This window comes from Gobio gobio (assembly GCF_949357685.1).
Source record: "Gobio gobio genome assembly, chromosome: 6".
Taxonomy (NCBI): domain Eukaryota; kingdom Metazoa; phylum Chordata; class Actinopteri; order Cypriniformes; family Gobionidae; genus Gobio; species Gobio gobio.
Window position 1 is genome coordinate 16,708,036 of NC_137102.1, and position 144,179 is coordinate 16,852,214.

Sequence of the window (144,179 nt, forward strand, 5' to 3'; positions counted from 1 at the left end):
TTCAATATAAACTCAAATATTTCTTCAAATTCATTCAATACCAAATAATCTGCTATGCTATCCACTGCATGTATACTGTATGTCAACTGTTGGTGTCTATTATTTGTGGTTATTGTAAACAAACATAAAAAAGCTATTTGATGTAAGAATTGAATAAAGAACAATGTAGACAAGGCCATGATCTCCCCCTCAGGTCACAAGAGTACTTAAAGGTCATTTTCCTATATTGTCAACATAGAAACACCAACATCCTGTCAGCTAAATCCTGTTCAGAGGACTATGTATTAGCATGTCCCCTTATTCATTACAAAAACCCTATTTTTTTGTGTAGCATGTCTTTTATCTTTTCCTCAGCCACTCAGAAGTCTCCGACTTGAAAGAGAATGTGACAGTGTTCCAATTTCACATTTGAATCTCTGATCTCTGAGCTCAAGTACAAGCTTATCTTCATACCAAACACTTGAATCCATTACCTCACCATGCTATGTAAGCTAAAAATGATTAGATACCTGATCTTAAGAAGACATGATTGCAGTTAAAGTAATATTTTCATCTTCTTTTATCAATTTCGCTTGAAAAAAAAAACAGAAGCTGTACATGTAATGTTTCAAGACATGCTTGTTTTAGAAAAGACAATGGTGTTACCAAGAGATTACTTTTATTTCATTTTTATCTTAACTTTTAAAGATGGACATAGTTATTTTTCAAATGTTTTTCTTTACAGTTTCTCAGTGGGCCTCTTTTACATCTGATTAAAAAAAAAACCAACCTGGTCTCATTGTGAAAATGTACCTCTGGCAACGTTTTTGCAAACCTCCAAAATACGTACCAATAAGTACATATCTCTGCAGTTTCAAAGTGAAATGAACACTAGAGGCAGTAAAACAGCTAGCACTTTTTGTAGTTTTTTTTTCTCCATGTAAATAAATACATTTTGGAGTTTGCGTCACTTAATCTGCTCCATATGCTCGGCTTTTTTAATATAATAAGTTTGCTCAGTAGCTCAGCTGGTACAGATTTGTACTTGTAATAATGAAAGCTCAGGTACGAATCCCGTGAAAGACAAGTCATGATAAAAGAGCTCAAAGATGAGTTCACACAAGCTAACAAGACATGGTTACTATTGTATTTTTGTCACATTTGCTTTTGTTAACACTATCGGTTAGGTTTAGGGTTTAGTGTAGGTGTACGTTAAAAAAACAATGTCACAAAACGTCAGATTGACGCTCATCTGTTCCGGGAAAAAAACGAAGCTTTTGGCGGCACCCAGTGGACATATCACTTTGAAACTGCAGTGATATGTACATATTGGTACGTATTTTGGGGTTTGCAAAAACGTTGCCAGAGGTACATTTTCGCAATGAGACCAGGCTGAAAAAAACATGATAAAGAGAACGAAGACTGAGTCATCCAACCACAAAATTATGGACAGGGAGCTGTCGGGCCATTTGCATTTAAGAGAAGATTTTGCAATTGTACAAATTTAATAGCCGTGCTTATGTTCCGTGTGAACAATGTACCAATTGCCTAGTATAAAAGATGTTAATCCTTCCCCATTTTGGTATTATGGAAGCACACTCAGAGACAGAGAAATGCAGTGTAAGGGTGATTTATTGACAACACTCAAACTGAGAAGATGCAATCAGGTAAGTTGGCAAAGCTTTGGAATCTTTGAATGCAAGGAAAGGATGGTCTATCCAATCTTCGGGATCTTACAGACTTTGGAGAGCGTGGATGAGTGAGGAATCAGTCATATGCACACACCTCGATAAACTTCGTTGGAGAGGAGAAACTCAGGTAACACACTGGAGGTAATCACTGGAGATCCTATGGAGAATAAGGTATGCTTCACTTCACACAAACGAGACCGGACAAATGGTTGAGGTGAGGTGTGTGCTTAGATCAGGGGTCTCCAAACTCGGTCCTGGAGGGCCACTGTCCTGCAGAGTTTAGCTCCAACCCCAATTAAAACACCTGAACCAGCTAATCAGTGTCTTACTTGGGCCTAGTAAGACACTGATTAGCTGGTTCAGGTGTGTTTATTTGGGGCTGGAACTAATGCTGCGTTCCAGGCAGGTTTTTGAGCCCGTAAATTACAACTTCAAACCACGACTCACGACTTTGTAGTGTTCCAGGCAAAGTCACGCCAAACTGCCTGAGCGCAAGGAATTGTGTGGTAGTTTGATGTAAACAAAGCATGTCGGACCGTACGGGGTGTATGCTCATTTACAATCATTTCTATCGCCAAAGGTGCTTACTCCTTGCTTATTTGAGAAAAACAGCGCAGACGGCAAGAAAAGCTGTTATACCTTTTATTTTACGTTATTTGTATATTTGTTTCATAAACACTGCATCCGTAGGGGGCTGCCATTGTTGCTTCGCGGGCTATGTGACGTCAAAACTCGTAACTGGGAGTACATCGATCTACTACGAGTTCACGGGTGGGAAGTCACGGGTTTGACTGCCGTTCCAGTCCACTTTCACAGGTAGAAGGTTGGAAAAACACGGGTTATGGGTTGCCTGGAACGCGGCATAAACTCTGCAGGACAGTGGCCCTCCAGGACCGAGTTTGGAGACCCCTGGCTTAGATAGTTGTGCTGATGAGGGAGAAGATGAGGTGCAGGTGTGCGTGATCATGAAGTGCATGCAGGTGAGAGTCAAGGTCGGATGCTGGGAAGTGAAGTGCAGAAGTGACAGGTGACCATGGTTGCGTCCGAAACCTGGAAAATGCTACCTTCGGAGGACACATTTCAAGGTAGGAACACATCCGAATCTAATGTTAGCTTCACTTCCTGTCTCCAGAGATACCTTCATCTGATCGATTTTTGAAGGCAGCATAAATGTATCCTCCGCTGCCTTTGATATCCCACAATCCTGTGTGTTCCATTCTGTGACAGTTGAGCCAGAAAAAAAAAAGTTGCGTTTTATGGTCAGTTTCTGTGGAAATATGTTTTTAACCAACATTTTCCACTTCTGAAGTCATTTCTAGCAAGAAATTACTAATGTAGTAATTAAATATTTGCTTAGTTCTCACCAAAGCTCTCTCTATTTTGCTGTAGATAATTAAACGGTTACACTGCCTAAGAAGTCTGTCCAAAATTAGTTTCGTGAGGTGCCTTCATGCACAAACGCTGCCTTACAAGTAATTGTCTGATAAGGCAGCGAGGCAACGAGTCAGCTGCCTAGGTTTTCGGACGAGCCCATATGACTGTAACATCAGGAAAGATGACAGTGTGTTTTTGCTGATGTCTGTTTCATGCTGTTGAATCCCTTTGATTAATTATTGTTTGAGCAGAAAGAGAGAAAAAAAATCACATCTCCATAATTCAATATCCATTTTTTACTCTCATAAGGTCAAATGCTCTTTGGATATTTGACAAAAGAAAGAAAAAAGAACATATAGGCTATAAATTGGTTGAGCAGCGTTCCAAGAGCAGAGTTCCAAGTACACTCTAAATAATGCTGGGTTGTTTATTAACCCAAAATGCTGGGTTGAGACTGTTGGGTAATTTTTGTTGGTTTATTTGATCATATTTTAAACACCATTGTGTAGTTTCAAATTTCCAGTTCTTCAAATTTCCAAATTTCCAACATCCACTTGATGTTTAAATCTGCTCCCAAACTGTCATTTTGAAAGGACAAAGCAAGGGGCAAAGCCACTGGTTGCAGATGTTTTAAGGTAAGTTCATATAATGTTTTCATTAATAATAATTTCAATTAGCATAATTATAGGTATAGTTTTTTTTTTTTCTATTCGCAGCAACAATTCTTAAGCTTACATGATATACGTTAACTTAGACAAAAGTTTTACCTCAGAATCCGATGCCATGTATTGACTCACATAGTCATGTTAGTTTAGGTATGTGAGACGATAGATTAATAGTTTATGATTATTTATTACACAGAACCATGATCCCCTTACGAAAATGAACCATGGTTTTATGTAGGGATGTCACAAGTACCGGTACATCAGTACCAAGTCCGTACTGAAATTTAAAAAAATGTGACGATAGCCTACCAGCATTTCTGTTGTTGGCCTACCGACTCCCGAGTATATTCGGTCCCCACAGCTGCGTTCAGTCACGTCAGTGTTTATTTAAGCAGTGTCTGTGAATATTAAACCGCAAAATTCTATTTAAATTACTCCTGCATGTTCTGCGTCTCTATGCGAATGACGGGGTGCGCGCGCGCACACACACGAACGCATATCGTGATTATCATGAGAATTTACCATTTAATTTGAGAAAACTGTCATATCATGTACACAGACACTCAAAGATACGGCAACCTGTCAAAATAAATGTTCGATTTAACGTGAAGAAATTCACAGAATATATTAGGCTACTGTTGTAGTTGTCATTGTTGCCACTTTTAACACATTTGTGTGTTGTACCAGTTGACAAGCATTAAAAAATATTATTTTAACAGTCTAAACATGTATTCTTCATTATTTGTTCTTTCATGATTGTCTGTTTTTTCAGTAGGCTAATGCTCAGGAGAAATTATAAGAATAACCCAGCAAGAATAACCCAGAATAGCAAATCCATAATGGTAAAAATTGACTACATCTTGGGTTTTCTCAACAGCCCAGCCTGCTGGGTTAAAATGCCACTGGGTTAATTTAACCCAGCATGTGTTCTGTCCGATATTTACCCAGCGCTGGGTTGCCAATTGGGTTGTTTTTAACCCAGCCATTTTTAGAGTGTAGTCTCACGTAGTCAGACCTTCGGATTGACAGCAGAAGGTCTGGACTCTATCGCAGCTTTCAATGGTCGAGGACAGCCCAAGAGGATATTTGACTGACATGTAATGCAACCAGTCACAGTTCGTTTTGTTCCATGTCATGTTTAGGGGCGTGAAAATGTAAAGTCTATTTCCCTACAATAACAGACAGGCATGCATCTACAAATTATTAATTGATGAAAAGCCCAACCAAGGACAGGAGTTGAAAATTAGCATCAGCTATAAACTCTATATGCATGTGCATCAGTTATAGGATTTTTATTGTAACTATGCTTGACTTCATTGTTTCTGTTAAATAAATAAATGAACGTTGTTCAAGTTTACTGTAACAATGAAGCCATGAACTTCACATACTTTTGAAAATCCAGCATTTAGTTGATCCAATGTCACAGTTGTGAACACGATGGCATTCCTCTTCCATGAGGGAGTTTGGAGTCATGGCATTTGTTTCTAGGCGGACCATTAAAGAACACAACACACTCGTCTTGCGGACATCCTGTAGAATTCAACCAATCGGATGATGACTTAGAAACTCCTGAAGTGTTTCCAGATAAGTGTGCCATATGCAACAGTCAGTGGGCATGACGTCTGAAGTTCCATGTAGCCTACTGCGACTTTTCACCTATGTTTGTGCATTTCAGACGGTCATCACCTGATTTATTCAAATGCACTGATTCATTCAGGGACAAAAAATGTGGCTATCTTTCTGAGTCATTGAATCATTCATTCAACCAATGTTCAAAACAGCTGATTCATTCAGGAACAAAACACTGTATTGTAATACTGTGTGTTGCTTGAAGACATGCAGCAGTTCTGTTGTAGCTTCTTCGGAACAATTTTCTTTGACGGAGCAAAACCTCACAACATAACTGCCATCATATCAACATCTGCACGTAAATGGCATAACATCATAATTTTGTGTCTTAAATATAAGTTACTTAGTATTAACTTGTTTATTGAACTGTTTTAAAAGCAAAATCAGACTTGCAAATTGTGCTGTTTTCTGAATATCAGCCAATATTTCGGCCATGTTCACGTGATTTGGAAATTCAGCTATCTAGCTATATAATAGCTATCTTTTTACATAACGTTGTACTTTAGTTCTCCTTTGATATTATGTTTCTGTCAGATTTAATGAGCTTATCATGATAGTATATGAGAATGTGACATTACATGCTTGAGCATGTAAAACCTGTATTCATATTCAGAAAAAGCTCTGACATCAATCCATTTGAATATATCCTTCTATAAACATATGATAAAGCCATTTAAAAGTCAAATCATTTATTGATTACAAGTCCTCCTAGCCTGGTTAAAACCAGACCATTCTCAGTAGTAACTGAGTTATGGTCTGGCAAAGCTTCATAGACAAATCATTTCCAAAGGGGCGTCACCAACGGGCGTCGCTCAAATGCCTCTCGGCGCAATTGGATAGACCTAAAACCAATCAGAGCGATGAGGGAGATGACGTATGCAGAGCGACGGAGAAACATCTGAGACTCTGGCCGTTTCTCAATATGCGTTCTTGTCTGTACCACTGTCTATGGTCTGTACTTGTGTTCTCAAATAGGAAATGTCCCCGGTTTCCATTTCAGAAATCTGGTCACCTTACCTAAACCACATATTAATGTTTAATTATTTTTAAAATGTAAACGAAAAGAGGCAGGGTGTTTTATACTTAGTTTTATTATAAATATATAAGATAATGAATGTAGGCCTAACTACGCGTTGCCTGAACCACGTGTGTGGCTAATATGTTTAAGTTTTTTTTTTTTTTTTTTTTATGAAATGAGGCAGTGGTGTTTTATGACATATTTTGTATGCGAACTTCTAACTTGCGTCCGTGACTTACGTTTGACTCCAGAGAATGAACTCCCGATGACGGTAATAGTTAATATTAAACATATTATAGCCACACAAATGTAGTGAAGGCAATGCATATTATCTTCAATGCATGTTGTGGCGGAGGGGGCGTGGTTCTGCGAAGTCTGTAGCGGGAGCGAGGAACTACGGAGACGAGCGGTGAGTAAGTAGGTAAAGTGCAGATCACTAACACCTGTGTCTCATTCCAGTGATTGGCGTGGAGAGACCGTAAAAGCCGCTCCTTGGAGAGAGAGAGGGAGAGAGACTGTGACTGGGACTGCAGACGCCTACACATCACTGCCAGAGATCAGAGAAAGATATTGAGTTTGAGAGCAACGTTGTCTGTTGTTAAAATTTTGAGTTGAACGCCCTCGTGCGTGTTGTAAACTGAGGATCGTGAAGATCAATAAAGAGTGCAGTCCCAGTTACGCCGACCCCGTCTTCTTCCTTCCCGCATCCACACGAACAAACATCTCTACACTGGTGCCGAAACCCGGGAAGGGAGAAGAGAGCCGCCGCCATGCAGACCCCGCCAAAGACGCCGCTTGCGGACCTGGTGTCATCGCTCGCCGGTCTTCATCAACAAACCCATGAAGATCTGCTGGCCGTGAGGGCCGAACAGGACAAACGTTTTGAGGCCCTCATTCGCGCCCAGCATGAAGACCGCGAGCTGTTCCGGAGCTGGATGGTCCGGGAGATTCCGGCCACCCCCCCGTCTACCACCGACTCGGCCGCCACCATCCACCTCTCGAAGATGGGCTCCGAGGATGATCCGGAGGCATTCATCGACCTCTTCGAGAGGTCCGCGAGTCCCGGGTGTGGCCCCGGTCGGACTGGCCAATGCGGCTCCTGCCGCTGTTGTCTGGAGAAGCGCAGGTAGCCGCACACCAACTGCCAGTCCAGAATCTCCTGGACTATGAAGACCTGAAGCGCGCCATCTTACAGCGGGTCGGCCGGAGCCCAGAGCAACAACGGCAGCGGTTCCGGACCCTGACCCTCGGCGAATCCGGCCGACCCTTCACCTTCGCACACCAGCTCCGGGACTCATGCCGCAAGTGGCTGATGGCCGACGGTGGCGACGTCGAGGGAATCATCGACCGTGTGGTGCTGGAGCAGTTCATCGCGCGGCTTCCCCAGAAGACCGCGCAATGGGTCCAGTGCCACCGCCCTACGTCGCTAACCCAGGCCATCCAGTTGGCGGAGGACCACATGGTGGCGTGCCGCGGGGTCGGCGAGCCCTTACCATCCGCGTCTCTCTCTCTTTCTCTCCCCCCTTTTGTTTCTTCCCCTTCTCTCCCCAAGCCTGTTCCCCTTCCCAGGTCGCGTGGGCTGTTGCCGCCCAGACCAGCCCCAAGGTGGAGGACGGGCGGTCCCAGCGATCCGGCAGCACCTCCCCGGCCGCTCCAGAGGGGAGGGGCGACCATCTCGGATCCCTACGCCTCCCCCTCTGGCTCAGCGCTCTCTCCACGCCAATCTCTGGATCTACTTCCAGCCACTAGGGCGGCGGGGAAGCCTGGGCCGGCTTGCTGGCGCTGCGGGGATCCGGGACATTTCATCGACCGCTGTCCCGTCATGGAGGTCGGGACACTGGTCCGGGTCCCCGACGCTCCACAAGCCGCCCCCGATCAAGCTGGGCTGTACCTAATTCCTGTGAGTATCAAGGGGGGTACGTATCAGGCATTGGTCGATTCGGGTTGTAACCAGACCTCTATCCACCAAAGCCTGATTCGCCCTGAGGCATTGGGTAACGGCCGCATGGTTACGGTGAGGTGTGTGCACGGGGAAGTGGTGAGATATCCGTTGCTGCCCGTGGATATTCTATTTAGGGGTCAAAAACATAGTGTGGAGGTGGCAGTTAATCCGCACCTCCGGCATCCGCTAATTTTACGGACCAATTGGACAGCTTTTAACGAATTGTTGGGTCATTTGTGTGCGGGTGCTTCTTGGGGTAAACATGTAAACCGGAAAGAGTCGGTTACTCAGGTGGGAGAGGTGGATTTGGGACCTCTGGGACCTGTTCCGGGGGAACAGAGCGGTCTTGAGATGCCCGTTCTCACAGACCGCGATGATTTTCCCCTGGAACAGTCCCAGGATGAGTCGCTTAAAAATGCGTTCGCGCAGGTCCGCTCCATCGACGGCCACCTCCTCCACCCTGACCAGCCGCTCTCTTATCCGTATTTTTGTATTTTAAAGGATAGGTTGTATCGGGTGACCCAAGACGCCCAGACAAAGCAGAATACAACCCAGTTGTTAATACCTAAAAGCCGCCGGGAAATGCTTTTCCAGGCGGCTCATTCCAATCCAATGGCCGGGCATTTAGGTCAAACGGCCACACTTAACCGTCTAATGGCCCGGTTCTTTTGGCCGGGCATTCACGAGAATGTACGCAGATGGTGTGCGTCTTGTCGTGAATGTCAGTTGGTGAATCCACCGGCCACCCCAAAAGCACCATTGTGCCCACTCCCACTAGTGCAGGTCCCCTTCGAGAGAATTGGTATGGACCTCATCGGGCCATTAGAACGGTCAGCACGCGGGCATCGCTTTGCATTGGTCTTGGTGGACTATGCAACGCGATACCCGGCAGCAGTCCCGCTCCGCACTATTTCGGCGAAAAGTGTTGCGAGCGCTCTGTTTTCCTTAATCTCCCGGGTGGGAATCCCGAAAGAGATTCTCACCGATCAAGGCACGGCGTTCATGTCACGAACGATTCGCGAACTTTACGAGTTGTTGGGCATTAAATCGATTCGCACCAGCGTCTATCACCCACAAACAGATGGTTTGGTGGAACGATTTAATCGCACGTTGAAAGCCATGATTCGTAAGTTCGTTCACGAGGACGCCAAAAATTGGGATGAGTGGCTAGAACCTCTGTTGTTTGCTGTTCGCGAGGTCCCGCAAGCCTCCACGGGGTTTTCCCCCTTCGAGCTTCTTTATGGGCGCCAGCCTCGGGGGGTGCTGGATGTCCTTAGGGAGGCTTGGGAGGACGGACCTTCTGCGAGTAAGAACGAAATTCAGTATGTCCTGGACCTGAGAACAAAACTCCACACTTTGGGGCGGCTGTCAATGGAGAATTTGTTACAGGCTCAGGACAGACAACGACAGCTGTACAACAGAGGGGCTAGGCTTCGTCAATTTACACCGGGAGACAAGGTGCTTGTATTACTCCCTACTTCCACTTCTAAATTACTCGCAAAGTGGCAAGGACCTTTTTTGGTCACACGGCGAGTTGGTGATCTCAACTATGAGGTAGTGCGCTCAGATAGGGACGGAACACGTCAAATATACCACCTCAACCTTTTAAAGAAATGGTCGGAGGCGGAGTCAGTGTTGCTTGCGACGGTGGTGAGCGGAGAGGATGATCTCGGGCCGGAGGCGGTTCAAAAGCCTCAATCACTCGCTCTGGCCCCGGGGGGGGATCATCTCTCGCCGTCGCAGCTCACTGACGTTAAAACATTGCAAGCAGAATTTGCTGACGTGTTCTCGCCCCTCCCTGGTCGCACGGACCTCATTCAACACCATGTTGAGACAGAGCCGGGCACGGTGGTTCGCAGCCGGCCATACCGTTTACCTGAACACAAAAAAAAAGTTGTTCAGGCGAAATTAGAGGCTATGTTGGATATGGGCGTAATAGAAGAGTCCAGCAGCGACTGGGCGAGCCCGATAGTTTTGGTCCCAAAACCTGACGGCTCGGTTCGGTTCTGTGTGGACTATAGAAAAGTGAACGCGGTGTCGAAATTTGATGCGTACCCAATGCCAAGGGTCGACGAATTGCTTGATCGGCTAGGAACCGCTCGCTTTTATTCGACGCTGGACTTGACCAAGGGATATTGGCAGATCCCTTTGTCGCCAATGTCCAAAGAAAAAACTGCTTTCACCACGGCGTTTGGATTACACCAATTTGTCACCCTTCCTTTCGGCTTGTTCGGGGCTCCCGCGACCTTCCAGCGTCTGATGGACAGGATTCTCCGGCCGCATGCTGCATATGCTGCTGCGTACTTAGATGATATTATCATCTACAGTGCCGACTGGCAGCGGCATATGCAGCACCTGCGCGCTGTCCTGTAGTCGCTGAGAAGGGCGGGGCTCACGGCCAACCCAAAGAAGTGTGCAGTTGGGCGGGTGGAAGTAAGATATCTGGGCTTCCACTTGGGTCATGGACAGGTGCGTCCCCAAATTGAAAAGACTGCAGCCATTGCAACCTGCCCACGGCCCAAGACCAAAAAGGAGGTTAGACAGTTCCTGGGGCTAGCGGGATATTATAGAAGGTTTGTACCTAATTATTCGGACCTCGCTAGCCCGCTGACTGATCTAACTAAAAAGGAGGTACCAGATACAGTTCAGTGGACGGAGCGGTGCCAGTAGGCTTTTACCCAGATAAAGGCTGCTCTGTGTGGTGGGCCGCTCTTACAAGCTCCTAATTTCTCTCTCCCTTTTTCCCTACAGACCGACGCCTCGGACAGGGGGCTGGGCGCAGTCCTGTCCCAGGAGGTGGAGGGGGAGGAGCGGCCGGTGCTGTACATCAGTCGCAAGCTCTCTAAGAGAGAGACGATGTACAGCACCATAGAAAAGGAGTGCCTGGCGATCAGGTGGGCCGTTCTCACCCTCCGCTATTACCTCCTGGGCCGGGAGTTCAACCTCTGTTCGGACCACGCCCCCTTGCAGTGGCTCCACCGCATGAAGGATACCAACGCCCGGATCACCCGTTGGTATCTAGCTTTACAGCCTTTTAAATTCAAGGTGATCCACAGGCCGGGTGCTCAGATGGCTGTGGCTGACTTCCTCTCCAGGAGGGGGGGGGGGGGGGCTGCAGGCCGGATGGCTACCCGGCCTGGTGCGGGCGGTGGGGGTATGTGGCGGAGGGGGCGTGGTTCTGCGAAGTCTGTAGCGGGAGCGAGGAACTACGGAGACGAGCGGTGAGTAAGTAGGTAAGTGCAGATCACTAACACCTGTGTCTCATTCCAGTGATTGGCGTGGAGAGACCGTAAAAGCCACTCCTTGGAGAGAGAGAGGGAGAGAGACTGTGACTGGGACTGCAGACGCCTACACATCACTGCCAGAGATCAGAGAAAGATATTGAGTTTGAGAGCAACGTTGTCTGTTGTTAAAATTTTGAGTTGAACGCCCTCGTGCGTGTTGTAAACTGAGGATCGTGAAGATCAATAAAGAGTGCAGTCCCAGTTACGCCGACCCCGTCTTCTTCCTTCCCGCATCCACACGAACAAACATCTCTACACACGTATTTAACAAAACGAAATATTTAAAAAACCCGGCCTCTTTTCGTTTACATTAAAAAATAAAAACATGTAATATCATGTGTGCATAATATAGCCTATGATTATCACTGTAATACAATGAGATATGACATAAAACAAAACCCAGTCTCTTTCTTAAATGTTAGTTTAATGCCGGATCAATAGCCATTTTAAAAGTATAAGTAAAAGGTATAAGAAGCTATACAATACATAAAGCAATTCAGTCAAAGAAAGTCAGCGCTAGGAGACTACAACGGTAAAGTTTAATAGCTTACAAATATAAAGTTTTGAAACTTCACTTTGCCCTCAGACAAAACGATCTGTCAGGGAACAAATTATAGATTAATGAGAGCAAAGATCAGCCTTTAGATCTACACAAGACGAATCATATCTTCACATCAGAGCCAGCGGCAGACGGCAAAAGGACTGGCCGAGGAAAGGAACCTCTCGGTGGGGTTGAGCAATTGAGCGCCGCTGGTTCACTGGAGCTCACAACTCCAAAAACGGCAGATCAAATTTTCAAAAAGGCGCTCTCTTTATAAATAAACCACAGATTTTGTCTTTAAAAACAACTACATTCTCGCCTGAAAAGGACTTAAAACTATATTTTGTGAAACATTAACACTACCAGAGGGCTCTCGCATCGTGTAAAGCCCGCCTCAACATTTCTAATTGGTGCCTCGATTTCTAGGGCTTAGAAATGGGTTTGAATGGGCTCTTTGCCAGACTACTTGCAGAGCAAATCTAAATTTGCCGGAAGTTGTCTGGGTTTTCCCAGGCTAAAGTCCTCCATCAGAAAAGTAATTCTGATGTGGTGACGTCAAGCCAATGAATCAGTGGAGGGCATAATTAGGACTGCTCTCAACAGCGCAATGTCGAAAATGTACCTGTTTAGCAACTGAAGTGATTCATTTACATCAGCTAAAAGAGGGTATAGCCTGTAGTCAGACTCGATTCATCAACAGCCTGTGAAAGAGCAACAGGAAATGGTCGGCCCTTTTGAAAAATGAGCCTGTCTTAAGTGTGATCCTCAGTCACCATATAATAATAGGTTCACAATACAAGCATTGTACATTCAGGGTTTCCAAATTGTTGCTATTAACCTTGTAAATGGACCTACCATCCTTTTGCACTGCTCAATTATAACCTGCCTAGTGGTTATCCTTGTGATGAGGACAAATATAGTTAACACAATGTCAAACTCTAAAGTAATCACATACACACATTGCAAAACATATTCAAAGTGAAATGTTGACCTTTAAGGCAAAGCATAACTATATATTTAATTTTAATTGACAAAAACGTGTAGACTGGTACAGTGTATAAAAGTAATAGATGCAAGAAAAGAATGATATATATTTAAATTATCTTCAAGGCTTAAAACAGCAGTAAAAGAATGTTATGCAAGAAAGTGGATTTCTCACACTTTCTGCTGGAGCTGTGTTAAAATACATACTTCCCTGCCCCAGAGGAGCTGTTGCTTGTTTAGATGCTCTTCCAGACAAGAGGAGGTGGAAGACTGAGTGCTGAGGTGTCTCCAACACACTCGTTTCCACAGATGCTCTTTCTGCCCGCTGTCAGGAAGAGACTGTCAGTGGAAATATACACTCCCTCAGGAACTAGTTACAGAACAAACAATATGAGCCCCGCTATCTTAAAATGGCATAAACAGCCATCTCCTTGAGCCTCCTATGTACAATTGCAAGACTTCCTGTAAGCACATTTATTGAGTCAGTTTTTTATATGTTTTAGTGAGAATCAACCATTTTCCTGGAGGACTCTTAATAGCCATGGATAAATTGCTTTTATTCTAGTATACGAATTGTTGTATATACAGCTCTGGAAAAAATTATGAGACCACTTAAAATTGATTTCTCAATCTTAAGTGGTCTCTTAATTTTTTTCAGAGCTGTATATGTATATGTATGTATGTATGTATGTATGTATGTATGTATGTATGTATGTATGTATGTATGTATGTATGTATGTATGTATGTATGTATGTATGTATGTATGTACAATGTACACTATATTGCCAAAATATATTGCATTGGGACACCCCTTCAAATCATTGAATTCAGGTGTTCCAATCATTTCCATGGCCACAGGTGTATAAAATCAAGCACCTAGCCATGCAGACTGCTTCTATACATCGCCTGTGCAATAAGTCCATTCGTGAAATTTCCTCACTATTAAATATTCCACGGTCAACTGTTAGTGGTATTATAACAAATCTGATGGACGAGTCTTTTAACTTTTAAAATGTCTTGTTTTTTATATTGCTGGCAGGGTTATGTCCTGTTTTATCTGTGTTTTACTATGAGTAGGTTTTTGCTCTGTTTTCTGTTTCCTTTGTTCCTTTTTCCTGCTTTTAGTTAGTCTCCTACTCATTGTTTGATTATAATTCATATCATTGCATTTGCATTTAGTTGTTTAGTTTGCTCTTGTATTTAAGCCCTGTTTATTTCAGTTAATTGTCTGTCCTCGTCAGTACTAAGTTGGTTGTTCTGTTCATGTTCCTGAGATTCTAGGGTGTTTTGTGAAGATTTGAAGAAGTTTGTTTCTAATTAAAGCTGATGCATCTAGATCCTACCAACTATCTTTTTTTGCTGCAGCCAACACACATGACAATTGCGGGATCAAATTGGATGCAACCCCCCCATCTTTTTTGGGAAACAAAAAATACCGTCTGTAATAGCCTGACTCTCTCTCTGGGAGGGGAACATGTTCTATGACCCCTTTTTCCAGTAGAGTGCAATTCTTGTACCAGCAAATGCGCCTGCTCCGGTTTCATAGTGGTGGTGGAGATCACACCATTGAAATGCGGAGGACGGTGAACAAACTGTATTCTTTAGCATTTTTCAACAGTTCTCAAAGCCCAAGGAGATATGTTTGGCAGTATTTTCCACGCTGCCAACTTCTCTGAAATGGGTACTAATTTTGATGTTAAATATCCTGTGTCCTGTGAAACAGCAGGAAGCAACTGAATATTTAACATTTAAATCTCCTTTGTAAAAGCTTTACGAGGCATAAATAGTTCTCACTTTAGATGAGCTCACAAAAATAGTTGACTGACAACTACTAAATATTATATAACTACCTGAATTTATCATGAATTACAGTAGGAATACATGATAATAAAGCATTTATTAACACACTGAGTAACTATTACTATATGTCTAAATAATATGTATAAATGTACATTTAAATAGTTCATTAATCATTTACTTACACTTTCTAAATGATCTTATGAACCACTGACAACTCATAAATAACTGGTTTGTAAATAATGTAATACTTAATTGAGAAATGATAAATTGATCATAAATAAAGTATGAAAATACAATTATTAAACACATTATATATCCTTATAAATCAAGAATCAAGCATTTGTAGCTGTATTTATAAACTGCTTATTAATATATATTAATGCTTTATAAATGATTAATTAACTATTTACTAATGCTTAACTAATAATTAATAGCATGCAGTTAATATAAAGTGTTACCCAAAATGTGTGTTCTTTGCTTGTGAATGCAAAGCTTCTCAGGGGAACGCAAAACCTTTGCAACGGAACGCAAAATCATCATTTTCCCTCCCATCTAGGGCTGCACGATTCATCGAAATTAAACCACACGCTATTTGGCAAAGGCTGCGATTTTTTTAATGTGCAGCTTGTCAGTGAAACACGGCTCTGTGATCAGCAGTAAATGCTGATCCATCTGAAATCCAGAGGGCGCTCTCACGCAGAAACTCCAAATATACCCCACAAAAGTGCGATAACGCACGTAATTCCAGGAAATCTCTATGGGCATCAAACTATCTCTGTAGCTGAATAAACAGAAGATTGAGACGCTTTGATTAAACATGACTAATAAACACACAACTGCAACAATATATGGTTTATATGAGTTCTTCAAGCCTTCTCTGGTATTTTCATGATAATAAAGTATATACTTCAATGCTAATCGACATAGCCTTTATCAATGTATAGAAAACTATGAATTAATATGTTGTGTGCCTTATTGTGTAAGAAGCCACATCATCTCACAGAAGGATACTCAACTGTCGTTATGAAGTGAGTTTGAAGTAAAGACGTTATTAAATGTTGTTTTTTGATGGACAAGAGTTTAAAAAATGCTTTTCATGCTTGGAAAGATGTTTGATGCGTGTTGCTTTTTCAAATGCACGTTATAATCGACTCAAACTCACAGTACTTTCAGATGGAGCAGCATGATCACAGAGCCGTGTTTCACTTACAAGCTGTGCATAAAACAATTATCGCAGCTTTAGCGATTTCATAATCACACTAAGCCAAATCGGTTTAAGCGCGATTTCGGATTAATTGCGAATAACTGTGCAGCCCTACTCCCATCACATATTCAGTTTCTGACATACTCCACACATTTGAGACTTTCGACAACAGGACAAATGAAAGAAAGAATGTTCGCTTTGACGGATCTAGTTTTGACAGCTCTGTACAGACTTAAGAAGGATCCCAGCATTGGAAACAAGTAGATGGTTTATTTTAATGGCATCCTGGATTGCATCAGAGGATTATATGTTTTGCCTGAAGCATTTTTTGTAAACGAGGCACAGCGTAATGCAGAGTTCACAAAGAAACTTTTGTTGAAAGATGAAGCCGCCGACTGTATTGGATCTGACAGCGGCTGCATTACAAACCGTAACTAAATGATTTCATAATGCTTTGTCATGACCATGTCCATGTCATGACCTCTTTAACTGCAGTATTGCATACTGAACTGCTGTTGCATGATAAATGTTTCAGGTGTCCAGTTCTTCACTTAATAAAATAGGCACGAGCCAGAAAGGGATGAACCAGATGACACATCACAATAAGCCCTATAGCATTAACTAATATTTTTAAGAGGCTGGTGGTTGCTCAATCACAGAAAATAAAAAGATGACATGTAATTAATGTGTGAAAATGTGCTGCCGTAGGGTGCAAACAAAGCCTTATTGGTGCAGTCATGTTCATATCAGTCCTAAAAGAAAACTACTGGCATTATATCCCCCCCAAAAAAAAAATGTCCAGGAAAGGCCTCATTGTTACTTCAACAATACAGGCTATGGCCTGAACATTCTGAGAGTGCTTCCCACTGCACTCAACCTGGCTGGAGAGTTCAAATCAACACTTAGCTAAAGTGAAATCTCAGTGTGAGAGAGCTCTCCCAGGTGACTGTACAGCATCACTAATGGGCTTGTTCGGGGCCTGGCCAGCACAGCCTGTCGATACAATTCGCTTCCGCCTTTTCCGGCTGCCAGGTCCCATCTGGAGCCAATTCATGATCTCAGACGGTGTGCACCTTTCACCAGCCGCTAGCTCCTGCTCGCCTGTATTACGCTCTCTCCATCCGGCGGGTCCTCTGTCCCCGCCCCCTCCCTCCAGACGACTCCCTTGTTCACTGTGACAGGCTTGGAATGTGTCTCTGACAGTCGAGCTGAACTTTAATGGTTCGAGTAAAGCAAAAGTACTGCTGTCACTCATGAAACGGCCCTGCAGCATAAACATCCTTTATGACTTTAGCCATTGAAAGGATATTTGCTGTTATTCTGCACTTATTTATTCAGGAAGGAACTCAATATAGATTTATAAAGCATACAAAAAAAACGGATTCTGCTGGATTTTGCTTATTCACTATCGATTTCACTGGGGTTGAGCAGATGATCTGAAAGATGGATGATGAAATATTAAACTTCATCATATTAAATATCATCATTCTTGTAAAAAATACTTTTAAAAATAGGGTTTGTTTTGTTATTCCTTTTTAATGTAATATTTTATCCTTTAGGTACCGATTTTGGGATTAATATCAGTGAAACTGACCTTGATAGTACTTGGCATTGAGTTAAAAAAAAAAAACACCCATTTCCACTTTTCTCCAAGGTGTCATGTGGTTTTGAATTTAACTTTCTGCCTTAAATGGTTAACTGATATATGGTTTGTGTAATTCAAAGGTTAATTGCACTGAAACTTCCCCCTTGTTTAAGTAGCGCTTCTTTTTTAATTTCATTAGAAGACTATGTGCCAATGCCATGACCAATGAAATGTCACCCGTCTCATTTCTTCGGTTTCATCAGGATGTGAACGTCAGGTGCTGCAGTCATCCTGCTGTTGCCTGGACATGCATGATTCATTCGTTTTAGACAGAGATGACCTTGATCTCATCCTCTCTCTCTCTCTGTCTCTCTCCCTCTCTTTTCTCACAGCATCACTACTCCTCTACAGATATACTGTGGATGAATCACACTGTAGTTTTACAAGGAAGTTGTAGCTGTTTTTCCCCACCATTCAAGAGCAACGAGAAACCAAGCATTTGTTCAGTGACAATGGATAATTGTGTGAAAAATCATGCAATGGGCTTGTCACATTAAATAAAGAAAGAAAGGGAAGTGAAACAAAGATTATGAAGAGATGCCATCTATTAATAAGATGCCTTTCCACTACATTTACTACAGTTTTTGGAGGTGCATAACATCATGCACCGCTTGACTTTTTAATGAGTAAGGATTGTCTGTCATCCATAAAAGGCTAATTGCCCCAAAATTAAAACACTCCATTTCCTCACATTCATATCGTTTCAAACCTGTATGACTTTATGGCTTACATGGAACACAAAAGGAGACATATTTAAGATTGCGCGCACTATTCCGTGCAATTTTAAAATCCAGTAATTAAAAAAAAAAAAGGCGGATTCAGGTGAGTTTCGCTTGAGGGCAAAAAGGTTTCCCATGCAGATTTTACTTGTGTTCAAGATGGTCATGCGAATTTGCCGCATTGACCAACAGAAAGCGGCTGTTTTGAAAATGACTTCTGTGTGAGCTGTGCTTCAAATAGGGAAATACAGAGTGACAACGGATATTTATGTGCATGTTATCTGCTATACTGTTATAAATACTCTATATTGCCAAAAGTATTGGGAAACCCTTCCAAATCATTGAATTCAGGTGTTCCAATCACTTCCATGGCCACAGGTATATAAAATCAAGCACCTAGCCATGCAGACTGCTTCAACAAACATTTGTGAAAGAATGGGGTGCTCTCAGGAGCTCAGTGAAATTAAGCGTGATACAGTGATTGCCACCTGTGCAACAAGTCCATTCGTGAATTTTTTTCACTACTAAATATTCCACGACCAACTGTTACCAACTGTGGTATTATAACAAAGTGGAAGCAATTGGGGACAACAGCAACCTTCTGCTGAGTCAATAGCTTCAGACCTCCAAACATTGTGTGGCCTACAGATTAGCTCAAGAACAGTGCGTAGAGAGCTTCATGGAATGGGTTTCCATGGCTGCATCCAATCCTAACATCACCAAGTGCAATGCAAAGCGTCAGATGCAGTGGTATAAAGTGCACCGCCAGTGGAGACGTGTTCTCTGGAGTGACGAATCACAATTCTCTGTCTGGCAATCTGATGGACGAGTCTGGGTTTGGCGGTTGCCAGGAGAACGATACTTGCCTGACTCCATTGTGCCAAGTGTAAAGTTTGGTGGAGGGGGGATTATGCTGTGGGGTAGTTTTTCAGGGGTTGTGCTTGGCCCCTTAGGTCCAGTGAAATGAACTCTTAATGCTTCAGCATACCAAGACATTTAGGACAATTTCATCCTCCCAACTTTGTGGGAACAGTTTGGGGATGGTTAGCCTAGAAATCTAGACGCACCCTAGCGGCAGCGAATGCAACTTACCATAATGACGGCAGAGTCGCGACGGTTCCGCGTGAATTCCCTGCTACTTGAAAACAAAGCTGCTGCTGGCGAACAGCGGTCTTTTGAATCGGCTTTGGCCGCGACTCTGGAATACTTGGAGTTAAGCTGTGGGTGTGGCTGTGGATGTGGGTCTGGCTTGTCAGGCTAGGGGATGACCTCTTCCTGTTCCAACATGACTGCGCACCAGTGCATAAGCAAGGTCCATAAAGACATGGATGAGCAAGTTTGGTGTGGAGGAACTTGACTGACCTGCACAGAGTCCTGACCTCAACCCGATAGAACACCTTTGGGATGAATTAGAGAGGAGACTGCAAGCCAGGCCCTGCTTGTCCAACATCAGTGCTTGCCCTCACAAATGCACTTCTAGAAGAATGGTCAAAAATTCCCATAAACACACTCCTAAACCTTGTGGAAAGCCTTCCCAGATGTGTTGAAGCTATTATTGCTGCAAAGGGTGGGCCAACTCCAAATTAAACCCTACGGATTAAGAATGGGATGAAATCAAAGTTCATGTGCATGTAAAGTCAGGCATCCCAATATAGTATATCTCAATGATTTACAATACAAGCTATCAGAATATCATCTTACTTTTTGGTCACATAAATAGCCCTCTGATTGAAATTAGGGTGTTTTTTCATCTATATGAGCCATAATGCGTTCTGTATTAATTATGGTAATCAACAAAAACACATATGCTATATACTTTACTTTACTTTACTTTACTTTACTTTACTTTACTTTACTTTACTTTACTTTATATATTAAATATAACTTATATTATATTTTTATATATTATATATAACTTCATATTTAAGGTTTTACAGGGTTAAGTATCATGAAAGTCATTCTTACTATGAAGCCATATGATAGCTTTGTGTGATAAACAGTCCGAAGTTTTCATTTATAATAAATACTGATATAAACACAGATCATATATACAACAGTGTCATAGATATGCAACATTTGCGATATAAGAATAATAACTTCAGTCCATTTCATACAACCTGGAACTGTGACAAATTTCTTAATTTCATTCAGTCATGATATTCAGGGTCATGTTCTGTTGACCTAATCATAATTCAAAATTATGGCTGATCTGAATGAAAACAAGCCCCACTGGTTATATCTCTATAGAGCTTCAGCCACAGCCTTCTTACACATGAGTCAGCATGAGGCTATAGATAATTATTAAACACTGTGATTCTGAATAGACTTAAATCGAAAGATTTTAACAACAGAACTCTTGTGCCTTGACAGGAATTGCATTTTCTGACTAAATAAGGCAATATAATATGAAAATCTATGTATTTGAATAGCATTGCCCTGAAGCATGAAGGAAGCCAGGATGCTGGTTTAGCCAATTTATAAATTGTTGGCAAGCTGAAAGGAAATCAACAAAATAAAAGTAACTTTTGCAATGTGCCAGGTTCCATCTCTTGGCTTTTATTCTTAGTTTGCAACACTTCACATTATTTTAATTATTAATCTCAAATTATGTGGTTTTTGCTAGTTTAATTGTCCACCACTGTAAGTCTGATCATTCACAAAACTATTAGTATACCTCTCCTCCTCAAGCTTTCAGGTATTATTCAAGCTCGTAGAACAAACACTACAAAATGAGTCACACATGTTTAGTACTTATTAAAGGGGATTGTTTAAATCTCTACCCATTAGTATAGTTATACTTGACTTAGCCACTCATTAACCACTGATTAATTATTAATATTATACAATTCTGAAATGTACTTTTCGCTAAGGCCTCATCATACACTATCATTCAATGGTTTGGGTTAGTCTTTTTAATAATAGTAAATAATAGTTTTCTGTTCAGTGGTGTAATTTGAGTAAATGTAATTAATTACTGTACTTAAAGGGTTAGTTCAACCAAAAAGGAAAATTCTGTCATTAATTACTCATGTCATTCAAAACCTGTAAGACCTTCGTTCATCTTCGGAACACAAATTAAGATATTTTTGATGAAATCCGAAAGCTCTCTGACCCATCCATCTGCAACTGCAACTTTCAAGGTCTAGAAAGGTAGTAAAGATCATCCATGTAAATACAGTTTTTAAACGTTAATATTATGAAACGACGAGAATACCTTTTGTGCGCAAAAACAAACAAAAATAATAACTTTATTTAACAATCTCTTCTACTCCGTGCAAGTAACAGTTGCAGTAACGTTTCAGTCTGGATGGGTCATTCACAAAATTGGATTGGATATTTTTGGCTACTCTAGATATTATCAACTTTTACTCTCAACTTGACTACATTCTTGAATAAGCATATGTACTCTCTACTCTAATACATTTGCAATAAGTAATGCAGTTATTCATTGCATTTTTCAAGGCACCTAACTTTTCTGCAGCAGTTTATTTCTGCTACAAAAGAAGCAATATTGCATCTACAGGGCCAATATCTTGTGTGTTTTGCCCTTATTCGCCCAAACTTGACAATAAGGCTACTACTATAAACCAGTGTCATTTTTACTTCAAATTAATTAATTTATCCGTTATATTGACTCTCTACACCTCTGGTTTTCATATATATTTTTAAATGTATACTTATTCCTGATTTTCAGCAGTCATTACTGCTGAATTACATTACAGTCTTCAGTGTCTCATGATCCTTCAGAAATCATTTTAATATGCTGATTTGGTGCACAAGAAACATTTCTTTATTATCAATGTTGAAAACAGTTGTGCCATCTAATATTTTAATGGAAACGGTGATACATTTTTTTCTTCAGGATTCTTTGATAAAGTCAAAATTCTGTAAATTGAATTTGTTTAATAAAAATTTGATGGCTGAATAAAAGTATTAATTTATTTTTTTAATACATTTTTTAAAAATGAACAAAATCGATATTCATAACCATGTCATTTTTCATAAGAGTATGACAATATAAAGGATCCATTCGACATGATGAGAGATAAAAGCTCATTCCACACCAATATAAGAAAATGAGACACATTCATCTCTGTCTATCAGGTACATCGACAGCTCTGGTGAAAATTTCTAGTCTTGTTCGAAATGAAAAAGAGAGCAGACCACCAAGGCAGCCAAATCCCACTGGAAAACTTGTCAATGTTCAGACTCATTTCCCCACTGGACCTATAGTGAGTGTTATTACATAGCTGGTTTAATATCCCTGCTATAGGGATGGGATGATGATCCACTGATGTGAGAATCTGAGGATCACATTTAAATAGCATGGATGAAATGTGATCATATATGCAGCGATTCGTGGCTGTTTGCAATCATTCCACTGATTAACCACAACCATCTTCTAAAATGAAATTGCAGTAGGTTGCTAGAGTATCCTGAGATTTTCCCTTTTTACTAGTATGGTTCTGATAAACATCGCTATCAACATTATACCATCTAAATACAGGCTAAATACTCACAGAAGTTCTTTTGAAAGCAGAGCTCCCAGTGAGCTAGAGAACACCCGCTTGTTTGGCTTATCTTTTTCTTTGAAGGGCACACAAAAAGGACAACAGAGACGGGCATGTAATTTGAGGTAAGTGAGTGCATCAAAGAGTAGAGTTTAATCCCTGATTTATTCTAAATTGGAACATGGAGGGTTGTCAAAGCAGCTCTTTTGAGAATGAATTTAGAGACATCATCTTTTCTTCTGGATTAAGTGGATCTGCTTGGTTCAGCCTAAAGGCTGACATCAACAACCTAATGTGTGCAAAGACACACACAGCTTGGATTTTTGCATAATTCCTCAATGACAAAATGTTGAATTTGCTCTTGTTTACAAATCTTACTTTTTCTGCCTAATCTTTTCATTGATGCATGTTTCACTAGTACATGCCCTTGATGGGTCAGATGCTATATACAGCTTTGAACAAAATAGACAAATTAGTGCACTGTATTCTATTTCAGTTTTACCCTCAACCCATCTCTCAAAATTGTTTTACACTTTAAAAAAATGCAATTTTTGAAGGCAGTTTTTGGAGGCTTTTGAGATCCATGTATCGCTAGATCTCATGTAGCAGGTTGCTCTCTGTAATGTATTATAATCTAATTCTGAATGTAACTGATCCAGGCAAGGGCCTTGTGTGGATCTTAAAGATGCTTATGTGTTGTAATCAACCTGTTAACTGTCACCCCCTTTATGAGCATAGATCTGAACCAACAGTAAATGGTTGTAATTCATGAATGCTTTGGAATACAGACATAAGCTTGGTCTTTTTTAAGAAGACACTGAGCACTCCACGGCTTATTGCAAAAGCACTTAAAAAATGGATGTGTAAAAAGGTTATAGAAGTTTAAGTTTACTGTATAGCAAATCTACTAAACTAAAAAATGTTATGGTCAGTCTAATTTTTAAATGTTTTTTTTATAGGATGAATTGTTTAAGTTTTTGAATTAATTAGACTTACTTTAAAAAAAAAAAAAAAGCATGCAAACCGATTGCCTTAAAGGGATCATGAACTGGCTTTTTTAATATATTGTTGTCTGAGGTCAACTTATGACATTCGCATGGTTTTTACATTCAAAAACATCATAATGAATAAATAATAGGCTATTTTCTACCCTGGTTTTGAGCCTCTCTCATGGAACGCTTGGTTTTATGGGTGTGCCGTATTGAAGACTTGGAAGTAAACGCCCAGTGCTATGACTGGATAACAGTTTTGTGTATTATAATGAGTTTTGGCTCCCCCATCAGTACACGTGGGGAATCGTTTTGAAAACTTCCAATGTAGAAAAACGGCAACCGGAATGATTCGGCCACAGGGCTCGTAAAATGTCTTCATCAAACAAACACAATGATTTATCTCTCATCCACCCGCAATTAATTGCAATTTTATAAGCCAAGTACGTGCATCAGCAATCAGACAAATCAGCATGATCAAAACTTCCGCGATTTTATTTTTCCTTCAGATATCAAGTCAAGAGAGTGAACAATGTACATCAAGAAAGGAATATTATTTCCCTATTTAAGATAGCCCGTCAGGCAGACCGGTGATACATTTTGGTATAGCCCAACTGGAAAACACATAAGCCCCGGGACGTCGGGCTAGCGTTTTTGCAAGCATTGGCCCATACATGTTGGACTCAGAGTCTGATCCCGAATCGCAGGACAATGAACCAATAACACCTCAAATACAAAGGATACTCCAGCCTGTGACAGCATGGTAAGTTATTGTTAATTGTTTAGTTAGACACGTACACATAATCAGAATATATCAAACGATCTGTAACAATGCAATACTGTCACATATACACTTTTTAAACTTTTAAAAAATTGTACTCACATAAGTGTGTAGCACCATTCCTGTCAGGTCCAATATAGAAGGCACATCGTTTTTTGATCTCATCCTGTCTGCAAATCCAGTCTCTTGTTTACAAAAGAATCCGCAATGAAATGAAGCGAACAAACACACAATGTCCCAAGTATGCTGGAACTTCAGCTAAAGAATTAGGCGTTCGTCTTCTTCTGTTGAGGCGGGGTTTCACTGCTCTCTGATGTCACAGGGAGCAAAAATATTTGCAGATCCCTTGTTTGATGAGCCAGATGTCAATCAAAGTTTTTATTTGACTAACAAGGAAGTTTTCAGCTCCAAAACTTAGAGGATATTCTTATATTACGATGACCTTTTATATATCAAAAGCTCAAGGAAAAGTTGATTTCTCAATTCATGAATCCTAAGTAAAAACTAAGTAAAGTGAAATAGGAATAGTATAGTGTGCTGACAAATGCTGAGTAGTTCACTTACACAATAATTCTAGTAACTAAAAAGAAATGTAGAGAGTTGATCATTTACTTTAGATTTACTCTTGACTTTGTTTAGCTACCATTGTTGTTACCACTGTTGTGAATGTTGAAGTCTGTGTGTGACTCAAGCATGGTCATTTGCAAGATATTTTCCTAAATATAGAGGGGTTATATCAGTGGTGTAAATTATTTAAGTAAAAGCAGTTACTGTGCTTAAGTATCTTTTTGGCTACTTTGTAGTTACATTTACACTACATTTACATTTATGCATTTGGCAGACGCTTTTATCCAAAGCGACTTACATTGCATTCAAGGTACACATTTGACATTTTTGTCAGTTCTTGCTTTCCCTGGGAATCGAACCCATGACCTTGGCGTTGCTAGCGCCATGCTAAGGTCATGGGTTCGATTCCCTGGGAAAGCAAGAACTGACAAAAATGTCAATAGTTGTACTGAGTATCAAAAATATTAGAGACTTTTACTCTCTACTTGACTACATTTTTGAACAAGTAAATGTTACTCCAATACATTTGTGTTGAGTAATGCAATTGCACATTACATTTTGCATGGCACCTAACTTTTTCTGCAGCAGTTTATTTCTGTTATAAAGAAGCGATATCGCCATCTAAGGGCATTGAAAGTACTATATCTTGTGCGTTTTGCCTGACACAAACAGGGGCGGCGCACACAGTTCAGGAGGCCAGGGCGGCGCACACAGTTCAGGGGGCCAGGGCGGCGCACACAGTTCAGGGGGCCAGGGCGGCGCACACAGTTCAGGGGGCCAGGGTGGCGCACACAGTTCCGGGGGGCCAGGGTGGTGCACACAGTTCAGGGGGCCAGGGCAGCGCACACAGTTCAGGGGGCCACCTCTCTGGACTCGAAATAGGAAGCAGAGTCCTCTCTTGACTCGAGACGGGAAACAGAGTCCTCTCTAAACTCGAGACAGGATATGGAGCCCTCTCTGGACACTGGTTAGTTGCTGGAGCCATCTCTGGATGCTGGTCAGGGGCAGGTGCCATCTCTGGACGCTGGTCAGTGGCTGGAGCCTTCTCTGGACACTGGTCAGTGGCTGGAGCCATTTCTGGACGCTGGTCAGTGGCTGGAGCCATTTCTGGATGCTGGTCAGTGGCTGGAGCCATTTCTGGACGCTGGTCAGTGGCTGGAGCCATTTCTGGACGCTGGTCAGTGGCTGGAGCCATTTCTGGATGCTGGTCAGTGGCTGGAGCCATTTCTGGACGCTGGTAGGCCGGAGCCATTTCTGGACGCTGGTCAGTGGCTGGAGCCATTTCTGGACACTGGTAGGCTGGAGCCATTTCTGGACACTGGTCAGTGGCTGGAGCCATCTCTGGATTCTGGTCAGTGGCTGGAGCCATCTCTGGACGCTGGTCAGTGGCTGGCCACAGCAGAGCAAGGCGTATGGGCGGCGCAGGCAGAGCAAGGCGCCTGGGAGGCTCGGGCAGGGCAAGGCACTTGGGCAGCGCGGGCAAGGTAAGACGCCTGGGCGGAGCATTAAGGACGGCAGCGACCTCTGGGATGGTCTCTGGACTTGGGATCACCGGACTCGGGACCACCAGAGTTGGAACCATCGGAGTCGGGATCGGTCCTCCTCAGCAGAGGTCTCCGACGAAGTGGCCCCCTTCCCCGTTTCCGGGTCATCGGAGGGCTGGGGCCTCCACTGGCTGTAGATGGCAGGGAACAGTCAGTGGGCTGGGACTCTGCTGGCCGTAGATGTTCTGGCTCACCAAGATGGTAGATGTGGTGGACAAGGTCCCAGAATTCCAGATGCCCCAGCTTTTCTCTCCCCCGGGCTGAGAGGCATATACATAGAAGGGTACGAAGATAAAACTGTAAAAAAAAAATGCATGCCAAGTTTCCCCACTATCGGGACACTGGCAGTTAACAGGCTACATGAGTAGGCTACATCTCTAGTGAGATGACATTCTCTAAAATGGAAATTGGCTATTAAGAAATTACAACAAAAAAAAAATTGCCAATAATCTCTATGCTTTCTTTTCACTTATTTTTTTTCCTGAAAACTAATTAATTTGGTTACATTATCACATACACATCTACAAAGATTAATTGCACTGAGAGATGAAACCAGCAAATTACGACCCTCATGGGCATTAAATATATTGGCTTGTTGAATTTCTATTCTGTGTGCGGCATGGCAAAAACTCTGTTTTTCGGCAAATACACTCTCCAATTAGCCCTCCCCTGTGGCATCTTCATTCATTATTTACGCTGGTGACATCCACTTAATTCTACCTATTATAATGCTTGTATTGTCTCAAGTACTATGGTTCTTTTATAGTAATGCCAATTCAAGGTCAATTGTCCATCTAAATGATGAGTGCTGCTGACGACCGAGTGAGATACGTTCACATCTTAAAAACAATTGCTCGTTTCAGTTCTCTGGTTAATTTTTGCTTTGGTTTCACAGTGAATGTGAAAATAAAAGGACATTTTTAAACTATGAGAATGTAGCTGCTTGTTTTGTTTCTGAAATATTTACCCCATTTTGATTATTTTTCATTCTGCCAAGTTTTGAAGTGTGTGTTCAGTCGCTTGATAGAAAAAAATGACCAGATCACTCCTGCTGTCATGAGAAAAAAAAAACAGAAAAAAAAAACAAGAAAAGGGTTATTAAGAACTGGCACATCTCTGAAACTTTCTAGCAGCAAGCCACTGTAGCAAGATAGATGCACTTCTCAGATTTTTCCTTTGTGAGAAAATGGCTGTAAGGAAGCTTTTGAAAGAGCCTGACCTAAGTTATGGCTGGAGTTTGCAAGAAGCCATGTGACAAGTGGAGGAAGTGGAAGAAGATTTTAAGGTCTAATGAAACTAAAGTTGAGCTTGACCATGATGTATAAAACTGCATGCCATAAAACAAGCTCCTAATGAAAGAATCTAGAGGAATGCGAGTGCTTAAATGTTCTGCACATCAAAATAAAAGATGCCATCCATCATAGCAGGCAATATGGGTCAGGTGCCAGAGAGATGGGCATGATGCTCTTCACCAGCCAGAATCAGAAAGCTCACAACCACTTTATTCTGATTCTGCTCCAGAAATTAGATTTAATACACAGCATGCGAAGACAAAAGAAAACTTTTATCCCCATATCCCTTCTCTTAATTATGTAACATTTAAAACCAGAATCCAAATTATTATGCTGCACCTGCCAATGTTGAGCGAATGTAGACAAATTAGCAGCCATAGGCATATAATATACAAATGAAAGTGGCATTAAATCCTTTTCTTTGACATTAATGATAGCTTAATGTTGATAAAAAATGTTGATAGTACTGAAATTACTAACTGAAATCAAACAAAAACTAAAATGAAAACAAAATAAAACAATGTATAAATATAGTATATATTATACTCTGATCAGGCATAACATTATGAAGTAAATAACAGTGATTATCTCTTCATCACAGCACCTGTTAGTGGGTGGGATATATAAGGCAGCAAGTGAACTTTTTGTCCTCAAAGTTGATGTGTTAGAAGCAGGGAAAATGGGCAAGCGCAAGGATTTGAGCAAGTTTGACAAGGGCCAAATTGTGATGACTAGCATCTCGATAGTTCCCGGTCTGCAGTGGTCAGAATCTATCAAAAGTGGTCCAAGGAAGGAACAGGGGTGAACTGGCGACAGGGTCATGGGTGGCCAAGGCTCATTGATGCACGTGGGGAGCGAAGGCTGGCCGGTGTGGTTCGATCAAACAGACGAGCTACTGTAGCTCAAATTGCTCAAGAAGTTAATGCTGGTTCTGATAGAAAGGTGTCAGAATACACAGTGCATCGCAGTTTGTTGTGTATGGGACTGCATAGCCACAGACCAGTCAGGGTGCCCATGCTGACCCCTGTCAACCGCCGAAAGCGCCAACAATGGGCACGTGAGCATCAGAACTGGACCACGGAGCAATGGAAGAAGGTGGCCTGGTCTGATGAATCACATTTTCTTTTACATCACGTGGATGGAACCAGGATGCACTATAAGAAGAAGGCAAGCCGATGGAGGCAGTGTGATGCTTTGGGCAATGTTCTGCTAGGAAACCTTGGGTCCTGCCATCCATGTGGATGTTACTTTGACACGTACCGCCCACCTAAGCATTGTTGCAGACCATGTACATCCTTTCATGGAAACGGTATTTCCTGGTGGCTGTGGCCTCTTTCAGTAGGATAATGTGCCCTGCCACAAAGCAAAAATGGTTCAGGAATGGTTTGAGGAGCACAACAATGAGTTTGAGGTGTTGACTTGGCCTCCAAATTCCCCAGATCTCAATCCAGTCGAGCATCTGTGGGATGTGCTGACCAAACAAGTCCGATCCATGGAGGCCCCACCTCGCAACTTACAGGACTTAAAGGATCTGCTGCTAACATCTTGGTGCCAGATACCACAGCACACCTTCAGGGTCAGGGCTGTTTTGGCAGCAAAAGGGGGACCATCACAATGTTGGTCCCCATACATTCATAATGTTATGCTTGATCGCTGTATAAAAATATAATTTTAAAAGCAAAAAAAATGACAAAGCACAACAAAATGTATAAAAACTACTAAACCTTGAATATTACAAATAAAAGCTAATGCAAAATATTAATACAAATTACAATAGCCTATATAATACTAAAATTATTGTTTTTGAGAGACAGATCGCCTACTTATGTTTCAGTTTCTATAGCCACTATGTGCTTTATTTAGTTTTTATTTGCTGTACTTTCTCAGCTCAATTCATTTTAATTTTTTACTTACACCTGGCATTTGGTGAGTGTTTTGGACCCTGGTTACACTCTAGATTAAAGGTCCTGTTCTTTGTGATCCCTTTAGTAGATTTAGTTAGTGTGTAATGTTGCTGTTAGAGCATAAATAATACCTGTAAAATTATAAAGCTCAAAGTTCAATGCCAAGCAAGATATTTTATTTAACAGAAGTTCCCTTACAAAGCCTACAGCGAATGGCCGGTTTGGACTACATCCCTGTACTTCCTGCTTTAATGACGTCAGTAGAACAGTTTGTTGACTAACCTCCGCCCAAAAGAATACGCGAAAAAGGGGCCGTGGTCTTGTTGCTCCCTCGTGGAGAAGAGGAAGTGTTGCGTTCGGTTGCGTTTGTCGCCATGTCATTCAGACGCTGTTATTTTCATCCCGGAGTCAAATCACCTTTGTTTGGCCTTCAGGGGCTGTAGTTTGAGCGCGTTCATCTCCCCGTTATGGTAAGAGGCTTGACCTTTCCGGGCAACGTGCCCTAAGCTGCTGTCAAATCACAACACGGGAACCGCTGGCACAATCAGAACTCGTTACGTATTTCTGAAGGAGGGACTTCATAGAACAGGGAAATCTTTCAAGCCGTTTTGAGGACAGTGAAAACAGCGGTATACAGATAAGTAAATTGTGTGAAAAATACTGTGTTTTTTTACACATGAAACATGAACACATGTTATATTGCACACTGTAAACACAATCAAAGCTTCAAAAAAACATGAAAAACGGGACCTTTAATACTCGAAAGACAGAAAATAATCAGAGCACATCCCTTCAGTGCCCTACTAGAAGGAGACGCAAGGAATCCTTATCTACTAGTATACTACTACATAAAATAACTGACAGCACAACTCACTAAAATAAAGACATTTGTTAGGGGAAGGGAACAGTGCCACAGTAGTATTTCAGCATTGTTTGATACAGTGATGTGTTTTCAAGAAGTTTTCTTACTCATCATGAAGCAACAAGAACAATAGAGCTCCCAGATGTCTCAACTGCACTCTGTGTTACTTACATTGTGTGGGAGGTTGTAACTGATAAAAGCCATGGCAGGTGGGCTCCTCTTTGAAGCCAAACAGGACTCAAAACTTTCCCGTCCCTCATAACAGGTGTCAGGCCAAGAACAGGGAATTATGGTAAGTGATGCATGCAGAAGTCAACATAACAACCACACAAATCAACCAAACAGCTTCAAACTTGCCGCTTAGTAAGGTAATCCAGTTGGAATAAATCAAAAGCGACTCGGCTATCAGAAAATATAGACAGTTAGCAGCAAAACACTGACACTGGCAGAATCCATAGATCCCATTATTGATCCAATCGAAGCAAACCACACAAATGCAGGGCTTGAGCTCATGTGGCTGACCGGTAGCTGGTTATGCTGATTCAATGATCAAAGATTTAATAGAAATGTCAAGTACAGCACAATGCTGACTGCAAGCAAAGGATGCACCTTCCGACGCTCACCGAGCTGTGTGCTTCAGTCAAATGTTAATAGCTATTCAGGACTTGCCTGCTGCAAAATCCTCTTCATCAGAATGGAAATTGCATTGCAACTTTTTAATGGGTTTATAGGGCTTTGTTGCATATAAATGGCTTAGGTAATCAATAACAATGAGCGCTTGTTGAGTCGCACGCGAGATCACTATCACACAGGATCTCTATCAGCAAAGACATGATTTTTAAAGTCATTTGTATTGCAATGATAAATCCTTTACAATCATTCTCCATTTACACAAAGCCTGTTCTTTTAAATGTACACATCTTTAAACAAGCCGCGCCACAGTTGTTTCTATTTCTCTCACTCCCTTTTATACACACACAAACACATTTACCCACTCTCTGTAGCAACTCATATACGAAAACTAAATTATTGATGTCACAAAAACACTATAAAGGGATAGTTCACCCAGAAATTAAAATTGTTTCATAATTTTGAACACAAAAGAAGACATTGTGAAGAACCAAAATGTTTTGGATAACATTGACTTCCATTATATGGACAAAAAACATTAATATAGTTCTCGAAATATATGTTCCTCAAGAAAGAATCTCATAGAGTTTTGCAACAACAAAAAAGGTGAGTAAATGATAAAGAAGGACTATCCCTTTAACCTTAGTAATTCAGCTCGCCCAAATCCAACCACTCATGTGATCTCATGTTGTACTTGTAATGATTCGTACTTAAACAGATGGCAAAATGATATGATGCAGTATGAGTTCACAATTTCTTCTCTCCTTGAGGAAAATCAATACATTTTTTAATTAATCAAATTCAGACAGTTCATGCTAGCAATGCATTTATTAAGGTTAACCGCAACCCTAAACCAGGATTTAATCTAGGACGCATGAAGTGAGAATTTCAATGCAACAAAAGTGAATAGGAGCTGAGGCTATCATGCATCAAAAAGGACAAAACGTACCATAACAATCCATAATTCATTCACTATATTACAAGTGTTCTGATACCATGTGACAGCTTTCAAATCTAGCACAATCTGCCTTACTTATGATAGGCACAAGAATTTGAGGTAAATTTGGATGTGAGAAATTTGAAACCTCTCCTATGGCTTCCGAGAGGACTCGGATACTGCACAACTCGTATGGAACATTTTGTCGTTTTTGGAGTCTGACAACCCCAGTTCTCATTCACTATATAGCATAAGAAAAAAAGTGAGAATGACCATTTCTTTGTGTGGCTGTATGATTTCATCTAAAAAAAAAAATTCAGATTATATTTCATTAAACGGCAATATAAGGAAGATGCTGTGAAGAGAACATGCTGTTGTTAGGCCTAATTGTTGTAGCCTACAATTTGGGGGTAGAGTGGGAGAAAACGCCCCCATGGGGTAAAACACCCACATTCACATTGATCACCAATAATTCTTTGTTTTTCCATTTAATGTAATCTAACTAGGAGGTTGAATAAAAATATTTGGTCTTTATATTTAAAAATTACCTCACATTAGCATCAGGCAGGCAGTTAGCATCAGCTAGCATTCTTTTTCCAAAAGGTTGATTTTCAAAATGGTTCATTAATAAATATTCATATTGTTTTTTTTTTTTGGCTTGTCTTTTTAATTTTAAGCTAAAACACATGCTTGTACTCTGATTTTGCTGTAAACGTAAAAGAAAGTTGCTTTGTCAGAGTTGGGGGCATTTTGCCCCACCCTGGGAGGCATTTTACACCTTGGTAGGCTACAAATTAAATTTTTGTTAAACATCTAATAACCTGAAAACTCAAGAAATGTTTCATACTTGGTTTATAATGTCACTGTCACTGAAAGTTATAGACATATTTAACTTTTGTTTCACAGAAAAAGTTACACAGTCCTTAAGGGGGGTGTTTTCCCCCACTCTACCCTATTGTGTGGTTGTACAAACCAGTCTAAAATTCACTGTAGAAATGTTTTAGTTTTATACTTTAAGGTAATTTGCACAAAAAGCAGATCAATCTGTTTGTAAAGATATGGAATGCAGATGCTGTCGATGTAAATACTGATGTGGAAGTGTCACTGCTGCTCATTCAACATGCGCGTGATCTGAACTCTGCCGAAGTGACTCGCGAGGAAAGAGGTTACATGGTCCTCATCAGCAGTCCTAAGAGGTCAGCGGAAAGCAACATTTATTTAGTTATTTCTGTGAAAGGTCGGTAACCGTAAATTACTTGTTTAATTACTTTGTCTGTTTTACCTAAGCGACAATCTGTGACTTCACATACAGTTTTGGAAATGACGGTCACCTTTTCATCATTAGTGATTTTATATTTGCTATTTATCAAATAAATGGCAATTAAAATTCTTCAGGCTGACTATTCTGATTGATATAGCCTATGTTTAGCAAAAATCTATTTCTGGTCATTTTACTTAAGACATAGCTTTTATAACTTAACGGTCGTCCCATGTTGGACATAATCTTATCTAGGTAGGCAGTCTCGAGAGTCTGTATGTTCAGGCATCTGGCAGTTTAACCTGTTTAAGCAGATGTCCAAATGTTCACGCGGCTGCGGGCCCTTTAGGACCCAGCGGAGAGCTCAAGTGCGCGGCTTGAATACGCTTCATTCCCTCAAACTTACATTTGGAGATGATCGCTTTCAGCAGGTTAGTTGTTCTCTCCCGGACAGGGTATAGGTAAGCGCTGACAACAACTAAATCTAACTGGAGTTTTGGCAGTATTAACGCGCATTTTACGGGCTGAGTGTCATTACAATTACTTTTTAATGAAAAGGCTGGACTTCTTATCTGTAAAGTATGTTCAGCTTTCCGATGAACAACAGACGTGTAGGAGAACCTGTGCTTTGCATTTAGTCAATTGCTGTGGAGTAAAATCTCTGGGACATGTTCTGATCAGTAGCCTAAAGACCGGATTCATTCATTGGATGTTTTCTGTCTGGAAAACTGACAAGGTGGGTTATTTTTTGTCGCTTGCATGTTGCATGAACCAAAAGAGTCGAATCATCATCCATGTGTAGGCATTTTCTCAGCATATCTGGAGGAAATCAATTGAGGCAGGTATAAAAACTTACCATTGTGTAATTCCCCACGCTCCCATGTGAAACAGATCGTTCAGGTGCTTTTGTCCCTGTGTAATTAGTTATTTTATTTCTGACACCTCTTCCATTAATCGATAGTTGAACGGATTTATCAAAATGTAAAACTATGTCCTTCTAAACAGCACAGTTATTCTTGCAATTTTACCGATAATTGTTGCTTTTGCCTATTTAAAGGAATGCATATCGCACATTCAATTTGTTATTCTTAACTTGTATGCTCGTCTTATTCCATTACCTTTCCACGCCTCGTGCGCACGAGCATTCCAGGTGCGACATTGGTACTTATGACATAGATCAACACTATTTTATATTCAAATGAAGGTGTTTTGTCTAGTTAAAGACTACGCCTCGCCTGTTGCACTTTTTCTTGTTTGCACTCTTAAGAATTATAAACAAAAAAGGCGTTTATGCATCATATTTTAAAAACCCTTTATCCTCTAGTTATTTAGAAAACCTATATGTACAGGTGCTTTTAAGAACCAAAAAACGATATCACTAAACTAAAGAAGAACCTTAATGACACATCGAGATTTAATCCTAAAATATTAATCTTTAAAGAACCATGCAGTGCATTCGACTCAAGAGCCCTACAGCTCAAATGAGAAGGATCTTTACTCAAATTTACAAAGCACTATTGGAAAAACCTTTCATTAATCATGAATGTCTAAACATTAGCATGTTTTATTTTAATAAAAAAATTAATAAAAACTTATAAGGGAAGATTACAGATAGACGGCATTATGGATTTTAACGCACATTTTATTCCCTTAATGATCATTCATTCATTGGCATTTGTTTCACTCTTAATTGGAGCTCAACACAGATATGTTACTTCAATGGAGTTAACTGGAAGGACATGACTCTGTGTTGATCTCAGTGGTGTGGCGGTACATCAGTATGGGAATGCGAGTAGCACTTTAGACCACATGTCACTTAGTGTGTGTCGGAGCATGCAAACCTTCCAGGAAAAAGGTAGTTAATTATGTATGTTCCTCTAGTATGTGGTGACGATGGGAAGCAAGTGACAAGATGCTGATTGGCATTACTCATGGAAAGGTTGAGGTCCTACATGTCTAGAAGAACATGCCAAGCACTTTTGATGTGTGAATCTTTCCTCCAAAGTTTAGCCGTTTGCTTTCTTTAAAAAAGGAGATCTAAATTTGACATGTACACTCTTAGAAATAAAGGTTTTGTATTTGGCATTCATCTATGGTTCCATGAAGAACATCAATGGAGCCTTTCCAATGCACAAATGGATCTTTGTACTGGAAAACGTCTCTTTAGATTATTCAAATCTTCTTCACAAAAAGGAGAAAAAAATAGTTACTATTCACTGAAAGGTTCTTTTGTGCAACCAAAATGAGTCTTGCTGTGAAACCTTCTTTTGGAAGCTTTATTTTTAAGAGTGTAAATACTTTTTCGTTTTATTACTGACATCATTAACACTATAGCAGATGCTAATCTGTCAGTTCAGAAACTGACAGAAAACAAAGCTTCACACCCTTAAAAAAGACTGCAGGGTGCTAAGTTGTTAGGGCTTGTTTCAATTTCAGCACCCGAACAGCTCCCGTCCCATTGCACACAAGGCTAACATGTAAGCATGCGGTAATATGTGATTGAGAGCAAGAGAACAGCGCATAGGGGGTTAAGGGAAAAAGCAGGAATTATAAAGGCATGTCAGCAGCATTGACACTGTGAGGGACAACATGGATAGTGGAAAGAACACTGAATAAATAGTATCCACAGTGGTTTTACAGGGTACCTGAGAGTCTGTAACCAACGTGAGCCATGAGCTATGAGTGTCGACTGACTTAAAAATGCTTTGGTATGCTTCAGTTGCCTGGGGAGTAAAATACAAGTGGACACAGGGGGGTGTTTTCAGAGGTTCTAAAAAAAAAATACCCAAGCCATCACTACACTTTTTTCCTGGGCATATGGGACACTTGTAAATCATTCATGGTCCTTTTTTTCATAGCACCTTCTCTTACTTTCCTGCTGTTGGTATCCAGACGTAAAATAAAAATAAAAGTAAAACTGCAGAAGAGAAAAATGAGAATCTTTCTAATGGTCTTAAAGGAACAGTTCACCCAAAGTAATATGAAAATATGATATAATAATAATAATATGAATATATATAATTTGTTCACCCTTATGTCATTTCAAACACACATAATTATTTTCTGTGAAACACAAAGGGAGAAGTTTTGAAGAATGTAGTCCTCTCTGTTTTCCGTGAAATTACAATTAATAGGGACTGAAGCTTTCATAATTTACAACAAAAAAGAGACAAAGCAGCCATAAAAGTATCATAAAAGTGGTTCATGCAACTCGTGAACTGTATGAATTTTCAGTAGTTATTCACTGATAATATTTCCCTCAAAGGAGCTTCTAATTTCTCCTTTTCTGTTTCAAGGAAGAATGTGTTTGGAACTTCATCTTCTTCTTCATCATCATTATCATCAGTATGATGGTCTTGAATGCTGATGCCTAAAAGTGAATTTAGTCACCACAACAATATAACTAAAATTAGGAAAGACGGATATTCACTGCTGAATACTGCTGATATCAAATTAGCATTGGCCAATAACCATTATGGGACTGATATATGCTATCGCTATTTATGATTATATAAAGGCAGAGAGATACAATGTTTCTTGCGAATATATCGCAACACATAGTTGGTGAGGAAGCCAACTCTGACTGATTTTGGGAAAAACCCTCAGTTTATTTATGATGAGCTTGCACGTCCATGGTCTCCATACATCTCTATAAAATTCCAGGAAGCTCTCGTTCCTCTCTTATCAGCCGCCGATGTATTAGTTTCCTCTCTAATGCAAGCCTGATAAGCTCACACTTCTCAAATTCCTAGTGTTAAGTGCATGGAAAAAAGTCTCTCCCATCTCTACTGTAACCCAATCACAGGACTGGGAGTCTGAAGCTTTATCTGGATTAGAAGTGTGATAAAACACTTGTGTGATATCGGACCGCACCTTATCTATCCCTCTATCCATGACTGCCGCCTTTAACTTATCGCCTGTTCTTGCGCTTTAGAGCAGCCACTATTTCAGTCCTATTACTGACATTTTTTATGAAACTCATGATGCTGACGGCTATACAGTAATGTCTTATTAATCACATCCTGCCCCGTGCCGGGGGCTGAACGTGGTAATTGGCTCCTTGTTAGACATCAGCATGATTGACAAAGCACATTTAGAGGCTGCTCTGTCTCATCTATCATGGCTCGTCCCCCAATTTGAGGGGGCACGGACCTAATCAACTCAACCAATCATACCCCACCATCAAGTATTCCTTGTTTTGATGGATATGATGGAGGAGTGCAATCTGAGACCTGTTCTTTCATACTGTATGGCCAATGCATGTATCATTGATTTTAAATGATTGATAGTTACTGATACACAGTAAAAAGTGAAAATGTTCCCCGAAAAATGTAGTCACCCTTATGTTTCTCCAAACCTGCATGACTGAATTTATTCTCTGGAACACAAAAGGAGAAGTTTAGCAACATGTTTACACTTCTATTTCCAATACAAAGAAAGTGAAAGGTGATCAGGGAACTTCAAAATCCAAAAATTTGAAAAAGCAACATAAAAAAAGTCTGTTTAGGTCTCTTCACACCAAGTACGATAAGAATAAAGATAAATACGGTTTTGACAACGGAGTTGTTTGCTATTCGAATCAACAATGAAGTTTAAAAAATACAAACGATGGACAGACGAAAAGGTTCAAGCTTTATTAAGCTTAAATGCGAAGGATGAAATCCAGCGGGAACTGGAAAGTTGCACGCTCTCTGACGTCACCGGACTAATTTGCCTAAACTTCACGGTACTATAGACCGCGATGGAAATGCAGACAGCAACAGGTCTGGGGGAGGGGGGGGGGGTATGGGACAAATTGTTCCGTGTAATTTGTCATATGTCAGGCTGATTCTCATTGGCTCTCAATGTTTTTACTGTTCATAATCTAGAAAAAATTGCTCTGAAAGTTCCTCTGTTTCGTTGCAACAGTAACCAAGATGTTCCCTATCTGTGACACTAGGGGAAAATGCCATAACCGTGTTATGAGGTTTTGGCGCTGCAGATGTCCCCACGTATCGGGTAACAAACACACTCAGAAAGCAACATTGTAACCTACCCAAACACTCCATGCAAGCCATGCAAACAGCAACAGGTCTGGGGGGAAAAAGTTCCTGGGACAAATTGTTCAGGGTAATTTCGGTGGAACCCCGGCTCATGTTGTCTGTTGCTTTAAATGTTCAAACTCATATGTCAGGTTAATTCTGATTGGCTCTCAATGTTTTTAATGTTCATAATCTAGAAAAAAATGCTCACTGTGTCATTACAACAGTAATCAAGACGTTCCCTATCTGTGATACTAATGCCATAACCGTGTTATGAGGTTTTGGCGGTAACAAACACACTCAATAAGCAACATTGTAACCTACCCAACACTCCACGTAAGCCATGTAGTCCTTCGTGCCATGCAGGGACAGAGAGAACAGTACTTACCATGGGAATAGGTCGTTTTCAGCCTTTTCTCTTTTTTCTCAAATAAAAGCTCACAGCATGGCAGAGCAGAATTAGTTCTGGGGAAGGAGTCTTGCTCCTAGATAGGAGAAAGAACACTATGGAGACCACATCCTGCCTTTAAGGGAGGTTAATATGTGGAATACATTTACCAATACAACTTACCAACCGGGAAGTACCAGACATGGAAAGAAGTCCCTGTGGTAAGTCCTACATGTAAAGGGAGGAACTACTGCAAATGCAGTGATTGGCAACAGAGACGGAGCTCTGCCAAGGGGAAGACGTGTTTACCGTTAGAGAAACCATATCATGGACAACACATCATATGGGATTACCATCAAAGAATCGTTACAAATGGAGCAACTAGCCCAAGTATATGGGCTGACCTGAAAGGGCATTCGAAAATTAATATAGGGTTCGCTGGTCCAGGGAAGCAGCAAGCTCACCACTTGGTCCCTAAAAGGGGTAGTGGGAACTCTACCCTGGTAGTGGGGTCTCTAGCCTGAGTGCTGGTTTCTATCACCACTCGTGAAAACCCACTCAAGTCTTCCGAGTCCAGGGAGCAGACATGGAGGTTTCAGAGGTCTGGGCACGGGTGCCAGATTGTGCCCCATCCCTGAGAAAGAAGCTCCTTCCTCAGGGGAATTTGCAAGGGAGGACCTTTCGCAAGGAGCATGAGCTCCGAGAACCAAGTCCGGGTGGGCCAGTATGGCACAATTATCAAGACATGTTCTTCATCTTCCCTGACCTTGCACAACGTCTGTGCAGTCAGGCTCCCTGAGGGAAACACATACTTGCGAAGGTTCCGAGGCTAGCTATGTCCAAGCACGTCCATGCCGATGGGAACCTCGGTCAGGGAATACCCCAGTAATCTCCACTCCCCTGAAGCATAACTCATCATGAGAGTGCGTCCGCTGTGTGATTAAGTTAGCTTGGGATGTGAAGTCACTGCTGACTTCAGAGTAGGAGAAGGCAGGCGAGTTGCAACATGTGTCGTGAGCATAAACTGTCATGGCATTTTATATACACTACTGCCACTGTGTTGTCCGTCCAGACCAACATGTGCTTGTACTGGATCAACAGTCGAAACCTCAGTCGGGCCAGCAATATCGCTATCAACTCGAGGCAGTTGATGTGGCACTGCAGTCCAGGTCCTGTCCAGGAGCAAGATGCTGCCTGCCCATTGCACACGGCACCCCAGCAAGTCTCAGACACATCTGTTTTGACCACAACACACCTTGACACTTGTTCTAGGGGAACCCCTGCCTGTAGAAATGCAAAGTCTGTCCAAGAGCTGAATAAGCGATGACAAATCGCTGTGATGGCCACGCAATGTGTGCCGCTGTGCCATGCCCATTTCAGGATTCGAGTCTGTAGCCAATGCTGAAGCAGTCTCATATGCATCAACTTGAGATCCATAACCATAGCACCAGGAGCCTCTGAAATAGTTTCAGTGTAACCACTGCTTTTCCCTTGGACGTTTTCAGGGAGTTCAGCATCAACTGAGCGTGTTCGTTCGTGAGACGTGCAGTCATAGTGGCTGAGTCCAACTCCATCCCAAGAAAAGAGATGCTCTGCACTGGGGAGAGCTTGCTCTTTTCCCAGTTGACCTGAGCACCAGGTCCCTGTGTGCGCACAACAAATCTTGAGAGTGAGATAGGATCAGCGAATTGTCAAGATAGTTGAGAATGCGAATGCCCACTTTTTCTTAGTGTCTGAACATGAGGAGGAACTAAGAACTATGTGACCCAGACAATGAGGAAGCTGGTCTTTCTTTGAAAATTTGGGTACCAATGCCACTTGGGTCAGTGGCTGAACAAAAAGAAAATGGAACTATTCATATTCAATATTCTCCACCTGGCCATCCACTGGTTCTGACGACAGGGCTGTGGGCTCGGGGCTGCAGTGGAGCCGATGTGGTAGCCCGGCAGCTGTCTCAGCGTGTTTTCGATGCAGACACGCAAGAAAAAGATCTAAGGACATAGAGATATCAACCGCACCCAGAAACACACAGGTGGATAGGCATCTTTAAAAAGACGCTCTCCGTCTGTGCTTGCTCTTTTAGAGAAAAACACTCTTTTATAGGAAACTGCTCTCCGTCTGTGTTTGCTCTTATAGAGAAAAACACTCTTTTATAGGAAACTGCTCTTTCAGGCTTGCTGAAGCAAAGACAGAGAAAGACCGCTGCAATGCGCTGTCACACCAGCAATTCACTTTCTTTCCTGAGGATGAATGGATTGAGCTCCAAAGAAAAAATCTGGAAGAGTGATGCACGCCATCTCCCTTTTATACCCGTATGTCCAGGGGAGTGCCATGCAAATTCCACTCATTGGCCCTTTCTCAATGTATCAGAGATGTTTGGGGCTCCCAAGTGCGACCCTTAGTGTCGAAGTCGAAGTGACTGACAGATAGGGAACTTATCGTTATAGTTGTGGTGTGGACTGTGCTATTCCCGTAGAATCCTATTCCCATAGAACTTTACAGTTATAGTTATCGTCCTTGGTGTTAACGGGCCTTTACTTGCATGCTATATTTCAAGTCTTCTAAAACCATATGATAGCTTTGCATGAGGAAAACTCCGAAATTTATTATAAGCCATTATTTATTGATAATCTTTTCCTCTAGTGCACCTTTAAAATCTCATTAATGTTCACGTATATTCAAGTATGGTGCGTTAAAATGTGTCTCATTAAGTTTGACATCAGTAATGCCAAAGGTCATTGTTTCATATGTCTTGTAACTGATCTCAATGTGCCAAATTTTAATATGTGCATATTTAAAACAAATATCAAGTCAGATGGGAGATTTTATGAACACCAACTTAAATGTCCATCTGGTCATCACACAAAGTTATCAAATTACTTAAATGCAGTGCTTGAATCATACAGACAACTTTGATGAAACTTGTATAATACTTATTTTGCCATATTTTGAGCTTGACAGCCCCTGGTCATGATGGATCAGTAAATTATGGCAGAAATTTCATTTTTGAGTGAACTAGCCCAACAGCTATTTCCACCTGACTTGACCCTTAAAAATGACTTTCATTTGCTGTAATCTACTGTGGCCTGGTTGATTCAGTCATATTAAATAAATCCAATTAAATATTTCATACTTACTGTATATAAAACCAGTTATTTTATGTTATCACATGAAGCACATTTTAGGCCACCTGACAAAATATTTTTTGCAGTGTAGCACTAGTAACAAGAGACACTGTCTCTGACATTAAAAGGCCTATGAAATGCATTAAGGTCTATAAAATATGAAGTATGCATACCATTTCTATATCTAGAAAATATAATGACCTCTTTCCGCCACTGCTCTCCTCACACTAGAACAGAATTTTTGAAATCTCAAATTGCTGAGAGACTAGTGAGAGTTGCACGTTGGAGAGATGTGCAGACTTAGACAGTCTATTTGTGCCCGCAGGGATGTTTGGCTATTTGTCTTCAGTAATAAGCAGGTATTTTTAGGATATTTCTCTATGAAGTCCGCCTCAACAATAGAAAACATTTGACCTGCACCTCCTCACCTTTTCCACTGGGCTCCTTGTTATTCGCACAACACCAATCCTGAAAGCTCCTCCACTGACACACTTTTGTTTTCCTCTTCTTTTGTTCTTTTCCCCTACAGACTGCAGAGAGCACACTGGAAATGGCGATGGACAGGCGGATGATCTGAAATGGCCTCCACTAATGGCTTCAAGAAGGAATTAATATCATTCTTTCACACCAGTGACCTGCACTTACCGCAACTTTGTCAAAACACATTCAAGCGCCTCTGCAACACAATCAGACACAAAGAAACAAATAAATGAAATTAGAGCGGCCTAAGGAAGCTGAGTCAAAGCGGGCACTGATGCCGGCCTCTCTTCCCCTTTAAAGTTCAGTGTTACAACAGAGGCAGTCTGCCTCATCACCCTCTGCCTGCTTATTATTTATCAGACTCCATTTAATGAGGCATCAGAAGAAAGGCGCAACCATGTACTTGCTGCTAGTGTTTGTACTACAGGCCCTGTGGGTGAGTTGGTGTCACGCCACGCAGCATTACCCGGCCTCCTGGGGGCACTATGATGTTTGTAAGTCCCAGGTATATGCAGAAGACCGCCTGGCCTGGCATTACATGGCCTGCCAGCCTGAAGCCACTGATATGACCAAATACCTGAGAGTGTCTCTGGACCCACCCAACATCACCTGTGGAGACCCACCTGAGATGTACTGTGCCCTGGTGAGTTTGAAACAGTTTTATGAACTTATTGTCAAAGAGAACCATGTAACTGGTATACAACAACATTAGGCAAAACACACTACATTGCCTATATTATTACATGGCTGGAGTAGTTGATTCTTATTGGTCAAATATGGCAGTCAAAGTTTTTGTATAGTGAACGGTACTGAAACTATATATTTAAACATTGTCACAGGCAATCAATTTCTTTAGCCACAGTAGTTTCCTGTCATATCACTTCACAATCAATTTCAACACAAGGCCTTTGCACCCCGGGACGGTTATCGCACTCTTATCGACATTATTTTTCGAGATGTTTTTCGACTTGTCTTTGTGTTCACACCCAAACGATTTTCACTGGCGATTTGCAGAGTGAACGTGCAAATTCAGTAGATTGCGCTCCCGGTACACAAGGTGGTTCTGCGCCACTTTACGCTTCTGACACTCGCTTGTCACACAGAAGAAGACGAGAGACAGTATTTACGTGCTTGCCAAAACCATTCACACACTTTTTGCTAACTGGGAAGCAGCATTAGCAGCTCATCTTCTTCTTTGTCTACTTACTTCCTCTTTGTCGTATCAATGTGTGCTCGGCAAGACCGTTTTATGCTTGAGCGCCACCAAGTCGTGTTAAACTGTAACTTCAGCAGCTCCAGGCACGTGAACAAAAGCGCCGATCTCATTGGTCGGATAGTTTTTAATGTGCCGCGTCAAAACAAAAAAACGAACCCAAGGCGTTTTTAAAAAATGACGCTTTTATTCCTGGCGTTTTGCGCTTTGGTGTGCACACTAACATTGGCGCCCTTTGTTTAGTCACGATGAGGCATTAAACGTTGGCGATAAACGCTCGCGAAAATCGTCCCGGTGTGAACAGGCCTTCAGTTTAAATTTCATGCCCCTTTATTTATTTGATATGTAGCCACATAATAAGCAGTATAATGTACTACCTCTAGAAAGTTTAGTTTTCGGTAAGTTTTTTTATAAAGAACTCCAATACTTTTCAGAAAGTGACAGTAAAGACATTTCTAATGTTAAAAAAATATTTGAAAATGCTGTTTATTAAACTGTCTATTCATCAAAGAATCTTGGGAAAACGTATCATGGTTTCCACAAAAATATTAAGCAGCACAACTGTTTTCAACTGTGATAATGTTGAGAAATGTTTCCTGAGCATCAAATCAGCATTTCAGAATGATTTCTGAAGGATCATGTGACACTGAAGACTGGAGTACTGATGCTGGAAATTCAGCTTTGCCATCACACGAAAACAGTTATTTTAAATTGTAATAATAATTCAGAATTTTAGAAGCCATGGTGAGAATAAGAGGAACATTTCAAAAACAAAAAATCTTATTGACACCATACCTTTGAACGGAAGTGTAAATTAAATTAGGCAAAATAGCTGATACATATAAACTTTCATCCATGTATAGGTGGCGTACACAGAAAGAAGGCAAGGTCATAAAATGTTCTTTAAATATGAATCTATCTCATGTTCATTGAATTCACAACATATTCTGTGAAAATCTCACAGATGGTCAACAGAACTGCAGCAAGGTGCTCGTATGCTAGCATCATGAGTACAGTTAATATAAGCAGGCTGAATTATCGACACATATAGCAGCATGCTAATGAAAGTATGCTAACAAAACGTTCAAACAAAAATCTTTTCCATTCCATTATAGTCCAGTTGATCTTTTTTATTGAGATGTTCACCTTTCAATTATATTTATTATAAACTATGGATCATCAACCCAGAGAAAGTGCAAGAAACACTTGGCATGTATAGTGACAGATCACCTGATATAAGTGAAACGTCAACATGTTTGAAGTTAATGGTTTTTATTCATGAGGGGCTTTATTCAAAAGTGCATTCAAGAAATAGTTTCAAGCAGTGATAAACTGTCAGAAAGCAAAACGCAGTAAATGGACCTTTGGTAGCTGTGTAGAAACAGGGGCCAGTTGTCACATGGGCTGAATCTCAATAACTATAGGGAGTTAAAAGTAAAATTACACAAAAGTGTGTTTTCTCTAGTGTTTTGTTTTGGTTTAAAGCACATATGCACACATGTAATTTTGAATTTTTATGTGATCTCCAACATCATATTTTTAATGGTGACCGTAAACCAGGGTATCATTTTATGACAGGTATTTTTCACAAATGTATTTATAAATGTAATAAAATCACATGTTGGCCAAAACAATTATTTGTTCTGTATTTCATAATTATGGAAGCTTGTTTCCACCATGGAATAAAACACAACCAAAAGTTAATTGTGACTTATATGTCACAATTCAGACTCTTTTTCTCGCAGTTGCGAGTTTATATCTATATTCTGTGGCGATAAAAATCTTTCCTATTTAATTGCTTTACCATTTAAATTTTTCCAAATAGCCTATAACAGGCAGGTTCTCCCCGTGACAACTTATAGGGCCAAATTTACTATACAGGGCAAATTAACACAATTCCCAAAAAGCGCTGATGTCAGTGAAAAGTTCTGCCCGTCATCTAATGACAACGTTACATTTCCATAATGACCAACGCATTCTACCAAGAGCAACAGAAATGAGCATCTGTTTTAAGACATGCTTTATTGGGCAGTATAATGCCGCAAATATGAGTAAATTGATTAATTTAAATACTCTCCTCCCATAAATTTTGCGTCTGAAATGGAAACTCTTACAAATTGCATATGCAATAACATCTGCCGCAAAACAATGCGGTCCATCAGGGCTTTTCAGCACTAATTTTTCTCTGCGTGTCTTCTGTAAATCCTGACAGTAGTTTTTTAACGCCAAAAGAGGGTTTACACTGATAGTATGGCCCATAGTATGGCAACACCCCTCCCCCATCCCACATCAACCCTACAGCAACTTTCTTTCAAAAATAAACCAACCCTGAGAAATATTCACCGGATTAAAATAGACTAGTTGTCACATTACTAGACAACAAGTTACCTCTACTACATTGTTATGGAGGAATAATCTGTCAATTTTTTCTGTCATTTTTCTCAGGATTTATACCCAATCCCATACCAATTTCTGTTCATCTAATATATCTGCCCACCTTGTGCAACTTCACATTAGGCAAATTACAACCAGTTATAGCTTGTTATAAAATGATGTTTTCATTTCCATGACAGTAATCTGACAACAAACTGACAGTCAGTCTAATGAACGTCAGCATTACAGTGGTGCCAAGCTTCAAGCCATTCTAACCTATGTAAGGTCAGCATCATTTGAGGTAACAAGCCAGTCATGGAGGTCCATGTTGATCTCGTCTTAGCCGGTAAAACAATGAGAGCTGATTTTTCTACTCCACCGTGCCTTGGGGGAAGTGAGGTTTGGCAAACAGAGGTGTCATGTAACAGCAATGAGGAGTTATGTGTTAAGTGCAGTGCTCAAGGGCACAATAGCAATGCTCAGTGGTTGGTGGTACAGAACACAGAGTATCTTGTTACTCAGCAATATTTTCTCTTGATGCCTCATTAGGCTTTTTATAGTGGGAGGCGAGTGCAATATTTCTGATATAATTACACAGTTAAACTAATTTACTAACTCCACACCATGGCTTCAATCCATTAAAAGATTCAATCAGTTGTGTTTGCTAAGAAGCTTAAACTTCCTGGCATGATCAAATATGATAAAGGGAAAAGGAACAGCAGATGGTTAATTTAAGATGCTATCAAATTTTTATGAGTAACCCCCCTAATGCGAGATGGAAGAACACAGATGACTGGTGTAAAGTAAACAAGGAAATAAAGCACTGCTGTGGGCCCCATCCCAACATGCTCAACAGTTCACCTTGTGTGGAACATAAATTCAATGAAGTAAACTACACACACACACAAGGTTTCCATGTTTTATGGGGACTCTCTATAGACATAATGGTTTTTATACCATACAAACTGTACATTCTATCCCCTAAACCTACCCATCGCAGAAGTTCTTTTTTTTTCTTTCTCAAAAACCTTAATTTAATATGATTTATAAGCTGTTTTCCTCATGGGGACCAAAAAAGGTCCCCACAACGTAGGGGATACCTGAACATACCACTTACACATTCAAACATACAAATTTACATGAAATGTAAAATGTTTTCAAAGCAAGAAACGAATATGTGTGGAGTATGGAAGCTTGTTTCCACCACTGAATAAAAAAGAAACAAGGTAATTGCGACTTTTTCCCTCACAATGCAAAATGATATAAATTTGCAATTGCCAGTTATAAAGTCAGAATTGCATGATATTCTGACTTTTTTTCTTGCTAGTTTTTTTCTTAGAATTGCGAGTTAATATCTCACAATTCTGACTTTATTATAAAAATGAGAAACAAATATTTGGTTGTTAAGTCTGACGTCACGCGGCAGCATTTCCGAGTCCAAACGCCATCTCATACCACAAGAAAAACAACAAACGGTGCCAATATACACATACTCACAGTGTGGTGTAATACTACAAAATAATATATAATCATAACCTTTATCTCTATACCAAAAATCCAGATGGCCAGACAGTGATTCATCTATTATAAATCGATAAAATATTAATATCCGTGACGCTGTGAGCACAGAGACTGTTGTGTAGACTGTAAGTATTTAAAATGTTTCACTTTTTAAAATGTTTGATGTTTAATATGAATAAATAGCGCTCATAAACGGCCGTCAATGGTGAAACGAGTTGAGGCATGGACCCAGAAACGGCGTTCCTTACGTCACGGCTACAAGCGGATAGGAAAAAATCTAGATTGTTGAATTGTGAGATAAAAAGTCGCAAATTACCTTTTTTATTTTTTATTCTGTGGCAGAAAATATAAGCTTTCCTAATAAATGCAGTATTATTCTTTATGGATCAGGTTGATCTATAAAGAAATATTTTGGTTCACTTTTACTCGACAATTTTACTTAATCATGGCTGACTGTTTATGATATATTTTTTACAGTGCCATCGGAAACTCAACACTTTTGCTTTAGTGTGATGCTGCATTTGCATCAATAGGTGTGATTATTAGTCCAAGATGACTGTTGTGTAAATCAGCACAACAAAACCAACAGAAAATGACTGACTGCAACTTTAAAGTGCCCCTATTATGCTATTTTAAAGTTTCCTAATATAGTTTTGGAGATCTCCAACAACAGGTTTACATGCATCAAAGGTCAAAAAACAGTTTAATTTTCTCATAATCCCTCCTTTCAGTGAGCCTACTCTGGTCTGATTGGCTAGATGGCCCAGTCTGTTGTGATTGGTCTTCCTTGTACAGCACATATTTCGGAAACAAACGGCCATTACCATAACTGAACTCCAGCTCCGTCCGGAGGCTTCCTAAAGCTCAGCAATTCTACACACTGTAAAGACAGTAAAGATGACGTCGATTTTACACCAATCCAGCACGAGTTCGAATCGATGATGAAACATTGGAAGAACTAGTTATTCAACCCGAACTTACTGATGCTACTCGGTTTGAGGTACATTATGAGATGTTTCAACTGTAATTCCTCACCATCAGCATTAAGAAGTGTGCATCCATCAACAAACCCGTGTGTGTGTGTTTCTAATTTATTGCGGTGCACATGTGGGAAATTTTAGGTGATAACTGCAGCCCACAGCTGATTAGCAGAAGTATTTCAGTAAGACTGATTTAGCCGGTTAGCCAGATACCTACACAATATGAAACGTAATAAACACATTTGTAGAGTACAATGAGTACAGCGTCTTCTCGACATGATGCTATCCAGTATCCGCTGCAGTGTTTGAGGTGGTTCAAGTTTTCCCTGGTGTCTGCGCACACAATAAGTGGAAGGGCAATATGCTAATGTTTCATCTTGACGTCACAACGAAACGGGGAAAATTTAATTCTTGATATCATGAATTTATATTTTTACTATTAACAAAGTAATTATTGATATTTAAAAAAAATTACTAGTAAGAATTAAACATTTTACTAGTAGAAATCTAATTCCTGATATCAAAAATAAGCATTATAACTACTGAAAATGTAATTGTTAAAGGGGTCATAGAATGACATTTTTGTGCAAGTTAATATGATTCTTTAGTGTCTAAATGAAAAGTTTGTAATATACTTTAATTAAAAATTCTCATTAGTATTGTAAGAAAACACTCAATTTACCTGGTCAAAACCAGCTCAGTTTTCAGCAAGTAATTTCAGTGTATGTGACTTTAAATGATAATGAGCTTTGCTCACCCCGCCCCCTCTGCTCTGTGGGGCGTTCGGTTCGACCCGACACAACACCACAACACACGTGGAGTGTTGCCTTGACAACATTTGAGGGTATATTTTCGAGAAATAATGGCAACGGGAGTCTCTGAGGACACATCTAAGCAACCTTATCATTTTGAACCGGAGTCGGACCAGGAACAAAGGACGAACGTTTCTGAATGGTTGGTTAACGTCATGTCACTTTGATCTATCTTTGTACTGGCAGAGTAGCGTAGTTGCTATGTGTTTACTGATGTGTTAGTTCATTGACAGATTGATGATATGTTATAAGATTTTTTTTTTTACATTACTTCTTAAACAGTAACAGACACCGTTATAAACCATGTACAAAAGTAAGCTTAGTGTAGTGTTACCACGTTAACTTTATCACCCGAGTACACAGTTTGTAATAAACATAACGCGTTGTTCATTATAAACGTGGGATTATGAATTATATTGAGAACGTCATAAACAGAAAGCATGCCGTAATGTAACTTACCCTGTAAACTTTAGCCTCATTCATCGTGAAGCATGCAAGCGATTTGCAAAGATTAATATAAAGGTTAATAAAACGTTACACTCACATCTTCGATCTTCCTGAGGTGCAGCAGGAACACGATCCTTTTTTCAAGAGCAGCTTAGTAGCAAAACCTGCTTTATACTGACGCTCGTTTATAAAGCAGTCTGCTGAGAAATGATTGCGCAAACATTGACTTTGATCGGGGGGAATACTCCCTTCTAAAACAAAACTCAGCAGCCACTGGGTCTTCAGCGGTTCGGATTTAGGAACATCAAAATGACTGCTGTGTTCGTTATTACACCCAACAACACAACACCACAATCGCTTAGACGCCATTCTGCTCCAGCGTATCAACAATGGCGGACTGATGACAGCTCGCTCAGGGCGGGTCTGTGTTGAAACGCTGCTGTCAATCAACAATCGTAGGAGTGGCGTACACCGTGTAACGTCACACGGTCGGACGGCTTGATTTGAGACAGGGGAAAATAAATAAGGAAAAAAACACTGGATGTATTTTTATCAATATAGGATGGTTGTGTACAGGCACTGCCAACACACATTTCCGTATAATCAACTTGTGAAAGTGCATGTACCATTCTATGACCCCTTTAATATCAATAATTCATATCCCGTGAATGATTAAAAGTCAAAACGACTTGCCATACTCAGTTTAAATACAGATAATAAGCATTTGTATTATGAAATAGGCATTGTTATGAGAAAAAGTCAATGTAAATCTTCTGTCTATAAGTGAACAACAGGGTGTATTTAAAATACCCCAGATAATTTACTGTTTCTCGTATATTAAGTATGTCTGTGGGGAAATCTGACTCAAACTTATCTTATTGAAGTTACTGTTTTCCTGAGATAGTCTTAGATTTCAGAAAAGTCTGCCCACAGGTAGATTCATGACAGGAATTTTAAGTAGCTTGCGGTGCAGTGCTTTAAACATGTTCCCGGGGAGAGAGATTGTTTAAAATAATCTAAGCTAAAAACACAAAAGGCATCTCATGAACCTAGCCAGCGGTTATGTTCCAGTGTGGATCAGTATATCGTCTCTAATAACACTAAAGAGAAGGAAAGCTAAAGTCTCATGGTCATTGCATATTGCATTTGCATAATCAGCATTCTGCATGGAAAATAAGTACGGAAAAACCTTGGACTGGTGCTGTCATCTCTAGACTTTATATTCATATTATATAAATTATTTATGTTAATTATAGATTTATAAAATAAAATATAAAAAGACAAGGGATTTACCATTAAACCATTTAACTTACCATAAACAGTGAACATGTTTGACTGTTTATGGTAAGGTAACTACAGTTAACCAATTAGCAGGTTTTTACCGTAGCATTTTTATAGTTTGTTATAAAATAAATAATGCTACAAACTTTATCATTATTGGTTTGTATTATAATATATTTTTTTATTTTGTAATAAATAAAAAAAGTCTGATGACTGAATTTTCAGGAAGGCGCAACTCAGTTGAACTGGCAAAACCGATCAGGCATAACATATCCTAGTATTGTATTGGTCCACATTTTGCTGCGAAAACAGCCCTGACCCGTCAAGGCATGGACTCTATTAGACCCCTGAAGGTGTGCTGTGGTATCTAGCACCAATATGTTAGCAAGCAGATCCCTTAAGTTTTTATAGTTTTTTATAAAAACAGTATATCGTCTCTTTATATTCCCTTGTGTCAGTAAGAACAAGGGAATATAAATTGATTGAATATATACATTTTCACCATATATATCAGTAAGTTGCGAGGTGGGGCCTCCATGGATCGGACTTGTTTATTCAGCACATCCCACAAATGCTCGATTGGTTTGAGATCGGGGGAATTTGGAGGCCAAGTCAACACCTCAAACTCATTGTTGTGCTCCTCAAACCATTCCTGAACCATTTTTGCTTTGTGGCAGGGTGCATTATCCTGCTGAAAGAGGCCACAGCCACAAGGGAATACCATTTCCATAACAGGGTGTACATGGTCTGCAACAATGCTTAGGTGGGCGGTACGTGTCAAAGTAACATCCACATGAATGGCAGGACCCAAGGTTTACCAGCAGAACATTGCCCAAAGCATTACACTGCCTCCGTTTGCTTGCCTTCTTCTCATAGTGCATCCTGGTGCTATGTATTCCCCAGGTAAGTGATGTACATGCACCCGGCCATCCACGTGATGTAAAAGAAAACGTGATTCATCAGACCAGGCCACATTCTTCCATTGCTCCGTGGTCCAGTTCTGATGCTCACGTGCCCACTGTTGGTGCTTTCAGCAGTAGACAGGGGTCAGTATGGGCACCCTGACTGGTCTGTGGCTATGCAGTCCCATACACAACAAACTGCGATGCACTGTGTATTCTGACACCGTTCTATCAGAACCAGCCAGTGGCGGCTGGTCAATAGAGGGCACTGGGGCACCGCCCCCATCAAAATTCCAGAAATATACATGTATACAAAAATGATATAAAAGTGAAATAAAAATAAAATAGTTTACTCATACGATGTGCTGGCTGTTAGTAAGAGCCTCAGCATTTCATAAAAACTGGATTTGATGGGTTAACTATTTTATATGTTCTTCAATATGTTTCATGCGTGAGGGACGCCGGACAAATGGATGTCTATCTGAGTTCAAAAATCTACGGGCAGCATGTGACCTGAAGCTGGTCTCTAATTGGTTTTTAAAGATCCTCCTCCGGACGCAGGTCGCTGCGTCCCTGGCGAATCAGAATTGGATGCGTGTTATTTTATCCAATCTGACTGGTTCTCGTCACCTGTCATTCAACTTTACACTCTTGGCCACTAAAGCGAAAGTGCCCGGGCGACACAGTCACTCTGACTCCGCCAAAACCTTGTTAGGATGATCACTTTTGTAGAGATGGCAGCAGTTAAACCAAATTCTTTCACAAGGCGTTCGTTGGAAGAAAAAAAATGATAAAGGATCCCAAACCGGACCAACGCGATTTACAAATCCAGCAGCAGGCCAGTGACAGGACGCAGCTGCACTCAGAGTTTCACGCGCTTGTTATGAGAAACGTAGGTGGCTGACTGGATGTGTTGTTAGCAATGCCCTTTTTTGCTTTCCCTGTCTTTTATTTCTAAGTGTCGGTACTGAAGTTTTGTGGACAACAACAGGGGTAGGAGACCTCAAATATTTGACTGAAAAATGCAAACGTCATGACACTACTGAGATGACTGACTTTAATCAGAGAGTCATTGAGAAATTTGCTGGCCAGAAATAAAGGAGAGCAAAATGTATGTTCAAGTAGTCAACATGCTTTTTTATTCTTTTGTTTTTCCTTTCCTCATTCAATTATTCAATTATCACCAGCCGCCACTGGAACCAGCATTAACTTCTTGAGCTACAGTAGCTCGTCTGTTTGATCGGACCACAAGGGCCAGCCTTCGCTCCACACCTGCATCAATGAGCCTTTGCCGCCCATGACCCTGTCACCGGTTCACCACTGTTCCTTCCTTGGACCACTTTTGATAGATACTGTCCACTGCAGACCGGGAACACCCCACACGAGCTGCAGTTTTAGAGATGCTCTGACCCAGTTGTCTAGTCATCACAATTTTGCTCTTGTCAAACTCGCTCAAATCCTTGCGCTTGCCCATTTTTCCTGCTTCTAACACATCAACTTTGAGGACAAAATGTTCTCTTGCTGCCTAATATTTCCCACCCACTAACAGGTGCCGTGATGAAGAGATAATCAGTGTTATTCACTTCACTTCAGTGGTCATAATTTTATGCCTGATCGGTGTATATGTGAATGCAAGATACCATTATTAGAAGCTGCATGAAATTTCTCTCGGTTTCAAATCTGAGACGACATGTTCCCTCAGTTTCAATGGCCATAATGCTGCTGGTCATAGTGTCCTTAGTATTATGACATTGGACACTATTGTTACAAAGAGAAAACAAACGGCCATTGTTGGTCTAATTTGTGCTCCCTAAATATTATCTCACTCTATATGACGCCTGAGCACGAGGACAACATGACCTGTGGTTCCACAATAGCAATGAATCTGTTGTGTTTTATGATCTATCACTGCTTTCACTCATTTATCACCTACACAAAGGTGGGAGTCTGGGTTGCACGCACACACATAGCAGAAGATGGAGTGTATGGGACAGCTTTTTTGCAGCAGGGAGTTAACCCTGATATTATTTTTAGCTGCAGCAACAAGGGAGTGTGTCCAAAAACATGTAGATGAGCCTTTTCTCCTCTAGTTCTCTCTAACCTTACATCTTCAGCTTGTTTGCAACATCAACAAAAATACAGCATAAAATACCAAGCAATGCAACAATCTCTCCCTTTGTCCATTTACTGTACCATGCAAACAGGCATTTGGAAAGACCTGTTCGGCATTGTAATTCGATATTTAGGCTTCACAACATAATTTTGTCCACGAAGCTAGATCGCGCTATTAAAAAAACGGGTTTAGCATAACGCATTAATCTTGTTAATTAAAACAAAATGTTCAATTACTCTACATCTATTCTAATTGTTTTGAGGATGGGCCACAAGTACAAGGATGTTCTTGCAAGATTTTAAAGATCAATTATGACTACTAAAATGGGACAAACAAGCACCTAAGAGACGTTGGTACTTCTGAAGTCTAGCAAATATTAAATCACTGAAAAATCTCAAAGGAACGACTTTGCATAATAAATAAACTTAATTGCTTTTTCAGCGCTCTATTTAAAATGTTAACGATTCCTATTTGGATGCTGAATGCCACTATATACGTTTGGTAAATGAAGCACACATGCCAATGCACACTTTATTTAAAGACCAAATGAAAATAAATTAGGATGTTTTGTGACTTTCAGTCCATGTGTTAGTTTTAAAGGTGGGGTAAGTGCTTTCTGGTAACCTATGTTGATATTTCAAATCACCAAAACACACACGCCCCTATTTTGATAGCTCCGCCCCACACATACATACGTAACTCAGGCAACGACTATGGCAGAATGTGCTGTACCAGCCGGCCTAGGATATGATGCCATTAATAAGTGAAAGCAATGTTTGTTACTATGGTAATTCAGGTCGAATGTTCAGAGAAAAAGTCATCCCTTACATCCCAAAAACACAAACACAGTTCTCATGAACAACTCGAAAGCTGGAGCACGACAGACCAACTAACAAACATATTACAATTATGACAAGATTAGAGGGTTATATCAATCACGAAAAGTGGAACCAAAAGAAACAAACATATATTAGGAGTTTATTGTCTTACTTTTCGGACACACTGCCAGCTGACGCTTGAAACAGACAGTGGTTTAACGTTCGCAAACAAGCGAACATGACACACGGGCATATTCAAGCAAAAGCCAGCATATATTGGTTCTGTGAAACAAAACAAAACCAATGTTACTCGCCTATCTAGAAGAAATAAAGCAATCTTGGCGTCCGATTGCAGGCTTTAGCGCTCCTTGAGTTCTCTCCAGTGCTGGAAAGCTGATTCTTCTTGCCTGATCGTAAGCCTTCTTTTGTTCCTTTGACATTTTCCACATGTGTTTCTTATCTGCCATCTCTCTCTTTCTGTCGTCGCTCGGCTAATGTCCGTCCTGTGTCGTGTATTTTGAATAATGACGTGCCCTGAGCGATTTCTTCTCCCCATCATTAGTAGACACACCCCTCACTGCTTATTGGCTACAAGTTTGTTTTGGTCCACGGCCCGAGACACTTTACTAAAGCAGTTTTGAAATAACACTTACCCCACCTTTAACCCTTGTATGGTGTTCGGGTCTTTTGGACCCGTTTTCATTTTTTATCAAAAGAAAAATGATACGATTAATTATTTTTTCAAACTGAGACTCATTGGCCATGGATCATTTTCTGTGAGGAATATATATCAGAACACATTTTCATACACCCCCCTACACATTTATATTACACACAGGATGTTCGGGTCCACTAGACCCAGGGCTAATAAAAGTGTGGAAATTGTAGGTCCTGTGTACCTTTACTCTGTCCTCCTCCTGTCAGGGCCTGCTGTTAGTGTGTGTATGTTCATGTATATGGTTTATGAGGACACAAATGTGTATAATGACATGGGTATTACAACATAAACATGGTTTATGACGACATCTGTGTCCTCATACTAAAACATACTAAATGGTGTTTTTTGAAATTCAAAAAATGCCACAAGTTTTTTGTGATTGGTAGGTTTAGGGTAGGGTTAGTGTAGGGGGATAGATTATACAGTTTGTACATTAAAAAACCATTATGCCTATGGAGAGTAACCATACACCACATATCCAAGTGTGTGTGTGTGTGTGTGTGTGTGTGTGTGTGTTTGTGTATGTGTGTGTGTGTGTGTGTGTGTGTGTGTGTGTGTGTGTGTGTGTGTGTGTGTGTGTGTGTGTGTGTGTGTGTGTGTGTGTGTGTGTGTGTGTGTGTGTGTGTGTGCGTGCGTGTGTGAGAGAGATTGTGTGTAAGTGTGAGAGAGTGCAAGAGTGAGTTTTGTTTCTACCCCTGCCGTTCCCACACGAGGTTGCAATTCTTAAATTTTATCTAACAAAGGTAAAGAGAAAATATTAACCATATATGCTGTTTATATTGCTTGTAATTGGGATGAAGTAAACATCTATTGAGTATTTTAACATAAAATTTTTGATTGTGTTGAATCAAAAACCCAAAAATGCAACGGGCTGAATAACAAAAATAGGAACACCACACAAGGGTTAAGGCAGTGCATACGCTTGTGTCCTGAAAGGTTAACTTTTAGCAGGTATTCTCAACTAAAATTAGTCTTTAGTCTTTTCCTCTGGAAAAATGCTCAAAAAATGCAAAGTTTAATGTCTCAGATGGCAATTGGCTATTTAGAAAAAAAAAAGAAGAAGACAGGGACAAGCCTTCACAAATGCTTCAAGTTCCTGGCTCAAAAGGAAATGTCCTAACACAGAAAAGACTCACTAAGCTACTTGATTGGGTCTTTTTTTATTTAAAAAAAGTATAATTAATTTAAAAAGTATGCATGTATGTATTTGGATGGATGGATGGATGTATTTGGATGGATGGATGGATGGATTTGGATGGATGGATGGATGGATGTAGATGGATGGATGGATGTATGTAGATGGATGGATGGATGATGGATGGATTGATTGATGTATTTGGATGGATGGATGGATGGATGGATGGATGGATGGATGGATGGATGGATGGATGGATGGATGGATGGATGGATGGATGGATGGATGGATGGATGGATGGATGGATGGATGGATGGATGGATGGATGGATGGATGGATGGCCTGAAGCTGAAGCTCAACATGTGCCTCTCTACGACAATTGTGAAGAGCGCAATACAATCTTGGTCCATCTATTAGAAATTAAATTCCAATGCTGCTACTAATGTTTTCGAACATGAAAGCATAGATGTTATCTTTTGTTTTGCTGTAAATTAATCACTAACACTAAACTGACAATAATGTAAGCCACTGGGAGACCGCAGACGGTTGGCATTCACTGTGTTGCATTAATAGAAAGCCAATATAAAAATTTGTAATAGAAAGTATTTTTCCAAAATTAAGCTTTAACAGTATTTTCGTGCTGTGACCGCGGGGGCAGGGAACATGTGTGACGTAGCCATGCACACTTACTAGACTGTCTCATTCTAGTGTTTAATTGCTGAGGAGGACACTAGCCTGCAAGCCTCAGAAGGACTGGACTGGGAAGGACGCAGTCTCGGTTGCGTTCCATTTGAGAAACACCCTAAGACTCCTTCAGCTCGAAGCAAAAGAACTGACGAGCATTTTGGAGCACATTGGCAGCAGCGCTCTGAGCCATTAGATTACTATAATTCTTCTGAACTCTGACCTGCTCTTACAGAAAGCATGAATGTGAACAGAGGTGCCAGATTACAATGTGGTCCCCTAGCAGCCTACTCAAGAAAACCAGGATGAGTGTGCAGCTTAACACTGCTCTGAGATCATCTGAATATTGACAGGCTTTGTGGCAGAGCTGTCTTTGTTTAGGAATGATAATTATATTTATAGAGCCCCTTGTTTGGTGGTTTAATTGTCAGTTGCTGAATTTAGTTCAAAACTACATTGACATTGACAATGACATCATGGCAAGTCCTGACAAGGCCATATGGTATTTTCTCTTCTAGGTTGTATTTTGATGAGGATAAAATGCCATTGTGCTGGGACATTTGACTTTGAAGCATCCAGACATTTAATTTCTCAGTGCAGATAAAAAGATAAATAATGCAGTATAAACAAGACTGACGGTTTTCAGGATCACTAATTCCATTGTGGATGTGAAGAGTAGTGAAAGAACTTGCAGTGTATGTGAATGAAATGAAAAACAGTGTGAAAAAGCATGTCTACACAGTACACACACACACACACACACACACATAAACGGGAGAAGCTCCAGTGGAAGACAATGACTGAATCTAAAACCTTCAGCTGTATATGTATATTATAAAATATATAGATTATTTTGTGTAGCCATTAGGCCCCTCCCCAATGTAGGCCCCTGCACTTCAGCCCAAGAAAGCCTGTGGCTTCCTACTTCCATGAGGGGGTTTGCCTTCACAACGGCTTTGTTAGCAGGTGGACTGTTAAAGGCTTAGCATAGTTGACTAACAAGAGTTCAGTACATGGAAATCGCATACACTCTAAAAAATGCTGGGTTAAAAATAACCTAAGTTGGGTTGAAAATGGACTAACCCAGCAATTGGGTTGTTTTAACCCAGCGGTTGGGTTAAATGTTTGCTTAAAACAACCCAATCGCTGGGTTAAAACAAACCAATTGCTGGGTTAGTCCATTTTCAACCCAACTTGGGTTATTTTTAACCCAGCATTTTTTTAGAGTGTACCGTAAGTCTCAAACACCATTGCATCCTCCATTGTAAATCTTGTGCGTGAAAAACACCACGGAAAAATAAGTGAATTTCAACATAACACTGACTGTTACGCAACAGTTGGTATCATTAATATGTACGCCCCCAACATTTGCATTTTCAAGGACAGGCGGAACTGCAGGTATTGTGAAGAAACAAGCGTCAAGCGAGGATAGCGAAAATGGCAGATCACGGAAATAAATGTTATGTTCCAGGCTGTGCTGGGGATGTGAGGACTTTTCGTACCCTTCCCAAAGAACAAAACTGTCAATAGACATGGTTGATGTTTATCAATAAGCGGATACCGCAACAAATTTAATTCAAAGTTGTTAGTTTGCTCGGCCCATTTCACCACGGACACTTTTTCTAACCTGGGACAATATCAAGCAGGCTTCACTCAGCGTCTGATCCTGATGAAGGGGGAAATTCCAACTATATTCCCGCAAGCAGTAAGTAGTGATTTTATCCACTTCAGTAGGCCTACTCTACTGTCAAACTGTACAGAACAAAGTTGTGACTGCTGACGTTAGGGTTAAAGTGTAAAGGATAGTTCACCCTGAAATGAAAATAAAATTAAAAAAAATTTCCTGCACGCGCTCCTTCCGAATAGTGACCAGGCTAAAACATTACAAAAATGATACAAAAGTATCACGCAATGATAGTGAGACGCGCTCGCCATACATGGAAAGTGTTCAGGAAGTATACTATAAGGTTTTGCGAGAAAGAAACCGTATTATTCAGTCAAAATACTGAGCTCGTCATTAAGCTTGGAACATACTCTGCAAGAACAAAGAAATTTGTTCGTTTTCTCAAGGTGGCAAGAACAAGAACAAAGTTCGTTCTGGCCAGTACATTCCATACTTCATGAGAAAAGCAGGTGCCGAACATCGCCGTTTCTCCGCATTAACTCCGCCCACTTTAAAATTCTGACCAATCACACAATAGTTCTCGGACACCCACAAGAAAAAAGTTCTGCTCAGACGATGTGTCGAGAACGAGCTGCGAGAACTCCCAAACCAGGGCTCCGAGAACAAAATTACGTCATTTTGTTCTCGCAGCCCTGGGAGCAAGAACTTTTTTCTCTGTTCTTGCGGAGTCTGTTGCAGCCTTTAGTGTTCCTGTGAGTGCCTGCGAGTCGTCAGCAGGTGCTTATGCTTACTATAATTCGCACTGTTGTCATGGTACCCAGGATAAGCACACACATGCACCATTTTGAGAAATCGGGCTCAATAGAAACAAATGTGACTCTCTTCTTTTCTATAAGGTATATGATAAGAAATAATACTAATAATAGTAACCTCCTGAAGTGAATGTTGTGTGCCGGTTGTCATGACAACATTGCGTGAGTGGCTGCTGATGCGCAGTGAAAAGGCCAATCAGAGCAGAACTCCACATTACTATTCATGACCCTTCCAAATAAGGAAAAAACAGACAATTTCATTTTAGGGACAATTTCTAGGGTTGTAAATGGACCTGTAAAACCTTATCTGGACAATTTTTGCCCTCAAATAAGTCACATACCCTCTATGTAGATATCAGAGAACAATTTAAAATATTGTTTCAACTCATTCTAGGGCACCTTTAAGCATAAACAACATCTGCAAAGTTACGACGCTCAAAGTTCAAAGCAAAGGGAGATTTTTGATTTTAAAGAAATCGCTTTTTAAGGACTACAACAAACAGCTGGTAGGGACTACAACAAGCTTATTCACGGGTTAGTGACATCACAAACCCTAAAATTGACATAAACCCTGCCCAAGGGAACACGCAACAAAGGGGGTGAGGCCATATTGAGAAGAGGACAAGTTGTTGTAATAGAGCACATTTAGGATTCTTCTAATGCTGTCGTATCCATCTTTTCACATTTATTGCAATACAGTACGTAACACAAATGCAATAGCATGTCATAAAAGCAAGATGAAACTAAACTATACCTGTTCTATCTTCATTCAGCAAATGTTCTCTGGCTCTGTAGGCAACCTACAACAGTTCCCACATGAGTGAAGAGATTATCATGACAGAATATGCTAATCAATGACTTGAAGATAGTTAACTCCACATCAGCTACATAAAACAGTCAGAAACGTCCAGTTACACGTTGTCACTTCTTAGAGAGTCTCTCCATCACTGTCCGGCTCCGGTTTGAACATGAAAGGCTGAACAGTTTCAGACCTTTTCAGTGTGTCTGCGTGAGGTAATCAGAGCTGCTAACACAAGCTCTTGAAGCTCCGCCCTCTTCTTGAAAGGGGGCTGGGAGCAGCAGCTCATTTGCATTTAAAGAGACACACAAAGAAAACAACCCATTTTTGCTCACCCTCAAAAAGTGACAATTTTAACATGCTATAAAAATTCTCTGTGGGGTATTTTGAGCTAAAACTTCACATACACCAGAGACTTATTTTCCATCTTGTAAAAAGGGGCATTATAGGTCCCCTTTAAAAAACTCGATACACACTTCTCCTAAATCCTGTAGAATTCAACCAATTTAACCGAAGTTTTTTCCATTCTGAGTGCCTTATGCCTCAGACGTTCAGCCAGTGGTCTGTAGACTTTAGCTATGTGGCTTTGACTAGTAAAGGAATGGTTTTGTGCTAAACCCTTATATGGAGATATTCAAATTACTAGCCTCGGGTGTGCAGTCATTCATTCATAAAAGAAACATTAGAACAAGATTAAGAACACATTCATGTGCGTATACACATGTTGTGAATTTCTCCTGTGTGTATAAATACAATAATCTATGCAATTAATCCACAAAGTTCTGTCTTTATTTAACAGATTTCAGAATTTGAAAAAAAAAAAAAACTTGTATAAAAGCTTGCTCACACCAAGAACGATAACTATAAAGATAACTATATTAGTGTCCACACCAGCAGACAATATTGTTCTGTTTATTTTTATCAAGAGTACTGCTGTTTTGTTATCTGCTGCTTTAAATGCTATTTAAACCAGGATAGATTCTGATTGGTTTCCAATGTTTTTATTGTTAATCAGCTGAGGAAAAAAAAATTCTGAAAGTGAGTCCAGCAATATTGTTTTTTCTGTGCCATTATTGTTATAGTTGTGGTGTGGACTCTGATTTTTAGAACTATATATTTATCATTAGGGGCCAAGCACCGAAGGTAGAACCGTATGGTAAAAAGTTGTGAAATTTGGCACACAGATAGAGGACAGTCTGAAATGTCACCATAGCAAATTTGGAGTCTCTAACTCAATCCCTCTAGCGCCACCATCAGTCCACAATTTGACTCATGTTTATGGTAATAACTTTTGAACCATAAGGGCTAGACACAAAAAAAAAATCCCTCTGATTCCTTGGCTCAAGACGAGTCATTTTCCCGCCATTTAAAATTTTCAGAAAAACCTATTTTTGCAAACTCGTCCTAGACGGTTCATCTGATTTGCACGAAAATTGAACCAGATCGTCTTCAGACCATGCTGACAAAAAATCTTGCAAATCAAGTTGATTCGTCAAATCGTTTTCAATAAACGCGCAAACAAATTTTATGTAACTCTTGCGAAAACACACTTAAGGCAATATCTCTGCAACACTTTATCGTATTCAAACCAAACTTGGAACATGTCATCACAAGCATGACCTGAGGCAACATGCAGCATTTTGGGGCAGTGCCACCTTCTGGTTCAGAGATACCAAAAATGGCTATTTTTGCTTATAACTTCTGAACTGTTTGATTCAAGTCTTGTTAGATTCAGGACGTCATGCCGAGTCGTCTGATATCCAATTTTACCATATCAGTCATTTTGGCTGTCGGCCATTTTGAATTATGTGCTAAAATGCTGTATTTTATCAACGCATGAACGGATTGTTACAAAACTCGGTATGGGTCATCAACACGATGCCCTGAAGGAGCCTGAGAAGTTTCGAAACAGCGTCACCTAGTGGATAATTTTTTTTTTCAAATGCTTATAACTTTGGGTGGGATTGACTTATTTTCATGGGAGTCACTTTTTTTGTCTCCTGAATCCTTGCCGGGTCCAATGATACCAGACTTGCCAGGTTTCGGCCTATGGTTTGTGCAGCGTTGCAATTTAGCGCTTAAAAACATTAGCTGATATCTTCGAAACCGCTAGTCAGATCGAGATGAAACCAGCGTCAGAAGTTCGAAAACATAGGTCGATAGCTATATGTTAATGCCCAAATGTCAAAATATTGATAGTAAGGGGGAGTAAAATCCAATCAAAGTCAGGTGTCAGTCATTTGTTTTTTTCATATAAATGTCTATAACTCCAAAACGAAATGAGATATTTTCACCAAAATTGACATTCTCGAGGACAGGTAGGATTGTGCCTCTTGGTGGCGCTATAATAGAACAAAACATGAAAGTTCCATTGACTACAATGCAGTATTATGATGGAAAATGTTATACTTTACAAATGAATTGGTGTATCATTACGAAACTTGGTATGTGCCATCAGCACCATGCCTTTAAGGTACTTAAAAGGTTTCAAAACAGCACCGCCATGTGGTTCATACTAATAATGAAAAGGCCTCTTGAGGCTATATCTCTGCAATGACATATTGACACCCTGCTTTGATATATTGACACCAAACTTAGCATGTGTCATTGTTCCCTTATTCTGACCACACCACATCAATTTCGTAACGGTGCCACCTATTGGTTGAAAGTGATAAATCATTAAATCATTATTATTGACTGTATTTATCATTTTACAGCTATTTTGCCTAAAATCACCTTGATGGGTCTTTATTGCTCATTGCTGCAGTTGATCTGACACTGCCAGCCATTTTGGCATGTCTTGTCTTCTTCTTTACGCTTGGCCCCGATAATGGCTGCTTGCAGCTATATTTATCATTATAGTTATTGACCTCAATGTGAACTCCAAGATGTCTAAAAACTAAAGCATCTGTGTATTAGAAATATATATATGTCAAGAATCTATATGCATGTTATTGCATAGACTATGGCTGTTAATGCGGGTAGAGAGATCTAGGAAGATTTCCCAAATGTATTTACTCCTCACTTTTTACTCCACCGCACACTATACAATCCATTGCTGTTATGGGAATACCAATCTGACATAAATTACCAAGAATCAACTTGCCTTATCAGTCTCATTTCCCCAAAAAGCAAAGCTGAAGCCAAGATCCAGCAAATAAATTAATGAAAGTAAGGGCTTTTGGCAATCCAGCGCAAACTGTCTGCCAGCAACGCGCTCCAGACGGCAAGGGATTCCTTTCAGAGTCTGGCCTGCTGGCTGGCACTGTGAATTTCCCATCCTCCTTCTGATCTGAGCGGCTTGGCAGTCTTTGAGGCAGAGCCTCATGAGCATGTGTCAGACCTGCATCCGAAGACAGCGAGAGCTGGACTGGAGGCTTGTTCAGGATCACGGGGGTCACAGATGCTGAAAGCCTCTTCACTCAGAGAAATACAAAAGCACAGACGCAACAGAAATACATTTTTGTTTGGACAGTTTTTAGTTTATGAGTAATACACTTCATAAAAAATCATAGTCATAAGCACTGCTGCACTTTATGTGGCATTGCTTTAATGGCTTGAGACTTTTCTTTGTCAAAAGCAAGTGAAGACACTTCAAGTATTCTGTGTGGAGTTGTCAGCCTGAGGTGTTGTTGGGCCTGAGGATGATCTGCCTACCTGTCTGATTGGTTGAAGGAGCAAGGTTTGGCAAAAAAAAACTAAAAAACTACATTCATTATAGTATAGGTGACTATTGCCTGAATAGGTGCCAAATGGTTTTATTGTGTTTGTCCAAATACTATAGGGGGAAAAAAGAATATTGAAATTTTAGTTTGGAGGACAGAATTGACAAAAATGATTTTAAGGATTTGAACTAGGTGTTTGAAACCAAAATATAAAACCACTACTGCATAAAACACACATTTGTGTGACTGGACTTTTGGCTAGTTACTAAGATATAGCCTGTGTGATTTTTGATCTTCCCTGTGTGTGACAACTATAGCTCAGGGGTCCATTCTTCGTACCTCTGAGATGATTTGACAGATGCCAGATTTTCTAATCGTGATAACTGATCTATGGAAAATTTGGTTCTTCAGATGAATTTGCGGATTTGATTAAAATATCTGGATTAAGTTGTCTGAGATTACTGCGCGTTCATGTGTTCCCTGAAGAGGGCAGATGCATCGATATTTGAAACCACGATCAGCAATGCAGCGATTGGCTGGTGGCAAGATCATATAAGACAGCAATAAAAAAGACACCTGACGAAAAACTTGACAAATTTCTGGAGCTTTATAAGGAAACGACATATAAGTTATAATAGATAGATCTAAATGAAATGTGCACTGTTTGGTTTTTTTTGTTCGTTTTTTTGAAACATGATTTCTAGTATTTGTACAGACTTTACATTTTTATCAATGTTGTAATTAGCAATTCATTTAATTTTATCTTTGAAGCAGATTTGTAACGTACAGCATTAATTAAAGTTTCTTTAGGGTCAAGATCAAGTTATCTGCATCTCCTGCGCTGCATCAAAGCCACTCCCATAATATCTGTCACCACTCAAATTAATGCACGGCTCAGATTAAGCATGTGTAAGACTCCAATAAAATTATAAAGTAATTATTCCATTGTGAATAAATCTCTCAATCAGTAAAACTGACTAGTATTATAGACTACACAACATTATAATATTATTTTCAAATAAATGTTTATATTATTATTATTATTATTATTTGAATTATTATTGCCCCTGGTTCGGTAAGGAACTCAAGGAACTAAATTAGCAGTGGCTGGGGCATATTTTAAGTATTAACGCTGCTTAAAAAGATGCAATCTAATCCTGTTTAATTTTATTGATAATTAATTTTATTTCAGCTTTATTTATATTAACAACAAAAAAAACTTTATTAGGCCTAGTTTTAGTTTTCAACAACAAAACTGATGGGAGATATACTTAGGAGAGGGCGTTTGGATGGAAAAGTGGTTGATTGTAACAGTTACATTTTTTGTAAATGCATTTCCTAGCTCCTTAAAACTGAGGGAAATGTTGAAATTATCATTGTCAAATTTGGCAGCACACCACAGATGTAGCACTTAAACATTAGGTTGAAAATAACTGCATATTCCTTTGTGCATTAATACAAGGTGGTGACAGCCTTGCAATTTGTAGTATTAATTGGAAGCTAAAAAAGGATTCTCCCCTAAATCTATTAGTAACTTCATGTAGCCTTGTGAAAACACCTTACACATGAGATGTGTAAAATAGGCTGTTGTTAAGAAATATTTGCAGATATTTGCATATTTGTAGGTAGAATTGCATATATGGAGAGCTTCTTAGAAAAATAAACTGGGATTGATCTGGTCTTTAATACCTGGAGAAAGCTATCGTTTACATTCCCATTCATGTCAATGGCAGTTGTTCAGATGACACAGAACCCGAAGTACACGATTGTAAATGTGGCATCTTTGCTCAAGGGACCAAGAGATGCCAATATCATGTGACTAATCACTCTGACCCAACAGAGAACGTTCTCAGAACTTTGGTTGACGTTCTGACAAGGTTCTCTCAAAGTTATATACAAATGTTCTTCCAGTAACATTAATAAAATGTTTGTCCAAAGTCTTTAATAATGTTCTCAAAATCATTCATGGAATGTTTAGTTGGATGTTGTTCTAACCTTTTTTTCATTTTTTGTTTTTTAATCAGAGAACATTCAAAAGTAACATTCTCATAATGTTCACAGAATTACAAAATTGAATGTCCCTAGATGTATCCAAGAACAAAGACATTTTAAAAACATGTTCAGGGAACATTCAAAAAGAATGTTTTCATAACTTATGAGAATGTTAGCAAAACATTCTTAGAATACGTTGTTATTAGCTGGGGAAGCTGCATTAAAATAATGTAATGACAATGCTGGTCGATGGCACCACAAGAAGACGGTGGACCCCCTCTGGTAGCCTACAACCCCACTACCCATTTTCAAAAGTAAAGCATTATTTCGCTTTAACTTTCTAAAGCCGTGTTTCCACCGCGGGAACTTTCCCCAGGAACTATGGACTTTGGGGTGGTACTTGGTGTGTTTCGACCGCAGGAACCTAAATAAAGTTCCAGGTAAAGATTTCCCCCTCAAAACGGCCCTGCTTGTGAGGTAGTACTTTTTCAAAGTTCAGGAACTTTCAGGGGTGGGACTTGGGCGCTGAACATGCTGATTGGTTGAGCTCATGCAGCATTTTATTTCAACCTAAAAGTCTGGTGCGTGCAGTAAGAGTTTGCTATTCAAATCGACAATGGAGTTGGACAGACGACGAGGTTCAGGCTTTATTTAGCTTATTTGCGGAGGACGAAATCCAGTGGGCTCTGGAAAGTCTCTTCACGGTACTTTAGACCACGATGGATTTTAATTTTGGTGGAAACGGGGCTTAACACTAACAAGCAGTAACATTTTATCATTGTAATCATTGTAATCAACAAAGATGTGTAAAGTATAATGCAAGCGCCCATTAAATCAGTGCAACGTTCAAAAACATAAAGCACAAAAATTTACAAATAATAATACCTTTACATTTTCAAAAGAGCATGTTGTAGGCCCAACACTTTGGTAAACACAATACTATAAATAGTATGTTTCTTGCACCCGCAATCCTATATAGGACAAGCAGTTTGAAAAATGGATGGATTTTTCTTGAGAAAAAAAAAGGTAGAATAAATAGCTATTAGTTAATAACTAACCATGAATAGAGAAATATGCTAAAAAGAAGCAGATAGTTTATTTACAGAATCTATACAAGCAGCTAGGGCTGACCGAGGCTGACAGGGCATAGCCAGCCAAACCTTGAGATCTAGAGTCAAAAAGATTCTGGGAAAAGGATCTAATGGGATCTTCAACATCAGTGCGGTGTGAGTAAGTGGGGACATAATATTAATCAGAATGAGTCACACTGCTTAAACCCATCTTCAATTTCTCCACTAGAACTGAGTTGATTTGAGAAACAGCTCATTAATCATGCTATGAAATTTCTATGACTAACCCTGCATTAAAGTGGCAATCAAGAATACATGAATAGTCAGATGGTTAATCAGCTGAGTCTTTTGTATAATTCTCTTCATAAGTGTGACATATTTAAATTATTACTGAGGGTCACTTGTTTAACAGAAACTACCCCTGTATCGCGTCAAACAACACTGAGGGGGTAGAGCTGAAATGACTCAGAGTTTGACTATGACTTTATACAATAAGATAACAAAGAGGCACACGGGGGTGGGGGGGGGGTGAAAGTTCAAGGAGTGCAACCATAACAGCTATCTTGTGGAATGGGTGAACAATGGAGGTGATGGGCTCAGAGGTCACTGGCTGGGCCACACATGAACCTCAAGGACACCTTGTGCACCATGAAAGAGTATAGATTTATGACAGCCGCAATGGGGCATGACATCCATCAATTGCTTGCATTTTTCACAATTAAAAATGCAATGCTCCTGTTGTAAGCATAAGGAAGCCTATTCTGCCACATAAAAAAAACACACTTTTGTAAATCATAACTATGACAAAATGTTAAAATTATGAGATACAAGGTCATAATTATGAGATAAAAGTCAAAATTATGACACATATCACATTTTTGACATAAAAGGGCATTTAGTATCTCATAATTTACTATTTTTGTTATAATTATGATTTACCCAAGCAGGGTTATTTAAGTACTGAGTAATATTAACTAACTACATGTACTTACTATAGGGTTATGATAGGATTAGGTTTGGTTGCATGTAATTATGCATAATTAGGGGCCAAGCCCCTCTTATTATTTTTCCTGAATGGGAGTCTATGGCAGCCCTATCAACGGAACATGAGAAAATGATGACATTTGGCACAGTTGTAGGGATGGTAATAAACAGTAATTGGACCAAATTTGGAGTCTCTTGGACCAACTCTATAGCGCCACCACCAGTTCAAAAATTAAAAATTATAACTTTTTAACCATTTGATCTAGAAAAATAAAACTTAGTACACCCGATTCCTCTCATCATGCTGAACACATTCAACATCTTACATTAAGACTCTGCCCATTACAGTAATGGCCATTTTGAAAAGTACAGTGTTACGTTTTTTTGCGACTCTTCCTTCAAAATTTGTCCAATTCTTACAAAACTTGGCAGAGATGATCTTTGGACCGAGTTGCATAGAAATGAATGCACATACATTTTTGTCCTACTGGTAAAAAAAAATGTATTACGTCACAAACTTAACGAGGTCGACCCAAAATTAGTTCTGAGGCTGTATCTAGGCCAAACTTTGATCAATAAAAACGAAAATTGGTATGCTTCATCGGATCCATGATGTGGTCCATGCCAAATTTTGGGAACCTACAGGTCATGAGATATGGAAATTAGCTTTTTTTGCTCATAACTTCTGAACAGTTTGTCAGAAAATCATATCCTTGGTGTCTATGGATTCCTCGTGTCATGCCATCCGTGGATATAGCTGTGGTTCTGCCTTCAAAAACTCAAGTCGTTGTAAAATTAAACAAACCGTTGTATGAGTGGCATGCTGGCAAGATTGCTTAATCAAATCCAGTGTTTAGCAAGCTTTAAACCATGTGAACTGTGCAGTGAAATTCATGATAAAAAATAAAAAAAACATACATCCAAAATATCCAAACAGGCCAAAACAAAAGCCACAAGGGCTTGGCCCCTCAATGGCTGCTTGCAGCTATATTTTACTGTTATTACTGGAGTAAGTACATGTAACATATGTAACAAGGACACTACTGTAAAATAAAAGGAATTTAATTAATTGCATATCATTGGTCATGTCATTAAAAAAATCTGGTTGTTAGTGCATACAAAACAAACTATAGTTTTCAAAAATATTCATAGCCTTGCATTTGTGCATTTTGCAAAATGAATATTATGATGTGCATTGCGGGATTTGCTTCATGCGTTCCTCACTTTGCATATTGCTGATAAAAACAAGTTAATCATATGGTATAACTGAGAAACAGTAAGTGTACATAGTATCTGTATTTAAATGTAGATCAATTTCATGCAACAACTTGGCTTCAAACAATTAGTAAATAAAAAAATAAAAAAACGTTTTAGTATACACTGGAAAAATAGATTTGTGCTGCTTGTTCAATTGATTAAAGTGAGTTAATGCAAGACGGTTCTTGAACATTTTTATACAGAAATGCAGATCCAGGCTGACACAGACATTGGAGCATTATTAATCTAACATTATCCGCTCATGAAGATGAATTTAGTACTTAAGGGAAAGCAGGTAATGATAAAACACATAAAAATCTATCAAACCAGGAAACAAGTCATCTCAACCCAACTCCATGTGCTGTTAAACACGATAGACAGACGACTAGCACAGTGAAGTGGTGGGAAGAACTGTTGATTGAATTCTGACTGCTTGGTGCATCCGGCCTCTTCCACCCCCTCTGGATAATGAAGTGGTGATAAGTTTACCCAAGCCGGACGAAGCCCCATGGGATAGATAATGAGGCCAGTTGTTAATTAATGTAAAGTTCTCCTGTTCTCTGTATGCTCTGTGAATCCCAATTAGTCTGAAGCTTAACAACATGTTGCACTTGATTTTCAGTTCACTTCAAAGCTCGGGCTCCTTCTGCTGTTTTCAGAGTCCCTGCTTTCTCAAAGTCTTTATACTAAAGGGCACACTGCATGGCATGGAGGAAAGACAGCAATGTGTACACTTCTGCTTAGATGCAACCACTGCTTCCACCGCGCACGTCAAATCATTAAAACAACACCGTGTCCTAACCAGACGAGACAAGCAATTTATCGCCCTACACTAAACGAGAAAATGCTCCAACACAAACAAAATCAGAACAGCGTGTGGAAGAGTTCGGTGTTTGTGTGCACCATCTCGAATTCGCAACAGTCTGCACAGCATAAAATACACACCAACCTATTGTTATGACTTTGGATTGCTTCTCCAGATGGCATCCTTTATGGTTTTCCGTGTGGAAAATGTTGTTATGAAATATCAGATGTTTCTAAACTTCTAAAATAAGTCTCTCCTCATGGATGTTGGATGATTCATATACATGAGGAGAGATACTTCAGTCCAATGAGATTTTGTTGTGGGTGGGGCTTTATTGCACAACACTGCAAAAATAGAACCAATACATTAATAATAGAATATTTACAACCATGAATTAAGTTCGCCTGATATGTGTTGGATATTGCATTATTCATATTTAACATGTTTGTTGATGTTGTTTTATCTTTTTGGTTTGGTTTGCTGTTTTCTATTTTAATATGCACCATACTGCCAAAAGTTTTGGAACACCTGCCTTTACATGTTCATGAACTTTAATGACTTTAATTCTTAATCCGTAACGGTTAATATGGAGTTGGCCCACACTCTTTGGCTCAATCTAAAATGTATAAGAAATTAAAAGAAAAGAAAAAAAAAGTCTGAATCAGGCTTGAATTTGTTTGAAATTGACACCATCCTTAATATTTACATCTGATTAAAGCTTGCGGTTATGGTAAGGGCATGACATTTCCAAAACCCGCACTAACCGGTGCAAATCCCAACACACCAGGCCAGCTAACCAATCACAACATATTTCGTCTTTCGGAAGGAGGGGCTTCATCGAAACCAGAACTAAATGGCGCATTCGGGCCAGACTCTAGAGAGAGGTCCAGCAATAATATAAAATATGTGAAAAAGAATGTGTTTTTTGAACAATGAAAGCATATTCTAGTATATCCCAAAAACAAAACCAGGACTTTGTAAAAGGGCATAATAGGACCCCTTTAAAATGAAATGTATTCCTGTGATGGCAAAGCTGAATTTTCATCAGCCATTACTCAAGTCTTCAATGTCACATGATCCTTCAGATATCATTTTAATATGCTGATTTGGTGCTTTCAAAACATTATTATCAATAGTTTTTTTTAATAATATTTTTTTCAGGATTTTTTTTTTTTAACCAAACTTTTGAATGGTAGTGTATTTAATGGAAGCACAACTGTTCAAATCTCTTTTTTTGTGCACCTGATCAAATCTGAGCTTCCTATGTGACCTAATGCCACAGATATTTAACACGCTGAGATCCTGCAGGGATTTACTTGGCCCAGGATCTTATCATAATGTTTTCATTTTACGGCCAATGAAGTGATTTCCACATATCCTATTGGCAATCTGTCAGGCCTACGCCACAGATCTTATTCTGCAGCGTGTGCAGGACTCGCTGGCTTCAGAGTTCACCACCGCTTTGCTTCATTTCTCCCGTGGTCAGTGGGGTAAGTCCTGCAATGCAGTAAAGCACCCCGATGACTATGGACCATTAAAGTGCTATTGAGTTTCTGTCAAATCGCCAGCACCTACAATCTCTCACTGTCCCTCCTCTCAGCCCTCTCCATTATCAGGCCCCTCCAGCCAGCGTGGCTCAACATCACCATAGACATAGCTAAGATTGCCATACCTTGACAGAGTCTGCATTAGTTTCAGCCGTCGAAACCTTGCTTTAGGTCTGTGTGAGGCAGGATGTGATGTATCCTTGTGATTCTGGGCTAACCAATAACCCTACATCAATATAAGCCTTAGCAATTTTGTTCCTCTGGGAGAGATTGGGGACTCAATCTCATATAGTTGCTTGTGAAGACCCTTGTTGTAATTGAATCCTTCTCATAGTGCAGAAAGACCTTTTCTGGAGAGCAGATAAGGAAGAAATCAGAGAGTGGGGTGACCTGGAGAAGCAGTTTGACTCAGTGGTGTCATAACAAGAGGGTCAAGGCTTGGCTGGTTAGCATGCTGCCGTTACTCACTGTTGGTAAATACCAAAATAAGTTCACTATCGCCATTTAAAGTGTCCCTATATTATACTTTTTTAAAGGTTCCTAATTTTGCTTTGAATGTTTTCTACAATAGGATTACATGCACTTTGATTTTCTCATAATATACATTGCACATAATCTCATTTCTCAAAGAGTTTGAAAACGGTTCGTTCAAAGATTCAGTCTCTTTAAACCCCTCCTTTTGGAAAGCATATTCGGATATGATTTGGTCAGTTGGCCCAGTCTTTTGTGATTGGTCTACCGCTTACAGTGTGTGTTGGAAACAAAACACCTATTACCATATCTGAATTTTAGCTCTAGAGGCTTCCTCAGTACTTGATACACAGTGATATGAACAGATGGCATTGGTTTTTTCGTATCAATTCCAGTGCCAGCCCTCGTCCTTTGGAAGTGCGTGCACAGTTGATTCATAGCATCTTCTCAACATGCCGACAAAACGAGACAAACTCTTCCAGTCTCAGCTACAACTAGTGTTTGAAGGCGGGCAAAAGTAGACCTTAATGGAGACTATAAGCCAATAGAGACCATAGGCTGGAATTATTTAGATTTGTTACGTAGGTATGTAACAGGAAGTGAAACTGGAATTGCTGATGATCAATTCTTTCTTTTAGGAGACAATTACTTTATTTGATATTTAAAACTTTGCAGACCTTTTACCTGCACACTGCATGAAATATAACATTGAAAAAGCATAATAGGGGAACTTTTAACATAAGCTGTATTCTGACTAAGCACTTTTTTGTAACCAACATATACTATATTACCAAAAGTATTGGGACACCCATTGAAATCCTTGAATTCAGGTGTTCCAATCACTTCTATGGCCACAGGTGTATACAATCAAGCACCTGGGCATGCAGACTGCTTCTACAAACATTTGTGAAAGAATGGGACACTCTCAGGAGCTCAGTGAATTCAAGCATGGTACAGTGATAGGTTGCCACCTGTGCAATAAGTCCATTCGCAAAATTTCCTCACTACTAATATTCCACGGTCAACTATTAGTGGTATTATAACAAAGTGGAAGCAATTGGGAACAACAGCAACTCAGCCACAAAGTGGTAGGCCACATAAAAAAATCACAGAGCGGGGTCAGCGCATGCTGAGGCGCACAGTCCGCAGAAGTCGCCAACTTTCTGCAGAGTCAATAGCTACAGACCTCCAAACTTCGTGTGGCTTTCAGATTAACTCAAGAACAGTGTGTAGAGAGCTTCATTGAATGTGTTTCCATGGCCGAGCAGCTGCATCCAAGCCTTACATCACCAAGTGCAATGCAAACCGTCAGATGCAGTGGAGTAAAGCACGCCGCCACTTGACTCTAGAGCAGTGGAGACGTGTTCTCTGGAGTGACAAATTACGCTTCTCTGTCTGGCAATCCAATGGACAAATCTGGGTTTGGCGGTGCCAGGAGAATGGTACTTGTCTGACTGCATTGTGCCAAGTGTAAAGTTTGGTGGAGGGGTGATTATGGTGTGGGGTTTTTTTTCAGGGGTTGGGCATGGCCCCTTAAGTTCCAGTGAAAGGAACTCATAAGACATTTTGGACACTTTCATGCTCCCAACTTTGTGGGAACAGTTTGGGGATGGCCCCTTCCAGTTCCAACATCACTGCGCACCAGTGCACAAAGCAAGGTCCATAAAGACATGGATGAGCGAGTTTAGTGTGGAGGAACTTGACTGGCCTGCACAGAATCCTGACCTAGAACACCTTTGGGAGGAATAAGAGCGGAGACTGTGAGCCAGACCTTCTCGTCCAACATCAGTGCCTGACCTCACAAATGCACTTCTAGAAGAATGGTAAAAAATTCCCATAAACACACTCCTAAACCTTGTGGAAAGCCTTCCCAGAAGAGTTGACGCTGTTATAGCTGCAAAGTGTGGGCCAACTCCATATAAAAACCCTACGGATTAAGAATGGGATGTCATTAAAGTTCATGTGCATGTAAAGGCAGTTGTCTCAAAACTTTTGGCAATATAGTGTATATAGTATAACTAATTTTCTTTTTTTATGGCAGATTTTAATTCTGGAGGGTCCTGCATCAGCAGAGCACTGTTATTTTTGTTTAATTATATAGGTTACTAACTATTATAGTATTTATTAATATTTTCAATTAACTTTTAGTTTTATATTTTCAGTTTTCATTTTAGTTTAAGCTTTAGTAAATTTGTTGTGTTTTTGTCATTGTTATTGTTTTCTTTTTCTATTTAGCTACAATTTATTTTTATTTCAGTTAGTTCATAGGCCAACAGTTCTCATTTTAATTTTTTGTTTAAGCTTTTCATCTAATATTTATATTTTATTTTATTTCAATTAACGAAACCCATTTTTAATAGTTTTAGTTACACTGTAGTCGAGTACCTGCCATTGAGATGAATGGAAATGCAATCCAATGTAATTGTTGGGAATGCAATGTCAAATAATTTTAGTGCATTATAATCAATGCCAAAGGTTTCCATGTTTGAAGAAACTGAATTGTAAGTGAAATATTGACACTGTTCCTTTGTAAATTCCTCAAGGAGCATATCCTGTCTTTGTCTAGACAGAAAAAAAAGAGAGATTAATAAAGACAATTAATCAGACATGACGTTGAAGCCAGACTTCCTCAGGCATTCCCTTGATCAGAGTCTAAACCGTGAATCACACAACCTCCACTACTGCTATATTTAATTGAAAAGCCATTTCTTTTCATTATATAAAACATTGAAATTGCATACATGGTTTTCAGTGCATTTTATCAACAATTTGTTCTTTAATAACTTGGTTTCAGGTAGTGATTCTGTGCATAGAAGGAATGGGCAATCTAGAGGCTTCGGTCTGTGATCTGGGGGGCGATTCTCAAACATTTGTCACATCAGCTGATTTGTGGGGCAGCTTGGACCTATTCATCAGGCCCTGCTGACACTGGGCAATGAATTTACGTTCCTCATCCACATACCCTGTCCCGGACCACATCAAGGGGGCTCGGCCTGTCAGTCTCACAACCTTCATGTCTATCACAGAGTTTTGTTTTCTAGAGTTACTGCACTAAATCTATATGATACAGCATTATTAGACAAAAAACACAATATTTGCATTAGTTTAAAAGCGTATTCCCTTGTCCAAAATTGGCGGTCAGTAAGATGTCCCTTATGCTCATTAAAAACTGCATTTATTTTATCAAAAATACAAAAAAGACGTTAAATTATGAAATAATATCCCAATTTAAAATAATGTGTTCTATTTTAATACTTTTTAAGATGCAATTTATTCCTGTGATGACAAAGCTGATTTTTTTAGCAGCTTTTACTGTAACTCTTTTTTAATCAATTTAATGCATCTATATTCAAAAGTTTTACAAAAATTATTACTGACCCAAAGCCTTTGAACAGTAGTGACAATTTTTTTGTCAAAGTTTTTGTTGCTATGATGTCTTAATTCATCTTTTGATGTAGGAATCAAAATAATGATCAAAGTATGTTTTGATAAAAATTATCATCTTAATGAAGTTGAAATGTTACTATTGTTCAACAGAATTTAGATTCAGTTGTCAGAATGACAAAAGATGATGATGTGTTCAGTGTTATCACAAAAACAATAAAAACACAATAGTGCAATAATTTGTATACTTAATTGAAGGCCAAATGATTAAAAATGAGTTTGTGACATTAGGTACCATATGTATATTAATCTTCTAGTTCTGTACAGGGGCGGGGCCAGAGGGGGGCCTGGGGTGGCACGGGCCACCCCCAAAATGTAATTGGCCACCCCAAGTGCCCCCCCACCCATCAGAGTCGGAAGGTAATATGTTGTTGGACTTGTCAGTATTAATTCTTTACAAATAGTTCCAGCGGTTTTCTTAACTAAAACTAATATTTTACAGAGCATTGATTTATTTATATTTTATTGTATGCATGCAAGTGGCCACTGCACTCATCCATCCCCCTGTTGTTGTTGTGGTGGTTGTGGAGCGCCTCTGCACTGGAGAGGAACCACTCTACCGTCACGTGTTGCTATCCGGAGTAACTAGTGGGCGCAAACGGACGGCGAAGTGCGGTGGTTGGTTTCTCTACTTTAAAGCTTATAAAAAAACATTTGAACACAAAAATAAACTAAAACTAAGCCAATTCAGGAGCTAGAAGACGCGAATGAGAAGTTGTGCGCGCTGTGAGAAGTGTGTGTGTGTGTGTGTGTGTGTGTGTGTGTGTGTGTGTGTGTGTGTGTGTGTGTGTGCTCATCCGAAGCGCGCAAACCCGCGTCTCAGATAGCGAGCAAATATTGAGTTCTCTTTAAAGTCTTCCGCCTAAACGGACAAATTCACACAAAAATTGTCAACATGAGCGTCTTGAGTATTCTAGCAAACTAATATTCCTGCTGTCTGTGTTTTTAATGTTAATCAAACTACATAAGACAAGGAAATCACTCACTGCTTTAGCTTTTATAACTTTAATAACAGTCTTTAATTTATACAGTCAAATAGGCTATGCAATGCAATTTTACATTTGATTACTGATATTCCATTTCTGAGAACTAATGTTAGATCTACCAGAAAAACCTGAAAAGCACTGTTTATTTTATAAGTATCTTTGCTCTGATTGTATTTATTTGTGCTTTTGCATAGTTAGATTATTTGTTTTTATTTTCTTTATTTTTATTTGACAGTAGTTATTTTTTCCCTGAATATAGCACATACAGACTGAACCATGAGTAATTTGAACAGTAAGACCCTATAGCCTAAATATTCACATAATAAATGTATTACAGGCCCCCACTAATTATTCTAGAAATAAGTTAATTCAACGAAGGTAACCTCTTTTGCTGTATATTTTTGATGGTTTGAATGCATACTCTCCATGTTTTACCATTTATGAACTATCATTTATGTGCCCTATACCATCACCATTCATATCTATGCAACCAATAAATAAATTACTACTAAAGTACAAAATTGTTTACAAAAAACAAATTTCTTTATGGATCTAGTCACTTAATTTTTCTCTCAAAATGCACCAGATTTATGCATTTAAATTTAAAATGAACAATTTTCTTTTGGGGAGCAACCCCTAGCCTAGAGGGACCAATGTCTACCCAGCACAGTCTCAAAAAATCCTGTGGGAAACAAATATAATATATTTATAATGTAATATAAATATGAATAAACACTGCTACAGCTTCTTGTTGAGCTCAAAAGCATTTCTACTCTTGTCAATTATGTTGGTCCATCTTGTTTACAACTATATACAATTATGATGGAAAACAATCATGCTTGCATTGCATTTACCACAACCCATGTTCTTCTACTACTGTTGAGTTATTTGTTATTTCATATCAAATTTGAAGTTGCTCATTTTTAATTCATTTTCACTCATTATAATACATTTTGTTATCAATAATATACAGTATTATTACCTCCAGTGTAGGGCTATTTATACTGGTTCACTGTTTACATGTATTTAAATGTGCCACCCCTCTCTGAGTCTGTGCCCCAGCCTGGCCCCCCCACGAAAAATTGTCTAGACCCGCCCCTGGTTCTGTACCATAATTCATTTTAGGTTTGAAATTTACAACCTGTTTTTCTGCTCTGGGTCAGTTGGGGTAATAACATTGAACGCTTTCATTGGCACTCGCCAATTCTCAATTAACACACGATCGTATGATGAATGCCCTAACATCTCTAGTTCAAACCACTGGACCGCTATCCGAGACACAATATTGGATTGCCCCTTTGGCTTTATGAGGCAGGACCTCATTAGCGACCGGTCTAACATGACCTTTATGTTGAAGTGTCTGTGATGCACACTTCTATGGCGGTACTCTAATCAGCAAGGATTAATAGAGAGCAGCTTTGGAAATTAATGTTGTGGTCCAGTGCTGCTGATGGAGATGTCAGCTATTCTAATGAGCACCACTGCACTGTCTGTCCTCCTCTAACACAGACCATTTGTGGAATAGGATATAATCTACATCGATTTTTCAATGGCCACCTTCAACACTGGTCACTCTATCCCCAAGTGTTAAGAGGAGAGAGCGTATTGATCGTGATAAGGCAGCAGCTTTTGGTCAGGGAGCCACTGCAGGAGAATCCAGTGGAAGGTCTGGCCCTCTTTGTCACATTAAGCCACTCAGTGTTGTCTATATCATGGCATGTAAGTGTTGGATTGTGGTGGAGGAAGAAATCAATGATAGTATGTGTGCGCAGGTGGTAAATGTCTTCTACTTTAAATGCAGACAGAGGGGGACTGATGATTCAGTAACATGAAGACTTAAAAGAAGATTTCAGCCAAAAATGACCCTCATCTCCCTCGTGTTGTTCTTAAACCCATATGTATTTTCTGTGCGACACAAAATTTGATGTTTTTGAAGAATCATTATATTGCCAAAATCATTATATTGCCCTTGCCAAATGACTGTTTACAGAAAGAAAGAAAGAAAGAAAGAAAGAAAGAAAGAAAGAAAGAAAGAAAGAAAGAAAGAAAGAAAGAAAGAAAGAAAGAAAGAAAGAAAGAAAGAAAGAAAGAAAGAAAGAAAGAAAGAAAGAAAGAGTAGGGCTTGTGTGCTATCTACATCTTGTTCCTTATACACCTGCAATAGAAGACATGGTTGTGTAAAATTGGAATTTTAATTGGATTAAAAAATAAAAACTGTGAAAATGAAGTGAATTAATTGATTTAATATAAAGAATTATATAAAAGCTAAGTATCCATTTCTATCCACCTTATTTTTCATCGTGGAACATACATTGTATAAAGTACACTGTAAAAGAACATGCAGTTGTTGCTTTTAGTAGGTATTTATACTCGATTCTACCTATAAATTCACATTTTGTTGATGTAACCTAATTCAATCAGGTTTATGTAGCATAAAACAATGCTGTTTACATTGACCCATTATACAATTTCCAATAAAACTCAGGATGGACACATTTGACACATGCGCACTACGACTGCACCAGCCCTATAGAGGCTCATGATTCGTGTCAGATACAGGACATCTGCTCTGAAGCACAAAGAAGAAAAATAATGTGTTTGTGTTTGTCTGATCTGCACATTTTGCTTCAATGAGAAATTTTGATTTGAGGTTATTATACACATTAGGTTGTATCAAAGTGAAAATCACAATTGACATTATAAAACAAACATACACTCATACACTTTTTTTTGCCTCTTGTTCAGTTTAATGAATTAAAATTAGCTAAATGAACACAATATAACATTTTTCCACAACTTAATTTATTTGTGTTCAATCCACCTAATATACTTCATTCATTTGTGTTAAAACTACATTAATAATTTTTTGACATAACTAACTGGTCTGCGTTTCCCAAAAGCATCGTAGGCCTAAGTAGATCATAGAGCCATTGCCGACGAGAAATACAGCCCAGTGGATCTGTGGTTCCCAGCATACTTTGCAAGAGACTGCATTAGGAGAGTAAATTTAGGGATTTAGTGTTATTGTATTTGTTTTTCAGTAAAGGGAAAGATGTTGGTAGTTTATGTTAATGTTTAATGTTCAGTTATGTTGTAGTTGGACATTTAGAGGAGTTTCTGTTATTACATGTTTCACTGTTATTGAAACCCCCTGGTTACTACCAACTTTCCTTGTATGGCAAGAAATGTGTAAAGATTCTTCAGAAATTTATATTTTTGTGTGTTATGGAAACCAGTATATGGGTTTGGAATGACATGAAAACCAGTAAAGGAATTTTTCGTTAAAGTAGATGTGATCTCTCTGCCTCACTAAAGACTTGCGCCCGGGCAAAGCAGTCTTTGCTAGGCACAGCATCTAAGATCCAATCTCCCTGTGAACATTCCTGGACGAAACAAACAAGGGAAACACATTTTGATCCAACAACGCAGAGTAGATAATTAATTTGATGTGAGGAAGCATCACAATCTGTCAGTTCTTCCACTGACAGCAGCGATGGGGATAAAATTATTCCACAAACAAAGCTGAATCTTTTGTCCCAAGAGCCGTTAGATGTTATGCATCTTTTGTAATTGCATTCCGCCACTGTTTGTGCCTGAAACAAAACAAGATTTATGACAATTGCAGCCGATCAAACATGTATACAAGAAGGAAATTAATGGCCGTCTCCTCAAAGTTCATGGCTGATTGTCATTTGTGCTATGGCTCAGAGGTGTGCTGAATGTTAATGAAAAAGTTGATCTGAGAAACAGCGGCTCAGCAGTGCAGGGCAGACACAGACACATGAAAAATGCATGGAGCTCTGTGTGTACCTTCAACTTCACTCATCGGAATTCCACTCCCATTCCAACTGGCCAACAAGCAAGAATATCAATTACATTAGCAATTTGGGTGGTAGCGAGCAAGCGGGTAACCGCTGAGCAGCTCTCGTGAGACACACCACTCCGAATGCACGCAATGGCCATTCTGAGCACCATACTCAGCAGTCACCTCAGGAAAACGTCCAACTTATTGTGTTAATAGAGACTGAAGTGTTTTCACCAAAGAATATGTTCATTAACATCGTGATTCATGTGGAGAATCAAACATCTCAGTGTGGGTTGCCTCTGTTCACCTCAAATGAGTGCCAGTGTCTAGCTGGACACCTGTTACTATTAGCGAACTGCATAATTAACAAATTCGGTCTGTGTGTGTGTTTCAGGAAAACCCGTATATGTGTAATAACGAATGCGACGCTGAAACCGAGGAGCTGGCCCACCCGCCCAAGCTCATGTTTGACTCTGAAGGACGAAACCCCACTACATTCTGGCAGTCGACCTCCTGGAAGAAATATCCGAAGCCCCTTCAGGTCAACATCACACTGTCCTGGAACAAAACAATAGAACTCACAGATGACATTGTCCTTACCTTCGAGTCTGGCCGACCTGAGCAATTAGTCTTGGAGAAGTCTCTGGATTACGGCCGTACGTGGCAGCCCTATCAGTTTTACGCCGCTGACTGTTTGGATGCCTTTACTATGGAGCCAAAAGCAGTACATCAGCTGACCCAAAGCAGTATGCTAGAAATCATCTGCACTGAGGTCTATTCAACGGGCTATGTGTGGAAGTACGACAAAACTGTACGCTTTGAGATCAAAGACCGCTTCGCCCTTCTTGCTGGTCCGAGACTGCACAACATGGCTTCTCTGTATGGGCAGCTGGACACCACCAAGAACCTAAGGGATTTCTTCACCCTCACTGACCTTCGCATCAGACTTCTACGGCCTGCCACCGGAGCCACAATGGTGGATGAGAACAACCTCTCTAGATACTTCTACGCCATCTCTGACATCAAAGTGCAGGGCAGGTAAGTCTTAATTTAACAGAACATGCCTATCATTGGTTTTCCTTCGAAGTATTTTTGCTTAAAACTAAAAATATATATTTTTTAAACTAAAAATTGATATTAATAATAATTCATTCCAAGGGTTACTTTGGAAATGTAATAGGTTACAGATTACAAATTACCCTATTAAAAATGTATTAAGTAGTGTAACTTTTCCAATTACTTTATTAAAGTAATGTAACTCATTACATTTTATTACTTTTTGATTACTTTTCTAATTTCCAGCACTGAAACGCCTTTTTATCACTTGCCATGGTGGCAAGACTCTCAGACAAGTTGTAGCCTAAAGATTTCAGCGGCAATGTGGATTGATGTAATTGGCAGAAGTGGTACTCTTCCAATTCAAACAAGAGAGCCAATCAAAAGCATCAGAATAGCATCATATTACTAAACGGCCTTTAAATACAGAAGGCATTGTGCACATCAAAAACTGGCAAAGCAACAAATTAATATTATTCAACATATCCTAGCTTTTTACAGAAAATATTTAGCTGTAACCCCCTTTGTAATCATTAACATTTTCATAAGTAACTGTAATTTCATTACAAATTTATTCTCAATAACTGTAAGTAATTACAGTTATATTTATTTTGTAATTAAATTACGTTATATAGTTACATGTAATTAGTTACTCCCCAACATTATATAACATTATATGTACTTGCGATGCACAGCGACCCCCGTGAAACATTAGTCATGATTTTAAAAAAATGTCAAAGACTTCTGGAAACAAGCTAAAATGTGCTTTTAACTCATGTTTGTTTTTATAAACAGTGTTGGGGGTAACGCATTACAAGTAACTTGAGTTACGTGACGTGATAATATTACTTTTTCCAAGTAACTAGTAAAGTAACACATTACTTTTTCACATTAATTTGATTGACAGCTCTCCTGCCCCCATGTTCAGAAAAATAAGTGCAGAGGTGTTGTGTGTAAACATGAGGGTTATTGTAGTTCCAGACTAAATGTGAGCATTTATTTATCTCACTTGCACAATAAAGATTTTGTACTCCTCAAAATGAATAAAATCTGTCAAATGCAAAATCAGAGTACTATGCAAACCTCCAATAACTAAATGTTAAATAAAACAACTATTTTTATGCATAATCTACCTTTATATTTAATTTACCAATGTCTTGCTGCTGACCTTTGACGATGAAAATTACTAGATTTTTTGTTTTTATTGGTAAAACTTTTTTCTCCTTTATCCTATTCTACCATTATCCAGAATGGAAGCACAGCAGAGCTGCGTCCTCTACTGTTCATGTGTGAATTTGCATTTGTACCTCAGCCTGGGGCTTATTATTTCAATTTTGGTATGAAGAGGTCTTTACCATTGCACAAAAATATAACTTTTTTGTTATAAACAAAAACAAAAACAAGCCCAGCCCAGGTGAGAAAAAGTAACACAAAAGTAACGTAACACATTACTTTTCTTAAAAAGTAACTAAGTAACTCAATTAGTTACTTTTTATGGGAGTAACGCAATATTGTAGTGCATTACTTTTCAAAGTAACTTTCCCCAACACTGTTTATAAACTCTATCGGTTTTAGGTTAGGGTTTAGTGAAGGAGTGTATGTGATAGAGCAATAACTTTTTAGAGACCTTTCTGAACTACCACGATACGTACAGCACCTAACGTAATAAAATGTGCCAAATTCACATTCATCCATTTCGGTTAAAAGCGAATGTGCTTTTAGCACCAATCACAGTACATTTCAACACTTGTGTTGAAAATCATGCAAGAAGCAACATAATATCAATTCACAGAAATGTCAACACAGGCACGTTTTTTCCATTGAGCCTGGGTTGCATAAATTACAGCGGAAACTCATTTACAGAATAAAGACGCATTTGCAGAAACTCATTAACACAATAAAGAAACACGATAAAGACGCAAACATGACTTCCTAGATGCAAACATGATTTGTTCGCCTCCAGTGGCCAGGAAATGAACTGTTACTTTAGGGACAAGATTTATAAAATGAACCCAGCACAGAATCTGGCGCCTCCAGTGGGCAAGAAACAAACTGCATATTAACAATGCCAAAAGGTCACTGCGGTTACTTCAGAGCCAAGATTTATAAAATAAACCATGCGCATAATATGCCAAAGTTGGTTTTATAAATCTAAAAGCTCTGCTGTTTGCACACACACTTTCAGGATGAAATTATGCCACGTTTTATGCATGTAGTCCTGGCTCTTTTGCAGGGCTCCACATTGTGTCAAATGACAGAATAAGTATAATGAGTGACCACTCTCATTCTGCTCTAAAATTAGAAGTCAAGCTGAATGAGGGACATTGCAATGGGCAATAAAGAATCAAATGGACCTCAAAGGTCTCATTCAGCTTGCATAAAAAGAGCAAAAAGTGCAGCTTGAATTCACAATGTCTTCACAAGTCAAATGACGGCACAATAGAAACACAAACACAGCAGCTGCTCTCCAAATTGGGCCGGAATGGCTCATAAGCAGTTGGTTTATGTGAGAATAACTTGGTTCATAATGACACGTTTGATAGGTCCCTTGTGAATCTAAATGCACAACTCTAAATTAGGATTCAAAGGACTGCAGTGGTAGATTAGGACAATTACGGAGTGAGCTAATTGGAAAGAGACTAATCTACTAATTAAGACCATTTACTGCTGATTAAATAATAACCACTGGGGACACATCACCATGCAAGTGTGCCTGTTGGGCGACATTAATATGACTTTGCATCTGTAATGATTACTGAGGGGTATTTTATGTAGATGGTGGCGCATGGTTTTTGATCCTTTATATTGCACACCTTTAGAGTTTGGAGAACACTAGACTGATACGTTTTCATTTGAAGACCCATTGCACAATATTTCAAACTCATTTTATAGTTCAAAGGAAGTCATATACACGCACACCACAGCAGACAAGACTCCTCCTGTGTCAAGAATTGTTTGCTTATTGAGTTGAATGAGCCGACAAATCTTGAGTTAGGCCTGGGAAATCATGCACATGGTCCATCACTGAGGCATAAATGAATAAAACAAGAACACGTTTGACATTTGGCAAATTGTTTTACCTGATCCAAACAGCTTCACTGTAGTGTAAACAGTACAATGTTAAAACGTTAGAGCCCATTTTGGAATTCTAGATTAGACTTTGTTTCACCCAAATGTGAAAATAATTATTTATCCTCATTTGCATGTCCAAATTCATTAACAAAATGTCTTTTGTCAATAACAGAATTCTGCACACCAGACAAATATATATATATAAAAAGGGTGATTCAGATCGATTGTCAACTTTGAAGGCCGTTGGGAAAAAAACAATGTAGTTTGTCAGCACCCCTCACGTTCATGTGTGGAACTTAAAATAGAGCAAAGAGGAGATAAGTGGCTGATCTATGTCTTAATGAAGGCATGTGGGGCTGCTGTTGTTTGTCTTTGATGTGTTGAGAGTCGGTGAGAAGAGGGAGGAATGGAGGGTGGAGTGCTTGATGTTGGGAAGAATCTCCACCTATAGTCTCCTTATGAACTATGGCTTGCAAAGTCTAGTCCAAATTATCCTCACAGGAAGTCTTGAGTTCATTAAAAGCTACAATTGAGTCATCATACTTCAAAAATACTGCTTTCTGTTTCACTCAATAAGACCGTAAATGCAATGCATCAATTAAAATTTACTGGCAAACCGATTCTGTGATAAAAAGAGTGAAATTCTTTGATCTCTTTTAACAATGCAAGAAGAAAGTCTTTTGACTTATTTCGAAAAATGACTCTTTCACATATGAGCAAAATAAATTCTTTAGGTAATGGTAAGGAAGGAAAAGTGATGCATGTTTCAGCAAACAACTTATTGTTTACGATTAAATAAGTGTTCAGTCTGAGGCTTCTGCTTCTTTGCAGTCACCATATTTTGCCATTTATTAGTTCCTGAGGCAAATCAGAGGGGAATACAGGTACATCCAATATCTTCTACTGCCTGTGGGTTTTCAATTCAATTGAATCCCCAAAAAATCTGACACAGAGAAGAATATTTCAGAGGTTTTTTGACCAGGATTGTGTAGTTATTCATTTGGATGGGATTAGTAGATTTGAAGCAATGCCTCCGAAGTCCCGCTATCACTCAGAAGAGAGAGGTAAAGGATGGAAATACATACATAAACAAACAAGTGGCGTTATGATTCAGAACAGGATCTGCAGCTCCATAGTAATGCTATGCTATAAATAAAAACTGAATGAAATTGCAGTCACATACTTCAAACCTTTTTAAAATAAGATTGCGTGTGTTAAACTGTACAAGACCCTGGGAATTAAAACCTGAACACACAAGAAAAACATGTTTGAAATCATCGGGTTGTTCTCCAGTGTTTCCTTCCAAACGTAAATGGACTTGCACACATTCATTAACCTGTCTGAATGAAAATAAAGGTGATATGCAAAGTTAAATTGGGAAAATGTGTTTTGCTTACACTGTTTGTGACCTTTACTTGATAAAAGAGTGCATTTAGCATGTATATTAGGCTTTTACACTGTCAAATTGTTCAATTTAATAATGTAAAATTGTGCAAGCAAACACATTATTTATTAAATTGATAGTTTACCCAAGAATGAAAATTGTCATTATGGACTCACCCTCACGTTGTTTCAAAGCTTACTTTCTTCAATTAATGAAATGAATGAGGGGGTCTTCTAAAAGGATACAAAAGTACAATAAAAGTAGTTCATACAAGTTGTATTCTATAGGCCACCCATTGCAAAATGTAAGTTATATCAATCACCCAACTCTTTTATATAGTTGAATATATAAGTATGTCCAACTATATCAACAGTACACTCAGTATACAAAATGTAAACAATATCATCACCCAGCTCTAATCTAATAAATGCCTGCTATAAGGCATGAAGATGTTATAACATCAACATCGTGATTTTCTGAAAAGCAGCTTTGAAACAATGTGTATAAATTTGACTTGACAAAGCTACTTCAGAAGACTTAATATAGTGCGTGATTTATACAGTTGTGTTCCCCTTGCAGAATCTGCGAAAATGTTAATCATTTTAACAAAAGAAGAGGGTGTCAGACTTATGCTTTGTTTTGGTTTCTTTTTCTATCAATCGGTTTAATTACCTGTTTGCCTGCGTTCCTTTATTCTCCTTTTCCCGCCATAATCAGTTTCCATGGATATTAATTTAATCGTCACAGCTGTTCATTATTTAGTCCATCACCATGCGTATTTAAGTTCCTCACCTTCACACTCTTTTTTGTTTGGGATTGTTTGTGCAAGACACATTGTTTTGAGTTGTTGGCTTATGTTTAAAAAGACTGTCAATATTTATACCTTCATCATCATTGGACTTAAACCGTGACAGAGGGTTCATAAAAAATGCATGTTATTTTTTATTTAGTGCTGTCCTGAATAAGGCTTTTCTCATAGCAGATGTTTACATAGTAAACAGGACAAAAAAGAATTTATAAAAATGACCCCGTTCAAAAGTTAATTTGATTCTTGTTACTGTGTGTCATTACATGAGTGATCAATGACTGTGTTTATTTTTTGTGATGGTTGTTCATGAGTCCCTTGTTTGTCTTGAGCTGTTAAACGGAGCACTGTTCTTCAGAAAAAAAGCTGAAAACATTAACTGATTCTCAAGAAGGAAACATGATGCCTTAAGAGCTGAGGGGTGTAAACTGTTTGAATTGGATGAGGGTAAATTGTACTTCTTTTTGTCTTCTGGGAAACATGTAAGTATCTTCTGTAGCTTTTGAAGGGCAGTACTAAATGAAAAAATATGCAATTTTTATGATCCGTCTTATTTTGCTAAAGTATACTAACATTTTTACAGATTCTGCAAGGGTAGAAACAAATGTATGAACCACTTATTTTATTATGTATGCTTTTGCATCCTTTTTGAAGCTTAAAAAACCCTTTCTCCTTTACTGTAACTAAAAGAGCAACCAGCCCATTCTCCAGAATTTACCTTCTATTCTATAAAACAATGTTGTACAGGTTTGGAAAGATATCAGGGTGAGTAAATGATGACAGTCTTTTCATCTTTAGGTGAACTTTACCTTTATTGACTGCTGCTCAGTCGATTTTTAATAGCAAAAGAAAAACAGGCCGAAGACTCATGATCTAAAAAACGGCCTTCAAGATACATTTACATAGCACTCCCCTTTTAAGATTATCTCATATTCAATAAAATATATTTTTAGGCCATTACAATCTTTCAGCTCAATTTAAATATGCATGATCTGAGGAAAGATTATTCCGATGAAACGCTCCAAAGAAAAAAAAATCCCTGGAAAAAAAGCTGCATCACTTTGGCTGTTTTAGTCCCAGCAGACTCTGGTGTTGTAATACTAAAATAAATGCTTCACATGTCAAAGAGTGCTAACTTACAGCGTCTTGCACAAAGATCTACCTAGTTCACTTCTGTTATCCCCATTTTTTCTTGTGAATTATGGTCCCTGAACAGCATATATAAAAAAAAAACTTGTTTATCAGTTTATCAGAAACTACCAACAATTTATTTCATAAACATTGAATTAGTTCTTTTATTGAATGTAATATTTTATTCAGAAGGTATCGGTCGATGATGCCATGCCCTTGTGAACTCATCAGACATAAATGAATGGCAATTCAGATTTTTAAACTGCAAATTGCCCCGTTCACATGAGGCTTGATTTGAAAGTCATAGGCTGAGCTTTTGAGTACAAATGTTTGTCACAACTGACCATGTTTCCTGCCAATCATTTTTGATTCACATCTAAGATATTTAATAATGCCTAATGAGAAGCTTTGCTGCAATCATCAATTATAAACGAGCAACTGGAAGAAAAAAAAACATCAACATAAACTCTCCCTTGAGGCACTGCAGTAAACTTGAATATCAACACAATTTGCACTCTCAAAAATAACACTACATTATTCATTTATCCCAGCTGCTTTGGAATCAACATTATGCGAGTTTTCTTTAACAGAACTTATGTGAATATAAATTCAGATGCATATGCTGATAAAATTAGATTGAAAAGCACATTAATGTCAGTCTTTTCTATTATATTTACGAACCGTTCAATTACGCATTTTCCAGAAACCGTTCCACCACTATATGTATTTATCAATAATCACAGCATTTTATCACATATTTCCACATATGCTGTGTCCCCAATTCACTGTTTATCCAAGCAGCTTTGAAGATGAGGAAGAGGTTGTATTTGATCAAAGCAGGGATGGGACAGAGTCCCTTATTAGCATAATATTCATGCAGATCAGAGTAAATGCTCCATAATAGGGCCTGTCGTTGAAACAAATTGCAGGCGTAGCTCCCAGCAATGCCAACCAGAGTGCCACAAATTCAAATCGGATTTGGTTGCATTGGAATAATCGGAGTAGGCGAATTACGCTGTGATGAATTCCTAATATTTCCCCTGAAATCTGGAGAGCCCCTCCAGGGTCGACTACATTTTGAGGTGAGACACAAACAATTTGCCTGAGATGTATTACATTCCACCCAGACGAGTGAGGAAATTGGCCACCACGCAGAGTCAGTCACTCCTAATAGGAATCCTCATTTCAACAGCATCACAACGGTGAATAATGTGGCCATGACTTTTAGGGTCATTATTGAAGTTTCAGTATACCCGAGGCATAGGTATGTCAAAATGCAACTGTGATACTTCTGCATTTGCTGTAGTATCATGTAAAACTGTATAAAGAAATAACACAGGCGAGGCTTGTAGTATTTCACTGGAGCTGCTATTATATGGTGGTTGACACATAGCTGGTCCTCATACACTAACCTCATGAACAGTGTAATGTCCATATACAGTGTTATATTTACACATTTTTGCCTCAGTCATGGTTTTTGTCTTTTGAGGAAAATACCCTGTAAATCAATATTTAATTAGTCAGTTTTACCCTGACTTAAAGGAATAGTTCACCCAAAAATGAAAATGATCCCATAATTTACTTACCCTCAAGCCATCCTAGGTCAATATGATTTTCTTCTTTCAGTCGAAAGATATCTATATATCTATATATATATATATCACTTATAAAGTGATAAGTGCCAAAACAGTCCTGACCCGTCAAGGCATGGATTCCACTAGACCCCTGAAGGTGTGCTGTGGTATCTGGCACCAAGATGTTAGCAGCAGATCCTTTAAGTCCTGTAAGTTGCAAGGTGAGGCCTCCATGGATCGGACTTGTTGTTTGTTCAGCACATCCCACAGATGCTCGATTGGATTGAGATCTGGGGAATTTGGAATCCAAGTCAACACCTCAAACTTGTGCTCTTCAAACCATTCATGAACCATTAGCTTTGTGGCAGGGCGCATTATCCTGATGAAAGAGGCCACAGCCACCAGCGAATACCATTTCCATGAAAGGATGTACATGGTCTGCTACAATGCTTAGGTAGGTGGTACGTGTCAAAGTAACATCCAAATGGATGGCAGGACCCAAGATTTCCCAGGTCTATGGTCTGCGGGTATGCAGCATGCACTTATTCTGACACATTTCTATTAGAACCAGCATTAACTTTTTGAGCAATTTGAGTAGCTCGTCTTGTTTGATCGGACCACATGGGTCAGCCTTCGCTCCCCACTTGCATGGGCCGGCCCATGACCCTGTCGTCGGTTCACCACTGTTCCTTCCTTGGACCACTTTTGATAGATACTGACCACTGCAGACTGGGAACACCCTAAAAGAGCTGCAGTTTTGGTGATGCTCTGACCCAGTCATAGCCATCACAATTTGGCTCTTATCAAACTTGCTCAAATCCTTACGCGCAAATCCTTCACTTGCAGCCTAATATATAATATATCCCACCCACTAACAGGTGCCACGATGAAGAGATAATCAGTTATTCACTTCACTTCATAATGTTATGCCTGATCGGAATTATATATATATATATATATATATATATATATATATATATATATATATATATATAGACACTATCATCATCACTATCAGTCCTTATTATCATTGATAAAATAAAATACACTATCATCATCACTATCAGTCCTTATTATCATTGATAAAATAAAATAAAAATATACAAATTGTTAGACATTTTCTTTAGCAAATTTGTTGATGAGATTCACACTCAAATTTGTTCATTTTCCCCTAGCACATTTACATTTCCTATTCTCACTCAGAAGTGTTTACTTCTCCTCTCGATACGGCCTGTCGCTCAATAAAAGCTGTTAGGGTAGATGTCGAGAGCCAGGCAGGTTCTCCAGTAACTAAGGTTGGTTGACATACAAAAGTGAGCGAACCTTCAGCTACATCTGTGAAGTTCAGGAAGACGGACAGGTACGGGGTTCTTTCGCCTTCCCTTTTGATGAGATGGCTGTCAGATGTCTCTGTGCATCCACTAGAGTTTACATTTGGAGTCCAAGTCTGCTTCTAACTACAAAGACATCTAAGACTCTTCTAATCCTCAAGAACCAGAAGGTGAAGAAAGTTTCCAGGGGTCAAACAGCATGAGTAAAACTATGATTTGTACAGACACATTTTTTTTTGTAAAGTTTCCTTACTATATGCTCAAAATTATTCTAAGATAAATATTTAAGTTCAACTTTCTGCTGGTATACGTTCAAAGTTAAAAATGTACACATTTAAATTGCTTGTCAAATGTTCATTAAAATGAGTAATCTTTAAACGGTAAATTCTGAATGTGAAAAATTGTATTCAATTAAAAGTATGAACTCATAAAACTAAGAAAACAAAGTTAAAGAATATAGTTAATAGCAGTTCAGCTAAATTTAACTCTCAGAGAGATTGACATGGTAATGGTAATGAATATGGCAATGTTTTTGGTCTTGGCGGAGTAGATCTGCTGCTGCTGCACGTATAACATGCATGAAATAACCCCCATAGCAGAGCTATACAGGTGGAGCTGGGGAAGGTGGAGGATTTATGAAAGCGCACTGCAGACTGCTAAAAGCAACAGCTACCGGTCTTTGTCCGCTGATCCAAAGCAGACGACAGAGGTGTCAAGTAACGAAGTACAAATACTTCGTTACCTTACTTAAGTAGGAATTTTGAGTATCTATACTTTACTGGAGCAATTATTTTTCAGCCTACTTTATACTTCTACTCCTTACATTTTCAAGCAATTATCTGTACTTTCTACTCCTTAGATTTTAATAATAGCCTCGTTACTCCTATTCCATTTCTGCATTTTTTTATTCCGGCTTGTCTTAAAAAAAAACTATCCAGATAAATCGTGCCATCCGGATGGAGTGAATTTGATTGTGGTTGGATGAGAAGGATAAACACAAACCATTCCGACACCCTATTGGGTTGTACGCGATCAATCACGCCTGCACCTGCACAAATCACACACCATGTGGCCAGATAGGGCGGGTTCTCGCCGACGAGCCCGCACTTTCAGCCAATCAGCGATCAGCGAGCAGACGTACTCATTCATGACTTTAGCCGGGTTTTTAGCGCGATGACTCGTAGCTGTATATTCCAGTGATCGCTATGCCAGTGGCATAAATATACAGTAAGTTGTATCTACAGTAAAGAGTGGGAGAGTGACTCAACTCTCAAACGTGAATTACACCTGTGACTCGAAGACTCTTTATAAATATAACCGTGACTCCACTCCATCATCATATATACACACATTTAGGACATCTGTAACTCAACCCCGACAGCTGTTGAAAGAGGTTTAGATCAACCATTAATCCATTCTGACTGTGCGTGTGCCATGTACTTCACGAAAGACATACTGTAGTTTTGTGAACGCAAAGTGCAACACGATGGTAAACGCATTGTTATTTTTTGTTGGCGGATTATTGTACAGTATCAATGAATTACGCATTTTGAAAGGGGTGTGAGCATTAACTTGTGAAATGCCTGTTAATTCCATTGCTTTTTCCAATCTCTATATTGGGCACTTTTTGCACGTAAATTGTGTTTTTTCTGAGGGAATGCCATTTTGACAGTTTCTACTTGGACATATAGTCATATTTGATCCGTTTTACTGGGAAATAGATTTTTTTATCATCAATGTTATGTTTTAAGGAGAAAAAATGGTAACTTATCAACATTGATTGGTATGGCAATAAAATAATAATATCCCATTATTTTGGCAGTTAAAGTTTTGGGATTTTTCTTGGAGTGACTAGTTGCTTATAAGTATTGTAAAGGTGCAAAAAGTCAAAATTCAGAGGCATGTTATCAATAACCATTTTTTGCATATAAATGTACATTTGGTGAGTTTTTGGGCTGGAAATTGTCGACCCAATCTGGCCACACTGATCACACATTCAAATAATGGTTATTGATAACATGTCTCTGAATTTTGATTTTTTGCTCAGTACACATATGGTTCTTTAATGTATTTGCATTGTCCTAAAATGCGTTCATTTTCAATGGGAATATATGCAGCTGAAACAGGTAGCCTATACATCTAAAACATTTCAACATTAACTTTTTAATATAACATTATAGTCATTATGGCCTTTAGAAACATTTTTTTTTTTTTTTTGAGGAGGTGGGGTATACACTGTGGCGCGGCCTAATATTTTGTCCTTAAAGGGATACTTCAACCAAAAATGAAAATTCTGTCGTCATTTACTCACCCTCAAGTTGTTCCAAACCTGTATGAGTTTCTTTGTTCTGAAGATATTTTGAAGAATGTTTGTAACCAAGCAGATAGAGCAACCATTGACTGCCAGAGCATTTTGCCCCCACTATGGCAGTCAATGGTTGCTCTATCTGCTTGGTTACAAACATTCTTCAAAATATCTTCAGAACATAGAAACTCATACCGGTTGGAAGTACTTGAGGGTGAGTAAATTATGACAGAATTTTCATTTTTGGGTGAACTACCCCTTTAATGGCATTTTTTTCCCCTTACATTACTTTTACTTTTATACTTTAAGTAGTTTTGAAACCAGTACTTTTACACTTTTACTTGAGTAAAAAGCTTGAGTTGATACTTCAACTTCTACAAAAGTATTTTTAAACCCTAGTATCTATACTTCTACTTGAGTAATGAATGCGAATACTTTTGACACCTCTGGCAGGCGACAACAGGAGTCCTCCCCCACACAAACATCTTTTCCAGATAGTTAAAGACTGTACAGCCAGTGCCAAATAAGGCTGCACAGTTGCGCAGCTTTTCCCAACCGTTCTATATTTTGAATATTGAATAACACTGATTATCTCTTCATCACGGCGCCTGTTAGTGGGTGGGATATATTAGGCAGCAAGTGAACATTTTGTCCTTAATGCTGATGTGTTAGAAGCAGGAAAATTGGGCAAGCGTGCGCATTTGAACGAGTTTGACAAGGGCCAAATTGGCTAGACATCTGGGTCAGAGCATCTCCAAAACTCCAGCTCTTGTGGGGTGTTCCCGGTCTGCAGTGGTCAGTATCTATAAAAAGTGGTCCAAGGAAGAAACAGTGGTGAACCGGCGACAGGGTCATTGATGTACGTGGGGAGCGAAGGTCAAACAGACGAGCTACTGTAGCTCAAATTGCTCAAGAAGTTAATGCTGGTTCTGATAGAAAGGTGTCAGAATACACAGTGCATCGCAGTTTGTTGCATATGGGCTGCATAGCCGCAGACCAGTCAGGGTGCCCATGCTGACCCCTGTCCACCGCCGAAAGCACCAACTGTGGGCACGTGAGCATCAGAACTGGACCACGGAGCAATGGAAGAAGGTGGCCTGGTCTGATGAATCATGGCCGGGTGGAGAATAAATGGCACTAGAATGCACTATGGGATTGCTTTGGGCAATGTTCTACAGGGAAATCTTGGGTCCTGCCATCCATGTGGATGTTACTTTGACACGTACCACCTACCTAAGCATTGTTGCAGACCATGTACACCCTTTCATGGAAACAGTATTCCCTGGTGGCTGTGGCCTCTTTCATCAGGATAATGTGCCCTGCCACAAAGCAAAAATGGTTCAGGAATGGTTCGAGGAGCAAAACAGTGTGCTTGAGGTGTTAACTTGGCCTCCAAATTCCTCAGATCTCAATCCAATCGAGCATCTGTGGGATGTGCTGAACAAACAAGTACGATCCATGGAGGCCCCACCTTGCAACTTACAGGACTTAAAGGATCTGCTAACATCTTGGTGCCAGATACCACAGCACAACTTCAGGGGTCTACTGGAGTCCATGCCTCGACGGATCAGGGCTGTTTTGGCAGCAAAAGGGGTACCAACACAATATTAGGTCATAATGTTATGCCTGATCACTGTATGTTGCAAGCTGATAGAGATTAAAACCCAGCAACCAAAACCCAGCAGCCAAATAAAAAAAAGAATCATAACTAAATAATTTGAGGTAGCATTTACATGATCCTTATACTCCAACACTACCTCACGACCAATTCTTACGTATTTGTACGAGGTGGCTAATTCGTACAAATTGGTACGACCTCAATTCATATGAATTTGTACGATTTGTCTATACTGCAGTGATGGGTAGGTTTCAGGGGTGGGGTTAGGGGTAGGTAATTCGTATGAAATCACACAAATTTACCAAATTAGAAAAAATCTATTTCGCACGAGTGAGGATGCAACAGCAACCAATCAGCTGCACTATTTAGATGATGATGTGATCACTACCAAATGACTTAAGGACCTATCAGCTTACGCCATCTAGAGTTTCATGCCAGAACTTGGTTAAGGTAATATGCCTCTGCTGCTCAGGATACACTTTAGTGCGTCAAAGCGGCATTTATCGTTTGAATTTCGTGATAAAATGAATAGTATACTAATTATGTTCGTATGGGAACTCGGATTGAAGTATGTTTCACTTAAAAATATTTTTCTTCTAATATTTTTATTATTTATATTACAATTAGTGTGTTAATTAAGGTTAAAATAGAGAATTCCATTTTGTGGCTGGAAAAATACAAAAATTCACTTGTAATGCCATTACCCACTGGGTGCCTGTATGGCTCTTTAATAATACACATGTAGTCTAGTTGCTCAAAAAAGTATTGCAGATCATAACTGCTTACTTATTTGTGAAATTTTGAAATGTTAATAATAGTGAATAGTAAAGAATGCAAGCAAATATAATATAACCCCAAAAAAGTGTAAAAAACGTATTGTTCCTTATATGTACAGTAGGCTATATACATATGAATTCATACTGAATCAAGATCGAAATCAATATTTGTGCCCATCGTCTCATGAGCTAATGCTGATTTTAGGCATCTATGCTGTAAATCAACCAGTTAGCTATGGTGTTGTTGCACATTATGCAGGTTATATATATTTTATGTAACTTATTTTGCCACAAAATATATTGAGTTTTCCTTTGACTAAAGCTAGACTAAAATGACTAGACTTTTGGTCGACTAAAACTTGACTAAGATACCTTGTGTTGTCTTTTGACTAAAACTAGACTAAAATGACAAGACTTTTAGTCGACTAAAACTTGACTAACAAAAAAAGATATGTGAATGACTAAATATGACTAAGACTAACAAGGACATTTGGCACAAGACTAAGACTAAGACTAAATTAAAAATAGGTGACAAAATTAACACTACACCCCTGTATAGTCATTCTCATCATTTTAAAAAGTACTATACCAGCTATCAGGGAACGTTCTTAGAACTTTGGCTAATTTTCTGGCAAGATTCTCTCAAATTTATGAACAAACAAACTTTCCACTAACATTAATATAATGTTTGTTCAAAGTTATCTGGTCTTTATAATAGAGTTCTCAAAACATTATCACAAAATCATTATTTATTCTGTATATCGCCCATGGAAGTTTGTTTCTGAAACGTTTTCGTAGGACGTTCATCTAACATTTTTAAAATGTTACAACTTGTTTCAGAATGTTCCGAGAACATTTAAAATTAAAATTCCCATAATGTTTGCAAAATTATAAAATGTTTTGTTTCCTTAATGTTCGGAACATACAGAAATAATGTTTTTAAATGTTTATGTTAATATGAACATAAGCAAATGTTCTTAAAACATATTTTTGTTTATTTCTTTTGGGCAAAACATGTGAATACATTAAAGAATACATGTTTAACTTGCATCCAAAGGTAATAGGATGTCATCTTTTAATAATTAGATTTGCTTGATACGAATTTTACAGCCTTAGGCATTTGCAAACAATACAAAATAAGGCTGACAATTGATAGTAAATATGACGAGCCTGTAATGCACTTCAGCTTGAAAATTACTCTGTTATTAAGTTTCATTTGCAGAGGCCATTAAGTAATAACACCACAAGATAACACGCATTATTTCAGTGATAAACTTATGGTATTCAAGCACAATAACAATAATGGAGAAATTGTCACACAATAGCTGTTATTTGCTTTTCCAAACTGGAATTATTCTTTATAAGATATACGGAGAATAATGGAAAATGGAAGTGGCTGCCGAAGGAAAACACATTCCAGGAGAAACCAAGGTCAGGATGGAACATGTCAAGAGGAACTGACATGAAAGTCTGCTTTCTACTTCCTCTGAAGACAGACTATATATTTCAGATGTTATGTTTCACAGTAATAGGGCATGGGAGTGTAGACGGCTTTGTGTGAGAAGAACTAACGTTTAGACAGCATTACATCATATCATTTCATAATGTAAGCCATGCACGTCTTCTGTTAAAACGTTAAAAAGAAGGGTAGATTATTTTTATTCAAAACCGTGTCTCAGATTCATTCGACGAATTTCATAGAATGAAAAGAAGTCCCTTTGTGGCAAAAATTCATGAATATGAGTTATGAACTACACCTCATAGACAATGCCGCTCAGCATAACGCCCTGAGCCATATCTTTAGAGAGTGAGTGCGCAAAGCAAAACACTTACATCCTGGATTCATAACAGGAGGGAGGAGAGTGGAGTTAAATGAGTCACTGAGTGGTGCCACTCTTAGATAATGGCCAAAGCCCACTGTGGGAGATCAAGGAGAAAAAAGGCCAATAAAGAATTATTAAATGGATTTTCATCTTTCTGCCAGCACAAACGGTTGCCGTGCCAGGCGTTCTCCCAGCGGCACCCGCAGAATGATATTCAACGGTCCCTCCAATTTCAATATGACAATGCCAACGGCAAAAGCATCACGTCCCTCGCCGCTGCGCCGCGGATACACTGAACTTCGTGACATCGGCTTGATGATCCAGTTTCGGCTGGTTTTTAATTAACCCGAGGGTCAGATCTCAAAGCACACCACTTTAGGGAATTTTACTATCTAGATGAAGGGCAGTTAGATACATCTACAGATTAGAGATATGGAAGAGATTTAATTTAGTACGTTTTATGATACTCCCGAGAGCCAATGAATCCGTGCACATCCGTAACGGCAAAATTGGAAAGTAGCCTCTTCATATCAATGCCAAAACATACACAGAGGTTCACTGCATGATAATAATGAATGCCTTATTTAACCCTCTGGTGCTCTTCGTTTAGGGGTTGCATTGGTTGTCTTCCCGGTCATAAGTGACCGGACACCTAAAAATTAAACTTCCTCCACCCCAGTAAAACCAATGCAAATTATTTTTCTTCAATAATATTTTTTCTTTTTAATTTTGTATTTTGAGATGATTTGATGGTCTTTTTTAATATTTATGCAATAATTATGGTCTATTTTTGCCATTGAAAATTATACAACAAATTTTGTGGAATTATTATTTTTTATTATTATTATTATTGCAGTATTTCAGGTTAAAATAGAGACTAGGCCTTCAAAATATTTTTTTTTGAAGGCAGATTAGCGCCCTCTTTTGGAGACGACCTTTTGGTCTTTATGGAGAGGCTTGAGAATTCCCTAGTTCTCTTTTGAACACATTTAATAATTTTTTTGACGGATTTGAATATATATTTAAAAAATCTCAAAGACTACACTTAGCATGCTCGAATCATGCCCTCAATTTTTGTGTGTTTACATACCTAATGCTAGAAAAGTCACCAAGTTTCATATTTTTCCGATGAAGCTGTGATTTTAAAATATTAAAAATGTGGTACATAGGCTCAGTTTTTCATAGGTTTGTGTGTGTATAAGTGTGCGTGTGTGTGTGAGTGGATGTGTCAATATCACACTCTTGATGTTTTAGAGTGTCACCCCTTCACTGCTGTGTACTTTTTTTCAGCATCGTGGCCGATTTGTAGATTGTACACACAAATATTCAGTGAATTTTTGTGTTTTTGCCAATTTCCCATTCATTTCCTATAGTCAGTCATTTATGACCGAAGACAGTGAATGCTACTTTTTTTTTATGACCAATTAGCATTTTCGAATCATGACCCCAATTTGTTTGTGTGTTCACATACCTAATGCAAGAAATGTCACCAAGTTTCATATCGTTCCGATGAAGCTGTGATTTTTAACATTTCAAAACAGAAAATTTTCCGGTCAGAAATGACCGAAGAGTACCAGAGGGTTAAATAAATAAATAGATAATCTAAATTAACAACATTTACCGTCTATGCAGACCGAGGCATTTACTGTAGCACCATTTGATGTTAATAGACCAGCATGGAAGCTGAAATTAGAGTATTTTTCTGTTGTGTTCCCGCAGTTATTAATCATTAATGTGCAATGTCACGAAAAGTAGAAAGTCAATTGGAATGGATGTATTTCTGTAGCACGTCTGTCTCGAGTTCACAGCAGGAGGTAGCCACATATCCTCACCGCCGCGGTTCTCCAAAGAGCAAAAGTCCTCCCTTGAATGCGCTGCAGAAAAACAAATACTGCCTTGATATCATACCGAACACAAACCCTCCAGAGAGGTGTAGCATATCCAGAATGCTCAATGATCTCATTAACCGCTGCCCATCACACAGGGAGGCGGAGGTCAGAAGTACACAACACGGTTGTAACCTTTTGTCTCCTGGCAAAATCAATGACTGCAAATTATATTTAGAGTAGATATGGAAAGTGAGACCACTCATCTCGAGTGGCAGCTAAGATAATCATCCACAATCGCTGCAGTGTCTCTAAAGCCTTCTTTGTTTTATCTAGGAATTTAGGATGTATAACTACACATATGCGTCTTCATATAAAATAAAATTCATGGAAGGCATCCTTGCTTTGACATAAAGCGTGATTTCCTCTTACGTTTAATGCTGTCTAAACACACTAAGTCACAACAGTGGCTCTTTGTCAAAATCTCTTTCCCAGCAGACATCAGAGGAACTTTGAAGAGGTGCTGTTAGTGTCGATAGACTTTCCACTTCTTTTATTCATTCCCTTTTTCAATGTTAAAGCCCCACCACTGAGAGGCTTTCATTCTGCTTTTGTGTCACAGATGTGACCCACGCTTCTATTCAGCATCTCCGCAGGGGCATAGTCAAATGAGCTCTGTTTTTAACGGCATAATGAAGCTCTCTTCCGCAGCATCATGGGAAGCCTACGTTAAAGGTTGGAGTTTGTAATGGATATGCCACTAAGAGGCTCCAAACCCATCGTAAAGAAATTAATATTGCGATTCGTTTAAGACGTCAAACGTTGCGCCTCGTTCTTTGCTACCAACCACCAGCATCGTAACGGTAGCCCGGGCTGACATTTCCCGTTTGTTATGATGTTTTGTTCTCCATCCTGCTAGGTGCAAGTGCAATCTCCATGCCAACAGCTGTGTTTTTGACAAAGGGAAGCTGGGGTGCGAGTGCGAACACAACACCACGGGGCCGGATTGTGCACGCTGCAAGAGACACTACCAGGGCCGAGCCTGGAGTATGGGCTCCTACCTTCCCATCCCCAAGGGTACTGCCAATATCTGTGAGTACATCCTGCCATCTCTCACTCGACATGACTCATGGGAAAGCATAGTGCTCCATCAAGCACCGAAATGTGACCTTTTCAGTCCTGTTCCAAATGACATTTTACTTTCAGAGCAACAACAAAAAAAGACCAACAATAAGCCTGTAGGCAGCATGTGTATACCAGTAGCATATGTTGGGCTTTCTGAAATCAGTGTTTTATTACTTATTTTATTCCTTTTATTACTACAGCGTTTTAGTACATCAAGTTAAACTAAACGAAAATGAGAAATGTTTCTTTGGCAAGTAGCAGAAACAAGATAAGTTTTTTATATATATTTTTATTTTATTTTATTTCAGTGATCTTTTTTATTTTGTTTCATGTAATGAAAATGTTTTTTTTTATGTTTTAGTTAACAATAATAATCCTATCAGAAATGAGGAGGTAAAGATTTTTATCTTTGAAGAAAATGTTCAGGCTTTATTGCATCAGCCTCTGAAACTGTTCACTTGGTTGCACAAACCACACGATGCAGAATTACTAGAATAAGTCTTTTAAAAAATCACAGTATTCAAGGAACGCAGGAGAACACAGGAAAGATATAAACAACAACCAACTAAAACTTAGATGACATGGAACAATGAACAGAGGAAACCAAGGGTATAAAACACAAGGTAACCAAGTCAACCACAGGTGAGCATAATCCCATCAAAAACCACAGAAACTAATTAGCAAACAGAACTCAGGAAAAGTAGCACAGGAAACAGTACAAAAATTAACCAAGACAGACTGCTCCCCATCCCAGAAGGTGCATCCTCACACTGTAAGGAGTCTGACTGAGCAGGAAGGGAGTTTTGGAGGAGGGCAAGGGGCTGACAAAGGGTTGGATTCAGGAGGAGATGACGGTGGGAGAGAACAGGGCGGTATTGATGGTGGGAGGAACCAGGTCGGAACCCAGAGCACAGCCAGGATGAATGCCCACAGCGGACTTAAGGGAGGGATGAGCCATGTTGGAGACTTGGCAGACGAAACCAGGGGGGGTGGGCGACAGACTGAGACGGGGCTGAGGAGGTGGAGATCCAGGCGGAGTTGATGAGCCGGTGAGAACAAGCGGCATGATGGATTCGAGGTGGAGCCAGGGTGTCAGAGGACTTAGGCTGCGCCTGTGGGGCTGAAGACCAAGGCGGAGCCGGAGGGAATGCAAAGCCAGACGGAGCCGAAGGGGTGGAGGGACGAAGCACAGCTGAAGACCCAGAAGTCCGTGGTGCAGGCAGGATAACAACTGACTGGTGTCAATACAAGATCTTGACCAAAAATGTATGTACCTCTTGATGGAAATAAATGTTGTAATGTTATTTCCATCAAGAGGTGCATTCAACTCAGGGGTGCCGATTCAAATTAAATGAATTATGAAAATGATTCTCATATAACATAGAAACAAAATAATCACTGCAATAATGATCCAATCATAGACTCTTAAGCAATTGCCTATTTAAATCCAAACAGCAACTTTTTTTTTACCAGGCAGTGTAATTATATTTAATATAATATAATATATACATAACGTTGAAAATTGACTCCAGAAAAATGTATGTTGTGGACTTTTTGTCCAAAATGGAGAGCTAGAAGCCATCCTCTTCTTTAGATTCATCTCGGCATTGAGTAGTGGCACATCTGTCAAGTTCTTGGCCCAAGGCAGGGGGCTCATTGCCCTAATAAATCTAATGAAGTCAGTAACTGTAGCTCAGGGACAGCAAGAGGCTCAGCACTGTCCAGATGGTGGGAGGAGAACCCTCTGGCCCCCTCAGTGCAGGTCCACTCAAAACTAAGTCACTTCCATCAAGCACAAGCCATATACTTATGCAGTCACAAGCAAAGGACATTTTATGGTATGCTGCATCAAGAGGTGGAAGGCAGCTGCGGCGTTTCGGTTTATGAATAATCTCCTTTACATTCTCAACACTGTGCAGCAATGCATGCATGATCTTTTATGGCAATATTAGATTCAGCGCACCTGAAGTGCTTTTGTGTATGTGTGTGTGTGAAGGTGGTGGTGTATGAGTATACATGCTTTTGAAAGCCTTTAATATCGTTCTAGCCTTTCCCCCTGTTATAAAGGCCCTCATAATGCAGGGGCAAAGCTCAGACTGACAGCCAGTTATTAAAAACCCAATACCAGGACACATCTGTGCCCAACAGAGGAAACCAAGGACCACCTATATCAAAAGCAATATTAGCACCTGTTTTGGAAAGAAATCCACAATGCAACAGGCTTGCATATGAAATCAAAATAACATTATTGCCCCTGCAGGTTTGAGAAATCAATAGCCTTCGACTGTTGCATCGTCCCCCTTCCCTGCAAATGATCACGATCGCAGCGACACGCCACCTCTTCTACGCAGCTTATATTACATGTGAGGTTATGAAACATATGGCTCTCGCATAAAGATAAATTTGCTGAAAATGCAGAATTTAATTAAGCTGTAATGGCTTTCATCTGTCATCAAGTCTTCTGCTGCAATCACAAGAGCAATTTATCTCTATGTTCAGACTCATGGTAGGTCATGGTAGGCTCCGTGCAGATATATAGCTGCATGTGACCACGCGTGTAATAATTCAGCAGAAAATGAAATCCATGTCTTTGTCTGGTTGGATGGGCTTAGAGAGTCAGGAAGGAACATTTTGTGTGAAAGAGAAAGTGTCCTGCTGTGCCTTTACACCAGCACCTTACTGCTAGACAGAGTAAAGCAGATCTCTCTATGTATAAAAAAAGGCTGGAAGGGTCCATTTTGGAGTGGGGGGGGGGGGGGGGTTAACTTTGGGTTTGGGTTAACTAATGGGTGACTATTTATTTTTTAGCACCTTCAAAATATAATTTGCTAATCATCATAGATGAGAACTGAGAATGCCTTTAGAACTCCTGTTCGCTTTCTAAAGTTGAATTAAATTTAAAGAAGTGGACTAGAATGATTAATATTTAAAGAAATGCATTTGTTATTTAAAACATAATAATATACAGTGATGCGGCAAAACATTATGACCACCTGCCGTGCTGCCAAAACAGTGGCGACCCAACGAAGCATGGACTCTACAAAGCCCCTGAAGCAGAATGCGATGCACTTTTTTTTGTGTGGCTTGTGCCACAGTCGATTTGTTGGCTCAGACCAGACAGGATAGCCTTAATTGCCTCAGCCTCAGATTTCACGCCCATGGACCGTTGGCTGATGAACGTCTGATGCATATGGCACTCTTATCTGGAAACACTTTACGAGTTTCGAAGTCGTCATCTGATTGGTTGAATTCTTCAGGATGTCCGCGAGACGTGTGTTGCGTCGTCGTTTTTACAACTGTGACAATGAGCACTAACCAGGATCAACTAAATGATGTTTCATTAACAAAGTTCGGGAGGAGCATGTTCATCCTATCATTGTCATTCCAACCAGCTGTCAGGAATCAGTAATCAACATGTCTACCTAATCAGCACAAGTGGAGGATCACATAAATACCCAGTCAACTCATCAATGTTCCTTGACAGGTTTTCAGCATCCCTCCACCACCAAATACCGAGCTCGGAGCCCTCTCCTCGGACAGCACGCCAAATACGCATACCATTTATTCTATCCGACAACGCTGGATTTTCAAAAGTATATGAAGTTCGCGGCTCCATTGTTGCAGTTAACTTGCACAACGATCTTGAATGAAATGATTTATAGATGCACGCCGGTCTGTTATTGCAGGGACATCGACTTGATCACGCCCCTAAACATGACGCAAACGTTTGTCAGTCAAACGTCCACTGGGGCGGTCCTTGACCAACGAAAGCTTCGATGGAGTCCAGACCTTCTACCATGAGTCTGAAGGTCTGGCTACGCGAGACTACTCGTGCATCGATGAGCCTGTTGGTAAATTCTTACCACTGAAGACCGAGAGAAACCCACAAGCCTTGCAGTTTCAGAGACACTCTGACCCAGTCGCCTTTCCATAACAATTTGGCCTTTGTCAAAGTCACTCAGATATTTATTCCTGCCCATTTCTCCTGCATCTAACACACTGATTATGAGAACTGATTGTTTGCTTACCCTCTACCCAGACCTTAATATGTGGCATTGTTTGGAGATATAGTACTATACAAATACATATAATGTATGCTTTAATTTTAATTTATCTTCCAGCTTTTGGACAGCAAATATGCAGCAACAAACGTAATCAAACCAGCTTTGACTGTGGACAGTCTCTTTAACTTTCTGATTATAATAAGCAGTTGTCGATGCCACATCATCACAAGCAATGAGAGAAATGAATAGAATGATAATGTCAAACCACATGAAACCTAAGAAGTTCTCTGTACTTGCCCATTGTGTTGTTCTTTTTGTTTAATGCAGTTGTTCTTTTGTGTGACTGCATAAAGTTTCTTTATTTGCAATTCTGTAAATTACCCCAATTCAACATCCTGTGGAATGTGACCAATTCAGTTGAAATTCCAGCTCATGAACTGAAAGGGAGCCGATTTCAATTCATGCTCATTAATTTATGCACTGTGTACTATAGTTTTGTGGAATTGATCATATTCCTTTATGCACAAATGTCACATTAGCATTGCATACAGCAGCATTCTCCATAAAACAGCACAAAAAAAATGCTTGAAATAATGCATGTGTGCCAGCCTTAACCAGGCAGAACCTTAAGATCTTGATCTTATGCGTGCAGAGGCGGATTTTCAATTCTGTGCTCTTGTTGTGTCCCATGTGGGAAGAACAGGTGCTCAAGAAGCGAAGAATTATGTGTGTTTGGTACTTTTGTGATAAATAAGATGTGCGTTGGTTTAATCAATGCACACTGAGCTCATCTACCAGCTGTCCACTTCTTCCTGTTTTCCAGACTTGTCATTCATAGCTCAGGTGAGCAGAATTCCCAATTAGCCTTGAGTCGCTAACGCTGTAATGAGGCCTATGATGTGCCGGGAGAGCTGAACGCAAGAATTCAACCAATGAGTCTGAAATCTTTTGAGGGATTAACATAATGCGGTGATGAAATAGCTGTTAGTGACTGTTGCTAAACACTGGAAACTATAACACAGGAGAATACATAAAGTATAAACCACCTCGGTGGTCTGTGGTTTTGCAGCCGTAGCATGCTGAGATATTCAGTGCTGTTATTCTTTGAACAGTGTCCTATAGACTGACTGGAGTGCAGCACGTAGGTGCAACGGTTTGAAATGTCAGGCCTGTCATAATAGTTGATGGTTGAAAATAATAATATAAAAAAAGAATCTGATGGATAGAAAAGTCAAATCATTTATTAAAATGTGTGCTAACAAACAGCGCCACTAATTAATGAATGATAAATAACATAAAACATTCTGGCAGGCTGCATGTACACAAGCAGTTAAAAGACTGATCTACACAATTAGTTTTGAAGGCAAACGCAAATTGCATTAACTAATATTTGTATTTATTTTAAATAAATATTTTGGAGCAGATGGTGACGGAAAAGCAGTTAGCGAGTATACAACATAGCTGGGAATTCCTTCAATACGGTTTTAAAAACTTGAAGCTAAAATATAAGAATGTTTATGAATCCCATATACTTTTATTTGTGTCATTTCATAATTTGGTGACTTTACTAGTATTCTAAATGTAATGCCATCATTTTCCAATGTATTAGTCTTTCGGTTTCAGTCATGTAGATTATAATTACTGTACATAATATAATTACTGTTTCTATCTGTTATTGCAAATATTATTTATACATTTGAACAGCTGTATACAAAAAAATAAATAAAAAAGATTGTAAAAAATGATTTTACAAAATAATTGACATAACAAATATAAAATTTTACGTTTTATTCCTGTATACTTAAAATTACTGTACAATTACCAGCTGGTGTTGCAAATATTATATAAAAAATAACTTAATAAATATAAAATTTGAAGTTTTATTCCAGCAGTTGTTGCAAATATTATTTATTTTAAAATTGTATAAAAAGTATATTTAAAAAATAACTTTGTTGTAAAAAAATATATATATATTGAATAATAATAATAAAAAAAAAAAGAACATATAATAAGATAAACATACAGGTCAAACTGTTCTATCCTTAATGTTAAGCCCTGCATGCCAATGCAAATGTGCTTTTTGAAACAAACAACAGTTTTCAACCCAGTTTTGTCATTGATGATGTTGTGGAGCACAGAACTGCTCATTACAATCAGAGTGGCCAGACTCAATTGAGCTGGAGTGATTGTTTGTTTGTTTGTTTGTTTGCCCATATCTGATGTCCTCACTTAAAGAATGAATCCGTGCTGCATCACAGTTTAAACATGTATTTATCTGACTCTTAAACTCTGTGAAAGCTTCTGTAAATGTAATTGAAGTAATGCCAACCTGAGTTATTTCTTTTCCCCCAGGTATCCTAAACAATCTTGGCACCTCTGGTGAGTTATTCACTCGTAATAATATAATGAACATCATTTGTATTTCATATTTTTATATGGATATATCAGGATACTTTAAAATGTATAACAGAATTAGAAAAATATTCAAACATCCTAATTGAAGGTCTGTTGATAAAATGTACAGAAGTAACCGAAAGCCAGTTGTCAGCAGTAGATTATTAAATACTGAATAATTTTAAATATATTAATATTTCTTTTTCCATGTCATCAAGTTCGGCCAAATGCTTCTTCACTTGGAGCTGCAAACCGAAATCAAGGTAAGACTTTCAGAAATTAATCATTTGTTTAATGGCTGTAAAACCATTTTTGTCCAGCTTGAATACCCTAAACCTCATCCTAACAAAACTAACTCCTCTGCGATTTCCGTATAGCCTCAAATCTCAACAGACAAGAAACAATTTTGCGTGACTGGCTGTCTGTGGTTAGTTTGTTGTTAGGTTGTTAATAACAATGAGATGCTTATAAACAGACCAATTAATATAAAAAATAAAGTCATGGCCATGAAGCATGATTTGATGGTTGCTAATGTTAGAGGCTGCTAAAATATATTTTGTCACTACCATTTAGAATGGTCTCAAAGCTTAAGGATGAACTAAAAGCCACACAATTCTTTTGATGTTTATGAAGTGTTTAAGAAAAGAGGATTGAAAAATTGTCTTTTCAGCACCCCTGCTGATTGTGAGTGACAGAGAGAGGGCTCTTTTCTGTCAGGACCAGAAGCAGAACAAAACTGAGGATTGTGGGAATCTGTCTGGTTCTACACTCACATCTTCTAGATCCAACCCTTCTGTTAGTAAGCAGCCAGCGGACAGCAGTGTTTAATGATAACCTCCTGGATATCAGGGTCTTCTGATAATGTCACGGGTGTGTGCAGTAGGGGTGTAACGATTCGTTTTAACAACGATTCGATTCGTATCACGATTTGAGGTTGTCGATACGATTCAAGGACGATATTGGTTCATTTAGAACGATACGATGCGAAACGATTCAGTGACTTGAAATCGATTCAGTAACTTTTTTGCCAAAAATTGTGTGACTGAAATAAATATCTGGATACTGCTCAATGCAGGTGAAGTTTCCTAGATTCCTGTTGTTTCTTGTAAGGGAATCAGGTATCAATTAATTATGGATATAAACAAACAAGTAAACAACAATTAATGGCAAATGCATTCAAATTTTATTTGAATAAAGTGCAACCAACAGTTTAGGTTGAATTAAAAGGAAGTTAACCTTTTCTGCTCTCATTTTCAATTTTCAATACATTTTCAATAAAAGCACAGTAAGTGCAACCAACATTTCAACAGTAGGTTAACCTGCTACTTCTGCTTTTGTTTTCCAACATAAAAATATTACAATATTAGTATAAAAAATAAAGTGCAACTAACTACTCTTCAGGTTTAATTAATAGTGAGGTTTACCTGCTATTTTTGCTGTTGTTTTACAACATTAAAATAATCCAAATACAATATTAATATCAAAAATAAAGTGCAACCAACATTTCTTCAGGTTGAATAAACTGGCTGAACCTGCTACTACTCTCAGTTTAATAAACAAACAATATTTAACAAAGATAAAATGTAACCAACTACTCTTCAATGACTCTACAGATTTCTTTTTCAAAAATATCAACATGATCTGACCGCAGAACACTTCTCTGTGCGTTCACTATGTCGCCAGCTGTACTAAAAACTCGCTCTGCTGGCACACTGGTGTCAGGAATTCACAGGTAACATTTATCAAGGGTTGAAAGTACAGGTAAAACGTTACTAACTTAGCTCTTTCTCCTGGTGGCTTGATAATTTCTCGCACGTTGGCTTCTCTGTCAACCGCCATGCTATGTTTTGTTTTCTTAGCGCTGCTGCTGGTGCGTGCGTTGCGATGATGTCACAGATAGGCAGACTTAATCGAGTAACGTTTAACGGCTTTATCATTAAAAGTGCTAAGAAAAAATATCCATATAAAGTCTGACGTGCTTAAATCCAATGCGTTATTTTCCATGATCGATACAATCGATTGATTACCTTTTAAAACGATGTTAGATCGATATATGTCGTCCGGAAGGCCATCTTGCCGAGCACAGATCGATGTAGTTAGATCATAGGAAAATAAATCGATACATCGATGTAGTAGATGAATCGTTACACCCCTAGTGTGCAGGCAGACGAATACAGATGAATCAAGTTCAAAACATAGCTTAATTACAAATAATCTCAAGACAGGCAGACAGCCAGGCAACAACACAACTTAACATAACAGTGACTGGACAAAGACGAAGAAAAGGGAAGAACTTAAATATCAAACAGAAACAAGATAATTAACTGGACACAGCTGAACTAAACTAAATAACTAGGGTAACAAAGGAAACAGACAAGTGGCGGGAAAACTAAGACAAAGGAACATGAGAAAACAAGCTAAAAGTCCATGAACAAAACTTAACAGATTGGTGACATAAACTCTCAATGTAATTCGTCTCTGAAAGAATGAAGTAAGGAGTAAAGAGACTTCTGAAAATCTGCTTAAACCTACCACCATCTCGATAATCTCTTGAGCAGATTAATACAGTGGAGAAACTGTCAATCAAACCATAAGAAAGATTGTAAGAGATGCACAGGAAAGAAAATATGTCAAAGGACGGACCTGTGCACCGAGATACATTTGAGATTTGTTTATGAGTTAGAGAGTAGTTAATGCTAATAAATTAATGGAACAAAAGACAGTTTAGGATTTTTTGGAACTTAAAATAGCATGTGTAGATGAAAAGCAACAGGCACAATATTCTATTTTGAGTCTGTTAGTGAAATTTTTCAAATGGTAGGCAACGGCCCAAACATTTTTTGCAGGTCTGTTCTGTTCTGCAGGGGTAACATCAGAGGTATGGTCACACCAATATTAAGAATCCAGCTTAATAAGCAAAAAATGACTGAAAATTAAATTCTATACTATTTTGTCTAAATAAATGAAAAATAAATCACTAAAAAGCATTTTGGGGGGAATAAGAGTTACGTAATCAGATTACTTTTTTCACGTAACTACAAAAACGATTAAGCAAATTAAGCGATTAAGTAGTAATTAAATATGTTAAAGAACACAAATATACTTTATGTATTTAATCTCACTTTATTAGCCAATGTCTTTGCTGCTGAAATTCACCAGTTCAATGAGCAATGACTTTAGATAACCATCACATTTGTGTTTCAGTTTGTTTTTATTGCTGAAGTACGAGAATTGAACTTTCTTCACCTGCGTCCTTGAGTATGGCAGCACAGCTGAAAGTTTTCTATGAGCTGCGCTCTATTGTACAGGCATGAACTTACATTTTCTTTTGCATTTGCACTTTTGGGGCCCTATCATACACCTGGCGCAATGTGATGCCAGGCACGACGCAAGTGTTTTTGCTAGTTTCAGCTTAATGCAGTTATCATTTTCACATCCAGCTCCCACGTTGTTTAAATAGCAAATGCACTCGCGCACATCTGTTTGCCCATGGGCGTGCTGGTCTGAAAAGAGGTTTGTTCAGGCGCATTGTTTGCGCGTTGCTATTTTGAGGCAACTGAAAATGACTGTGCCATTAACCAACAAAAACCAGGTCTAAAGTCAATGGCGCATTTATTTATTTCTTTGTTATTTAAGGGGCGCGTTATTAATATGCGCCTATAGGCGGGTGCACAATGCGCGTACACTCTGCTTATTACACACACAGGGATGTGTAGCAGCACACAAACATTTTTATATATTACAAATAAAAGGATTCCTCTCTAGAGAAGCTTTCAGTCTTTCCGATCGCAAATTCCACCATGAAAATAGCGAATCCGCCATGGTACAAGCGCAACTGGCTTTTAAAGGGAATGGGAGATGAGACTCTGATTCGTTTATTGCACGTTACGCCCAAAACACACCCATGACTCATTAAGAGACTATAGGTACAACCCTTTTGGACTATGTGCCTGATGTGCCGACAGTTTTTTCCGTCATTAAACTAGCAAAAGTGGATTCGGACACGCCCTAAGTGCACCTGCGCCAAGTGCTTCAGACCATGCGCTGAGATCATTAAAATAGGGCCCATAGTGTGAAAGTGCCTTTACATTTGCCAAACATAGAACTGTTTCTCATAAAAAATAAAAAAACAAGCAAGCCCAGAACAAGTGAGAAAAAGTTACTCAAAAGTAATGTAACACATTACTCTCCATAAAAAGTAATGCAATTAGTTACTTTAGGGAGTAACCTAATATTGTAACATTATTTTTTTTAAATAACTTTCTCCAACGCTGCTTAAAAGTACAATCAATTATAAGGTACGGTATGGAAAAGGGATATTCATTTTGAGATTTACTAAAGATTTCATTTAACAGAATTAGTGTTTTTTAAAGGACAACCTTACCTTTGCCATAATCTAACATTTAGTTAATCTAAATGTAAAAATAAGGGAAATGAGCATGAACAATTAAATATCCAATATCGACTGAAAAAACCCTCTAATATCTAACTGATATGTGGGATTGCGTGACATGCCTTCATCCTCAAAAAAAAAAAAAGTACAAAACAATGCAATGCATATTTTTTTGTTTTCTTTTGTGCAATGACCAGTAAATCTGGATAAAATCAATAGAGAACCACTGATCTATAGACAATATTGGAACTGTGAGAAGAGCCTAAACTTGGAGAATTTAATTATAATAAAGAGAGCAAGCAGAAAATAAACTAAACATAGAAGTTCCTTAGTTTCATTCACAATTCAAAAATTACTCATGTCAATAAGGAACACTGAAACCTCTTCTCTGACCTGTTAGGGAACGGATAGATCTGCCGAATACGTGCGTCACTATTGCTCAAGTCGGGAGCTGCCTGTTCTGTTCCGTTGGCGTGTGAAAAAGTCACTGTACTCTGCGAAGGTGTGATACAGCACATATGTCTCCCAGGGAGAGACAGACCTCGGCCAGGGTTCACACTTCTTTTTTTTTTCTTAGGTCAGAAGGTAAAGCCAGCACAAGTGTAAATGCAATCCATGCCACTATACGCTATACATGTGACAGATGACCTTGCACGTCTTTCGCAATGAAGTTGAAGACCGGGACAGACGTAAGCGTGTGTGTTCAATGCTCCCTCAGCGTGGGTGTACATATTTGAAGAAAGAAGCAGTCAAAGAAGCAGCAGCAGCGGGTCTGTCTTCTGGGTACACTTGAACCGCACCCTGTGCTCAAAACTAATCTTGGGTACAGATGCTGCTGGAAAGACAATAGCTCTGTAGGGTCCTCTGGAGGCCTGTCAGCATTTGGATAATCCCATACATAGTGAACAAAGTAAACTTCAAGCCTGGAGATTTAAAGTTTAAATCCCAGCAAAATCTTTCCAGAGCTGTCAGTCAAAACGGACATTGAGCTTTTCTGAGCACCAGTTAAACCATGCCAGATGGGCTTTTCCTGGAGAGATATGATATAAACGTGATATTTCAGTGTTAAAATCATCCTCAGCACTTAATAAATTATTATTTATTTATTTTTTATGTGATGTATTTCGGTTTGTTTATATAATAGTAGAATTGCAAGTATAGTCAAGTCAAGTCATCTTTATTTATATATCACTTTACACAATATAGATTGTTTCAAACCAGCTTTGTAGTGATAAACAGGAGAATAATGATTCAATGGTGCAAACAGGATTCAATTCTAAAAAGACAACAGTAATTGTCATTGTTGTCATTGTTTTGCTGAAGTCAGTTCATTGTTGATTCAGTTTGGTTCAATAACTGTGCAAAGTTCATCAGTTATGGGATGTGTTCAATTCATCTATAAATCAGCTCTGGAGTTTAGGTTCTCATCCAAAAGTGACAGTGCCGTCGTCAATAATGTTGCTGAAATGGCTCTCATACATTCAATACTGACAAAAACATTTGATGTGTATTTGATGTGTGAATGTGTTCTAGTACCTGACATATGAAATAAGAGGAAACCTGTGATAGAATCAATCTGGAAATAAGGAAAAACAGCAGGAAACAAAAATAGCATTCAGATGAAGAAAAGCCTATCACAACTTCTGTTTTATGCCAACTTTAACAACAGTTCTATACTTTTGAACCAACATGGTTTGAGTGACGGATCTATGACAAAGTTACTACAGTTACGGCCTACAGTCATGACTAGGTCATTTATTTCTCCAACAATGCATTGTCCTATGGTAGTTAAGCAGAGAGTCATGCTGTTGTACAGAGTTATGTTGTTGGTCAGACTGGTTTTAAAAATTTATAATAATAAACCAGCTAAACACCAGCTTGGCCATGCTGGGAAACCATTCTAAACCAGCTAATACACTGTAAAATCCAACAGCTGTTCTAACTAACATTTATTGGTTTATTTTACTTAAAGGTTTAGTGTGTAGTATTTATGAGGATCTATTGACAGAAATGCAAGATGTTATACATAACTGTTTTCAGTGGTGTATAAAGACCTTTCTTAAAGGGTAACTTCAGTGATTTAGCATTAAGCTTTGTATCAGTAGAAACCCCTTAGTATATTTGAATTTATTGTACTTTCCCCCCTCATATCCCCCTGAGACGAGAAAATTATGCATTTTATTTTTGGAAAAAAATCCTCAGATGACGCAAATATCGTCATTTTGCGTCATCTGAGGATTTTTTTGGCCAGAGGCTAAAAATTACAGCTAGTAGAAGGAGCTGTTCCGCATGATGCTTTCCGCATCATTATGATCCACCTCATGAGGTATTTCCCAGGATCAGAAGAGCCTCTTCAATACCCTTATCAGTATCGCCATTTTGTGCCGTCATGTTTCTACAGTAGCCCTACACAGACAAACTCTACGGAGCGCCAGTCACACTCTGCTCTCTCCGAAGACAACATTTTTGTCCTGTGTTGGTCCCCATAGCTTCTCTATGTGCTACGAAAGGGAGGGGTGAGCGGTGTGTGATTGTAACGTACAACCTCACCACTAGATGCCGCTAAAATTCACACACTGCACCTTTAATGACGTAACTTAATTGTAAAAATCTGTACTATTCACATACTATGCCTTGTTTACTCAGAAAACCTGAGTACCATGAGTACCATTTTGACAAGCACAAAAAAAAGAGTTCTTGAAGCGGGGCAATTCTTAGTAGACTTTTTCACTAATTTCCCCCTCTTCTGCAGTTATCCTTCTCTAGTTGCGTTCACTTATTTCCCAAAGTCATCTTGAATGTTGAATTGTCCATACAACTGAACATTTTCAGAGAACATCACATAAGCTGACTTCATAAATTGATGTTGATATTCCTAAAATGTTTTTGTGTGTTCCCTTTTGGTTGGGTATTTGGAACTTAATTTAAATTATTGGAATTATCTTCCTATTGATGCAGTGATGCAACAAGAAATCACTATTTAATTTCAAAGGAAGAGAAGTAATAAACAGATTACTTTTAAAAGATGACCAAACTTCTAACTAAATCATTAACTTGTCTATATTTCATGACGAATGATGATCTTTTAAAATTGTATTGCTACTTATGTCATAAACACCTTGTGAAGCTTTTAATTGGGTTGATATAATCCCTCTATATTTGTGACAATATCTTGCAATTGACCATGCTTGAGTCACACACAGACTTCAACATTCAGCATGCAAAATAACAGTGGTAACAACAATGGTAGCTATACTAAGGGTCTGTTCACACTTGTAGTTCGGTTCGTTTGGTTCGGACCAAAAAAACTAAAACAAAACATATAGTCCTGGTCCGCTTATAGTGTTCACACTGGCATTTTTGACAGCGAACCTAAAGTTATTGAACCAAAGGCATAGGGATACGGTCACAACCTGATTGGTCGGCTTTTATGACGTATATTTCGCGACGGAGCTTGCTTACCGAACATTTAAAACAATGCTGTGTGCTGAATTAAACGCAATCATTTTATGCGTGTACATATGGTTTTATTTTTACCAGCTTAGAATTCACGAAGAGCTCATAAAATGTTCAAAACATTCAAAACAGCGCCAGGATTTCCTCCGTTGTATGCAGAAACGAAGATCTGCATATATTGATGAGGCACTTTACCTCCTCGTTGCTCCACGTTTGCCCTCTACTCATTTTGGATACACCGATCTTTCCGCGTCGTCAAATCAGCTGACTTGTAGCGTCGCATCTTGTGACATCACGCCCTGTTTTTGGTTTGTTTACATGTCTTTGGTCCGTGTTGCGTTCATATATCAATCGAACCGCACCAGAGTTCGTTTGGAAGCGGACCGAGACCCATCCAGGGTTCGGATGGCAGCATTCACATATGTTCAAATGAACCGCACTAACCGAGCAATCGCACCAGGGTTCGTTTTAATCGAACCAAACATGACAAGTGTGAACGCACCGCACCCTAAGTCAACTCTTTTTTAGTTTCTAGAACTCTCATGTAAGTGAACTATACTAAGCATTTGTCATACTATTCCTATTTCACTTTACTTTGTTTTTAAGGCAATCGATTTGCAAGTAAGTCTAACTAATTAGATTTTACAGCGTAACTAAGCCTGGGCTGCTTTTTCAGCAGGGTTACTGCTCATAGATGAGTTTTTTTTTTTCTTCTTCAATTCTGTCCCTGCTTCTTAGAGACCCCAGATGAAATTCATCTGAATGAAAGCAGCATGTGATTACTCTCAGTTTCTGAGCAAATAGCCCTGTCTCTCCTCCCAAAGCAAATATTTACCTTGATAATGGAAGCAAGTACAATGGAATAGCAATCATATTTTTTCCACTAAAGAGGTTGTTTACAGGTCAAGGAAAGGAAGATTAGAGCAATTCGGGCTGGATTGGCATTTATGGCGTGTATTTAATTGCACACCAATTCCCTGTTTGAGATTGCATTTTGGAGGGGGAAAAAAACTCAAATCGTATATATGGTATGTTTATTTTTTATTTCGAAATGATCACGTCATGGATTCCATTTATGGCTCATAAACAATAGGTGTTGATTGCGTTTACTGCAAAGCTCATATGCCAAAAGGACTAATCAACTGGAGTTACCAGCAGTGCAGCATTTGGACCTTCCCCGGTAGCTTAAAAGTCCAAAAGTCAGCAGTGGTGTTTGCAATTTTGGTCACACGCTGTAAAATGTGTCACACAACGATATATTTCCTGCCCCAAATCCCACCTCCCACTCTATGATTAATCATATCACTTCTGCAATATTACAGTGGGACTTCCATCCCCCGTGGTGTCCTTAAAAGTAACCGCTGAGCCTCTCGCCAGCGCCCTTCATAAACAATCACACACACAGCAACCTGATGATCATCTTGATGGATGCACTTTTTTTCCTGGAAAGTGTTTCCTGGTGGGGGGAGGAAAGCAATGTGTGTGTTCACCTCTCTTTTTCTCTGCTCCCCACAGCTCGAGTGTGTGACAACGTTCTCCTGCGCTGTCAGAACGGCGGCGTGTGTCACCACCACCATCGCTGCCAGTGTCCGGCAGGTTTCAGCGGCATACTGTGCGAGAAGGCCCAATGCCAGGGTGACTCTTGCGAGGAGCTGCAATCCAGTCAGCCATCCCTCCGCCCCCCACCCACGGCCCAGACTCTCCCGCTGGCTCTTCTATCTCTCATCCCCTCCCTGCTGGCCACCCGGGGCCTTACATCACTCTGAGGGGAACGCTTTCGCCCCAAAGACAGTCTCAACAGGGGCTCTAATCCGGAGTTTCTGTTAGAGGACACACGACGGCTGAAAAGAAATGCTCCCTTGATGCGGAAGAAAAACAAAACTTATTTTTAGGAAACCACAAGGTTTTCTACCCAGTATTATATCAATTAAAGTTTGCCAGAGATGATGGATAAACTGAAAAAAAAAAAAAAAAACTAGAGAACCTGCGAGAGAGAAAAAAACAACAATAACATAAAATGCTGACACTAATGACTGTCTTTGTCTTTGTTGAAAATGTAAGGATGGAATCAAATCAATACACTGTTACATTGCTCTGAAGCCAACCGTCAGTTTAAGACTTCATCTCAAACCTCAGAGCACAGAAACACTGCAATACGATTTGTTTGGAGACATCATTGATGTGAAGATGAATCAATATGAACTCGTAGACTGTCATTTAAATTTACGCACACACTACCACGGCTGGTTGTCAAACTTCTCACACTTTACCTTTTCCTGACCCTCTCTCTTCTTCCTGTAACTCTGTGAAGTCATGTAAAAGACCCCTGATGTATGTCACACACACACACACACAAAAAATATGATCCAGTTTATCAGAAATGATCAAATATACAGTACAGTAACATGAGAGACAACTGTTGAAATTTTGTACTGGGGTATTTTCATGACAATGATAAAGACCTTGTCCATCAATGTGACTTTTTGCATTGCTGCGACAACCTGTAGAATTTGGATGGGTCTTTTTATTATTGCCCTGATGGAGTTGCATATCCCTGTTCAGTTGCTAATCGTTTTGCTTAAAACATGCGTTTACATTCTCACCGACCGAACTGTACGAAAGGTTTCACCAAAGGGCTTTGGTGAGGAATCTTTTGTTGCTTGAAGCCCAACTATGTTTGTGAATTAAAGATGAAAAATAACTGTTCATGGCCATTTTGTGAAAGAGAATCTTCAAGAAAGCAGATTCTTTTTTTCCAGGGGTTTTCCAGCAGCTCAGGCGTGTTTTTAAAGCTCTTAGCAGCTGCTTTAGAGATACCACAAATTGCAGATGTATGGAATTGAATGGTTAGCACTCTCCCAAACAGATGACGATTGTGAAGAAACGTGTAATGTTACAAATACATCCGGCTTGAATCTTTAGAATGTATCTGTAGATTCACCTGCCAAAGTATTATCCGCTCATTATGCCAGTTTTCTGAAATCAGATGCAAACATTATGGGGCTCATAGGCTGATTCTGTTCACACCAAGCAATTAGCCAACATACAGTATAATCCGATATACTTAAGGGATAATGAACAGCCAGTCATTATCACAAAATAAACCCCATCAGGGTGATCAGGAATGACCGATTGAGAGTATCATTATCCTGCTTATTAGATGGCAACTTAGCAAATTCAAACATTACAGCTATACTGTTGCAAATATAATGGTAAATAGCCACATTATTAAAATGTATTGTTTTTCTTTTATTCAGTATGCATCAAATTGATTATCAAAAGTGACAGTAAAGACATTTATAAAGTTTTAGCAGCTTTCTATTTCAAATAAATGCTGTTCTTTTGAACGGGTAACACTTTAGAATACTGATCCATCATTAACAAATAACTACACAGGAACAAGTGAGTAATGAAGTATTAACACTCTACTATTATTATTAAATGAGTTCGTAATAGTGCTTAGTCGAATGTGGTAGTTCCAACGCTATGTCACGGCCAATTCGTACATATTTTACGTACGAATTTGTACAACCTCACTCGTATGAATTTGTACATTTTGTCTAAAGCCCAGTGATGGGTAGGTTTAGGGGCGGGGTTTGAGGTAGGTCATTCTTACGAATTCATATGAATTTGGCAACTTGTCAAATACGTACGATTTTGCAAAAATCTTACACATTCGTACAAGTGAGGTCATACAAATTCGTACGAACTAGCCACCTCATCAAATATGTACGAATTGCCGTGAGATCGGGTTGTTAATCAAGAACAACTTTGTTTTTTTTTCATAACTCCCAGAGGACTACTAAGAACTACTATATAAAAGGTTCATAATTAATGAGAGTATAATGTATAATTCATTATAATGTATAAAATCATAAAATGAAGGTCATGGTAACCCACTTCTAGTAATGACTCAATCCTTCGGAAGGAACTACTAACTATTTGGATCAGTATTCTAAAATGAAAAACATAATAACTCTGTAGTAATTACTGAAGTCAGTGTGTTGCTACATACTTCTATAGGAATTACTAGTTATTTGGATCAGTATTCTAAAGTGAAGATCAACCCACTAGTAATTACTTAAAGGGTTAGTTCACCCAAAAATATATGACAAATGTCATAAAAAAATATTTTTTTAAAAAAGTGCCTTCCGTATTCAACTTACAGAAAAAGTGTAGCGCCTCTCGCAGTTCAAAATGTTTACCCTACGTCTGACGACATTGCATACCAGTTACGCCCGTCAGACGTAGCGTAAGCATTTTGAACTGCGAGAGGCGCTACACTTTTTCCGTAAGTTGAATACGGAAGGTGATTCGCCGGAAGCTAATTTAAAAGATAATTTACTTTGTGTAAGAAAAATATCCATATTTAAAACTTTATAAATGCATCACTTCGCTTCAGAAGGCCTTTATTAACCCCCCCGAGCCGTGTGGGGCAGTTTTGTGATGGACAGATGCACTTTTATGGACTTCAAAAATGACCCAAAAGTCACTGCCATTATAAAGCTTGGAAGAGTCAGGACAACTCTGATTGTGTTAGTCTGAAAGAAGAATGTCATACACCTAGGATGGCTTGAGGGTGAGTAAATCATGGGGTAATTTTCATTTTTGGGTGAACTAACCCTTTAAGTGTTACTATCCAAAACCTTAGAAAAAAACTCAAAAGCTTGCAATGATTTCAGTAATTACTACAGAGTTAACATGTTTTCACTTTAGAATACTTATCCAGGGATGGGAAGGGAAGGATGTTACACTTGAGTCATTACTAGTGGGTTACTATGACCTTCACTTTAGAATTAATTATACATTATGCATTATTCATGTTAATTATGGACCTGTATGTATTAGTTCTGAGTAGTCCCCTGGGAGTTATGAAAAAAATTGTAGTTCTTGATTAACTAATAGTGAAATACCACATTCAACGGAGCGCTATTACTTACTAATTCGTTAATCAGAGTTTCTTGTTAGTTAATAGTGTGTTAACATTGCGTTACTCATTTGTTCCTGTATAGTTATTCATTAATGATGGATCAGTATTCTAAAGTGTTTTGAACTTTCCATCAAGAGTATCCTGGAAAAATGCATTACAGTTTCCACAAAAATATTAAGCAGCCCAACTATTTTCAACACTGATTATAATAAGACATGTTTCTTGTGCAGCAAATCAGCATATTAGAATGATTTTTTAAGTCACGGATCTGATAATTTTTCAGATCAGCAAGAAAACAAAATTGGGGGAGGGGGACTTTGCTTTACATTTATTACTTAAAGCTCACTTTAAGTACTCCAATCCAATCCCACAGCAAAACTACTAGCCTAACTAATAACGCTAAAACATTATTAAAGGCAAATGAACAGACAGTAAAAAGAACAAATACTACACCAATTACAAGCGAAGATAAATACAACATAAAGTTACAAATAAGGTGTAACTGTAGTATTCATTTCGGGTACAGAAAAGTAGTAGGCTAATTAGATGTAAAATAACAATATGTTCACTGTATAAATTTAATATAAATTAATCTTTGTTAAGGTTGCAGTGTGTAATATTTATGAGAATCTATTGACAGAAATGCAATTTAATATACATAACTATGTTTTCAGTGGTGTATAAAGACCTTACAGAATGAACCCTTATGTTTTTGTTCCCTTAGAATGAGCCATTTACCGTGTACCGCGGGCCCCCTTACAGTTAAGTCACCATTTTGCACCATAATTTTTTTCTACAGTAGCCCTAAACAGACAAACTTCTCTACAGAGTGCTAGCTACTCTCTGCTGTCTCAGACAATGACATCTTTGTCCCGTGTCGGCCACCGTAGCTTCTCCATGTGCTTCGAAAGGGAGGCATGAGCGTTGGGCGCTTGCAATTCACAACCTCACCGCTAGATGCTGCTAAAATGTACACAGTACCTTTAAAGCTGTGTTTTGTTGTTTGATTAACATGACAGACAACAGCAGGTATTTATATGTTGCTATCACTTCAAGACCCAATGGATGCACAGATCCAATACTATGATACACATCTGATTTCTTTCTCAACTTGTTCACTTAAGATATAACCGAATGTGTTTACGAGAATACTTGCCGAGACTGGTATTTTGACTGACATCATTTGTGTGTATGTGTCCATTCAAGTGCATGGGGGCGCGAAAGATGAATCAATTCGGAGTTTGTGCGCGATCTGAAACGCGCCTATCTCTGTGCATGCGCGGCTGCGCACACAGATAACAGCGCGCAAGTACGGAATTAAATTCTCTTTTGCACTTGAATGGTTTAAAATCTATTGAATATGTAACTAGCAAGACAAAACATGTGCATTTGTACCTTTCACTCTATTGCGGTTAAACTTGCAATTGATCCGCGAATCACATACATGTTGAACCATATGGGTCACGGATCAACACTGATCCGTTAAACCCCTAAGGAATACAATGCCTATCACAGCACCTATCGCAGCTTTAACGTGTTGCTCAGGAGCTAATTACCCTCCTCCATCCCCAGCTCCTCCTCTCATTAGTCAGGACATGCCTCTGATATTCCTCTTCGAAAGAGACTAATTTGTCTTGAATTATAGTGTACACTAAATTATTGAACATTTATTATATCTGCAGTACATTTAAGTTGGTTCTGTTCCATTTACCCTGTTTATCGCGGATCTCCCTGCTGTGGTCCTGACAGAAAATGATTAGATGAATGGTGTTTAATGTACCCATCAATAGCTGGTTAACATTCCTGTAGCTCAAACTGTAACTGGTAAAAACTTAACATTCAATGAAAAAAAAAATATGTTCAATGCAATGTAAGTGCCTTTGGAAAAGTGTCTGCCAAATGTATAAATGTAAATGACACTATTACTCAGTAGTTGGTACTCTATAGTCAAAGCACATTTTTGGACAAAGTTTCAACTGAAATCTATTCTTAAATATAGTAGTCACAGGGCTGGATTTAAGGGCACGGCAATAAAAGTTTTCCAGCAGAGACTGAAATCAAATGTAAATCACAATCGAATGAGTAAGAGAGGTGTGTTGACGAAATATGGATTGGAGAATGTCACTCACTGCGAGGCATAACACGCAGTCGTGATACGGCAATCATTTTCAAGTCCACGCTGGGCACTTAAATGGAAATGAAGTCATTCTGTGCCTGTGACACACGGTGAAAGCGGGTCTGAGGCTGGATAGATTACATTAGTGAGATTAGGCCTCTTCATTTCAATCAAATCAAATCCTATATCGCCCTTGATCTTAATAACTTTTCTCCCAAAAGACAAGTATGAGTGAAGATGTCACTTTATTTTGAGAAATAACTGCCATGTCCGTTTACTCCTTTGTAAATTCCATTGATGATTAGGTCCAGGTTGGCCATTTTTGTTCGACTCATTTCGTTCAGCTTAATAGATGCGGTCAAATAATTAGAAACACTTTGCACTTCCAAGATGGAAATTTAAGATTGGACAGATAAATGAGTATAAACATTGCACCCCACCAAAAACAAGCTGTACGGCATCTCATTAGGTTTGAATGCAAATGCATTCAGAATGCTAATGAGTCTGTAATGAGACTGAATGCAAACTCCCTCAAGCAAACTACCACCTCTATTTTTGATGGACATCAGGGGTCAATGAGGGCCCATGCCGTTCCTCATTCCTCATACTTTGCAATAATAACTGGATGCTCTTTAGAAAACAGCTTCTTTTTCAACCAAGACTATTGTTATACATTTTAGCAGCTATTTTTACACAACACGTGATCCCTGATTGTGCATTTCGAAAGCTCTGCATACTAAAAAGGTGAAACAATTCTTTGACTTTCCCTCAAGCTGTGAATGAATCCTGAGGCTATTATTTGTCAGCTGTTGTTGGAAACAACAGCGGCTTGAGTATATACACATAAATTCCAGACAAATAATTTGACAGTGCTTTTTCAAAACTACACAAAAATCCTCCGAGACTGTGAGTGAGATCTCTTTAAGTATGGTCTTTATAACATCACTCTGGGATCATCAATGGCTTACAAAACTAATGGCTCGTTCTCAAGGTCCCATTTTTCAAAGCGGCAGAACAGCATGAGGAGCTGCCCACTTGAGACTGTGACAATGTTACTAGGCCAAGATGTCCCACACCTGAGACGAGAGAGAACATGAGGTACATTTCAGCAAGGCTGTAAAACATCTTTTTATGCCTTCCTGCTTCTCCTCCAACTTTTTGGGCCATTTTTAAACTTTTAAAGGTTATAGTGTATCGAGAAAGTGTGTATAGCTCATGGACATTTGATGGATGATTATTGAAGCGCAATATTTTTCAAAGTACAGGAGACTCGGAGTAGATAACATAACACTGCCGTAAAACATTATGCTTTTTTTCTCCAGGATGTGGCCCGTTTACCAAGAATGATGCTTTCCTGCAAGTAATGGCCACATCTATCTCTGAGGAACAAGACTGTAATGCCTTATTCAAAGCAGGGTGTGACACTTTGTGAATGCTCATTTACACACTTTTTGGAGTAAAAACCAGTACATAAGAGATGTAGTTCACTTTTTGCTCCCTTATACCATATACAGCGGGGTCCAAAAGTCACTAATAGATCACTAATGAAAAGGCTTCTGTTTTCTAATGTAATAATAATAATAAATCTAGACAAATTATAGCCTGTCATCAATTTGTTCTTCAATAGAAGCAAAGAAAGTATTTGTACAAAGGAGTTCACATGGTAAATGTCACAAATGTACTTATTTGATTAATGACCTTAAGGGAAAATGAAAGAAAAAAAATCACGTCATAATTTTTTTCATCGAAAATGTTTTAAAAACATTTCAATGTGCTCTCAGACCCAACTGTATGCTCTATCTCATTCAATTATTAAAAGCCATTTGCACTACTGTTTAAACGTTTGGTGTCAAACGGGTAAAATAAAAAGAGAAAAACTGTAATATTGTGACTAATACAATTTAAAATAACTATTTCTGTACTGAACATATTTCAAAATGTAATTATTCATGTCAATTAGCTACATTTTCTACATCTTTACTCCAGTCTGCAGTGTCACATGATCCTTCAGAAATCATTCTAAAATGCTGATTTGCTAATAATAATAATAATTTGTTACATTTATATAGCGCTTTTCTAGGCACTCAAAGCGCTTTACCACCACCAATGTGCAGTATCCACCTGGATAATGCGATGGCAGCCATATTGCGCCAGAGCGCCCACCACACACCAGCTGATTGGTGGAGAGGAGACAGAGTGATGAAGCCAATCGTATATATATATATATATATGGGGATGATTAGGAGGCCATGATGGACAGAGGCCAATGGGCAAATTTGATTGGATTTTTAATGACCACAGAGAGTCAGTACCTCGGTTTAACGTCACCATCACTATACTGGGGTGTTAGGACCCACACAGACCACAGGGTGAGCGCCCCCTGCTGGCCTCACTAACACTACTGCTGCTCGACAAATATTTCTTATTATTATCAATGTTGAAAAAAGTTGCTTAATATTTTTTGTGGAAACTGTGATACAATTTTCTTTTTTCAGTATTCTTTGATGAAGAAATCTTTTGTAACAGTATAAATGCCGGCAACACTTTTCATTTGTTAACATCAACTAACTACAGATTAGTACGGTGACATATACATATTATTTTTTCCTCTAAATTGTCGTAATAACGAGATGTTATGCCGTTAAAACGACATAACATCTTGTTATTATGAGAAAATTATGTCGTTTTAATGACATCTCGTTATTACGTGAAAAATTACGTTAAAACGACATATTTTTCTCGTTAAAATGACATGTATTTTCTCCTAATAAAAGACGGGTTGTATAGTGATGTATTTTCTCCTAATAAAAGATGGGTTGTATAGTGATGTGTGTATATGTGTTTGTATCCACATTAGACAATTCATATAGCCTATGTGCCTTTGTCACACTTCCATGTTTGAAAAGCAGAAGCAAGCTCAGCGTAAAATAGGCTCTTCCACTGCCTGTATCAATGGCAGTGCCCATAGCACAACACTTTTGTAATTTATTGATGTAGCCAACAGTTCATAACAAATAGCCATGGGTAAGGTGCCATGCATGGACCGTTCATGATTAGCCTCAGTGGCGTAACTTTAACCTAGTAAATAACGGACCCTGATGCAGCCACAAATATCATAACTATCTATAATAGGCCTACTGTAATTAAGACATATATTCAAGAAATGTATTAAAAACAGAAAGACGCTATAGTTTCAGCCTTAGGCTACTCAAAGGCCGCGGAAACATTTGTGAATTTTTAGTTTCATCAACTAATTGCCTGTTTATTTGATAAATCAGAAGCAAACCAGGAACGCCGGGAATTAATTGACGTACGTAACGAACCCACTGGCCATGTTTCCACGGCTTTGGAGTAAGGCTGAAACTATAGTGTCTTTCTGTGTTTAATACATTACTTGAATATATGTCTTAATTACAGTAGGCCTATTATAGTTATGATATTTGTGGCTGCATCGGGGTCCGTTATTTAGGCTACTAGGTTAAAGTTACGCCACTGAGGCTAATCATGAACGGTCCATTCATGGCACCTTACCCATTGCTATCCGTTGTGAACTGTAGGCTACATCAATAAATTACAACAATTTTGTGCTATGGGCACTGCCATTGATACAGGCAGTGGGAGAGCCTATTTTACACTGAGCTTGCTTCTGCTTTTCAAACATGGAAGTGTGACAAAGGCACATAGGCGATATAAATTCTCTAATGTGGATACAGACATATATACACACACATCACTATACAAAACATGTCCTTATTAGGAGAAAATACATGACGTTTTAACAAGAAAAATATATTGTTTTAACGACATATCTTGTTATTACGAGAAAAGATGTCGTTAAAACGAATATGTATGTGGCCGCAATGCGTCACCGTAGATTAGTAACCTGAACTAAGAATGAACAATAATTCTGCAGAATTTATTATTCTTAGTTAATGTTAACTTCAGCATCTACTAATACATTTTAAGATCCAAAGTTGTATGTAAGCATTAGATAAAGCAATGTGAACTAAAATGAACATTAACATCTTTATTAACTAACATTAACAAAAGTTTTAAAATGCTGTAAAATATGTTTTATCTTAGTGCATTAACTAACAAATGAGGACTTATTGTAAAGTGTTACCTGAATAAATTTTTCTAATACATCCTCTAATTTTTGGAGGTCTCCTACAACAGGTTTACATGCATCAAAGGTCAAAAATACTTTCATTTTCTCATAATATACCTTGCACATAACCACATTATTCAATGATTTTCAAACGACTCGTCGGATGAATCAGTCTCTCTAAATCCGTCCTTTCCGCAAGCCTACTCTGCTCTGTTTGGCCAGATGGTCGAGTGCTTACAGCATTTTTTGGAAAAGATACTCCTATTACCGTAACTGTACTTCAGCTCCAGAGGCTTCCTAAAGCTCAGCGATTGTACACTGTAAAGACGGAAACAATGGCGTCGATTTTACCATATCAATCAAGTCCGATGATGAAACATTGGAAGAACTAGTTATTCAACCTGAACCCCCATCGCAAGGACGACTTGAGCAGGACATATATTCGAAAAACCATAATAGGGGCACTTTAAATCTTACTGACCCCAAACTTCTAAACGGTGGTACATTTTTACATATTTTTAAACAGAAACACCCCTTTTCCACCTTCATATGCACTAAGAATAATGCTGACTGCACATTAGTGGTAAATTGTGTTGGTTTATGAAGAGATCAGTGCAGAGTGTTTAATGGGACTGATACGCTAGCATGATTACACAGGAGAAGACATACCAAAGACACGGCGCTTCCATGCTGGATATTAACCACAGGGAGCTTCGCTTCAGTTGTCTGGCCCAGTGTGTGTCATGCCTTTCAATTCTCTTCAAGGACTCAAGGGTGGGACATACATAGTCAATGCATTTATTGGATTCTGCCACAGTCAGCATCATACAATACATAATTGAAGTGCCCCTATTATGCTTGTTTGCATATTGCCTTTCATGCAGTGTGTAATATAGCTGTTTGTGAAGGTAAAAGGTCTGCAAAGTTTTAAAGATCAAAGTGTACGACAAATAAAAGTTACTCCTAAAAGAAATAATTGATTCTGAGCTGCCTGAAACGAGTCGTAATTCCAGTCTCACTTCCTGTTTTACATACCTACATAACAATGTTAAAAATCTGAATAATGTTAGCTGGTCTTCATTGGCTGCTCGTGAACCATGTCCACTTTTACCTGCCCCCAAACACTGTAGTTGTAGCTGAAGCCTAGAAGAGTTTGGTTTGTGTTGTCGACATGTTGAATCAACTTCGCATGCACTTCAAAAGGATGAGGACTCGCACTGGAATTGATACGGAATCCGACAACATAGTTTCTGTTCATATCACTGTATACAAGCTCTGAGGAAGCCTCCAGAGCTGAAATTCAGATTTTGTAATACGCGTTAAGTTGCCAAAATGCACTGAAAGTGGTAGACCAATCACAACAGACTTGGCCGACTGACCAATCAGAGCAGAGTAGGCTGTCAGTAAGGAGTGGGTTTGAGAGACTGAATCTTCAAATGGACCGTTTTCAATGTACATTATAAAATTAAAGTGTTTTTTGATATTGGAGGCATGTATTTCTATTGTAGGAGAGATTCAAAACAAAATTTAGAAATTTTGCAAAATAGGGGCATTTTAAAACTTGATTAATCAACAGTTTAGTCATTGGTGACCTGATAGTCTATATAGAAAAATATATGAGGTATAGGCAATGTCTGGTGAGCAACAATAACTTCCTGTCTTACTAAAAATTGATTCAGAAAATGGGCAGATTGTGGTTGTGATTCTTTAAATAGCAGCCATAACAATGCACACATTTATTTAATTTCAGTTTAATCTGGTTAGGTTATGTTTAATCAGGTTACTTCCCATCCTGGTAAATCAATAAAGTGTAAATCTAAAAGGATTAACTCCAAATGTTATAGTTGTATGTGAGGTGAGGGAGATGTGACACCGTTATACATTTTCCATTTAGGAGACAGTTTCAGGGTTTTATAAGCACTCTAGCCAGGGTCAAAGCCATTAGTGAGCGTCTGAGATCTTTTTTTTCATGTCTCTTGCACTGTATATTTCAGATGTTGGCACCTTCTCTTCTGTAATAAGGGAACGTAATCAGATTGCAGCTGTTGTTGTGAAGGCAGCTACTGTGTTTTTCTGGCTCACACTCTAAAAAAAAAAAAAGGTTCTATATTGCACCAAAAATGGTTCTTGGCTCGTAATCATAGGGGATCCTTTTTTAGTGCTATATAGCACCAATTTTGGTGCTTCAGTGGTTCTTCAGAGGTTCTTCAGCGGTTCTTCAGAGGTTCTTCACCGGTTCTTTGACTAAGGTGCTATATAGCACCTCTGAAGAACCGCTGAAGAACCACTGAAGCACCAAAATTGGTGCTATATAGCACTAAAAAAGGTTCCCCTATGAGCCTTTTTTTTTAGAGTGCACCCTACGAGCCTTTTTTTTTAGAGTGCACCTCAGTGCTTAAGTGAAGGGCATAAAGGGGCGTATAGGTTCAGATAGGGTAAGAGGAATGTTATACTAATAATGGATAATAATGTTTATAACTAGAGGTTAAAGTTGGAATCTGAATGATCTGGAATCGCATTCCGCATTAAAACTTAATTAGTATTTTTTAATCTTGTTCTGCACTGGAAAAAAAAACCCTAAAGATTCTTAAAACAAGATCAATTTATTTGATAAGCAAAATAGTTTAAGATACACACTACTATTAAAAAGTTTGGGGTCAGTAAGATTTTTTTAAATATTTTTTGTTATTCAGCAAGGATGAATTAAAGGAACTTGTATGTAAGAAATGTATTTCAATTAATCATAAAATCGCCCAGTTGTCCAGCCAGGATATTGTCATTTAAAAGTGAAGTTGCAGCCCTCAACTGATGTTGATGTTGACATGTTGTGTTTTGGCCTGAAGCGCCACCCTCTTATCTACCTTATCTACCAATCACAAAGTCAGTAGTGTTTCAGCATCTGGGTTGCCAGCTCTGCTCTAGTTACCACAGCTGCAGCTACAAACTTTTTGGATAAAAAATAAAACTTTACGAAACCTAAAAGACCTCGTTATGAATCAGAAAAACGTTGTGACAATGAAAAAAAAAAACTTGCTGTGTAGGACTCGTCACTTGCCATTGGAAGCTCTGTGTAGCAGCCTATGTTCCTGCTGGATACTGCAGCCTATCTGGCAACCTCTAGCCAGGGGGAGGGAGAGAGGGGATACACCGCTCTACAGTAATTTGAAAGTGATTGCAGTACCAGTTTTGGCCACAATCTTCCATACATTTCCTTTAAATAGAACATGTTAAATGCTGTTCTTCTGAACTTTGTATTAATCAATTTTTGTGGTTTTCACATTGATATTAAGCAGCACCACAACTGCTTTCAAAATTGATAATAATAAGAAATGTTTCTTCAAATCAGCACATTAGAATGATTTCTGATGGATCATGTGACACTGAAGACTGGAGTAATGAAAATTCAGCCTTGAAATCACAGGAATAAATTATATTTTAAAATATAAAATGTTTTTTTTTTTAATTGTAATAATATTGCACTCTATTACTGTTTTTACTGTATATTTTGATCAAATAAATGCAGCCTTGGAGAGCACAAAATACTTTTTTTACTTAATTACCTTTTTTATTTTTTATTTATTTTAGTTAGTTATTTTCTTGTTTTAATCAAGAACATCTCACTATCCACACACTGGACTTCAATTGCTGGCTGTTGTCATCTTAGCAGCGCGTCATCGCACGTCACTCCCGGATAATAAAAAATGGGCAAAGAGGCGGGACGTGGGTGGAGCTGAGGTGACGCGATGACTAACAGACAGGAGATAAATGGCTATCCCCCTGTCACTCAAAGTGGCCACGCCCTTAATTATGCAGAACTTTAAGGCTTCATATAATGTAAACGAATGAGTTATAAAAAAAAAATCCCCCCCACAGTTGTCATGAAGGGCAAAATTAGCCATATAGACCAAAACCACAATTTGCACCAGGCTGTAAACATGTTTTTTTCTCCTGTAAAGTTGGGCATTTTAACATGAATTTCAGTTTAAGTCACTTCCGTATTGACTTCAAGAGAAACTGCGGGAGGTTGCCTCTTCTTCTGCAATGAGCTAGGCAGTACGTAACGTAAGTTGAAAAGGTCACGCCCAACGTGGGCGGAAGTACCGCCCCATTGTTTAAAAGTGTGGAAAAGCAGGATTGTTCAAATTTTATTGTATGTTGAATGACATATTTATTATTTAATTTATCATTGTATAACCTGTTTTGTTAAAAAAGCGTTTGTATTAGTCTTCAAACGTTCGCTTTGTAAAAAACGGGGCGGTACTTCCACCCATGTTCGCCGTTACGCTGTGACCTTTTCAACGTACGTTACATAATGCCTGGCTCATTGGAGACCAGCACAAGATGATCAATTGTGGTTAAAAAGTATATACATTAGAATTTTTTTTTGAAAATGACGATCGTTTTGCTAGATAAGACCCTATTTTACAGCTGGGATCACGCAGTGCCATTTGCAAATCCTGAAATGTATTCCTTAAAGGTCCTGTTCTTCGTGATCCCATTTTTCAAACTTTAGTTAGTGTGTAATGTTGCTGTTAGAGCATTTATAATACCTGTAAAATTATAAAGCTCAAAGTTCAATGCCAAGCGAGATATTTTATTTAACAGAAGTTCCCTTTCAAAGCCTACAGCGAACGGCCGGTTAGGACTACATCCTGGTATTTCCTGCTTTAATTAAGTCAGTAGAGCAGTATGTCGACTAACCTCCGCCCACAAGAACATGCGAAAAAGGGGGCGTGGTCTTGTTGCTCCCGCGTGGAGAATAGGAAGTGTTGCGTTCGGTTGCGTTCGTATAGTTTGTTTGTCGCCATGTCGTCGAGACGCTGTTATTTTCATCCCGGAGTCAAGTCACCTTTGTTTGGCTTTCCCAGGGACGCTGTACTTAGAGATCATTGAGCGCATGTATCCCCGTTATGGTGAGAGGCGTGACCTTTCCGGTAACGTGCGCTCTACGTGCCTTAAGCTGCTGTCGAATCACAACACGGGAACCGCTGGCACAATCAGAACTCGTTACGTATTTCTGAAGGAGGGACTTCATAGAACAGGGAAATCTTTCAAGCCGTTTTGAGGACAGTGAAAACAGCAGTATACAGATAAGTAAATTGTGTGAAAAATACTGTTTTTTTTTACACGCGAAACATGAACACATGTTATATTGCACACTGTAAACACAATCAAAGCTTCAAAAAAACACGAAAAACGGGACCTTTAAAAACTTAATTTCTTTTCCACTGAAGAAAGAAAGACATGGACATATTGGATGGCATTGGGGTGAGTAAATTATCAGGACATTTTCATTTTGAGGTGAACTAATCCTTTAAACACACCATTTTCCAATGGGGCAAAGAAAAAAAGTAAGTTTACTAGAGATACAGTGCCCTCAAACAGCTGTAAAACGCTTTAGGCAATGTGGGGTTTTGGGACAATTTCAGCATAATTCCTTATTTTTCTGCAAAACTTGCAAATATTACTAAAGACCAGCAACAATATTACATTCTGTAATAATGACAGACACACTATAGTCAGATGTGTCCCTTTGACAGCAGTGATGCCTGGTTACTGCATTAAACATTTTAATACCAATTTAGATTAGTACAAAATAGATCGATTGGAACACAGTTTAGATGGTTAAAAAGGTTCAGTGTCCCCATGCTTTTGGAAGGCATTGCATTCATAATCTTATCAAATGTGGAAAATATTAATTCTGGGTTTTTAATCCAGGCTTTCTACAAAAACATCAGAAGCTGCAAATGACATGTGACCATACACCACAGACATTATGCAACAGCCCAGGATGAAAGGTTATATGCAATGATCTTGTTAGTTAGTGCTCATAATGAACAATTAATCCAATTTCAACTGCAGTTAAGCACTATTGCATATAACAACGCTGCTGAACTAAAATAACCATATGGTTAGAAACCAAAAGGATGAAAGAATTCAGAAAGCTCCGGTTTTAAAATGAGGACGAGACTATTCTTCATCAACATCCGCCTTATCAGATATAATGAGTGCATTTGCATATAACCTTTATCTCAATATGTAGCATGTTGATGGAGCCACAGTTGCTGCAAAATTACAATAAAGATAAAGAGACGTCGAATGGAGACGTAGTGAAGAGTAGAAATGAAGATTGTAGGGTTCAGTACATTGCTTATTTATCAGTGTAAACAAAGTCAAAGAGGGGGAACAAACCACCTGAATTTGAACAGGCATGACGCTTCTGAGCAAGTATAATGAGCGAGACCATTGTTAAAAAATAAATAAATAAATAAAAATCAGTTCCGTTCCGCACTGAGATTGATGCCACTGGTTCAGGAGGATACTTGTGGTGAGAGGAGACATCTGGGGTTGTATTTAACGATGATTCATCACGAAGAGAGTTTGATGGACATGGCATCATTAATGCATAATGCAGAACGCTTAGGTCACCCAGTCATCAAATATTCAGCAGTTAACACAAGCACTTAGAAGTGAGTGTCACGAAAACATGCATTGTGTTCTAATTGAACTTTTGTGTTATATGAAGAGTGAATATGAATATGTTTTGTTCAGTTATGTATACACTTAAGGGTATAATCACAGAGAAAGCCACACTGCCCAGATCAAACTTCGATTCAAATCGTCAAGCGATGCCAGATTTATGAGCCTCAGCACTCCTGAAATACATTTGAAAATGATTGATCGTGCAACTGAAGTTCTGCTGTCTTACTGCAAAGGTACATACAGGAGAGACCAGGACTGGTTGTCACACAGGAATGTTGTTGCTTGTCTCTTGCAAAATTGAGCTTTTTCTTGTTTTGAGTCAAAGATACACAGAATGTTTTCCCTGTAGCAGTGGCTTTACAGGATGGTTTCAAACATCTAATTCAAAACTTTAGTCATCTAGTTAATGAAGGTAGATTTTAGGTGTATAAGTGTTTTCAGGACAGATTACAACATTTGTAGGACAAAAATACATACATTTTTTGCTCTTTCATGATTGGTTTTGTGTTTCATAATTGTATTATGGTTTAAATTTAGCTGAAAAAATCCTATACAGGCTGCTCAAATAGCACATTCTGTGACAACTTATACCCCATATAGTGTAATATTTTAGTCAAGATTTTAAAGTTAGTATGTTATATTTTTGTCTAGAATCTACCATTCATTAACAAAGGTTAATAAGTGCTGTAAAAATATGTTGCTTGTAATTAGTTTATGTTAGTTAATAGTAATACATTAACTAATGTTAACAAATGAGATCTTATTGTAAACTGTAACCAAAAATAATTATATATATATTCACTGGAATTAAAAAGTGTGACATTTAGACTGTCTGCACAACATTTACATGTACAAAATGTACATTTACACATTTAGGGCCTTATTTTAACAATCTGAGCGCATGCCGCAGGTGCACTTAGGCGTGTCTGAATCCACTTTTGATAGTTTATCGACAGAAAGAATTGTTGACGCTAGGCGCATGGTCCAAAAGGGTTGTCCCTAGTCTCTTAATGAGTCATGGGTGTGTTTTGGGTGTAACGTGCAATAAACCAGAGTCTCATCTCCCATTCCCTTTAAATGCTAGTTGCGCTTGCACCATGGCGGATTTGCAATTTACATGGCGGAATTTGCAAACAGAAAGAAAGGAGTCCTTTTATTTTCAATATTTAAAAATGTTTGTGTGCTGCTGCGCATCCCTGTGTGTGTAATAAGCAGAGTATACACGCATTGTACACCCGCCTATAGGCACATATTACTAACGTGCCTTTTAAATAACACAAAAAAGACTGCGATATTGACTTTTTGTTGGTCAATGGCGCAGTCGTTTTCAGTTGGCTCAAAATAGCAACACACCAACAATGCGCCTGAACAAACCTTGTTTTCAGACCAGCACGTCCCTGGGCAAACAGATGGGCGCGAGTGCATTTGATATTTAAACAACGTGGCGCTGGACGTGAAAATGATAACTGTGTCGGGCTGAAACTAGCAAAAAGCACTTGCGTCGCGCCTGGCATCGCATTGCGCCGGGTGCATAATAGGGCCCAAAGGTTTTTGCACAGAAATTACAATTGCATAAATATTATTATTAAATTAAGAAACCAAAAAGCATTAAAGCACCCCCATTATGCTTTTTCAAATACATTTCATGTAGTGTGTGATACAGCTGAATGCGAATGCAAAAGGTCTGCAAAATTTTAAAGATCAAAGTGTGTCTGGGCCAAGAACAACACTAGGAAGACAGTTCCAGAGTTTGGGTGCTAAATAGGAAAATGATATGCCGCCCGTAGTAGATTTTGATATTCTAGCTATTATCAACTAGCCAGAATTGAGATCACAATAGACGTGAAGGACTATAATGGGCCCTATCTTGCACCCAGCGCAATTGACTCTGTACACCGACGCATGTGTCATTCCTATTTTGCACCCGCGCAAAGCGCGCTTTTCCCTCCACAGAAGCACGTCGCTAAACTAGTGAATGAACTTGCGCTACCTGGGCGGTTCAGCGCAAAAAATGAGGCGTGTTCCGGCGCAAACAATCCCTGGTGCTATTTTGCTGTTCCATTAAACAATTGCGCCACTGACCAGAAAAAACCTAGTCTAAAGTCAGTGGCGCGTTGCGCGTTGTTCATTATGCTATTTTAAGGGCGCATGCTTGACCATAATGTATAGCGTGCACAACACGCATACACTTTGCTCATGTAATCTACACAGATGCAACAGTTATTTTTGCAAATCATAAATTGTTACACTAAAAAAATATTAACACATGAGATGACGGAAATCATTGTGGTGTGCCACGAAGATGTGAAAAAATAGGCATAAATCTAGCTTACAAATGATTCAGGCTAACTGTAATAATTAAGGATAAGACCTGTTTGCCCAATAGTGGCAAGACATATATGTATATAAGGACATCTGACAAATTGGTTTGTCCGTCAAGAACCAGGAAAAAAAATCGACTGAAAAACTGAAAAAACTGAAAGACTGAAAAAAAAAAAGACTGTGAAATCACCTTTACCATAATGTACAACATTACAACTTCACTTCTCTGTCTTTCACTGCTCTTACAAGAACATCAGTCTCCTCGGCTGTGAACCGCTCCTGGCGTGCGCCTGGTAAATACGCCATTATAATAGCAATCCATAATGGAACTTGCGCACCTGCTTTTACAGGGAATGTTGGATGACGCTCGGATTGGTTTATTCACGTTATGCCCAAACCACACCTATGAATAATGAAGCTCCTTCAGACCAACCCATTTTAGATTTGCGCCGGGCGCAAGAGCCATTTATCCCGCCGGGAAAATAGCAACAGCGCCGAGACCCGCCCACAAAGTTACTTACGCTTCGCGCTTTGACACTTGCGTTTCAGATCGTTAAAATAGGGCCCAATGTGTTACAAGCTCGCTCAAGTGCTGAGGTGCTAAAACATTTAGAGCTTTGCAATTAGCAAAATTTGAATGCAGTGTTGACAGAACCGGGCTAGGTAAGTACTTTAGTTCAGGGTCCAATTCTCACTATTAACTAGTTGCTTGTTAGCATGCATTTTACTTGGATATTGGCTGCTTATTAGTACTTATACGGCACATATTAATGCCTTTTTCTGCATGAACATTTTCTACATCCCTTACTAACCATAAGCAGAGGGAAAAGTCTCTGAGTATTAGTGAGAATTGGACCCTAATCTAAATTGTAACCCCAGGCTAATATAGTCATACTTCCTGGTACTAGTAAGGTGCTGAATTTTGGACCAGTTGGAGTTTGTTTATTAAGCGTGCCGGGTAACCCACTGTCACGGTTGGTTTTGGGTTATCACTTTCATGTTTCATGTCTTCGATTTTGAAAATGGTCTTGTTTCCTAGTTTGTCATGCGATTCCCTTGCCCTTATGTGATCCTGTCATGTGCCTCTTTGTGTCATGTGTTATGTCCTTATTGGTTAATTGTTTGATTATTCACAGGTGTTCCTTGTTATTCATTAGTCCATGTGTAGCTATATATAGCCCTCATGTTTCCATTGTATCTTGTTTACATTTTTTCCCTGTACTGCTGTTTAATGAGTTTATGTTCATGCTCCAGTTTGTTTCATGTTCATGCTCAAGCCTAGTCAAGCCAAGTCTTTGTTTTGTATCTGTTCACGTTGGATTTAATAAACTGCACATGGGTTCAGCTGCGACTTGCCTATAGTGGATTATTACAACCACCCTGTAGAGCATTACAATAATCTATCAGTCATGAATGCACTTTTCTGCATTTGTCATTAGAGCATATGTCGTTTAGATATATTTTACGATTGAAAAATGTGGTCTTACAAATGCTACAAATGTGGCTTTCAAATCAATGATTGGTATCAAAGAGCACACCCAGGTTCCTAAATGACGACGAAGATGTAACAGAGCAGCCATCAAGAGTTAGAAAGAGTATTCTAGGTTATTATGTGCAGAGGTTTTCGGTCCAATAATTAAAACCGCTGTTTTTCCTAATTTAGTAGGAGGAAATTACTAGTCATGCAATTGCTTATATCAACAATGCATTCATTTAGTTTTGTGAATTGGTATATTTCATCAGGCAGCAAAGAAATATGGAGCTAAATACCATTAGCGTAACAGTGAAAACTAACACCATGCTGCTTCATTAAATTTTCCAAGAGTAGCATATACAGGGTGAAAAGCAACGGTCGTATGCTGAGCCTTGCGGTAGGGGAGAGCAGGGCACAACCTAACAGGGTTAGTTGTAACACGCATGGTTTAACACTTTCCACACATGCCAGGATGATGAAACTTAGTGTATTTACTAGTTGCCATATCAACATTATTTAGAGAAAAAATTACGTCAAAATTTAAAAATCTTTGTAAGATATCACTGAACATTTATTAAACCATAGCAAAAGTACATTTCTTAAGTAAATATTTTATCTCTGTTTTTGTGTTTATTTAAAACAAGACAAATCAGATATTGTTTTAATCTTATATTTGTTATTTAACAGTTGAGATCGTTCTTTAATGCTGATCTAACCAGCAGAAGACCCCAGCCGGGGTTAAATCCCAGTTGTGCAGGTGGGATGCGTTGTAACAATGCGTTACAATGAGCCCCTATTAGAAATATGCTATTATATTATATACTTTTATGAATTATATTGAGAAACCATGAGAAAATGTGAATAAAGACTCAGAGTAAATGTTCAGAAATGCTTAATTATTATTATTATTTTATTAACTATGCTGTATAACTGTGTTTTGAGGTGTGTTTGTTGTCAAACTCAAAAATGTGTTTATTTTTAATTATTAAAAAATGCCATTATTTTATTTGAAAAAGTTAACAATTGTATTTTATTGACAAAATATTTTAGTTTGTCTTGGATATTTTTTTGATTATATCAGATAACATTTTAAGCTGTCATTTGTTTACAATGTACACCACCTATGGGGCATGTTGTCACATTTCGCTTCCATTCTTTCGGGGGGAAACAAGAAAAAAGTATACACTGTATCAATTAAACAAATCCACACAATTGTACTAAATGTGTGCAATTAATGTGGGAAAAAATAAATACTTTGAACCACAAGGGGATTTACACAAACTGAGAAAGTCAAAAAGCGTTAGGTTGTGCCCCGCTCTCCCCTACTCATACTGAACTTGTGATTGATAAACTAGGCTGGTGGTACATCAAATTTACTCTGATGTAAATTTTCAGATTTATGAAAATGTTCATATTTTCAAAATGTTGCTCCCTACCACGTGTAAATGGTGCGTAAAACATTTGAACGTTCTGTGTTCTAATTTAGGCAAACTGACGACATTGCATTTTGATGCACTATGTACTATAATAATATTTCAAGAGTTGATTTGCCCCATCTTTTTTTTTTTTTTTTTTACTGTTCAACGTTGGGTAATAGGCAGTGCTCGTAACTGTCACTTTTTACCCGGCCGTCAGTGGAGGAGGGGCGGGACAAAAACTACACCGACCAATCATCCCACTTGTACACCGACTGAACATATAATGGAGAAGTTAATACTGCTTTACTGCATTTTTTATATTCAGAATATTCTTCAAAATGAGATACTAGTAACACATTACTACCATGGATATTCTGTATCATATTCATAGCAATCAAAGTATCTCAGATGGCAAAACCCTGCCCTTGCAAAGCGCTTTCAGCGCCAAGCTGGCCGTTTTCAGAAGAGCACCAGGCATTTTTAGCTGGCTAAAATGTTTTGATGGACACACGATAATTTTATATTTATTGCTAGGCATATGACAAATTCATTTCTTCTTTAGCATTTATGCAAAATACTGGAGCCAAACCTGAGAAAGAAGTCCAGAAGATTCCACAGCGTTCCTGCACACATCATTTGCAGTTGTAACTCATGGGCGGGGATTATGCAAATGATGAATAAGCGTGCATGCGCGTTGTATTTACAAATGTTTGGAATTCATTAATATACACACATTGTACTACCGAATCCGTGGTATACGAAGCGTTTGTGAATCTGGAGGAGAGTTTTCGTTAATTACTCAGAATTTGCTCATATATTTACTAAAGTTTCATGAATGAGGCCCAGTGTTACAGTCACTGCCCTTGCCGTCCAGAATAAAAGTCGAAAACATCCCAATCGAGTGAAGGGATTTGTGGAAACTGTGGTTCCTAATTATTCTAATCCAACATTTTCCTCGCATTTCAAGGTGAAAAGACAAACATGTCTTCTAATATCTTCAATTGTTGCGTATACCGTATAACACATTTGTAAATGACTTTACTTGGAATCATTGCGTGAGCGGTCTCTTTAATACCACAATGTTTAGATACATTTTGCTGCTGATTGGGCTGACATTTTTGACACACCCACCAAACAAGAGAAAACGTATCTCAAACCCGTTGCACACCGTTTCCAGGAAACATGTCGTTCAACCCAGAAACCGTAGCAAAACGTTGTGTACCGGTTTGAGCTTGAATGTGCCCCTGCTGTTTAAAAACACCTTCAAAAGATCACTAATTGCCCGGCAAACAGCTTAGCCAATCATAAGCATTCTTGCTTGCTTATGAAATCCATTTAGCATATTCAGAGTCTTTTAGTGTCTCTAGCCCAGAATCTCTTTAGACGGTGCACTGCAACCACCCTCTGATATGCTATCATGGCCTATCATAGCACTGGTTTGTATTTAAAATAGTAGCTCAATGGCATAAGAAGCATCTACGGACTTAAATTGCAAATCACCTCCCCCGATCCCACCCCCACTAGCCCTCTGGAACAAATTATTTATGTATCACACCAACAGAGACTATAAATAATATATTGTGCCCCAGATCCCAGTGTCTGGAATGAAAGCATTTATCGTCTTTTGAAAACATGTAGTGGTATCAGAGCACAAGGGAGACTGTCTGCAAGTGCAACAAGGGTTGAATCATATGGAAAAAGCTACAACATACACATAACTTAAACAAAGGTGTGTCTAACTTGCTATGTTTGGAGTGACGAAGAGGCCTGGAGGAAATATCAGGGTGTACAAAAAAAAGAGTGTGAAGACAGAATCAATAAATCCTGATGGCGTGAAATGACACTTTCTTGATGGAGGGACATCCTGTCAAGTTCTGCTTGACAGTGTGCAATAGAGGAAAGCCTGGGAAGAGTTGAAGTTTTATGTTTACACTTTATTAATAAACTGAATAGCAAACTAAATAGTGCACAGGAAAAATCGTGAATTTATTTTTTCATGTTTTCACCATTTTTAGTTGTTTAAATAATAATAATGCTTACTGTTCAAAAAGAGGTTTATTTTATTCAAACTAATACATTTCTTTGTCTTGATAACTTTATCATGCCTTCGTCATTTACTTGTGCTACATTACAAATGCCTTTTATGTATTGATTTTATTGTTTTACCATTGTCTATATGAATTATAAAAAGTAGTTACTACAAGTTCAAACCTATGATAATAAAGAATGAAAAGCAAAATGTGAATATTTATTGTATGAAAAATATTTGTATGCATTTTTATTTGCGACTATGAACGCAAATACTTCTATGAGATATTCAAATTGTTGCAATTAGTTCCGGTCTTTAAATATGATTGGCTGATATTTAGTCCACACCACTGGGACTTTTCACTGTTCCGCTTCATTCCGCTTGTCTGTGTTTGCACATTCTGTATTTTTCAGTGAGTCTTTCTGCAGGTTACATTGTAACGGCAACACAGTAGATGTTGACAAGTGAGTGAGTCATTGAACCTTTCACAGCCCAATTGTAAAAAAAAAACAAAGAGCTGATTCATTCAGGAAAACCACACAGTGTCAAAATGGTGTAAATGCAACGTGAACACAGCTCAACCATTACTAAAGACTCCTTTTACAATCTAATTACAAATATTTTTATTTTTAAGTTTAATCTATTAAATGTAACCAACAAATCATTAAATATGAAGTGCATGTATGTCAAGATCTCCAGTCAGGATGAATCCGATACCCTCAAATAGGGCATTATTTGTAGCCATTTGTAGTGGTGTCTGAAACCATTTTATCAAGTGGACTCATTCAATCCATTGCACTGCAATACAGTGTAGTGTACAGCCGATGTACACTTAAAGGCTGTTCGAAATTCACTCACTCGTTTTCATTCACTCCTTCAAGTGAACTGTATTAGTGGACTAAAGTAGTGAATAGTGATTGAGGGATTAGGGGGGCGATTTCTGATTCAGCCCATGCCCGTCACCTGCACTACATCTCCCAGAATCCTTCCTGATCCACAACCTGCACGCATTCCACAATCATCACCAGTTGTCTTCAATCACCTCATCACCAGATATAAGGACACTCCACACACACACCGTCTCCACACACACTAAGACTGCTATCTTAGATTGCTACCTACCTGAAGTGTACCTCCATGTCCTGCTCCTCGACCCTGATTCCTCTTCTGGTCTCCTTGCTCCTGTTCATCCTTGTTCCTCCTTTTCCACGTGGGCAACCTGCAATCAAAGCAAAGTTATTCATTGCATATCAGTGACTGCTTTAAGTGTGAGTCAATGAAGTGTTTTATACTTCCCGATCTCTCCAGTCTTTGTTTCCTGACAATGTATAAATTGTATAAAGTGCTTGTTTGGCATGTGTTTAGACAGGAATTGGCTATTTAGACCAATCAGAAACTATCACTCTTCTTTTTTTTATTATACATGTATGTTTATTAAATCATTAAATTGATTAACTGAACCTACATTATTAAACTGTTCTGAGATCATTAGACACTCATGATCACAAGATCATGCTCTGAACCATTGGAATACAAAGTTCGGAAACCAAGGTTAGAAACCGTAACAATCTCGTTTGCTGAAATCACTTCACTTGGCCAGTTTGATATGCACTGCAACCACTGATTCGAAACGGTTTTGAAGCTTCATCCCAGCTAACAGGGAACATTCCCAGAACTTACCACTACAGAACTTCCCAACAGACATTGTACCGAAAACAAGAAGCTACATTCTTGTAGCCCTAGTCTAACAGTCTACTAATATTCAAATGATTGTTAGTTGACATCTGTAGTTGCAAAGCTAGAATTTATAAAGTGGATAATCGAAAGTGTAACGTCGGTTTCCTGCGGTCAACTTCAGAGGAGCAATTGAATATGTAAGTACTCAGAATCCCTTGAGCTGAGGTTGGTTACTGCAAAAACTCATGTATGTACAACTGCACTATGCACTTGCAATGCAATTCTGTTTAGGCTTAAAGTCCTCATGAAATCAAAATTGATCTTATTTACTTTGTTAGCACACATTACAGGTCTTGGGGTGAACAATTGATCCGCGTTAATACACAGCAAAAAAAAAAATTGTTGTGTGGTAATCTTTAATCAAAATCTGAAAAGCAACTTCCGGTCTGGAAAGGGGTTCCCTTTCCGATGACGGCAGTTTGACGGCTTGGGTTTGAATATGCTTAACCACTCCCCTCCAACCGTTAGTCTGCTATGAGCGAGAGATGGAGAGGAGTGCTGAAGTAAAATGCCCTCTATTCAATATTCAATTTCACTTGGAAATACGTCACAGCACTGAAATAAAATCAGTTGCAACTTCCGGTTCATTGGGACTTTAATGGGTATGGGTGTATTACAAAGTGCAAAGCCCAAAGGGGCAGTGAGTGCATGAGGACACCTGTCCTCACTCACTCCAAGGTTGCATCAGGGGGATTCATTGTGGTCCACTCAGGGTTTGTTCCCTTTAACAGCTTTGATCCGCAAGTGTTTAATTACTCAATAGTGCTGATGAAGTCCTTGAGGCGCTCAATCTCAGTCCTTCCTATCAGACATACAGTACAGGGCTTTATTGAGCTTCCCTCCCACTCTCCCCATCTACAGTTGCAGAATTGGTAAAGACAGTGTGGTGAGGTAAGTCACACCCATATAACACATAACTCTTCACCCGTTCCTGTCTCTTATTTAACACCAAGAGGTGACACTTTCAGGTCAAAAGAGTGAGGGATGCTCCCTCTCTCTCTTCCTTTTCCTCTGAAGTCTCCTTCTGTCAGTTCACAGCTTTCAGAAGTGGAGAGAGATAGACCTGCTTCCATCCTCTGGCAAACAAGGCTGGCCATCAATCATTGCTGCGCTGCACCGCAGGCCTCATGGCTCTTTCTCAACATGCCTCAGGTTAAATTTCCACAACTGTTCCTAATCAGCTCCCACTGTCCAAAGATGATTTAAGAGCTTTATTGGGAATTTGTGACAAGTACACTGAAATTCAGAAAAAGAACGTAAAATAATCAAACATAGCCCCCAAACATTTTGTCTGGAAACATATTCAGGAAAAAAACATGATATCAGGGGCATCAATTGGGTATGGCAGCTGCAATAGCTGCCTGGTCAGATCAATGCAAGTAATATATTTTTATTGCAGGATTAACTGAGTTAGTAACATATAATTTATAAAACAGAAAAGTAAGTAAATTAAAGTGAACTGGTTGTTATATTAATGTCATGTGAGTTCAGTGGCGCTGCCAATGTGTTTATTTACAATGTAATTTTGCTGCGAATTCTGTTGAAAATAAGGACCAATAAACTGAGTGTAAATTACCGGTAGCGAGAAACCACTCAGTAATTCTTAAAACTCTGAATGAGTTTATATTTAACGCAAGTTTACCAAGATCTGCGCGCGCACAAATCCTCTCATTATAATAAATAAAGCGGATACACAATTAATTGTGCAGTTTTGACAGATTCATTGATTAAAACCGTTTTTAAAACCGAGTTTTCACACTTGATGAGTTTGCGCCGAACTGAAGCGCTCACGGTCTAATTTAATTCGCAATTTGAAGAAAAGTTTTTATTTTTCAAGAGACTGATTTTTCCTACATGCTTCAGTACAAAAATGTATTTTTAAATGTTATATAATGATTGTTTGTCACTGTTCTGCTGGCCATAGTGGTAATTTGTTTAAGTAAAAGTTTTGTTTTTTCATCAAGTGTTAGTTTTTCTACTTCGCAAAACTTCAGACATTTGAGCTTTGAAGTGCTGGAAAAAGTGTGAAGTGGGCTATTTGAAAGAGAGTGTCTTTACTGGGTTATATACTAACTTTTGCAATTTAAAAAAAAATTGTCAATATAAAACTTTCAACAATGTACTTTGCTCAAGCTCTGCCACTTAAACTTTATAATAACCTGATTATTTAAACAGAAATATCTTAAGTTAGTCATTGCTCAGTTATGGATCGAGAGTTAGCTTACATTAGGTTTTCAACTTGAAGGTGGTTTAGATTTTTTTAACCATCTTTGTTTAAAATGTTGAAATGATCAGAAAGGATAGGATGACTCAAGAGTGAAATAAACCAACTAACCCCACAAAACCATCACAATAGCCATAAAATCCACTGCTAACACTTACTCCTGTTTGTGCTGTTGTTGTTCCTCCAAAATGATGTCACTTCCTGGAGGATGATGTCACTGAGGAAGTGGCTTAAATGGATTA

The 144,179-nt window shown here is 38.9% G+C and overlaps 1 protein-coding gene across 1 annotated transcript; it reads left to right on the forward strand.

The window, feature by feature from the left end:
* Positions 1-42,814: 42,814 nt before the first annotated feature.
* ntng1b (netrin g1b) lies at positions 42,815-117,054 on the forward strand. Its single transcript, XM_079818512.1, has 6 exons — positions 42,815-43,408; positions 81,418-82,061; positions 100,644-100,816; positions 107,206-107,232; positions 107,466-107,510; positions 116,612-117,054. The coding sequence occupies exons 1-6, from the start codon at positions 43,136-43,138 to the stop codon at positions 116,860-116,862; spliced, it is 1,413 nt and encodes a 470-aa protein (XP_079674638.1). The 5' UTR covers positions 42,815-43,135; the 3' UTR covers positions 116,863-117,054.
* Positions 117,055-144,179: the final 27,125 nt, after the last annotated feature.

Bases quoted from the DNA above. Each gene is read 5' to 3' on its own strand.
- ntng1b (XM_079818512.1), top strand. From the start codon at position 43,136: ATGAGGCATCAGAAGAAAGGCGCAACCATGTACTTGCTGCTAGTGTTT. The intron at 107,233-107,465 runs GTGAGTTATTCA...CATGTCATCAAG, and splicing joins AAACAATCTTGGCACCTCTG to TTCGGCCAAATGCTTCTTCA. The intron at 107,511-116,611 runs GTAAGACTTTCA...TGCTCCCCACAG, and splicing joins AGCTGCAAACCGAAATCAAG to CTCGAGTGTGTGACAACGTT.